Source organism: Pongo abelii, chromosome 23 (assembly GCF_028885655.2).
Source record: "Pongo abelii isolate AG06213 chromosome 23, NHGRI_mPonAbe1-v2.0_pri, whole genome shotgun sequence".
NCBI classification, from domain to species: Eukaryota; Metazoa; Chordata; class Mammalia; order Primates; family Hominidae; genus Pongo; species Pongo abelii.
In genome coordinates this window covers 43,683,722-43,809,392 of record NC_085929.1, presented here as the reverse complement: position 1 = coordinate 43,809,392, position 125,671 = coordinate 43,683,722, and the positions used below count along the sequence as shown (strand labels likewise).

Here is a 125,671-nt window from a genome sequence, read left to right as displayed (position 1 = left end):
ACCTGGCAGCCTCCTCACATATATGCCATAGGAGCACCCAACTTGGACAGTCCTAGCAGGACCCCCTATGTTCCACCCCACAAGCTCTCTTCCAACTCCCACTTGAGAAAAGACAAATGAATTCAGTGCTAGGAAGGGCTTTGCTTCCCTTCAAAGAAATATCTGGCTTTTTCTTGTCTAGTGAACAATCGGGTAATATGTTCCATTTTCCTTCTCCCCCAGGCTGCTGGGAAACTCATCGTCAAATCCAAAGCTCATCGACAGCTATTCTATGATGTTGTGTGAACTTTGGGGCCTGACTCAGCTGTTTGACTCTCAGCTAGGGCTAGTCAGCCTCGCTTTGCTTATCTCTGAAAGGGGAATAACACTAACTCGGGGATATGGAAACCATGGAGTGAGAGGATGTGTCGGAGATGCTTGGGACATAGTAGGTGCTCAATAAACACTTTCTCCTTTGATTTTAATTTTCTTCTTCGGTTAAAATGTATCATGTTATTCCTTGTGCCTTTTCTGGCAGGTTGGTTCAAATGATTTCTAGGAAAATGCTGTGCTGTAAAGAAACAGGTATAAATTAACTGTGAATTCCCTGTAACTTTGGGACACATGCAGATTTATTCATCTGTTTCCCCATTACTCTCCAGGCCCCATGAGGGCAAGGTTACCTTTTGTGTTCTGGTGTGTGGTAAAATGCTGGGGACATAGAGGGTGTGCAAGTGTGGAATGAATGCACAAATGAATGAATGAATGAATGAAGGGAGGATGGTGGAGGTCACGGCGGATGTGAAAACTAGCTACAAGTTCACTTCCTTTTCACTATGCCGCCACTTCTGCTGTCAAGGGGCGAAGTCCATTTCTCCTTCCTTGGAAGTTGAGCTGGCCTTGGGCGTCTCTTTAACCAATAGTACGTGGCAGAAATGATGTTCCATGACGTTCGAGGCTGAGCTTTAAAAGGCCTTGCAGCTCCTGCTCTTGCTCTCAGCCCCCTGCCCGGCTACCATGAGAACAAGCCTGGGCTAGCCTGTTGGAAGACGGAGGACCACAAGGAGATAGGCTGGGCTGTCCTGGCTGTCCCCTGGTTGCTGCCTCATCAGTGAGGCCAGGGGACACCAGAAGAAGAACCATCAAGCAGAGTCCAACCCAAACTGCTGACCCATAGCACTGTGGGAAATAATACATTTTTGTGGTTTAAGCCACCAACTTTTGGGACGCTTTGTTATGCAGCCAAAGCTTGCTGATACAGAAGAAATCCAATGCTGTCATTTCCTCGGAGAGAAAACTGAGGCTTATTTCTGGGAAACACTTGACCAAGTTGGAACTTGAGTGAGTGCCAATTCAGGCCCAGAAGCCAGGCCTACTAAGTCCCCGTCTAGTGTGCTCAGGATTTTTGAAACCCAATGCTTCTCCCCTGCCCTGCCTCCATCTGAGTTCTTGTATAACTCATGGCTATTTTCTGGAAAACTTGTTACAATTATTTCCATGGTAAACTAGATTTTTCTCAACTGCTTTGGGCCTGAGGCACCACAAACCATGCCCTTGGCCATTTTAAAACTAGAAATGTGGGCTGGGCATGGTGGCTCACGCCTGTAATCCCAGCACTTTGGGAGGCCGAGGCGGGTGGATCACGAGGTCAGGAGATCAAGACCATCCTGGCCAACATGGTGAAACCCCGTCTCTACTAAAAATACAAAGATTAGCTGGGCATGGTGGCGGGTGCCTGTAATCCCAGCTACTTGGGAGGCTGAAGCGGGAGAATCGCTTGAACCAGGGAGTCAGAGTTTGCAGTGAGCCGAGATCACGCCACTGCACTCCAGCCTGGCAACAGACTGAGACTCCGTCTCAAAAAACAAAACAAAGGAAAAACGAAACAAACAAACAAACAAAACCCTAGAAATGTGGAGAGAGGTATAATTCCCTGTGCAGAAAGACTTCACACTGCAGGCCGGAGACTGCTATCTTTAGAAAGTCGTGCTTGCAAAGTTGACCCTTGGCTGGCATCTGGGAGCTTGGATTTGGGGAGGGCTCTCACCATCCTAACTGATGAGAGTAGCCTACCGGGCCTAACCTATTTGCCTAGCGTCCCTGGTAGCATCCCACCTCACAGGTGCTTTCACGACTTGTTGCTGGAGGAATTGAGCGTGTCCCGTGTAACTCTGTTGGGAGCAGACTCTTGGAAGCTGCACCTGGTTTCCTCTGGACTTTGACACAGCGCCTTTGCTGATTCTGCTTTGAGTCCTTGCGCTGCCATAGATCATAGCCGTAAGTATGACCATGCGCTGAGTCCTGGGAGTCCACCTAGTAAACCACTGAACCTGGGATGGCCTTGGGGAAGGCTGCCTGATCTTGTGGCTGATCCAGTAAATGTGTCTTGACCAGGCCACGGTTTGGCATCTGGCGCTTCCCTTTTGTCTGGTGGATGGTCACGGTCGTGTGGTTCAGCTATTGTTACTGTCTTATTCTCTAAGATATACCTCAAATACCACCTCCTCTGTGAGGTCTGTTGTGATGACACCTCCCCTCCCTCTTTCCCACAACGCTGGTCATGTTTAATGGCTTATATTCAGACAGCCTGGGAGGGAGGGACTCTTTCACTATGAGCAGCAAAGAGTTTGGCAGAACTGACTTCATCATTTTCTCGTCACTCCTTGTCTAGGTTTGGCTGCAAGATTTGCTGGGAACCAATAGCGCAGGCAATGGGGAGAGAAGGAAGCTGGACCCAGGGGAGCCACGGAGAACTGGATTCGAATCCTGACTCAGCTCTTGTGAGCTGTGTGATCTTCTTCCTTCCCCTCTGAGCCTCATTTTTAATCATTTTAAATCATCTACAAAATGGAGACAGTTCAGGTTAGGTTTGCCTACATGAGACAGAAAACCCAAATAATAATAATGGTTTAAACAAACTAGAGGTTTATTGATCTCTTACAAGAAAGAAGCCTGAAGTGGGCAACACAGGGCTACCCTATAGCAGCCTGGGCATGGATCCAGGATCCTTCTAACTTTCGGCTGCTGTCCTCAAGTTCTCTTCATGGTCCAAAGTGGCTGCTTGATCTCTAGCTATCATGTCTAAATTCCAGGTAGGAGGAAGGATGAAAACGGGAAAGAATCCCCTTAAAACTCTTTCTGGCCTGAGATCAGTCCTTCTGCACTACATCGGGCTCTGGTTCCCACCTGTGTACCAGGTAGGGGATCTGCAATTGGTTCTGGGACAACAAATGAGAGTCTCCAAACACTGGATCTGGGAGGTCCTAAAAAAACCACCACTGCCATTTCTGGAGTGCCTGCTATGGAGTGCCAGACACTGTGCTAAGTGCTTGTCATCTCATTTAACCCTTTCCACCATTCAACAAATTACATTATTACAATCCCTCTTTCATAGATGAGGGAACTGAGTTCAGAGAGGTTAAGTCACTTGCCCAAGGTCACACAGCCAGGAGGAAGCAGAGTTCAGATTCAAGCCCTGAACTGTCTGACTTCAGATCCCCACACTCAGCTTGTACAAGCGTCACTTTAAACATTTCAGAAGTTCACCGACCTGCCCTCCCCCCTCCCTGCACTTCCTTTGAGGGAGAGATAGGAAGGGTCTAGCACCTGAATCGAATCATAGCAAAACCATCTGGGTAACATTTTCTGTTTGTCCAAAAGCTCAGAATTCCTCACGTGATGCCAATGGCCCAAGGGCGAGAGAGACAGAAAAAGCTTAGAGGAGGTCTAATTCTATGGCCTCATCTTACAGATGGGAAACTGAGGCTGGGAGAGGGAAGGGACTTAACAGAGTGAGTTAGAAGAAGAATCTGCCCTTGAGCCCATTTTGGCTGCACAGTCAGAGTTCCCATCCATCCATCCATCCATCCATCCATCCACCCATCCACCCACCCACCCATCCACCCATCCATCCATCCATCCATCCATCCATCCATCCATCCATCCATCCATCCATATCCATCCATCCATCCATCCATTCATCCATCCATTCATCCATCCATCCATCCATCCATCCATCCATCCATATCCATCCATCCATCCATCCATCCATCCATCCATCCATCCATATCCATCCATCCATCCATCCATTCATCCATCCATCCATCCATCCATCCATCCATCCATCCATCCATCCATATCCATGCATCCACCCACCCACCCACCCACCCATCCACCCATCCATCCATCCATCCATCCATCCATCCATCCATATCCATCCATCCATCCATCCATCCATCCATCCATCCATTTATTTATTCCTTTGATGTTTACTGAAGGCCTGCTATGAGCCGTGCACTGTTCCTGGCATTGGCACAGACAAACGTCCTGCCCTCATGGGGCACATGGTTGAGTCACTAGGCCAGATGGGAGGTGGCAGGTGGCGGGCAAGGTGTGTGTTGGGGGAGTGAATCCTCTCTGCAGTCTTTCCCCTTTCTCATTTTCTCTGATTTCTGATTTTTCCCTCAAGGACTCAGAGCTGGAGACAGCATCCTGGAGGCTCTCATAGTGGAGCATCCTGAGACTGCTGAAGGTCTGCCTGTGAACCTGAGCTGTGAGTAGGGTTTCCAGAGCACAGATCTCTCTAGATGTGCCTGATTTCCCCCAGACCTGTCACTCCTTGTCCAGTGACCAAGAGCACGGGCAATGGGAGAGAAGGAAGCTGGATCCAGGAAGGAGGGCCTGCGACTCAGTGAGCCATAGGCAGGGATGGGGGTCAAGGGCAGTGGGGCACAGGCTGATGTTCAAGTTCTAGGACTTGCCCCTAACACAGAGGCTCCTCCTAGCACCACTGATAACCAGAGAATTCGTGGAAGAGCTCAAATGCTCATCGGAGAGTGAATGGTTAAAAAAATTGTACCGTGTCTGGATGATGGGTCAATGCGAGTCACAAAAGATAAGGATTACGATGTAGGATTCAAGCATCTACTTCCAGTTGTATGTAACGGTAACTCAGACCAGCTTAAATGGGAATTTAGCGGCTCAGTCTCTCAACAGTCTGGAACGGGGTTGGCCTTGGGGATAGAGATAGCAGAGACTCTTTTTTATTTTTATTTTTTAAGATGGAGTCTCACTCTGTTGCCCAGGCTGGAGTGCAGTGGTGTGGTCTTGGCTTACTGCAATCTCTGCCTCCTGGGTTCAAGTCATTCTCCTGCCTCAGCCTCCCAAGTAGCTGGGATTACAAGCACCTGCAACCATGCCTGGCTAATTTTTTTTTCTTCGTATTTTTAGTAGAGATGGGCTTTCACCATGTTGGCCAGGCTGATCTTGAACTCCTGACCTCGTGATCTGCCCTCCTTGGCCTCCCAAAGTGCTGGGATTACAGGCGTGAGTCACCGTGCCCGGCCTACCCGAGGCTCTTAAGTGTCCTTGTTCATTCTGTCCCTCCCTCTCTGTCTCTCAGTTCCAGGCTCACATCAAATCATCTTTGATTTCAGAGAGAGGGCTTACCAAAAAGAAATTTCCCAGGAAAAGACTGTGATTAGCTAGGCCTGGGTCATGTGCTCCACCCCGGAACAATCATTGCAACAGCGTGGGAGAAACACCATGATGGGTCGGGCCTGGGTTATGTGCCCAGCCGTGTGGCCAGAAGGGAGGTGAGAGGGGTTGGAGAGGCCCACCAGAGCCACAACGTGGGGGGCATTTCTCTAAAAGGTGAGGGGCATTTCTCTAAAAGGTGAGGGGCATTTCTCTAAAAGAAGGAAAGCTAGGCAGATAAAAACAACAGATATTCACACTTGCTATGTATTTATTTATTGAGACAGAGTCCCTCTCTGTCTCCCAGGCCGGAGTGCAGTGGCAGCTCACTGCAACTTCTGATTCCCAGGCTCAAATGATTCTCATGCCTCAGCCTCCCGAGTAGCTGAGACGACAGGCACGCACCACCACGCTCAGATAATTTTTTGTATTTTTTTTGGTAGAGACAGGGTTTCACCATGTTGGCCAGGCTGGTCTCGAACTCCTGGCCTCAAGTAATCAGCCCACTTCAGCCTCCCAACATGCTAGAATTACAAGCATGAGCCATTGCACCTGGCCCCCTCTTGTTATTTTTGATCCTAGATTATATTGATAAACATGGAAAGTTATTCTCAACATAGAACTGCGAATTTGTGTGTTTCCACGTAGCCTGGGGATCAGGAGCCCAGACTCGGGAGCCAGATGGTCTGGGCTCCAATTCCAGCCTTGCCACTTTCTTACCATGGTCTTAGGTGATTGATTTCACCTCCCTGAGCCTCAGTTTCTTCATCTGTAAAATAGGCATAATAAGGGTGCTTGCCTCATATCATTGGTGATGGGATCTCTGAGTCAAGCCGTGTCAAGCGTGTTGGAGTGGTGCTCGGTCTGTAGTCCGTTTTTGATCGACGTTAGCGGTTGGAGAGGCCTAGAGCAGGGGTTGCCACCTTGAATGCCCTGAAGGGTGAGACAATAAGCAAATGAGGGGAGTGGGCCCACTTGGGGATACAGCGGGGAACGGTGGGGACTGTAGCAAAATGGAGTGGCTTGTCCCATCTGAAGTGGGCAGCTGGTCCCGGCCCTAGGTGACTGCCACTATGGAGAGACAAGAGTACAGGATGGCTGGTTTCTCTGTTTTCCAAGCATGGCTGCATTCATCTGCTTTTGTGTGAGATTAAACATCAAGTAGTTTGACAAAAGGGCAAAATGCTGAGCTGGAGAACATGGTGGAGGCCAGCGCCATGGGCTGGAGGTGGTTCGTGGCTCGCCCACTCACTGCCTCCCAGGTAAGCAGATGATGAAACATCTTATCTGGAAAGGACAGTCACCAATGTGGTGACAGTCACTGTCCCTGTGTTGTAGGATTTACGGTGATTTGAATCTTCTTGGTATTTAGACATTTTATTCATCACCACCGACAACAAAAGAGAGGGTAGGAGCTGTGGGAAAAGGGGTTGGGAGGAGCGTGGGGCGAGAAGGTGGACAGGGTGGTGGCCATATTCAGGGTGCTTGTGGGAACCCAGAATGTCTCAGGGTGCTTGCGGGAACCCAGAATGTCAGTCTCCGCATGTTAACGCGCACCAGCCTTGACGCCTAGCAGAGGCTGAGCAGGGTGGGGGCCAAAGCTGCCTTCTCTGTTTCTCCATAATGGTGTGCTACGTAGGTGACCTCCCTCTTGCCTGAGAACCCCTGGAATTGGGTTCAAATCCCAACATTACCAGTGTGGGATTTGCGACTTTACCTCTGCGTCTGTGTCCCTGTCTGCAAAGCAAATGTAGTCGTGTCTCCTTTCCTGTGCAGACGAAGGGATTGCAAAAGCAAGCCAGGAAGGACATAGCCCAGCTTCGAGTGACAGGTGTGCCACACACGCGGATGTCTGAGCACCTGGTCCTGCCGTCTGGAGATGGTGTGCATCCTGGATCTCTGGGCACTTCAACCCAAGCGTGGGACTCAAGTGCTGGGATTTCAAATGGAGGGACAATTTTAGGTGAGAGCCATTATCTCATACCTCGTAGATGGTTATGAGTTCTGAGCACAGACTCTGAGCCAGGCTGACAGCTGGGTGCTGGGGACAGAAAATTAAACAGCCAGCACCTATGCTCTGCGATAAGCCCAGGGCACAGAGGGGCTCTTAACCCATTCAGTGAGCATGAATGCCCATCTGGAGTCTTGACTGTTTGGTCTGAGGTTTGAAATCAGTAGCTTGACACTATCGAAGGTCAAACAGGACTTTTTGAGGGAGAAGGTGAGGAGAGGGTGTCTCTGGCCATAGGAACAGCCAAGTGCAAGGGCTGGGTGGCTTGAGAGGGAATGCAGAGGCACTTGGCGCGAGTCTGGTCTAGTTCTGCTTTGGGTCTCTCCCTCTCCCCCACGCCCCTGGGCCTCTACCCTCGACTCAGCTGCTCCCTGACTCCCACTTGCCCTTTCCAACCAGGCAGCTGTAGTTTTGGGACTGGGCCCTTTTCTGCTAGGGACAGGAGAACACACTTGCAGGTCCAGTGCATGCGTGCGTATCACTTGCACGAAGAGGGGCCCTGGGTTCTGCCCCGCGCCAAAGTCACTGCAGTAGGGGCCGGGAGGAAGCCCAAGGTCTCCTGCGGGCCCAGGAGGTGTGTCATGGGGTGGGATGGATGGAGGTTCCAGACAAACCAGGGGCAGCCTCTCCCTGTGTCACTCCTCCCTGAGGTCGCAGATGGCTGCCGCAGTCTCAGGTGTCACATCCTGACTTGACCGTGCCCACCGTGGCTGCGCTCAGCCCCTGTGGCCAGGGTGGGTCCATGCTCACATCTGGATGCAAGGGATCCTGGGAGCATAGCCCCTGGCGTTGGCAGCATTGAGGTGGGAGGTGGGGAGGAGGGGGCTGCTGGTGGGAATGAGGGGACCAGCCTGTGAGATCCTGGAGGGGCCATCATGGGAATAAGGGGGAGCAGCAGAGGGATGGGAAGGAACCCTGGTGTGGCCAGAGGCTCCTGGATGAGGGCCTTCCACGAAGTGACTGGCCATATCCCTGGCTGCTGGGAGGTCGAGGTCTCCAATGTCCATGGGGTCAGCAGCAAGGGGCTGGGGGTGAGCGGTGGGGAGGAAAGGAGGGGAGGAAGTGGAGGGTGTGAGGTGGGGCAGGGACGAGGGCTGGGAGAGGTGGAGGTGGGATCCGCTGCAGCCCGAGGGGATGGGTTGAAGAGGGTGTTTTCAGGAAAGAAGCAACTTGAGTCAAGCTGCAAGAGGCCCAAGGTGTTTCTGAGTAGAGAGGAGGAGGAGGAGAGCAGGGCAGGGGAGGGGACGGCAGGCTAAGAGGAAAGTCCGGAGGACCCTCTCCCCACGGGGAGGGTAAGGCTGGAACCTGCAATCCTGTCATCTGAAGGTGACTGTTTCCCATTTGACAGACCAGGAAACTGAGGTTCAGGGAGTCCTCACTGACAGGCCAGGGCTCCAGCCCAGAGTTTGGTTGTGACTTCTGAGTGGTCATGGTTAAGGCTGACTCATCTTTCTGGGACGTGAGTTCTAGCTCTTTCGGAGCCCATTCCTTCAGTGTTTGTGGGAGTCCTTTAAAAGATTGAAATCAGTAGTTAAACCCGTGTCCGCTTCAGTCTACCATGGAGTCTCATTTTTTGTCCAAAAGTATAATTGTAGAGCTCCAATCAAATGGATTCACACATGATCTCCAGTTACACATGATAGCTGGGTCCCTCTGTCCCCATTTCTGCCATTGTGTTCTCATATCTTTGGCTTCTATGTCCACATTTATGGGCCCTGGGGTGTGGGGGAGGCCAGGGCTACTTGCTGGACACCCTCCAGAACCAACCCCACCCCAGGGCAGCGCTGGGGCTCCCCAGGCCCTCCTGCTTTGGAAACTGAGAGGCCAAAACACTTCTGTGGGCTCTAAGGGCAGGGCTGGGTGATTTTGTGTTTTGTGTTTCTTTGAGACAAGGTCTAGCTCTGTTGCCCAGGCTGGAGTGCAGTGGAGCAAACACAGCTCACTGCAGCCTTGACCTCCTAGGCTCAAGCGATCCTCCCACCTCCGCCTCCCAAGTAGTGGGACTACAGTCGCATGCCACCATACCCGACTAATTTTTTTTTTTTTTTGTAGAGACAGGGGTCTTGCCATGTTGTCCAGGCTGGTCTCTAAACCCTGGGCTCAAGGGATCCTCCTGCTTTGGTCTCCGAAAGTGCTGGGATTACAGGTGTGAGCCACTGCGCCGGGGCCAGGGCTGGGTGTTTTAAAAGATACTCAGGGTCGGGTGCGGTGGCTGACGCCTGTAATCCCAGCATTTTGGGAGGCCGAGGTGGGCAGATTGCCTGTGGTCAGGAGTTCGAGACCAACCTGGACAACATGGTGAAACCCATCTCTACTGAAAATACAAAAAAATTAGCTGTGCGTGGTGATGCGTGCCTGTAATCCCAGCTACTCAGGAGGCGAGACAGGGGAATCACTTGAACCTGGGAGGCAGAGGTCGCAGTGAGCTGAGATTTCGCCACTGCACTCCAGGCTCGGCAACAGAATGGAAAAAGAAAAAAAAAAATGATGCTCAGGATTTTGCCTTCTGGAGTGTAAAGCCAGACAGGGGCACCTCAGAATCAGTTGCTTTGCATGTGAAAGTCATTTGCTCTCTCTAGGAATTAGCTAACCCCGGGAGAGGTGCTAACTCTTAGTCACGAGGTCCCAGATGCTGGAGCATCGAGAATATAGAAAGTAAGAAAATACAGTTAATATATTACATCTAGTTAGTACACTGGGCCGGTTTGGCTTCCTAATGCATCTCCAGCACTTAGAACAACCTGGCACACAATAGGTGGTCAAAACATGCTTCTTGAAGGAATGAGGCTGGGGTTGTGTTTGTGAAGGGCTGATGTGTGTCACATGAGGTGCCCCTGTCTGACTTTACACTCCAGAAGGCAAAATCCTGAGTATGGCGAAATCTTGGTTCACTGCAACCTCCACCTCCCGGGTTCAAGTGATTCCCCTGCCTTGGCCTCCGGGTAGCTGGGATTACAGGCATGTGCCACCATGCACAGCTAATTTTTTTATATGTTTAGTAGAGGTGGGGTTTCACCATGTTGGCCAGGCTGGTCTCGAACTCCTGACCTCAGGCAATCTGTCTGCCTCAGCCTCCCAAAGTGTTGGGAGGACTAGCTTCTTTCTGGTGTCAGCCAGCAGCTCCTTGGATTCCGATGAGTCACCCTGGCTTTGAACCTCAGTGCCTCCACCTATGAGCTGCAGCAGCATCAGTCAGGCTCAGCATTCCCATCTGTAAAATGCGGATACCGTGGAATGTCTCAGCAGCTTGGGAAGAGCAGAGGGAGCAAGGGCAGAAGACAGGGGCTTGCTGTGTTTTCTTGAGATTTAGGAAAGATGATCTTAGGGAGGGAAACTCAAACCTGGATACACACCAGCCTCACCTGGGGTACCTGTTAAGTTACAGACTCCCAAGTTCTGAGTCTGTCTCTCTGATGGAGGGACCTGGAATCATTATTTCAAACATGCTCTCAGATGCCTGTAACCCCAGTAAGGGCCGTGCTGTCCTCCAGGTTCTGTAAAGATGTCAGGACATGCTCTGGGCTTCGGCCTTCAGCGAAGAAGTTCTTTTAAGTAACAAGGAAACCACTTCTTTGCTTGCTGTTGAGGGCATGATGTCACCCAGTGCCTCTTACACCAGAGCACGTAAGAGCTTTCGCCTGGCATGGTGTTAAGAAAACCCATCTCGCTAAGAAACTGACATGCTTCTCCTTTTCCAGTAAGGAGAACTGAGTAATGTATCCTGTTTCCCTTTTTGCCCCAGCTGCCAGGAAGCTCAGGCCAATCCGAATCTCATCAGCAACAACTCATCATTTGGCATATTTCCCTCTGCTTTTCTCCTTGGTCTTGATCTTCTACTTTTGTATTCCTAGCTTTTTGTGTATGTGGGAGATGGAGATTCTCAATATAAAAGGAAAGGAGGAGGGAAGGAAGAAAGGCAGAATAAAGATCTCCGTCATGGGAGACCACACTTAAAATTTTGGCCGCCAGCCCGCTGCGTGCCCTCAGGTCACTCACTCTCACTCTCTGATTCCCTCTACCCTCCTCACCCCCATCAGTCTCCCCTGCAGCCTCTCCTTCCTCTGTCTTCCCTGAAATGTTTATTCCCTTATTCATTCAACACATATTTATGGAATACCTATCTGTTCTGCTCCATAACAAATGACTTTGAAACGTCTTAGTGGATTTAAACAGCATTGATTTTGCTCATGAATCTGCAGTCTAGGCAGGGTCCCCCTGGGAGAGCCGGTCTCTGCTCTTCTTGAGGTTGGCTGGGGTGTTACTATCTGAAGGCTCAAGCATGTGTCATTTCTTGGTGTTGGGGGAACACTAGCTATTTTCAAAATCTTCCCATCTAACTATTTTGAAATATACAAAAATCGTCCGCTGTAGACTTCCTGCTGTGTTATAGAACGATAGAGATGATTCCTCCTATCCGGCTGTCATTTTGTACTTGTTAACCAATCTCTTCCTCCCCTCTGCTCCCCGATCCCCTTTCTATCCTCTGGTGACCTCCATTCTACTCTCTGCCTCTGTGAGATCGACTTTTTGGCTCCTACATATGAGAGACAATTTGTCTTCCTGCGCCTGACTTAATTCACCAACATAATGTCCTCCAGGCTCATCCGTGTTGTTGCAAATGACACTATTTCATTATTTTTTATGGCTGAATAATATTCCACTGTGTGTATGTACCGCATTTTCTTTATCTATTCATCCACTGATAGACACTTAGGTTGCTCCCATATCTTGGCTATTGTGAATAATGACACAATAAACATGGGAGTACAGACATCTCTTCAACATGCTGATTTTCTTTCCTTTGGACATATACCCAGGAGTGGGATTGCAGGATCATATGGTAGCGCTAGTTGTAGTTTTTTGAGGAACCTCCGGGCTGTTTTCCATAACAGCTGTACTGATTTACATCCCCACCAACAGTGGCTGAGTTCCCCTTTCTCTGCATTCTTGCCAGTATTCGCCATATTCTGTCTTTTTGATTATAGCAATTTTAACTGGGATGAGATAATATCTTATTGTGGTTTTATTGCATTTCCCTGATGACTGGCAATGTTGAACATTTTTTTTTCATGTATCTGTTGGCTATCTGTATGTCTTCTTTTGAGAAATGTCTATTCAAGTCTTTTGCCCATTTAAAAATTGTATTTTTTTTCTTCCTGTTGAGTTATTTGAGCTCTTTCTGTGTTCTGGATATTAATCCTTTGTTGGGTGGATAGTTTGCAAATATTCCCTCCCATTCTGTAGGTTGCCTCTTCTCTCTGTTGATTGTTTCCTTTGCTATGCAGATGTTTTTGGCTTGTTGCATTCCTCATTTGTCTATTTTTGCTTCTGTGGCCTGTGCTTTCGAGGCCTTATCAAAAAAACACACTTTGTCCAGACCAATGTCCTAAGACATTTTCTCTATGCTTTCTCCTAGTAGTTTCATAGTTTCGAGTCTTACATTTATGTCTTTAATCCATTTTGAGCTGATTTTCATGTGTGATGGGAGATAGGGGTCTAGGTTCATTCTTCTGCATGCTGATACCCAATTTTCCTGGTACCACTTACTGAAGAGACTGTCCTTTCCCCAATGTATATTCTTGGTGCCTTTGTAAAAAACCATTTGGCTGTAAATATGTGGATTTATATCTGGGTTTTCTAATCTGTTCCATTGGTCTATGTGTCCATTTTTGTTTTTGTTTTTGTTTTTGTTTTCTGAGACAGAGTCTTACTTCTTGCCCAGGCTAGAGTGCAGCAGCGCCATCTCGGCTCACTGCAACCTCCACCTCCCAGGTTCAAGCGATCCTCCCACCTCAGCCTCCCAAGTAGCTGGGAATACAGGCAAAAGCCACCATGCTTGGCTAATTTTTGTATTTTTAGTAGAGATGGGGTTTCACCTTGTTGGCCAGGCTGGTCTTGAACTCTGACCTCAGGTGAACTCCTGCCTCAGCCTCCCAAAGGGCTGGGAATACAGGTGTGAGCCACTGCACCTGGCCTTTGTGTCTGTTTTTATGCCAGTATCATGCTGTTTTGGTTACTATAACCTGGTGGTATGTTTTGAAGTCAGGTAGTGTGATGCCTCCAGCTTTCTTCCTTTTACTCAAAGGCCCTGAATGCTTTGTCCATACAGATTGCATACAGATTTTAGGATTTTTTTTTCTATTTCTGTGACGAATGTTATTGGTATTTTGGTAGAGATTATATTGAATCTGTAGATCCCTTTGTGTGGTATGGACATTTTAACAATATTAATTCTTCCAATCCATGAACATGGGTTGTTTTTCCATGTTTTTTGTGTCCTCTTCAGTTTCTCTCATCAGTGTTTTATAATTTTCATCATAGAGATCTTTTACCTCTTAGGTTAAATTTATTCATGGCCAGGTGTGGTGGCTCATGCCTGTAATCCCAGCACTTTGGAAAGCCGAGGCGGGTGGATCACGAGGTCAGGAGATCGAGACCATCCTGGCTAACATGGTGAAACCCTGTCTCTACTAAAAATACAAAAAAAAAAAAAAAAAAAAAATTAGCCAGGTGTCTGTGGTCCCAGCTACTCAGGAGGCTGAGGCAAGAGAATGGTGTGAACTCAGGAGGTGGAGCTTGCAGTGAGCCAAGATTGCACCACTGCACTCCAGCCTGGGCAACAGAGCAAGACTCCATCTCAAAAAAAAATTATTCATAAGTGTTTTATTATTATTTTTTTTGCAGCTATTATAAATGGGATTGCTTCTTTTTCAAATTGCTTCCTATGAGTGTAAAGAAACACTTCTGATTTTTGTATGTTGATTTTGTATCTTGCAACTTCACTGAATTTATTAGTTCTCACCATTTTTGAATGGAGTGTTTGGGTTTTTGTAAATATAAGATCATGTCATCTGCAAAAAGGGACAATTTTACATCCTCCTTTCCAGTTTGGATGCCATTTTTTTCTTTCTGTTGCCCAATTGCTCTGGGTAGGACTAGAGTTTCAATTTTGCAACCTTAAAAAAGTTGCACATTGTGAATGTACTTAATGTCACTGAACTTTACACTTCAGATGGTAAAAATGGTGCATTTTCTGTTATGTATATTTCACTACAATTAAAACAACACAAACGAAGCCCTATAGAAAAGCTTTTTAAAAGGCCACCAAAAACCCTAGAAAGCTCTGGGAGGCACCCAGTGCGAGACCCGCACAGAGAGGCTCAGGCCTGAGATCAGGCCACCAAGCTGGGCAGACACGGCCAGCTCCTCCCCGTTACTGCTGGCTGCCCCACTATAGTGAGCTTCCCTCTCTGGGCCTCAGTTTCCTTTTCTGTAAAACAGGGTTAGTGACCAGGTGTGGTGGTTCATGCCTGTAATTCCAGCACTTTGGGAGGCCGAGGTGGGTGGATCACCTGAGATCAGGAGTTCCAGACCAGCCTGACCAACAAGGTGAAACCCTGTCTCTGCTAAAAATACAAAAATTAGCCGGGCATGGTGGCAGGCGCCTGTAATCCCAGCTACTCAGGAGGCTGAGATTACTACTCAGGAGGTGGAGGTTGCAGTGAGCCGAGATCGCACCACTGCACTCCAGTCAGTGATGGAGTGAGACTCCGCCTCAAAAACAAAACGAAGAACAGAAAACAAAAACAAAAAAACCGGGGTTAGTGACGACGCCTCCCTCAAGGGAAGGTTGTTTTTGTTTCACTTTTTCAAACAAGGGAAGTTTTGCAGAATGTAATGAAATAATCCATGTAAGGCAGTCAGCACAGAGCGCGGCCACGAGTGGCCGAGGGGAGTGGGCCTGGGGTCTCTCAGCTCTCCAGAGCAGAGGCCCACAGGAGGAGCCAGACCAGAGACTGGGCAGGGGTCTGGCCCTCCTTGCCCCACCCCTCCTCGGTTTCCTAGGTGACCAAAGCCAGCCCGCGGGCTCCCCTGCGTGGTCGCCGCGGGGATGGCACTCAGAGAACCCACCGCCTGGGGCTCCCCTGTGAACGAGGGGACCTCTGAGGGTCCTTCAGCCCCAATACCCAGGTATCCGTGGGGCTGGATTCTGGCCGGGGACAGGGCTGGACCCCTAGGAGCCCGTCACATGGGGGAGGCAATCCAATCCAGGATGATTCCGCTGACACGTAATCCAGGATGATCCTTGAAACAGTATGAACGAGAGTGGGAAGGATGGATTCCACATGGGGAGAACTGGGGAAGGGATTGTCAGGTGTGGGAGTTGGGTTAGGAGAGCTGGCTTGGAAAAGGGAAGGACACCGGGTGGTGGGGACAGCATGTGCAAGCCACAGAGGTGGAGACTGGACGACCTCTGTGTACACTGGTGGGCAGGAGAACACGCTTAACGCTGAGTGAGTGTATGCGTGTGGCTTTAGCAGGAAGCAGGGGGGATGAACCTCAAAGGAGAAATGGGCCAGGTTCCCACGCCTGTAATCCCAGCACTTTGAGAGGCCGAGGCCAGCGGATCATCTGAGGTCAAGAGTTTGAGACCAGCCTGGCCAACATGGTGAAACCTAGTCCTTATTAAAAATACAAAAATTAGTCGGGTGTGGTGGTGCGCACCTGTAATTCCAGCTACTTGGGAGGCTGAGGCAGGAGAATTGCTTGAACCTGGGAGGTGGACGTTGCAGTGAGCTGACATCTCACCACTGCGCTCCAGCCTGGGCCATAGAGTAAGACTCTGTCTCAAAAAAACAAAAAAAAAAAAAGAGAAATGGGAGCCAGGTGGTGAGAGGCTCTGAATGCCAGAACACTATTTACCCTTCTTAGTTTTTTCAAATTGTCAATAGGTAAGAAAGAAACCCTCCTTGGTGGGAAATGTCTCTTGTGCCAGATGCCACCGAGGGGTCGTTCAATGCCTTGTCCCACGTGCTCCTCAGTGCAACCCTTTGAGATTCTGTTATGAGCCTGCCTTGCCTATGTGTGAGGCTGAGCCTTGGAGAGGTGTCCTCACTACCTCTGGGTGGGGACCAGATGTGGGGACCTGAGAACCGGGAACCAAGGTGAGCCCTGATTTGCAGTTTAGAAAGGTCACTGGCTGTCATGTGAAGGAAGGACTTGATGGACAGATTAAATGCAGACAGGCCTGTTAGGAGGCTGTTAGAAAGGCCCAGGCTAGGGATGCTGATGGTTGAGGGTACAGAGGATCTGGGGTGTGAGGGGCTTTTGTGAGAGGTAATTAGATACTGAAACTGACTGGTCCTCGTGAAAAATCGAGGGTGAAGGTGAGCAGAGTGAAGGATGACTTTGAGGTTTCCAGCCTTGGAGACTGGCAGGTGATGGTGCTGTTTCTACAGGGGGCTGAGCCAGCTTAGTGGGCAGTAGGTTAATGATGGCTGTAAATTCTTTTTGTTTTTGAGACGGAGTCTCACTCTGCCGCCCAGTCTGGAATGCAATGGCATGATCTCGGCTCACTGCAACCTCCACCTCCCGGGTTCAAGCCATTCTCCTGCCTCAGCCTCCCAAGTAGGTAAGACTACAGGCATGTGCCACCATGCCTGGCTAATTTTTTTGTATTTTTAGTAGAGACGGGGTTTCACCATGTTGGTCAGGTTGGTTTCAAACTCCTGACCTCAAGTGATCCGCCCACCTCGGCCTCCCAAAGTGCTGAGCCGCTGTGCCCAGCCGATGGCTGCAAATTCTGTGCTCCTCTTTCCATTGAGCGGGGGAGTTTATTCCTTTCTTTGTACCTGGGCTTGGCCCAGGACTCACGTGACCCATGGAACACAGGTCCAGCTGGTATTCCGTTGCCGGGCTATGGCAACTCGTTCAAGAGTGGTTTGGTGACCTGAGTAAGTCCAGTGAGATTCAGTCCTGGGACTTTTGCTGGAACAACTAGACAGACAAAACTCCTTTCCAGTTGTGATGTCCAGCTGGGAAGATGATGTGAATCTGGAGTTCTAAGTACCTAAGGACTCCTAAGAATGAAGAATGAAGAATGAAGTCACAGCAGAGGAAGCTGAGTGGGGAGATGGGTAACAACAACGATTGAGGCTGGATGGTATCATATGGGCTTCTGCGTCATCAATGCTGGAAGCCCAGACAACTTGGTTACGTGAGCCAGCTAATTCCCTTTATGGCTATGACAGATATTAAAAAGTAGGCTCACTCAACAGCTATTCTCAATCCCTCTCCAGCTCTCCTTCCTCTACTAACTACAGAGTCTGAAACCTAAATTGTTATTTCCCAGCCTCCTTTGCAGCCAAGGATGGCCATGTGACCTTTCTGGCCAACCAGGGTCCCTGGAGAGGGTGGCCCTTCCTGAATAAAAGGAAATTCTCATGAGGAGAAGGCAGTGTTTGGCCCCCTTCCCTGCTGCTTGGAAAGTGGGTGTGAGGCTGGCAGGTGCAGCCAACTTGCAGCTCTCAACGGTAAGAACAAGGGGCAGAGCAAGTGCTGAGGGTGATGGGACCAAAACACAGAAGGGCCCGGGTTTCTGATGGCACTGCTAGGCTGCAGCTCCAGTCCTGGGCTGCCTCCTGACACCCTGCTGAGTGAGATCAACAAAGCCCTGCCCGAGCAAGCTCTGCTGCTTGTCTGCAGTGGAGTATGAGTGTGCTGACACATGGAGTGAGGCAGAGCGGCCCAAACCAGTGCAAGGAGAGGACTGGAAAAGTATTGACAAGGGGAGGGAGTGGCCCTAGCCAAATGATACAGAGAGGCAGGGTAGGAGGGGGCTAGGGCCCGCGGTCGACTCACTCACCTTCCATTCCACCTCCGCCCCACCCTCCTATATTGCAGAGGCTAGCAAGCTAAAGCCGCCCTTCCTCCCGGATCCCTTGCAGCTATGATTCTGGATGTGAATTAGATCCTACCCATGGGATTTGCTCCCATGAGATTTGGAAAGCAGCTGTCTTCTTGCTGCTCTTGGCAGTCATTTCTGGCAAACGACCTTGTGGGTGTCAAGAAGCAGTTGCAGCAGAGGACGCAGTGCTGGACCCTGTGTCACAGTATCTGGACTCCTACCTCCTGAGGCTCAAGATTCGGTTACAGCAGTGGTGGTAGCATCCTAACCCCTGGGTGGCAGCCACAGTGGGGGATTTGGGGGTGGCCCCTGACTCCTCACCTTCCTGGCTGTGGCCTCAGTGGCAGCCCCCTTTGGTCAGTTCTGCGGTGTTCTGGGAGTCATTTCTGGAAACCGGCCCTGGAGCATGCTCCCTGAGTACATCTTATGATGTTGTAGGCACTGAATTTCCTATGTTCAATCTCTTTCTGCTTAAGACACCTAATGTGGCTTCTAGTCCTTACACTGAAACATGACTGATACAAGGACCAAGAAGTGACCGTTGGATTTAGAAACCTGGACGTCATACGTAGGTGAGCCTCAAGGGAGCGTTTTCACTGGAGTGGTGGTGTAGGGCCATCCATTGTGGGAGCCTTGTTAGCACCTGTATTAATTCGCCAGGGCTGCCATGTCAAAGGACCACAGATCGGGAGGCTTCAACAACAGGAATGTACTTTTTCACAGTTCTGGAGTCTGGAAATCCAAGATCAAGATGTCAGCAGGGTTGTTTCTTCTGAGGGCTCCCCTTGGCTAATGGTGGCCGTCTTCTCCCTGTGTCCCCACATGGGCTTCCCTCTGTGTGTGTCTGTGTCCTAATCTCCTCTTCTTATATGCACACCAGGCATATTGGGTGAGGGTCCACTCCCATGACCTCACTCTACCTGAATCACCTCTTTTTTCTTCTTCTTTTTTTTTTTTTGAGACAGAGTCTCGCTCTGTCTCCCAGGCTGGAGTGCAATGGCGTGATCTTGGCTCACTGTAGTCTCTGCCTCCTGGATTCAAGCAATTCTCCTGCCTCAGCCTCCTGAGTAGCTGGAATTATAGGCATGCACCACCATGCCTGGCTAATTTTTGTATTGTTAGTAGAGACGGGGTTTCACCATATTGGCCAGGTTGGTCTTGAATTCCTGACTTCGTGATCCACCCGCCTTGGCCTCCCAAAGTGCTGTGATGAATCACGTCTTTTAAGACCTTGTCTCCAAATACAGTCACGTGTGGAGTTACTGGGGCTTCAACGTATGAATTTTAGGGGAACACAATTCGGTCTGCAGTTACCCTAAAAACACGCTCTAATCCATAGAAGTGGGTCAAACACCAGGAGGACACTGCTGTGGAAGAGGATGGAGATTTAGCTTCCAAGGTTTTGGCTCTCTGGGGTCCCTGGTCCCCAGCCCTCCTCGGCCCAGTCTCCATTTTCCCCATCTTTGTGTGCCAATAATGGTATCCAATCTCACTCTCACTGACTATGGAGGAAACCAGGCTGCAGTGGGTGTTTCCTGGAGGTGAGGGCAGGGGAGGGGAGGTGGGGTCGGTGGATGGCAGCCGGAGGGGTCTCGAAGACAAAACCCCTGGGCTGCTTCTTTGTAAGATGGGAGAGACCGGGTATGAGATGAGGGAGTCAGTAGAACGAGGCTGAGGACATTGGAGAAAGAGCAGAGTGACACCCTAGAAGTGGAGAGAGGAATACAAGATAAAAAGGAGAAAGCCAGCCCTACCACACTCACGCTGACATTTATCCGGTGTCTGCTACGTGCCAGTTTCCTTCTAGGTACATGACACACATACTTGCACCCCGTGCTCATGGCTATCCAGAGAGGGAGATGCCCCCATCAGCAATGGGAGAGCAGTTTGCAGAGGTGAAGCCACTCACTGGGGACACAGGGCCAGTTAGCAGAGGAGGCGGGTGGAGACACAGCCTGACCCCAGAGCCCGTGAGTGGGAGAGGTAGGAAGTGGGAGGAAGAGGACACAGTCATCTTGAGACGGGCTTGAGTAGAGTGGAGACTGAGGTCACCTCTGGAAGGAGAGGTTGGTGTTTGAGAATGGGGTTGGTGGGAAGTGGGGAGTAGGTGTGAGACAGAGCCCCCTAGCATTCAGCGAGGGTCCTTGCTGAGGCTGAAAGTGGAGTTTGCCCCCTAGACTTTCTCCCACCACCATCTGCTGCTGCTAGGTGGATGGAGTCTTGAGCTGCATTCCTTCCCAGGGTGGCCTCCTGCTGCTTTAAATACTGCCTTAGTCTCTGGAGTCATAAAAGAAATGGAAGAAAACACAAATAAATGGAATGATATCTTGTGTTCATGGAATGGAAGAATCAGTATTGTTAAAATGTCCGTAGCACCCAAAGAGAGCTACAGATTCAGTGTAATCCCTATCAAAATCCCAACGTCATTTTTCACAGAAAAAAACAAAACCCTAAAATTTGTATGGAACTACAAAAGGCCCTGAGTAGCCAAAGCAATCTAGAACAAAAAGAACAAAGCCAGAGGCATCGCACTACCTGATTTCAAAATATACTACGAAGCTGAGATCTCGCCACTGCACTCTAGCCTGGGCGACAGAGTGAGACCATGTCTCAAAAAACAAAACAAAACAACCCCAGAAACTCATTTCTCAGAGTTCTGGAGCACGGGAAGTCCAAGACCACGGTGCTGGCAGATTCAATGTCCGGTGATACCTGCTTTCTGGTTCATAGATGGTGATCTTGTCACTGTATCCTCACGTGGTGGAGGGGGCTAGTTAGCTCTCAGGGCCTGTATTATAAAGGTGATAAGCCCACTTACGAGGGCTCTTACGTAATGACCTAATCATCTCCCAAAGGCTTCTCCTCCAAATGCCATCACGCTGGAATTAGTTTTCAACATATGAATTCAATATATAAATTCTCAGGGATGTAAACACTCGGTCAATAGCAAATGCCGTCTATATTGGGACAACTCCACGTTTATGCCTCCAGCCTGGACCCTTCCCCTTTTCCAGAATCTTCTATCCAAACACTCAACAGCTCCATGTTCAACAGCCTTCTCACCCAAAATGTCCAGGACAGAAGCTTGATTCCTGGATGCTGCAAGCCCACTCCTCCTGCAGCCACCCACCCCCTCCTAGTTAAATGGTGCCTCCATCTGCCAAGGTGCTAAGAATGAAACCCAGCATCATTCTTGACTCCCTCAGCAAGTCCTAAAGGCTCTACAATACCAACTCTCCATCCAGCCACTTCTTACACTTCCCACCATCACCTCCCCGGCCCAAGCCTCCGTCCCCTTGCCTGGACACTGCCATGGCCCCACCGGGTCTCTCAGCGTCCGCCCTGGTGTCACTGTGGCCTGTTCCTCATATGGCCACCAGAGGGTGCCTTCTTGATCTGGATTCGCCGGTTTTTCTGTTCGCACCCAGAAGAAATCCAAAGCGTGTGAGCGAAGGCTCCTTGGTTATTTTTTCATGGCGCTTTCACCACCTGCCACTATGATTATATTTGTTGCTTGCTTGTTTATTGCCTGTCTCCCAACTGGAATGTGAGCTCTCTGGGGGCAGGGATTTCTATTTGTACACTGCCATTTACCCAGAGAAATGGACCCAAAACGAGCTTGTTAACGATGGGATGCTGGCCTGACAGAGGACTTGCTGGCTAGGGCCAATCTTCTCCACCCTTCTCCCCGACTATTCCAGGAGCCTTTCCCCACAACCTCCATGTCCAGATGCCCAGCATCAGTAGCCTCCATGTCCAGATGCCCAGCATCAGTAGCCTCCATGTCCAGATGCCCAGCATCAGTAACCACCCAGAGCTGGAGGATGGACACCTGGGTCCAGGGCTCGAGGAGAAAGGCAGGAGCCCGAGGGCCATGGGGAAGGGAGGGTGATTTTTCCAGTGAGAATCAAGCCCTGCCCAAGACCTGCCCATGGTAGAAGATGAGATGGGGATGGAGGGGTGCATCGTTTGGAGAGGAGAAGCCGCCCCACTTCTCCCGCCTCTGTGGACTAGCATAGGGGTCCCCAGAGAAGCTTCATCTGTATTTACAGCTGTTCCCCGTTGCTCACATTACTGCCTGAGCTCTGTCTCCTGTCAGATCAGCGGTGGCATAAGATTCTCATAGGAGCATGAACCCCATTGTGAACTGCGCATACGAGGGATCTGGGTTGTATGCTCCTTATGAGAATCTAATGCCTGATGATGGTCTGTCACTCATCACCCCCAGATTGGACCGTTCTAGCTGCAAGAAAACAAGCTCAGGGGTCCCGCTGATTCTACATGATGGTGAGTTGCATAATTATTTCATTATGTATTACAATGAAATAATAATAGAAATAAAGTGCACAATGAATGTGCTTGAATCATCCCAAAAGCATCCCCCTCAATCCGTGGAAAAATTGTCTTCCACGAAGCCAGTCCCTAGTGCCTAAAAGGTTGGGGACCGCTGGGCTAGAGCAACGGTGGGTGTAGACCTCGGGGTGTTTGGTGCCTGAAGGTGGACAGGCAGGCTGGGGCTGGGACTCTGTTCCTACCCTTCCACGATAAGGTTGGGGCTGGGCTAAGAAAGGGAGGGGGTGAGTGGTGACTGCTGAGGGCCTAGAGGGGGACACCCTAATGCCCAGTCTTGGAGGAGGAAGAGGATTTGGTTGGGTAGGAAGGTGAGGGGGCTTTGTCCCAGGGCAACGGGGAAAACAGGATGCCACGCGCAATCTGGAAATCTCGCAGCGCCCTCTCCCGGCACTAACGCATCTCTACATTCCCGGGGAGAAACGCGCAGTTGTCAACTAAAGCTTCAAGGTGGAGAGCGAGAGAAGGAGGCGGATTCGTGAAATATTTCGGAGAGAGGAGCCACGGGGCCCTGAGGGCGCAGAAGCTGCGGCCGAGAGGAAAAGCACCAAGAACACCGCCCTGCTGGGAACTAGTTTTAAATCCACGTCCAGGTTTTGTATGAGCCTCGCTGGAGGAATATACGTTCAGGGTAAATTGTGTTGGGCAATGCGTACTGTTAACTGGAAAAAAAAAATCACACAATTTATATATTTAGAAAGGAGATTTTATTTCTTTAAAGAGTTACAGCCTGCAAGGTGGCCATCCTGCACATGGCATGTGGCAGAGGCCAGAGACAGGCACTTCAAAAGAGGAGGGGTTGGGGTAGCAGCTTTATGCTAAAGGAGTTGGCTAAACATACATATTCAACAGGCTACAGGAGGAGCTATGCATATTCATGAAGGTGGCCCTGACGGATGCATATTGAACGAACGTGCATGTAATATACTACCCATGTTCACTTGGGGGTGGAGACTTAACATTTAAATGCATTACACTTAGGCCCTATACCGCTAAAGGTCTTCGGAACACGGGTGCGGAGCTTCTGTAAACCGGCCAGAACTGGTCCATGGTCCGTGGTCTTCTGATCTGGAGAAAGTTACTGAAATCAGTCTCTTCTCTAATGAAGGCTGGAATTAGGGCCTGGAGCAGGGGCTCAGTTGCTCAGCTTAGGGGCCCTGGATGAGCTGTGATTGTTTTCATCTGGCTTATCTCGAGGCCGCGGCTTGTTTAGCTGCTAGAGCAAAAGAAACACCTTGTGGGAGGCAGAACAGAGTTTACGATTTAAGTGTGGGGTGTGTGACCTCACCCTTACCTGGCAGGGCCTGAGGTCCTGGTTATAATTTGGTATTCTGTTGCCACAAAGTCTGTTCTGTCCATATTATGGTTCTTTTTTTTTTTTTTTTTTTTTTTTTTTTAAATTTATGGTTCTGTTTTAACATTACTGCTGGTCAGTTGTGTCTAAACTGCGAAAGGGAGGTGTATAATGAGGCGTGTCTGACCTCCCCTTCCATCACGGCTGGGATCTCAGTTTTAAAAGTTTTTCTGGGCCAGGTGCAGTGGCTCACGCCTGTAATTCCAGCAATTTGGGAGGCAGAGGCAGGGGGAGCACTTGAGGTCACAAGTCCGAGACCAGCCTAGCCAACATGGTGAAACCCTGTCCCTACTAAAATGCAAAAATTAGCTGGGCGTGGTGGTGGTGGGCGCCTGTAATCCCAGCTACTCAGGAGGCTGAGGCAGGAGAATGGTTTGAACCTGGGAGTCAGAGGTTACAGTGAGCCAAGATAGTGCCACTGCCCTGCAGCCTGGGCGGCAGAGCGAGACTCCGTCTCAATAAATAAAGAAAGAAAAATAAAAGTTTTTCTGAGGTCCCTTTGGCCAAGAAGCGGTTCGTTTAGTCAGTTGGAGGGCTTATAATTGTATTTTTAGTTTACAGTAGCCATCTGGAAAACTATAAAGTTGAGTCTACCTTACACTGCAATGGGATAATGAGTCATGTCAGATAATTCAGTGTAACAAATGAAACCACAAAACTATAAGAAGAAACTGTAGTAAACTGTTTGAAAAATGTAATTTCAGAATGGCAAAGACCTTTCTAAAAATCAAAAGAACCCAGAAGCCATAAAAGAGAAGATTGATTAACCAAAGTATTTAAATATGCAGAAGTCCACGTGGCTCAAGTCACCATCAGTTAAGCCAACGTGCCAGTGGCCACCTGGGAACACATGGTTGTAACTTGTGTGATAGACCAGAAGTGAGTTCCCCTAACGTGGAAATCAAAAAGACCAACACAAATAAGAAAGTAGGCAAAAGGTATGAAAGCATAGTTTACAGGAAAAGAAAATACAAATGGTTTTTGTTTTTGTTTTTTGGGGTTTTTTTTTTGTTTTTTTTGTTTTTTTTGTTTTTTTTGAGGTGGAGTTTCTCTCTGTTGCCCAGGCTGGAGCGTGGTTGCATGATCTCGGCTCACTGCAACCTCCACCTCCCAGGTTCAAGCGATTCTCCTCCCTCAGCCTCCCAAGTAGCCAGGATTACAGGCGCCTACTACCACGCCTGGCTAATTTTTGTATTTTTAATCGAGATGGGGTTTCTCCATGTTGGCCAGCCAAGTCTCGAACTCCTGGTCTCAAGTGATCCAAAGTGCTGGGATTACAGGCATGAGCCACCGCGCCTGGCCACAAATGGCTTTTAACCCTCCAAAAAGATGCCTATCCTATGGAAAAGAAATGCAAATCAAAACTCCAGTGCAATGTCATTTATTGCTTACTGGGGTGTCATAAATAAGAACATTGCCCAAAACACCGTATTGGTGGGGAAGCCAGTTTTCCCACACACCGCCGGTGGGAGGATGGATGGATACAACACCGGTGGAGGGCAATTTGACACCGATGTACCCATTCTGTCACCCAGCAAACCCCCTGTTGGGGAAGGCTGCTTTCAGATACTTGCGTCTGGGTGAAATGGCGTGTGTGCGCTGTTATTCATTGCAGCTTTGTTGTGGTAGCAAAAGGCGGGGAATCCTATCCTTCCTTCAACAGGAACTAATCAGATTAATTCTAGTAAGTCTACACAATGGAATTCTGTTTCATATAGAGGAAGCTCTTCAACGAATGTGGGACAAACTTCAAGGTAAATAGTTAATGGAAACCAACAAGGTGCAGGACAGATTGAGATGAGAGACAGGAAGTGGAGAATGCTTTCTTCCACTGGAACAGCTCTGGAGGGACATAGATGTGTCAGTGACAGAGGTGGCCTCTGGAAGGGGAATTGAGTGCCGGGCAGATGGGCTGCAAGGTGGACCTGTGCCTTCTGAATTTTGGACCATGGGGATGCATTACCCATTCAAAAGTAGTATGAAAATATTAAAATGTAACAAAAAAACTTTAAAAACTTTAAAAATATTTGTGGTCTAGGTCCCAGTTTAGGGGGCTGGGATGATTGTGTTGTACTGGGATAGGAGAGACTGCTGGATTCAAGAGGGCAATGGGGTGTCCCAGGTCGGGGTAGGCGGCATCTCCAGTAGGCAGTGGAGAGAGATCTAGGAACTAGCCCGACTGAAGCGACCTCAGAGGGTGTACAGAGAAGGGACTGAGACTGAGGCCTGAGGCACAGGTGTAGGAAGCAGGGGTGGGGGGCATGCACCTGCTCAGGGATGGGAGGGGCAGCTCTCATCAGCCCGTCAGAGAGTGGCCTGTGGGTCCTGCTGGGAGGGCCTCCTGGGACCTGTGGTGTGGGGCACTGGGAGCTTGGTTCTGTTTGGTATCTGGGTGTGTCTGGGGCACAGAGCCTGGCTCTGGGGGCAGAATGCTGGTTTTCTCATCAGGAAAGTCCCTGGTGGAGACAGGGACCTGCATTCTTCATGGGGGATCTTCTAGGAGAAAATACTCTCCTAGAGGTAGGGAGGTGACTGGAACTGAAAAGTGGCCCGGGGCGGTCAGCCCAGGGAGCTGGGTTTGGGGATCGGGTAGGGGGCAGTCAGCGGGAGTTCCATCACCTCCTCGGAATTTGACCTCAGAGCCACTCTGGGAAAACCCTGTCAGGCTGGGGACTCCACTCCAGCACCTGGGGACTGCCCAGAGCTGGCCAGCCCTCTCTGTCACCTTTCTTGCTTGTGACACTGAACACAGGATGACCCCTAAGGCAGAGTGGACCTGGACGCAAACAGTTCCCAGCTCTGACTCCAGGGTGCCAGCCAGAGACACCCTAGGCATACCCTCAATGTTTTCTTTCTTTTTCTCTCTTTCTCTGTCTCTCTCTTTCTCTTTCTCTCTTCCTCCCTCCCTCCCTCCTTCCTTCCTTCTCTCCCTTCCTCTCATTTCTCTCTTTCTTTTCTTTTTCTTTCTTTCTTTCTCTTTCTTTCTTTCTCTCACTCTACTTTCCTTCCTTCCTTCCCTCCCTCCCTCCCTTTTCTTTCTCTGTCTCTTTCTTTCTCTCTTTTTCTTTCTCTCTCTCTCATCCTTCCTTCCCTCCTTTCTTCCTTCTTTATTTCTGTCTCTTTTTCTTTCTTTCTCTCTCTCTTTCTTTCCCTCCCTCCCTCCCTCCCTCTCTCTTTCTCTTTCTTTCTTTCTTTCTTTCTTTTTCCTCTTTTCTTTCTTCTCTCTTTTCATTCATTCTCTTTCTCTCTTTCTTTTTCTTATTTCTACCACATTTTACTGAGTGCTAGGTCTGTGTCAGATCTTGGAATATAGAAAAGATTTTTAAAATGTTGGCTGCTATTTCAATAAAAGATTAAAAATTTTAGCATGATCTAATAATTCTAAAGTTGCATGCATTTGATGACATAACCTAAGGGTTTAAAACAAAAATAAAAAGTGACAGAATTACAAGGAGAATTGACAAATTCACCACCATAGTGGGAGATTTAACATATTTTTCTCAAGAGCTGATAAATATAAGCAAGGTAAATATAAATTTATTTGTAATGATATGAAAGATCTAAACAATGCAGTGAACACCTTTGATTTATTAGACATATAGGGAACACTGAATATATACACATTTATGAAAGTAACACTCACCGTAGGTCATAAAGCAAGTCTCAACACATTAAAAGGAATCAGTGTGACACCGTCTGTATTTTTTGTCTGCAGTACCACGAGATAAGAGAATGAGATAACAGCCTCTTTCCCCAACTCTTGGAAATTAACAACGCACTTTCAAATGACTCATTGAGCAGAACGGAAATCGTAATGAAAGTTTAAAAATGTTTAGAACTAAAACATAATAAAATATTACATATTAAAACTGTGGGTTGTGGTAAATTTTATGTTATGTCTATTTTACCACAATTAAAAGAAAAGCAACTGCAGCTTGCAGCTAAAGTAGTATTGCCTTAAGAACTTGTATTAGTAACAAAATAAGACTAAAAATTCGTGAACTAAGCATTCAAAACTAAGAAGTAAAGTAAGAACATCAGAACAAAGCAAAAGAAAGAAAAGAAACAATAAAGATAAGAATAGAAATTAATTAAATGGGAAACAAATGTATAGTAGAAAGGATTAACAAGACCAAAATTTGGCTCTTTGAGAAGGTGAGTAAAATTAACGAAACTGGGGAGCAATTGATTAAGAACAAAGTTTGAAGGCATAAATAATCAATATAGGATAAAAAAGGGAGATAACAGAAATTAGAGAGGAGAGATTCAAAAGATATAAAATAATACTATGAATAGCTTTACATGAATGAATTTGAAAACCCAAGCAAAATGGGCAACTTTCCAGAAAAATGTCTAAAGCCTGACTCAAGAAGTAATAGTGGCCGGGCGCAGTGGCTCACGCCTGTAATCCCAGCACTTTGGGAGGCCAAGGCGGGCAGATTGCTTGAGCTCAGGAGACCATCCTGACCAATACGGCGAAACCTCATCTCTACTAAAAATAAAAAATTAGCTGGGCCTAGTGGCGTCTACCTGTAGTCCCAGCTACTTGCAAGGCTGAGGCATGAGAATCACTGGAAGCCAGGAGGTGGAGGTGGCAGAGAGCTGAGATCACACCACTGCACTCCAGCCTAGGTGACAGAGTGAGACTCTGTCTCAAAAAAAAAAAAAAAAAAAAAAGGAATTCCAAATAGTCCTATACCCCTTAAAGAAATTGAATTAGTAGTTTAAAATCTACCTGTCTTCCCCCTCTCCCCCATAATTCTGAAACCAGGTCCAGATACAGATGGCTTTATAAATTTTATAAAATATTTAAGGGAGAGATAATGTAATATCCAAACTGGCTGGGCGCGGTGGCTCACGCCTGTAATCCCAGCACTTTGGGAGGCCGAGGCGGGCGGATCACGAGGTCAGGAGATCGAGACCATCCTGGCTAACATGGTGAAACCCCATCTCTACTAAAAATACAAAAAAATTAGCCAGGCGTGCTGGTGGGCGCCTGTAATCCCAGCTACTCGGGAGGCTGGGGCAGGAGAATGGAGAATGGTGTGAACCCGGGAGGTGGAGGTTGCAGTGAGCCGAGATCGTGCCACTGTACTCCACCTGGGTGACAAGCAAGACTCCATCTCAAAAAAAAAAAAAGATAATATTACCAACTCTCATAATGAAACTAGTATAACCTTGATAACAACAACAACAACAAAAGGCAAAGACAATACAAGGAAAACGACCGGCCGATCTCCCCACCCTACCTGTAAATATTGGCAATTTCAAGCCAGCAATACACAAAAGGCGATGTATCATGACTGACTGAGTGAGGGTGTGATTGAAGCTGCTGTAACAAAAAGATCTGAAAATGCAGTGGCTTAAAGAAGCAAAACTGTATTTCTTTCTCAGGTCTCCAGCTGAGTGGTCCGGCTCTACGTTGCCCCCACATGGTTCTAGGATTGCTCTGGCGTTTTTATTTCCTACTCCGTGGGGAGAGGGGAAAATGCTGTACAGGATAAATGGTTTAGCTTCCAAGGAGATGATGCAGAAGTTGCTGACATCACCTTCCATTTGCACCTTTTTCCCCCAGACGTGATCATAGGGCCAACTCTGCTGCAAGGGAGACTGAGAAATGTCTTTAGCTGGGTGAGCGTGTGGCTAGCCCCAGTGCTGGGATCTCTGTTATTAAAAAGAAGCAGAGAATGGTTGCTTAGGGATACTCAGCAATAGTCCCCAGATTAACTAAATTAGACTTATCTGGGAATGCAAGGAGAACTGGACATCAGAAAATGTATTAATATAATTCACAACATTTCCATGGGTACGGAAAAAGACAATCAAATTAAACACTTAATAATGATAAAACAAAACAGCTGTTTCTAAGAATAGTAGGGAAACTTTTTTCAGTGACAATAATATCCAGCAAAAGCCTGCAGTAGACATCAGGTTCAATGGTGAAACATTAGAAACAGTCTCTTTAAAATCAGAAATAAGACAAGGATGCCTGCCAGCACTGATTCCCTTCAGCCCTCTAATAAAAGATCTAGACAAGCCAAGGAATTAATGTTATAAAAATTGGGAAGGAAGAAATAAAACTGTCACTTTTCGTAAATGATAAGACTGTCTATAAAGACAGCTGTAGACTTGTTAGGAGCAAAATCTTTACATAAATTAGAATGAGAATTTCCATCCAGGTTTCTATGTAAGTTCAATATACAAAATGTGACATTTTCCCTACATATGGGCAACAAATAGAAAATTCAATTTAAAAAATATTAGTTATAATGGCACTGAAAGTAATAAGGTATCAAGGAATGAATCTTTCAAAAAATGTGCATGACCTTTCCGGGGGGAAATTATAAAACTTGATTGAAAGATATAAAGAAGCCATATACCATGTTAATGGACAGGAAGACTCAATATATAAACACGTCAATTCTCCCCAAATTCCTCTAGAAATTGAATACAATTCTAATCAGAATCCTCACACAGTTTTTCTTGGAACTTGACAAGCTTATTGAGAACTTTATATGAAAGAGCAAAGTGTCAGTGGTAACGATAACAATTTTGAAAAAATTCAAGAGTGGATGATTTGCTCTGCTGGGTATAAAGATCTGATATAGACCTTCAGTAGTTGGCTGGGTGCAGTGGCTCACGCCTGTAAGTAATCCCAGCACTTTGGGAGGTCGAGGCGGGCGGATCACCTGAGGTCAGGAGTTCAAGACCAGCTTGGCCAACATATGAAACCCTGTCTCTACTAAAAATACAAAATTAGCTGCATGTGGTGGCAGGCGCCTGTAATCTCAGCTATTTGGGATGCTGAGGCAGGAAAATCACTTGAACCTGGGAGGTGGAGGTTGCAGTGAGCCGAGATGGTGCCGTTGCACTTCAGTCTGGGCAACAGGAGCAAAACTCCGTCTCAAAAAAAAAAAAAAAAAAAAAGAACTGCAGTAATTGAGGCAGTGTTTTACTGGCTTGAGGGTGGACCAAGAGGCCAATAGATGGAGAGGCTAGGAAAAGACTCATGCACTTATAGACTCTTGACATGTGATATGGTTTGGATCTGTGTCCCCATCTAAATCTCATGTGAAATTGTAATCCCCAACATTGGAAGTAGGGCCTGGTGGGAGGTGATTGGATCATGGGTGCAGAGTTTGCATGAATGGTTTAGCACCATCCCCCTTGGGTACTGTATAGTGAGTCAGTTTTTGTGAGATCTGGTTGTTTGAAAGTGTGTGGCACCTCTCTCCCCCTTGATCCTGTTCTTGCCCTGTAAGACGCCTGTTCCCACTTTGCCTTCCACCACGAGGCCCCCCAAGAAGCAGAGGCCACCATGCTTCCTGTGTGGCCTGTGATACTGTGAGCCAATTCAACCTCTTTTCTTAGTAAATTACCCATTCCCAGATATTTCTTTATAGCAATGGGACTGTGAGATGCGAGATGGCTTGACCACAGCTTACTGGGCAAAAAGCAGGCAGAGCTACTCAATAAATGGTTCTGGAACAATTGGTCATGGAGATAATGATGTTAAATACATATCACACAGGCCAGGTGCGGTGGCTCACGCCTGTAATCCCAGCACTCTGGGAGGCCAAGGCGGGCAGATCACCAGAGGTTGGGAGCTCGAGATCAGCCTGGCTAACATGGTGAAGCCCCATCTCTACTAAATATACAAAATTAGCTGGGTGTGGTGGCGCACACCTGTAATCCCAGCTACTTGGGAGGCTGAGGCAGGAGAATTGCTTGAGCCCGGGAGGCAGAGGTTGCAGTGAGCTGGGATCATGCCACTGCACTCCAGCCTGGGTGACAGAGTGAGACTCAGTCTCCAAAAATAAAATAAAATAAAATACAATAATTAAAAAAATACATATCACACAAAAACTAAAAACAGTCAATAATCTCACCACACCCTAAATTCTGTCTGAAGTGTGTAAAGACCTCCTCATATTTATTTTCTTTTTTCTTTCTTGAGACAGCGTCTCACTCTGTTGCCCAGGCTGGAGTACAGAGGTGTGATCATGGCTCACTGCAGCCTCAACCTCCCAGGCTCAAGCGATCTGCCCCCCTTAGCCTCCTGAGTAGCTTGGATTACAGGCATGCACCAACACACCTGTCTAATGTTTGTATTTTTTGTAGAGATGGGGTTTCACCATATTACCCAAGCTGGTTTCAAACTCCTGGGCTCAAGTGATCTGTATGCCTTAGTCTCCCAAAGTGCCGGGATTGCAGGCATGAGCCACCGCACCTGACAAGACCTATTTACGAAAAGCAAAACTTTAAAAGAAAATGAAGATATTCATCTTCACGAAATTGGGAGAAGGAAAGGAATTTTAAAGTAAGATTCATTCCAGAAACACAAGTCATTATGATGCACGGCAGGTGAGCCTCCAAATTGGGGCTTAGCTTTGGAAGGTTCTTGTGTTCTCTCAGAAAAGAATTCCATGCTGAGCCGATGGTGGAAGAAAACAGCTTTATGGAGGTGGCAGTGTTACAGCTCCGCGATTGCCCCTGCAGAGTAGTGCTACCTGACGGGCAGTGTGCTGAGAGCAGCAGCTCAGGGGCAGTTCCACAGTCATATTTATACCCACTTTTAGTCACATGCAAATTAAGGGGTGGGGCATTTAGAACTTTCTAGAAAAAGGGTGGTAGTTTCCGGGCTGTTGCTATGGAAAGGGGTGGTAACGTCCGGGTGTTGCCATGGCAATGGTAAACTGACATGGCACTGTTGGGCATGTCTCGTGGAGAGGTGCTTTCACCTCGTCCCTATTTCTGCTAATCCTCAATCTGGTCTTGAGTCAAGCCCTGCCTCCTACCTCAATTAGGAAAGAAAGTGGAAATTTGACTATGTGCAGATAAAAATTGTGTCTATTAAATGTCACAACATATTAAAAGACATCCCACGGACTGGAAGAAAGTATGAAATGCCTCTAGGAATTCAATTGGAAATCAGAATATGCAAAGAGCTTCTCCAAATAAATGTAAGAGACAGATAAATACTGGGCCTGACACAGTGGCTCACGCCTGTGATCCCAGCACTTTGGGAGGCAGAAGTGGGTGGATTACCTGAGGTCAGGAGTTTGAGACCAGCCTGGCCAACATGGTGAAACCACATCTCTACTAAAAATACAAAAATTAGCCGGGCATGGTGGCGTGTATATTTAATCATAGCTACTCAAGAGGCTGAGGCAGAAGAATCACTTGAACCTGGTAGGCGGAGGTTGCAGTGAGCCGAGATCGCAACATTGCACTCTAGCCTGGGCAACAAGAGTGAAACTCCATCTCAAAAAATAAAATAAAATAAAATAAGATAAATACTCCAATAGAGAAATGGACAAAAGTGAAGAAAAAGCAATTTATGAAACAGAAACACAAGTGTCCGATAATCACTTGCAAAGATGCTCAATACCACTAGGAATCAGTTAATATAAATTAAAACCACAGTGAGATGCCAATTCACACCCATCTAGTTGGCAAAAGTATAAAGTCTTACAGGCCAAGCTGGGAGTAGATGAGGAGGCCCCTGGAGATGGGTGTAGTGCAAGATGTGTGTGTGTACGCTAAACCTTACACACCAGCCCAGGAGCACACGGATGTTCATAGCAGAATCGTTTGTAGTGCAAATATTGCAAGCCACTTACAAATCCTGGGCTGGGATATCTAGGCTGCAGTGAGCCATGATCGCACCACTGTACTCCAGCCTGGGCAACAGAGTGAGACCCTGTCTCAAAAAAGGAAAAAGGAAATACGTATGAGTAGGTCTTTACACACTTTGGACAGAATTTAGGGTGTGGCGAGATATTGACTGTTTTTAGTTTTTGCGTGATATGTATTTAATGTCGTTATCTGCATGACCAATTGGATAAATAACATTTCAATACATTCATATACTGGAATATTTACCAGAAAAATAACTAAGCTAGAACTCTAAGTTGAACATTTCCCAGCACACTGCTGGGTGGGGCTGTGCCTCCCAAATTCGAAGGCCTGTGGTGAGGAGGAGGGGGCTGACTGACCCTGAGTGGCCCCAGAACAAGAGGTAGCACCTCTATGAGGACAATCCAAGGGAAGGATTTGGGCTGAAAATGAGGAAGGGTTTTCTAACAGGCCAGGCTAGCCAGGAGTGAAAGAGACTGCCCCTTAAGGGAATGAGCTCCCCGTCATTGAAGGTATGTAAGCAGGGACTGGGCAGCTGTATCATGGGCAGTGAACCAAGCGTTGTTTATCAGTGGCACAAGGGTGGGTTGAATACAGATGGCCTTAGGCCCCTTCTAAGCATGCCCAGAGGCCTCGTGGTTCTGATTCAGTGAGTTTGCAAACTGTGGTCAAAAGATGGGACTAAATGAATAACCAAATGTGACACATCCCTGCAGTGGGACACTACTCACTCATATGACACCATGACACATGTAACAACAAGATGAATCTCGAAAACATGCTGTGTGAAAGGGCCTTGGATGAGACGCTACACACTGTGTGATGCCGTTTATGTGAAATCCTAGAAAATGCAAAGTAATCTACAGAGGCAAAAAGCAGATCGGAGCTTGTGTGTATGAGTTGGGCAGTGGCTGGAGGAGTGGGGAGGGAGAAACAGAGGGAGAGGTGGGCTGCACGGGGGTGCAACGAAGCTTTTCAAGGTGTTGGAAATGTTCTGTATCTTGGGAGGTTTCATGGGTGCATATATCTGTCAAAATGAATGGAATTATATGTTTCAAATGGATCACACTTATTGTATGCAAATTATATCTCCATATAGATACTTTTTTTTTTTTTGAGATGGAGTCTCGCTCGGTCTCCAGGCTGGAGTGCAGTGGTGTGATCTCGGCTCACTGCAACCTCTGCCTCCCGGGTTCAAGCGATTTTCCTGTCTCAGGCTCCCAAGTAGCCGGGACTATAGGTGTACGCCACCATGCCCAGCTAATTTTTATATTTTTAGTAGAGACAGGGTTTCACCATGTTGGCCAGGATGGTCTCGATCTCTTGACCTCATGATCTGCCTGTCTCGGCCTCCGAAAGTGCATATAGATACTTTTAAAAAAAGAACTAAAAGGCGAGGAGGGCTGGAGCAGAGGTCAGAGCCGCTGCATCATGGACTTGGCCACATAGACCTGGGCCTGACTGCTGTCATCCAAGTGGCTTTGCTCCTCCATCTGGCCATCCTGCCAACCCTGGCCTGTCCACGCAATCCCAGCACCACCTGCAGATGGGGGACATTCCCAGAGAGTGGCTCCAGGGCTCCTGTGTCATTCTCAGTGTGGATGAGAGTGCTTCAGGGATAGCTTTCTGTTCTTCCATGTTTTGTATTCACTACAGTACGAAGCCCAGAGCTGGGTATTCAGGCGGTATATCATTGATGCATGCAGAATGAAGGAGAGAATCAATGGCTTAAGCTAAGGAGAATTTTTGCTTGGGCTGTCCAGGAGGAGCAGCTTTCTTGGGATGGAGAGCAGTTGCAATTTTAGGACCGTCATGGCCATGTACAGTTGAGTGGGTTGCGTACTGCAAAAAAAAAAAAAAAAAAAAAAAAAAAGGCCGGGCGCGGTGGCTCATGCCTGTAATCCCAGCACTTTGGGAGGCCGAGGTGGGTGGATCACAAGGTCAGGAGATCAAGACCATTCTGACCAACATGGTGAAACTCTGTCTCTACTAAAAATACAAAAAAATTAGCTGGGTGTGGTGGCACGTGCCTGTAGTCCCAGCCACTCGGGAGGCTGAGGCAGGAGAATTGCTTGAACTCGGGAGGCGGAGGTTGCAGTGAGCCAAGATCATGCCACTGCACTCCAGCCCGGCGACAGAGCGAGACTCTGTCTCAAAACAAACAAACAAACACAACACAACAAATCAAAAAACAAACAATCTCTGCTGTAGTGGGTGAAAGAAGGATAAAACTCAGTATCTACACTGCTTTCCAAGTCAGGTGGCTGCACCCATTGGCTGTGTATTCCTAGAGAAGTGCATTTTTCTTTTCTCTTCCCTTTTTTAAACAGAAAAATGTTTTATTCTGGAAGAATTTTAGATGTACAGGAAAGGTGCAAAGATAGTAGGAGTGTTCACATACATTTTTCACCCAGTTTCTCTCTATGCTAACATCATTTGTGTAACCACAGTATATTTGTCAAAACTAAGAAATTACTATTCTTACAATACTATTAAAAATTTCAGACTTGATTTGGATTTTACTACTTTTTCCACTGATGTTCTTATTTTATTTTATTTTTCTGAGACGGCGTTTCACTCTTGTTGCCAGGCTGGAGTGCAATGGCGCGATCTCGGCTCACTGCAACCTCTGCCTCCCGGGTTTAAGCAATTCTCTGCCTCAGCATCTTGAGTAGCTGGGATTACAGGTGCCCGCCACCACGCCTCATTAATTTTTTGTATTTTTAGTAGTGACGGGGTTTCACCATGTTGGCCAGGCTGGTCTCGAACTCCTGACCTCAGGCGATCCACCTGCCTCGGCCTCCCAAAGTGCTGGTATTACAGGCGTGAGCCACCACACCTGGCCTGGTGTTCTTCTTTGTTAAAGCGAATTTAATCGTTTAAATTGCTTTAAGAAGCTGCATGTATAGATGAAACACTTGTTTTTTTTTTTTTTCTTCAAGAACTAGAAATGAATTCTTTTAAAAAATTTATTAAAGATTTTTTTATTTGTAATTGACACATAATAATCGTACATATTTATGGGGTACAATGTGATGTTCTGATGCATGTATACACCGTATAATGATCAATCAAATCCAGGTAATTCCCACATCCATCACTTTTAATATTTATCATTTCTTTTTTTTTTTTTTTATGAAGTATTTATTGATCATTCTTGGGTGTTTCTCGGAGAGGGGGATATGGCAGGGTCATAGGATAATAGTGGAGAGAGAAGGTCAGGAGATAAACACATGAACAAAGGTCTCTGGTTTTCCTAGGCAGAGGTCCCTGCGGCCTTCTGCAGTGTTTGTGTCCCTGGGTACTTGAGATTAGGGAGTGGTGATGACTCTTAAAGAGCATGCTGCCTTCAAGCATCTGTTTAACAAAGCACATCTTGCACCGCCCTTAATCCATTTAACCCTGAGTTGACACAGCACATGTTTCAGAGAGCAGGGGGCTGGGGGAAAGGCCATAGATCAACAGCATCCCAAGGCAGAAGAATTCTCCTAGTCAGAACAAAATGGAGTCTCCTATGCCCACCTCTTTCTACACAGACACAGCAACAATCTGATCTCTCCTTTCTTTCCCCACACTTCCCACCCTTCTTTTCAACAAAACCGCCATTGTCCTCATGGCCCGCTCCCGATGGTCGCTGTCTCTTCGGAGCTGTTGGGTACACCTCCCAGACGGGGCGGCCGGGCAGAGGCGCTCCTCATCTCCCAGACGGGGCGGCCGGGCAGAGGTGCTCCTCACCTCCCAGACGGGGCGGCCGGGCAGAGACGCTCCTCACCTCCCAGACGGGGCGGCCGGGCAGAGGCGCTCCTCACCTCCCAGACGGGGCGGCCGGGCAGAGGCGCTCCTCACCTCCCAGACGGGGCGGCCGGGCAGAGGCGCTCCTCACCTCCCAGACGGGGCGGCCGGGCAGAGGGGCTCCTCACCTCCCAGACGGGGCGGCCGGGCAGAGGTGCTCCTCACTTCCTCCCAGCCGGGGTGGCAGCCAGGCAGAGGCGCTCCTCACCTCCCAGACGGGGCGGCCGGGCAGAGGTGCTCCTCATCTCCCAGATGGGGCGGCCGGGCAGAGGTGCTCCTCACTTCCTCCCAGACGGGGTGGCAGCCGGGCAGAGGCACTACTCACCTCCCAGACGTTGGGCGACTGGGCAGAGGCGCTCCTTACTTCCCAGACGGGGCAGCCAGGCAGAGGCGCTCCTCACTTCCTATACGGGATGGCGGCTGGGCAGAGGCGCTCCTCACTTCCCAGATGGGGCGGCCTGGCAGAGGGGCTCCTCACATCCCAGACGATGGGCGGCCAGGCAGAGACGCTCCTCACTTCCTAGACGGGGTGGCGGCGGGGCAGAGGCTGTAATCTTAGCACTTTAAGAGGCCAAGGCAGGAGGCTGGTAAGTGGAGGTTGTAGCGAGCCGAGATCATGCCACTGCACTCCAGCCTGAGCACCATTGAGCATTGAGTGAGCGAGACTCCGTCTGCAATCCCAGCACCTCGGGAGGCCGAGGCAGGCAGATCACTCGAGGCTGGGAGCTGGAGACCAGCCCGGTCAACATGGCGAAACCCGGTCTCCACCAAAAATACAAAAACCATTCAGGCGTGGTGGCGCGCGCCTGCAATCCCAGGCACTCGGCAGGAGAGTCACAGGAGCCCGAGGCAGGGAGGTTGCAGCGAGCCGAGATCACGGCAGTACAGTCCAGCTTCAGCAACAGAGGGAGACCGAAAAAAGAAGGAGAGGGAGACCGAAGAAAGGGGAGAGGAAGAGGGAGAAGGGGATGGGGAGGGGGAGGGGAAGGGGGAGGGAGAGGGAGAGGGAGAGGAATATTTATCATTTCTTTGTTGCGACATTTGAAACCTTCTCTTCCAGCTGTCTTGAAATATGCACAAGATTGTGATTTGCTGTAGTCACCCCACTATGTAACAAGACACCAGAACTTACTCTTTCTGTCTCACTGAAGCTCTACGAATGTTCTTTTTCTGTTCCGGGTTCTAATCTGGGGTACCGCGCTGCATTTAATACATTATTATTATTATTATTGTTATTATTTAAATTAACACAGAGGTTGCCCTGTGGACTAGCAGTGGATGGAAAAAGAAAGGGGCATAGAGAAATATCCAGAACAAAGTCCTCAGGTGGCCTGTGAGGGAGGAAGCCCCAGGGTGGTCACGGGGCACGCCTGGCCTCTCTGACCCACGGTCTCAGCACAGCGTATGCAAAGTGCAGAGGAAAGACACCGGTTTGCTGGTAGCTTTAACAGTTGACTTGCCCAGTGCTTGAGGAAGTTGCATTTCCCTTTCTGTAAAAGTCAATGTTGTGAACCCAGTAACTTGTGTGAATTGCTCTGGAAAGGTTCAGCCTCCGGGTGCCTGGTGGGAATCCTGGGCTCTGCCAGCCAGCAGGCCCTGGCCCTCCGCACCCTCCTTTGGGGTTCCTGGCTTGTCCTGAGTGACGAGTCCAGGGTGGGTGACCAGTGGCTCTTCCTCTCCCCATCCCTCCGTCCGTTCACCCTGGAGCTGGAAAGGTGTGTGGGTGGGGAGTGATAGCAATGAACAGTGAACTTGGCGCCAACTGGGGTGGTCGAATGTTCTCCCGAGTCCACGTGGAGAGCCCTCGTGGTGAAGGGAGCTCCCTGCGAGCTGCAGAACTCAGGTTTTGTCCCTTCAAACAGCAGCTGGAGCCAATAGCTGCAGCTTGGAGAAGAGCTTGGAGTCACCTGAGCCCAGGGCTGGTTTCAGGGTAGGTGGTCAAATGACTTCTCAGATCCTCAGTTTTCACATCAGGGAAATGGGCCACAGTTCTAGCTCCGGGGTGCCTGGTCCCCTCAGAATAGGCTTGGCTCCTGTGGGGCACTGCCCGCCACTTCCCCTCAATGTGCCCTTCTCCATCAGCGGACCCCACCTTCCGTTCCTGCCTCATCGCCCCACATCCTCCCACTCAGGGACTCCCACACAGGCCCTTGCCTGGGGGAGCCTCTGGGTCCTGGCTCAAGCAATCTACCCCCACCTGGAGTTCCCTCTTTAGGGCGCACGTTTCAAGAGCCAGCTCCAATGCTAGCTTAAAGGCCCCCAGCTCTCCCTCTCGGTAACCCTGAGGTCCTCTCTGTAGATTCCCCCGTTGCCTCAATCACTTCCTGTCTCTGTTATGATCCCCCATGATGAAGTCATGCCTCTCTCTCTCCAAAGGGTGTAAACTCCAGGGACCAGCTGTCTCTTGCATCCTGGGATCACCAGCACCTGGTACTGTGCCTGGCACACAGCAGGCACTCATTAAATGCTGTGCTTAGAATTGAGGTGCACTGAATTCTTGGAACCCTCAAGTTCTTGGAGAACAGCCTCTGGGCCTGCCCCGTGGACAGGAAGTGAGCCTCCCAGCACAGAGGGCCCCCAGGTCTCCCGCTGGAGACCCCACACAGGGGGCCTGTGGGGATGGCCAGGGCTCAGCCCAGCACCTGAGCGCCCCTCCCACCAGCTGCTCTGCCAGACCGCATGCTCCGCCCCCTGCAAACGACCGTAGGGGGAGCAGCTTGAGTAAGTTCCCCTTCCGTTTCCTCCTGCCCCACCACTGCTGCTCCTCAGCAGGCGCCTCACCAGCCTCCACACCCCTTGTGCCCGCAGAAACGCGCCTGGCCCTGAGCTGTCACCAGCGACACTCTCCAGGCCCCGGACACGATGCAGGCCATCAAATGTGTGGTGGTGGGAGATGGGTAGGTACATGGCTGGACTTCCTCACAGCCCCCAACTGGGATGCCCTGAGATCCTCCCATCCTGGTGTCCCTGGGGAAGCCCCTGGCCCTGCAGAACTAGGCGTCCCTGGAAGGCAGCTTGGCGGGGTCGCTTCCTTCTTCTCCTAGGGCCCACAGGGAGCACCCGGGGGTGGGCTGAGGAGAGCTTCACCCTCTTCAGCCCCACCCCACCCCGGAAGCCATCTCGGTGGAGGGTGCAGGACTATGGGTGAGAGTGCCCAGGGCTCCTCACCTGCACCCCAAAAGCTGGGGGCAAGTCTGCCACGGAGGCAAGCCTCAGTCTTTACTCTGTCGATGCACGAGGGAAGTGGGAAACCTGAAATTCAGCCTTTGTCCCCAGGCTGACCTGGGCTGTCGTCACTGGCTTGGTGCTGCTGTGCGGCCTTGGGCAAGTCACAGCACCTCTCTGAACCTCAGCTTAGTCATCTGGGAGGAGGCCTATGCCCTGGGGATGCTGTGGGGTTGCTTGAGATAAGCTGAGTGGCTGTCTTGCTTGTAGTATGTGCCTCCTAGCACCCCCTCCACTTTCTCTCCCCTCCCCTCAGCCTGCCGTGTTGGGGAGGATGTGCGGGGGATGTGGGCGAGGAGCAGAAGGGGCAAGCGGACATTGAGAGAGAGGGAAGGAGGAAGCTAAAGGATGGGAGGGTGATTGTGGGGTCGGCAGGGGAGGGGCAGGCTGGGCTGAGACCCTTCTTAGTTGTCAGATCCCAGTGACTTCAGGCTGTCTTGTCCCCTGGGGGCCTCAGTTTCCTCATCTGTAGAATGACAGGTCCAGGCCAGGTGCAGTGGCTCACGCCTGTAGTCCTAGCATTCTGAGAGGCCAAGATGGGAGGATTGCTTGGGGCCAGGAGCTTGAGACCAGCCTAAGCATCATAGCGAGAACCCATGTCTATAAAAAAATTTTTTAAGCCAGGAGCGGTGGCATATGCGCCTGCAGTCCCAGCTACTGGGGAGGCTGAGGTGGGAGAATCGCCTGAGCCCAGGAGTTTGAGGCTGCAGTGAGCTATAATTGTGCCACTGCAGCCAGCCTGGGTGACAGAGCAAGACGCTGTCTCTTAAAAAAACACAAAATAAAAGGACAGGTCCAATTTGTTAATCTGTCATGCCTGCCAGCAGCCACATCTTAGGGTCCAGCCTACAGGCTCACCCTGGAGCATGTTCTAGCTGGAAGGGGGCCTCCTGTCCAGCCTTCCCATTCTACAGAGGAGCAGCCCAAGGCTTTGAGAGACTCAGCTCTCCTGGCCTGGGCCCTGTGGCCCCAACTTTGGCTGTGACCCATCTAGGTGGGGGCGGGCCCATTTGTCCACCAGCCTCAGCTGATTCTGATGCATGGCTCCTTATCTGCCCATGCTTGCCCAGCCCTGTTCACTTCTGCTTTGTATCTGATCGGAGGAGGGGCGGGCGGAAGTCAAGGGTTAACGTTCCAGTCATTCAAAATTACCTCGGTGGCAGGCCCAGGGGAGGGCGATGGTAGAGAGGAGAGGATGAGCTGTCTTCTCTGAGCAGGAAGTGACAAAACCACGCAGGGCAGGGGAAGGCCCGGAGCTGTCCCTTGGCCTCCGGGCTTCGGCTGAGCTACCTGCACCCGCTCCCAGCCTCGCATGCTGAGGGTGGAGGAGGCGCACGTTATCACTTCCTTCCTATGTACCAGCTCTGGGGTTAATCCAGCCTTCTCTATTTATCCTCTCACCAAAGCTAATGGGTCCATTTTACAGGTGGGAAAATGAAAGTTCAGGGAAGCTAAGTAATTTGCCCAAAGCCTCACAGGATTTGAACCCAGACCACTCTGACTCAAACCCTGACCTGGTAACTGCTCTGCTCCATGGGGGAGGTGAGAGGGAAGAGCAGGGTCAGGTCTTCCCTAGCAGCCGTCGGCTGCTGCCGTGCATCAGGCCCTGTGCTCAGTGCTTTGATAGGCCTCGTTGAATTTACTCCTCAGCACACTCCTATGAGGATGGGCTCATCTCTATTTTCTAGATGGAGAAACTGAGGCAGAGGCGGGTTAAGTGACTTGTCCAAGATCATACCACTGGTAGGTGGTACAGCTGGGATTTGAAGCCCAGGTCAGGCGTCGGGGGCCCCTTGGCATTGCCTGGGTCTGCTGGGCACCCTCTGTCCCACATCACTGCCCCTTGGAGAAGCCTGTGGGAAAAGTGGATTGCCAGCTCTGCGCACACCCGTGGATCAGAATCTCTGGGGCTGGACCCCGAAGTCTCCACTTTAACAAACATCCACATGACTTGCAGGCTCTCGGGTGTGGGAACACAGGCATGGGGCATCTCACATGGGGAGACGGAGGCCCAGAGGGCTAGGCTGGGTGGATGCTGAGGTCTTTGCAGAGGACCAGGCAGAAACCTCCCCACATCTCCGGCAGAGCCCATGACTGCCGCCCTCTTGTACTTCCTGTCTTTCAGGGCCGTGGGCAAGACCTGCCTTCTCATCAGCTACACCACCAATGCCTTTCCCGGAGAGTACATCCCCACCGTGTGAGTTCCTGGGGATATACGGGGTGCTGGGAGGAGGGGAGAGACCGTCATCAAGTCGATCCCCCTTTCAGGCACTTCCTGTGGGCCAGACCCCGTGTGGGCACCCACAGCCTCCAGCCCAGTGGAGCTGCCTGACAGTCCAGCTGAGAAGACAGCACTGGCGCTGAGAAGTGCTGGGGGCTCCCAGAACCCGGGGTGGGGTATGGAGGAAGGGGTAGAAGGGAGGAGGGGTGGCTTTTAGGCTGGGCCTCCAAGCAAAGGGACGTGGAGGAGAGGGCTGGCTCGGGCAAGAGCAGGGGCTGGGAGAGGAGCTTCTGCGGAAGCAGGCTGCTGGAGGAAGTGATCCAGAGAGCCTGACTCCAAGGAACAGGGACATCTGGGGACAAGGCATGCTGGGGGGTGGAACAGAGCCGTCTACAGGCCTGGGAGGCCCTGCGCTCTATTGCAGGATGCGGAGGCAGGGCTGTCATCGGACGTGGAGGGAGCGTGTTGGTGTCAGACTCAGGAGGGAAGGATGACTGGGGAGGCACCAGCCCCTCCCTGGCCAGCCCTCAGGGGCCCCCATCACTCCTAGGACATTTCCCCGACTCTCTAGCCTGGCACTCAAGGCTCCTGATGGGCTTCACTCAACCTCCCACCTGGCCTTATTACCCATGACTTTGCCTCACACTCTGCCTCCTCCGGACCCTACTGTTCGCCACAAGCTCCCTGCACATTTCCACCCCAGGGCCTTTGCTCAAGCTGTTCTCTCTCCCCATGGTGCTTTTTCTCCCCACATCCACCTGTCTAAAGCCTCCAGGCGCAGCTCCAGTGCCCCCTCCTCCGGGAAGCCTTTCTGATCTACCACGAAGGGATCTCCACTCCCCAGAGTGACTTTATCTGATTTTTCCCATGACCATGAGCCTGTGGAGGGCAGGGAGCCATGGCCAGCTCTTTGTGGGTCTCCCATTATCTCAGCACAGTGTCTTCTACATGGTATAATACATGCATTACCTCACACACAACACATGTGTTTTGAGTTGACCTGACTTGAACATCGTGGGAAAGACCATAGGAAGATCGATCATAGTCACCATCTAGCAAAGGCCTGCCATGTGCCAGCCCCTGCGCAAGATGTCACACACGTGTGATCTTGTTTGATCCCCCTGGGAGATGGCTATTAGCATGCACAGGACACCCATGGGGAAGCTGAGCATCACAGCCACTAAGAGGCTTGCCTCCCAGGCTTACACGGTCCTGTCCAGCTTCAGAGCCAAGGTCCATGTAGACCCTTGCTGGGGCCCTCATTTTTTGATCTTAATGAACCCCCCTTCAGGAGCAGGGATCAGGTTCTCCTAGGAAGAGGGGGGCAGGCAGAAGGGAGAAGAGAGCCTGGAGCCGAGATGCTTCCAACCCACCCCAGAGGATTCCTCACTACCCAACCCCCAACCCCAGACTTGGGTGGGCTGGGCTCTCTCTGCTGCTATCTCTCCTCGGGACACTCTGCTCAGCTGCCTCAGATGTCCTGGTCCAGGCTAGAGGAAGGCAGGCAGCCAGGAGAGGGCAGGGAAACCCTAGCAGAGAGCCTAGAAAGCCACTTTTGCCCCAGCTTGGTCCTGATGCTGGTGAGTGCCCCTCTCTGGTCCTGTCCTTATATATAAAATGGGAACAAGGATTCCTGCCCACTCGCCATCAACCATCAAACGTTTATCAGGTGCCTCTAAGTGCCAAGGGAGGGCTGGCTGCAAACCTGAGCAGGGAGGCAGAATTAGGTGAGGCGGCTCCTGCTCAAGGCCATGGTCACCAGCAGTGTGTTGTCACTGCCTCTGTCCCTGGGTCTCTCGATGCTGGCTTGAGACCTTGTCCCGCCTTTGTGCATCCTGGCTGGGTTGAAGGACCCACTTGCTGAAGGACCTTGGACCAATCACTTCCCCTCTCTGAGCCTCAATTTCCTTTTCTATAAGAGGTAGAGACTTGGAAGTCCCAAGCTCCTTCCCCAGGCACCTCCCTTGTGCATTGAGATGGATGGCTGAGGCTGCTGAGGCCAGGTTATGGCCAGGTGCTCTCAGCATCCTGGAGGCCCCTGATCCCTGGTGACCCCTAGTGGACTTTGTTGTCCTGGACAACATCACAGAAGCTAGAGGAATGGACCCGACCAGATCTACCTTCCCAAGACTCTCTGAAGGATTGGGTGAAGGTATCCCAGTAGGGCCAGCTCCATGCGTGTGGCCACCTATCCAATTGCACAGGGCCCCAAGCTCAGAAGGGTCCTGTACCTTGTTTAATACTCTGATGTCTACATCTTGAAATTCTTAATCATTTTTGAACATGGGCCCTGTACTTCCGTTTTGCACTGGGTCTTGCAAGTTCTATGGTGAATCCTGCCTCACACCCTCATATGGCTTCAGGCACAAAGTTTCTCAGCCCCAGACGAGACCCCAGAGCGGGATCCTGCTACTGCCAATGCCTGTGCCTCTGTGAAGGGAGGGTAAAATAGTCACACTGGGCCCTTGACATTGGAGGGGAAGAGGGAGAGAGGGTGGGTTGGGAAAAACAGGCAGCCCCAAATCTCTGGCACCTGAGATTAAGGTGGAGAGAGCTTCTGGGCTGGGGATGGTAGGTTTGCTGGGGGTTGGGGAGGCCCGTGCTGCAGACACAAGATCAGATAAGCCTGAGAGCTGGCTCGCCTGCTGCCAGCCATGAGGGGTTAACAGCAAAGGGATGGATCTGAACCTTCAGAACAGACACCTTCCTGAGCAGCCAATCAGTTGCCAGGACTCGTGGGGCTGCACTGTGATTGGCTCTTGCCGCCTGCTCTGTTGTATAGACCCTATATTGGAGCCGGCAGGGCCCTATGAGTTATTTGCATCAAATCCCCCATTTCGCAGATGGGGAGCCTGAGCCTGCTCTGTGGATGGCCCCATGCTAGGTGTTGGGGATATAGAAACACGGCAGGAAGACAGTGCCCTTGGGTGCCTGTGACATAGAGGGGCTCCCCCTTACACCTCACCTCGTTAGAACCAAGCTCGACGGAAGCCCTTGTGAGCTTTTAAAACTGAAAGTTAGGCTGGGCACCGTGGCTCATGCCTGTAATCCCAGCACTTTGGGAGGCTGAGGCAGGCAGATCGCTTGAGCCCAGGAGTTCGAGACCAGCCTGGGCAACATGGAGCAGAAACCCTATCTCTACAAAAAATACAAAAATTAACCGGGCTTGGTGGTGCATGCCTCTAGTCCCAGCTACTCAGGATGCTGAGGTAGGAGGATTGCTTGAACCTAGGAGGGTACGGCTGCATTGAGCTATGATTGTGCTACTGCACTCCAGCCTGGGCAACAAAGTGAGACCCTGTCTCAAAAAATAAAATAAAATAAAAAAGAGCCCCCCCAAAAAAACAACTGAAAGTTATCCTGGCCTAAATGTCTCCTGTGGCTCCCTTCACACTTAAAACTCATCTTGATGTTCAAACCGTGAACAACAGCCCCCTCTCCCCAGCCTCACCACACCCCTTACCCACTTCACTCCAAGTACATAGACTGCCTTGATGATCTCAGGCTCCCCCCAACCTCTTCACTCCCCTTTATGACGCCCAGAACCCTCCCTGCTTCCCGTCATTCAGTTCCCTGCTTAGACATCGCCTCCTTGACCCCCTGTCTAAAGCAGCCCCCCGCCTCCACTCTGCCCTCTCCATCTCTCCATCCCACCACCCTGCTTGGTTGTCTTCATAGGCCCCCCACAACCCGACTTCATCTTGTTGCTCGTTTGCTGCCACTCCTCCTCTTGGATGGAAGCTCCCTGAGGACAGGGCCCTTATCTGCCTCGCTCCCTGCCATCATGCCAGTTTCTAGAACAGAGCTGAGCCCATTCCTGTTGCTCCGTCATGGCTGGCCCCCCGCTGGGGGAGGCAGGCAGGGCTCAGCTCTGCATGGAAGGATGTGTGTTGCTAATTGAGGTTGAATCATTTGGCACTTAATTTTCACTTTCATTTGAAATCCTCTCTTCGGTAAACTGGTGAATCCAGCCTGGGATTCTGGTGGACAGGATGGCATCAGCCTCCCTAGCTGTGTGTGCCAGTCCCCACCAGGTTCTCCTGCCTGTCCTCTCGGCTGCCCCATCCCTGTTCCTGCCGCTGTGTGTGTGGGTCCCTCATGATGCCCAATGGCTCAAGCCTCTGCCTTAGCTCAGGCACCCCTTCTGTTGGGTATTCTGTTCCCTCCTGCTCCACCTCTCCCTGCCCCGTGACACCTCCAGCTGCCTTCATCTTTCAACCAATAGCACGGTAACGGCCTCCTCTCCTGGCTGATGTGCCAGTTTCCCCCTCTGTTCCCCTCTGGCCCCTCCCTAAGACTTCTCCAAGAGGGGCCCTCCCTCCCTCCCTCCCTCCCTCCCTCCCTCCCTCCCTTCCTCCCTTCCTCCCTCCCTCCCTCCCTCCCTCCCTCCCTTCCTGACAGAGTCTCGCTGTGTCACCAGGCTAGAGTGCAGTGGTGTGATCTCGGCTCACTGCAACCTCTGCCTTCCGGGTTCAAGCGATTCCGCTGCCTCAGCCTCCCAAGTAGCTGGGACTACAGGCATGCACCACCACACCCAGCTAATTTTTGTAGTTTTAGTAGAGATGGGGTTTCACCATGTTGGCCAGGATGGTCTCGATCTCTTGACCTAGGGATCCACCTGCCCCAGCCTCCCAAAGTGCTGGGGTTACAGGTGTGAGCCGCTGTGCCCAGCTGGGACCTTTTCTAAATGCAAATCTGATCTCATCACCTCTGCCTGGTTTGGCCCCTTGGTGGTTCCCCGTTGCCCTGAGAACCAAGACCTGACTGGTCCATGCCCCTCTGACATCAATCCTTTCTCACCCCCAAGTCACTAGCCATGCGTGCTCTGTGGTCTCTGGGTTCCTTGAATGCACCATCCTTCCTCCCTGGGGGTGGGCTTCGGTGGTGGTCAGGTGATACCTGGGTGCTGGGGCCCCTTCCACCTGCATCATTCCCCTCCTCCACTCCATTTTAGGGCCAGGCCTCAGAGTTCTGCAGGCTCTAGATGAAAACATGGTCTCTGCTGTCTCCAACTCCATTTCCAGCCATGAAATAGCAGCGATGCTTACCATGTGGGCCTTTCTGAATTGGGTAACAGGATCTAACCTTGCTCTGCCACCCACTGGCTGGGAGATCTTGGGCAAGTCCCTTCCTCTCTGTGAGCCTCAATTTCTTCATCCGGAAAATGGGGTGAGGGTTGACCATGGTGGTCTGTGCAGAAGGTTACTCCCTGGTCCTGGCTGCCTGTGGGTCTCTTAAGTAAGGGGGACCCTCAGGGGTGTCACACCATTGACACATTCCTGCACCTGTCCCTCTGGTCCTCTGGGGAGGGGCCCTGTGGCAGGGGCATTTGGGGACATGGAAAATGAGACTGCTCAGCTTCTCAGCATCTCCCAGTGGGGTGGCTTGAACATCCTCTGTTTTTTTGGATTCTCCTAATGGCTCCAAGAAATAGGTATTTTCCCCTCTACATTAAAGAGATTGAGGCTCAGAGAAGTTAGGACACTCACCCACGGTCACACAGCCAGGATGTCCTGGCTTCACAAGGAACTCTTTGTTCCCCCCAATAAGAAAGGTCCTTGACCTCTTCAGGCCTCAGTTTCCTCATCTGTCTAATGGGGGTAACTTAAGATCCTTTTGTCTTGGATCACATGAGACTTCAAGACCTAACATGCAAAGACCCTCAGCCCCCTGCCTGGCCTCAGAGAAGGTGGCTGCTGCTTCTCAAGGTCCCAGCTCTTTCCCCTCATCGTGGCCCTGAGATTCCAGGGATGACCCAGAGGAGACAGGTGCCGTTGGTGTGAGGAATCTTGGGGGACTTCTTGGCACTAGCACTGTGGCTGGACATTAGAGGAGAGAGTGTCCAAGCATTTCCCAAAGGTGTGTTTCTGGTCAAAACCGGAAAAACAACACAGGCGCTGCTTTTCCCATCATGCCCCACTGTGTCTCCCTGGACAGCGCCTTCTTCCTGAAATCCCACAGCAGTGTAGGTGGTACCCAGAGTAGGCGCATGCCAGCCCCTGCTGTGCACCAGACCCCAGGCCGGCCCCAGGGTGCAGTGACAAAAAAGTCAGGCTTAGTGCCTGCCACCTGGGATGCTGAGTTCCCCAAGGAGTGCTGGTTTAGGCGGGGTGGTAGCCCCGACATGGCTGGAGGTCAGGAAAGGCTTCTTGGAGGAGGCGACGTTGAGCAGGGGCTGGAGGGATGAGTAAAAGTCAGCCAGCCTGGCAGTGGGGAGGAAGAGAAGGGAGAGATGAAGGAGAGTGGGAAGTCAGGGGCCACTGTTTGCAGGCACTTTCCAGACAGGCGGGAACAGGGCCGTTTGAGGAACTGAGAGGTAACCAGAAATTCTGTCCAGGGCTGGACAGGCAAAGTGTATTAAAAAGTCTGGGCTGCCCACTTTTTGGGGGTGTGGGGGACTCCTCTCAGGAGAGGTGCTTTTGTGTTACTCTGAAGTGTTAGCGCTTCTGCAGCCTAACATTGAGTAGCGTTCTCTGAGGACTTCCTGGAGGAGGTGGTTTAATTCCCTTCCACCTGCATTCACTGGGTGACAGGCCTGAGACTGTGGAGAATAAGCAGGCGTCGGCCTGGCCCACACAGAACCCACAGCCCTTGGAGGGGTGGAGACTCACCAAGTGCCTGCTCGTGGTCAAGGCAAAGGAGTCACCCGAGAGAGGGAACCGTGAGCTCTTTACAGGTGGAGGACGACGAAGCTTCGCCAGATAGAAGGACTTGCCTGGGCAGGGTTTTGAAGCATGAATAGAAGGCGGGGGTGAAACGGGGGTGGAAGTGTATTCCAGAGGGAGATACAGACAGGAGCAAAGGCTTGGAGGGGTGGGCAGCCTGGAGGATGTGGGGGCCAGAGGCCAGGTTGGTGATATGGACAGCTAAGGTGGGAAGGACATTCTGGGCAGGGGCTTCGTGTGGACCAGCACAGGGAGGTGGGCAGTGTGAGCCTTTCCCGGGAAACGGCTTGGCTGGTGTGCGAGGGGAGGAATAGGAGGAGAAGTCAGAGGAGCCGGAGGTCTCAGTGGACCAGGTCAGGGCCTGTGTGGGTGACCACAGCGGGAAAAGTGACAGTGATTCCCTAGCCCTCAGGGGCAGGTGGTGAGGGCATTCCCGGAGGCACAGCTGTGGCCTGGGGCAGTGAGCACTGGTCGTGACCACTGGTTTCTGGTTTCTTGCCTAGTTTGGTCACTCACTGGCTGTGTGGCCTTGGGCAAGTCACTGCATCTCTCTGAGCCAAGTTTTCTCTTCCACAACGTGGGTAGCCAGCACCTTCCTTGCGGGGATGTGTGTAGTGAGAACTGGCTTGCAAAACCTCCCCCACGCCGAGCTTGGAGCCCTGGGATGGCCCTCCCAGCATTCTTTGGGCTTCCCTGTGTCTGATGTTTGTCAGGCCCCTCACCCTGTGTCTGGCCTCCTGCCAGCTGTGGGGGCAGGATCAAGCTTGTACTCCTTGGTGGCCCCAGTGCTGGCTGTGCACCCGATGCGTAGTAGGTACCCAGCAAATGCATCTGGAGGCTCGTTCAATGGCCCTGCAGGGCTCTCTGGGTCTGGCGGGAGACGTTGGGAGTCAAGGTTGGTGCCCTATGCTATCTCCTCGGCAGTACGTGTCTTTCTACCGTTTGCCGTGGCCCTTCCCATGGTCCGTGACTAACAGCTTTCACGCACACTCTGGGGTGGGCTGAAAGGCCCCAGAAGCAGCCCTCTTTCCCTGAAAGATGGGAGATGAATGACAGCACCCTAGCTTCCTGCCTTCTCTGGGAATGCCCTGAGCACAGTCCGTTCTGTCTCCCAGGCAGCCCCAGCAGGACTGAGCAGCAGCGGTCCACCGCCATGGCAGCTCAACCACCTGCCCTGTGTCAGCTGCTGTCCCTTCCTTTATTCCTCCCCACTCCCCCTTCTGCAGCATCCTGGGGTCACTTCCCGAATAAACCCCTCGCATCACCTCCTTGTCTCAGAGTTTGCTTATGGGAGCACCCAGCCTGAGACAGGATGAACATTCATTCAACAAATATTGAGGCTGGGCGCGGTGGCTCACGCCTGCAATCCTGACACTTTGAGAGCCCGAGGCAGGCGGATCACTTAAGTTCAGGAGTTCAAGACCAGCCTGGTCAACATGGTGAAACGCTGTTTCTACTAAAAATACAAAAATTAGCTGGGCATGGTGGTGCATGTCTGTAATCCCAGCTACTCAGGAGGCTGAGGCAGGAGAATCACTCGAACCCAGGGGGCAGAGTTTGCAGTGGGGCGAGATGGTGCCACTGCACTCCAGCCTGGGTGACAGAGCGTGATTCCATTTCAAAAAACAAACAAAAAAAAACAAAAAACAAACATTGAGTGGCAGCATAGGGAGAGAGGTAAGTTTATTCTCATCAAGACTGGGAGGAAAAGTTACACAGCCTCAATTACCTTTCCAAAGGACAGGTACGGGTAGGAAAAGGATTAAGAGATAATCTTTTTTCTTCTTGTTAACTTGTATTACATTTTTAAAAAATATAATGAATCAGTAATGAAACAAATAAACCCAATTGCAAATGTTGTGTGACTTTGGGCCAGTCGCAGACTGTCTCTGGGTCTCAGACTTCGAGGAATGACACGGAGCTGGATCACAATCCCCAGGTTCTGGGGTTTGAGATTGACCTTACCTCTGCCTTGCCTGCTCCCCACAGGTTTGACAACTATTCAGCCAACGTGATGGTGGACAGCAAGCCAGTGAACCTGGGGCTGTGGGACACTGCTGGGCAGGAGGACTACGACCGTCTCCGGCCGCTCTCCTACCCACAGACGGTGTGCTACTCCCACCCGCCTTGCAGTCCTGACCTTTGCTGTTTCCGTTCCCTCTGCTTGGGATGCCCTTCCAGCCAGCTCAGCCTGGGAAACCCTCCCTCTCCTCTTAAGGCCCAGCTCAGGGAGTCTGCCTGCCTTGCATGTCCCAGGCAGAGAAGGGCTTCCTCCCGCACTCCCCCAGCCCTGCATTGGTCCTCGGTCCTCAATGTGCCTGTCTTCCCACCCCATTGCCTCCTGGGCTCTGGCACCCCCTGTTTCCAGTGGTGGGGCAGGTGCACTCTGCACAGGGCCCCAGGAGGCAGCCCAGGATGGTGAGCCCTGGGAGTGCTGGGGGAGGGGGGAGGTGGAGGATGCCTGCAGGTGGCTGCTGGGTCCTCACCCTTCCTCCAGGGTATGCAGGGAAGCGGCTAAGGCCGGTAATCAGATGGTGGATAGTATATGGATTGGAGTTTGGACCCTGGAATCCCAGATCCCCCCCTCTCCAGAGTGCACGTTGGCAAACTCTTTAACCTCTGGAAGCCTCACTATCCCCGTCTGAGGAATGGGGCTAGCAGCAGTGCTTGCTGCAGAGTGACATGTGAGGATAACCACTTCGCAGAGGCCCTGGCCTTTAGTGAGCGTCCTAACAAACAGCAGCCTCGTGGTGGAGGCGAGAAGGGTATCTCTGCTCTGCCCAGATCCTAAGTCCCCAATGTCCCCTGGGCGGCTCCACCCTCAGGGAGCCCCAAGCTCCACCTCTCGGTGGCTGCCATGGTGGGATACCTCTGGGCCCTCCTCACTAGCAACCCTCGCCTGCTCTGTCCCCAGGATGTCTTCCTCATCTGCTTCTCCCTCGTCAGCCCAGCCTCTTATGAGAACGTCCGCGCCAAGGTGAGCTGGACAGGGTGGGCCTTGGGGGCTCTGGGGCAGGTAACCCTGAGGGACAGAGGGAGGAACTGGTGACTCTAGGCTGGTCCCTGGAGCAGCAGAGGTTGCATACAGAGATGGTCCCCAGTGCCAACCAGGGCTGGCAGGGGGACTGAGGGGGTAAGATTCAGAGGATCTGGGGTGGGGGGGTGCTGCGATAGTTAGCTATACCCCCACTTTCCATGGCTGTGTCCTCCTCTTCCCCACACAACCTCATGTCCGCCTCCGATTGTCACATAACCTCATGTTTGCTTCTTATCTGCACAAAACCTTGCCTTCTCCTTTCCTACAATCATGCGCCCCCTCCTTCCTGTACAACCTCGTGGCCGCCCCTCCCCGTGCCACCTCACGTCTCTCCTCACCCTCATGCCCACCTCTGATCTTCTGGCAACTTGGTGCCTCTCCTCTCCCTACACCCTCACACTCTCTCTGATCCCCGCACAGCCTCGCGCCCCCTCTTGACCCATACAACCTTGTGTCTCCCCACCCACCTGCCCAGTGGTTCCCGGAAGTGCGGCACCACTGCCCCAGCACACCCATCATCCTGGTGGGCACCAAGCTGGACCTGCGGGACGACAAGGACACCATCGAGAAACTGAAGGAGAAGAAGCTGGCTCCCATCACCTACCCGCAGGGCCTGGCACTGGCCAAGGAGATTGGTACAGGCCTCGGGCTCAGAGGGGGGATCTAGCTGCAGGGGAGGCCCTGACTTGGCCTCGTGGTGTGATTGTAAACATGGGCTGCAGGGCCAGGCTATGCAGTTCGAACTTAGCTGTGCTGTGCACTTGCTGAGTGACCTTGGGCGAGTCACGTGGCCTCTCTCTGCCTGTGTTTCCTTATCAGAAAAGCATGGGATAGTGATAGCTCCTGCCTCCTGGGGTGGTTGAGGGAATTCAGTGAGTTATTCCAGGTGGAGCTCCCAGGGCAGCACCTGTGTGTGAGAAGCACTCTGTGTTAGTAGTAGTCGTCCTAGTAGTATTAGTAATATCTATTAATAGATATTGAAAATAAGGAGGTGTGCTTTGAGCAAACAGAAGCAGAGATTGAGTGGGGGTGCTGTGGTTGCTTGGAGGACAAGTGGCAAGTTAAACTTGGGTGTTCTGGGAAGGCTTCCTGGAGGAGGTGGCCCGGCATTAGATCTGAAGGGTGACACATTTCCTTCCACCACCTTCTCTCCTCCCTTTCCCCACTCCCTTTGGTTTCCCAGCTCGACCCCTCTTTGCCTCCAAATCACTGGGCTGGAGAAATATAGTAACTTCTCAAGGTCACCCAGCTAGTAGGTGGCCCAGCCCGATTTGAAGGAAGGACAGCAAATTGTTGGCTCACTGCTCGGGGGTGCTTCTTCATAGTGGCTCAGGGCTGTCTGCATCAGGGAGGTGATGACCATGGGTCTGGCTTCATGCATGGTACCCAGGCCTGCTGGCTCTGTTCCTGTCCCTGTCCCTGGTAGGTCCCAATGTGTCTGTAGCTCAGGGATCCTTGCCCGAAAGCCCAAAACCACCAGCTGGGTTTGGTCATACTAGCTGTGCCCTCTGCCTCACCACAGGACTCTGCAGGCCCAGGGTTTGGCCCCCGAATTGAATCCACTAGACCTCCTCCCGCCCCACCGCCCCAGCCCCGCCACTCCTCCCCCTGCCGGAACTGGGAGGGCCCTGGGGACTCACATCTCTTCACAGGAAGGGAAACCGCAGCCACCACCTCCCTCCTCCTGTGACTAGCGTGGTGACACTGCCATCTTCCCCAGGGGCCTCAGACTATGGCTCACACCCTGGCTCCCTTCCCCTGTCCTAGGGCCACAGCTCCCCAGCCTGCTAGTCTTTCCTTTTAAATATCAGAGATTCATCCCTGCCTTCTCTTTCTGACCAACCAGCACCTCTCCAACCCCTGCCCCTGGACTCCTTCTATTCAGGGTGCAGCTCTCCAGCCTGTGGCCTGGCTGTCACTGACCCCTCCCTTGTAAAGCACTTGCTTTGGGATCATGTGGAGGGCGCTGGAGGCCTGGATTCTGGTCCTGGCTCCGACACTGATTGGCTGTGTGACCTTGGGTTAGTGGCTGCCCCTCTCTGGGCCTCAGTCTCCCTGTCCACATAAGCTGACCTGGACAATCCCCAAAGGCCCTCTCTCCTCTATAAGGTGGTGACTCAGAGCTCTTGCCTTGGCCTCTAGCCAGTCTTTCCTGGCTGACCCTGCATGGAGCTGGGGCAGGGGCAGTGATTTTAACTGTGCCTCAGACCAGCTTAGGCCTAGGGGGAGTCCTGGAGGGACTGGCAGGGCTAGTGAGGGAGGCAGCAACTGCCTCTGGCCACCTGGGCTCCTCAGCCCTGGGATGACAAGATTTGGGGCAGCCCTGAGCCCAGCTGATAATCACAGCTCATGTGGACTGAGCACTTCCTGGGAGCCACTTCATTCTCACAGCAGCTGTGACGAAGGGCTCTTGTCACCTCCACTTTACAGAGAGGAAACAGGCTCGGGGGGACATGTTGCTGGCTTAAGGCCACCCACCCAGGACATAGCCGAGCCCAGATTCCAACAGGGGTGGACTGGCTCCCTAAGCCACAAAGCTGAGGGCCATCTGTCCTTCCTGCACCCCCACTGCCCCCACCGCCCCCTCACCCTCCTCGCCCTGTCTGTGGCTCCCCTGCCCCTGCCTCAGCTTGATGAGCCATCGCATGGCAATGAGTCCTAGACAGATGGGAGACTGAGGCCCGGAGAGGGGGAACTGACTAAAGTCCTAGAGCAGTGAGAAGCAGAGCCAAAGTGAGCCCTGGCCCCCCAGCTCAGGACCCTTGTCCTGGGTGAGTGGGTGGCCAGGTGCCTGGGAAAAGGCAGTTGGTGGATGTGGGGGAAGTGGACGCAGATGTGGTCCCTTATAAGGAGACAGTGGCCAAGTGCCCAGTGACACCTCCTCAACACAGGGGGCTGTGGTGACCAGACTCCGGGCTGAGCTCAGGGCACCCTGCTCTTGCCAGCCAAGCCCCATGACAACCACTGCCCATGATCCTTGGTGGGCGTATATGCCTCCAGGTAGAGGGGAGACACCCAGCATGTGACTCAGAGCGAGTGACGTCCTCTCTGAGCCTCAGGTTCCTCGTCCCTGCCCCACCCTTCCTTTCTCCCCAGCGCCTGGCCTCAGTGGGCTCCCCTGTTCCAGGGGAGTTCCTGCCATTCTGACTTCTCTGCCCAGCTCTGTGCCTTCGGGCTGTGGTTTCCCCACTTTGGGCCTGTTTCCTGGTCTGTGAAGTGGGAACTCACCCCAGTGTTGTTGGAAGCACCCAGCTCAGTTCCTGGCACAGAGTAGGTGGTGACCAGCATCCATCCCCTTCCATCCTGCCACAGAGAAGCAAGCGGGCTTTGGTGGAGGGCCCAGAGTTCCCCTCCCCTCCCTTTTCCTTTCTCTTGGTTCTGACATCGGCCCCCAGGCCTGCATAGTATCTCGGCAGAAGGGGTTTTGTGGTTTTTCACTTTAGGGAAACTGTGCAGCTTGAAATGGACATGGGAAGTCACACGGGTTCTTTGCAGAATGTCATGGAACACCATCCCTGGGGGTGGGAACTAGGCCTGCCTTTCTCCTCATCTGTGCCCCGGGCTCCAGCCCCGAGGGGTCTTCATGTGGGAGAAGGCTGGGCCTCCCATGGGAGGACAGAGGAGCTCTCCAAAGCCACTCCTCCCAGAAGGCCCCCAGTTGTGCCCAGGTTGAGGGAATACGTCCAGCGTGTGAGTTTGGGTGAGTCACATGCTCTCCACGAGCCTCAGTTTCCTTGTCTGTAAGACAGGGATGGTGCTAAGGAAGGGGCTGATGATGTTTGGAAGTTCCTGGGGAGGGGGCCATGAGGGCTTCAGGCCTCCTGGGGATTATTTGCAACCCCGGGAGAATCCTGGAGGGATGGGCAAGGCAATTTTCTAGAAGGTGAGGCTCCCAGAGATTTGGTCACTGATGCTTGAGCCCTTTCCTTCCCAGAAAAGCATCAAAATTCCTGCTTTCCTTCCGTGGATTAAGGGCTATGTGTCCAAGAAAGACACAGACCTGCCCTGTAGGCCTTAGTCTCTCACTGAGTTCAAGCTCGCTATTTCAGACATGAGGAAACTGAGGCACAGTGACATTAAACTCCTTGCTCCTGGTGACACAGCCTCCAGGTGACCCCACTGGGACTGGAACCTGGATGGCGGCCCCCAGAGCCTGGTGTTCAGTTGTATGGCTTGGGAGGGGTGTATGGCTTGGGAGGGGGTGTATGGCGTGGAGGGTTGTATGGCGTGGGAGGGGGTGCATGGCATGGAGGGGTGTATGGCGTGGGAGGCATGGGAAGGGGTGTATGGCGTGGGAGGGGTGTATAGCGTGGGAGGGGTGTATGGCGTGGGAAGGGGTGTATGGCGTGGGAGTGTTGTATGGCATGGGAGGGGTGTATGGCTTGGGAGGGGGTGTATGGCGTGGAGGGTTGTATGGCGTGGGAGGCATGGGAAGGGGTGTATGGCGTGGGACGGTGTATGGCATGGGAGGGGTGTATGGCGTGGGAGTGGTGTATGGCGTGGGAGGGGTGTATGGCGTGGGAGGGGTGTATGGCGTGGGAGGGGTGTATGGCGTGGGAGGGGTGTATGGCGTGGGAGGGGGGTGTATGGCGTGGGAGGGGGGTGTATGGCGTGGGAGGGGGGTGTATGGCGTGGGAGGGGGGTGTATGGCGTGGGAGGGGTGTATGGCGTGGGAGGGGGGTGTATGGCGTGGGAGGGGGGTGTATGGCGTAGGAGGGGTGTATGGCGTGGGAGGGGTGTATGGCGTGGGAGGGGTGTATGGCGTGGGAGGGGGGTGTATGGCGTGGGGGGGTGTATGGCGTGGGAGTGGTGTATGGCGTGGGAGGGGTGTATGGCGTGGGAGGGGTGTATGGCGTGGGAGGGGGGTGTATGGCGTGGGACGGTGTATGGCGTGGGAGGGGTGTATGGCGTGGGAGGGGTGTATGGCATGGGAGGGGTGTATGGCGTGGGAGGGGTGTATGGCGTGGGAGGGGGGTGTATGGCGTGGGACGGTGTATGGCGTGGGAGGGGTGTATGGCGTGGGAGGGGTGTATGGCGTGGGAGGGGGGTGTATGGCGTGGGAGGGGGGTGTATGGCGTGGGACGGTGTATGGCGTGGGAGGGGTGTATGGCGTGGGAGGGGTGTATGGCGTGGGAGGGGTGTATGGCGTGGGAGGGGTGTATGGCGTGGGAGGGTTGTATGGCGTGGGAGGGTTGTATGGCGTGGGAGGGGTGTATGGCGTGGGAGGGGTGTATGGCGTGGGAGGGGGGTGTATGGCGTGGGAGGGGTGTATGGCGTGGGAGGGGGGTGTATGGCGTGGGAGGGGTGTATGGCGTGGGAGGGGTGTATGGCGTGGGAGGGGGGTGTATGGCGTGGGAAGGGGGGTGTATGGCGTGGGAGGGGTGTATGGCGTGGGAGGGGGGTGTATGGCGTGGGAGGGGGGTGTATGGCGTGGGAGGGGGGTGTATGGCGTGGGAGGGGTGTATGGCGTGGGAGGGGTGTATGGCGTGGGAAGGGGTGTATGGCGTGGGACGGTGTATGGCGTGGGAGGGGTGTATGGCTTGGGAGGGGTGTATGGCGTGGGAGGGGGGTGTAAGGCGTGGGACGGTGTATGGCGTGGGAGGGGTGTATGGCGTGGGACGGTGTATGGCGTGGGAGAGGTGTATGGCGTGGGAGGGGTATATGGCGTGGGACGGTGTATGGCGTGGGAGGGGTGTATGGCGTGGGAGGGGTGTATGGCGTGGGAGGGGTGTATGGCGTGGGAGGGGTGTATGGCATGGGAGGGGTTGTATGGCGTAGGAGGTGTATTGGCCCAGAGTCCCCCCAACTTAGGCCTTGGCTCTCCTGTCCATCTCCCCAACCAGACTCGGTGAAATACCTGGAGTGCTCAGCCCTCACCCAGAGAGGCCTGAAAACTGTGTTCGACGAGGCCATCCGGGCCGTGCTGTGCCCTCAGCCCACGCGGCAGCAGAAGCGCACCTGCAGCCTCCTCTAGGGGTAAGAGTCTGCCACTCTAGTGCCCAACTCCCATACACAGCAGGCCCTGGCTGAGCAGTGGCCTTTGGTTCACTGTGAGTGGCATTTAGGCCAGGACAGAAAGAAGGTGGGTATGGAGGTAGCCTCAGTTTCCCCAGCCTACTTGTCATCTGCCTGGGCCAGTCTCACTCTCTGGAGCTCATCTTCCAGAGGCAAGGCCCAAGGTATGAATGAATGCCTGGTAACCCCCCACCCCCGGGCCAGGGAGTGGGTGTCATGGAGCCCCCACTCTGCCCATTCCTGCAGGAGGTGATGGAAAAGGCGCCTTGGTCCCTGGCCCTAGGAGAGCTCAGTCGAGCCAGGGAGATCCTGCACCCACATATGTGGGTGGAGGTGGGAGAGCCTGAGCTATGAGACCCAAGGGGCAGATGGTGGGGTCAGTGAGTTGGAGGCAGCCCACAAGGCCTCCTGGAGGTGTGGGACCAGAAGGACAGAGAGGACTGGTGAGGTGGGGAGAGCAGCATTGGCAGTCCTGGTGGGAGTCAAACCTTGAGCAAAGGCCTGGAGGTGGGAATGAGCTGTGAGCCAGGAAGGTGAGAGCTGTGGATTCTGCATGTCCCCAAATTCTCTTTTCCTGCTTATCTTCCTTCCAGGTTGCACCCCAGCACTCCCACCTAGATGGGTCTGATCCTCCAGGATCCCCATCCAAAGCCTGATGGCACCCCGGCTGGCCATGCTGTCCCCTCCCTGTGGCGTTTCTTAGCAGATGGCTGCAGAGCTTCGTTGATGGTCTTTTCTGTACTGGAGGCCTCCTGAGGCCAGAAAGGTGCAAGTTTGCAGGTGCTGCATCCCAAGCCCCTCATGCCCCTGCCTTCCTGAGGGCCAGAGGGGAGCCCCAGGACCCATTAAGCCACCCCCGTGTTCCTGCCGTCAGTGCCAGCTGCCACATATGGAAGCATCTCCCCGTTCACTCCAGTCCCACCCCACGCCTGACTCCCCTCTGGAAACTGCAGGCCAGATGGTTGCTGCGACAACTTGTGTACCTTCAGGGATGGGGCTCTTACTCCCTCCTGAGGCCAGCTGCTCTAATATCGATGGTCCTGCTAGCCAGAGAGTTCCTCTACCCAGCAAAAATGAGTGTCTCAGAAGTGTGCTCCTCTGGCCTCAGTTCTCCTCTTTTGGGACAACATAAAACAAATTTAATTTTCTACGCCTCTGGGGATATCTGCTCAGCCAATGGAAAATCTGGGTTCAATCGGCCCCTACTATTTCTTAAGACTTTCTGCTCCACTCACAGGATCCTGAGCTGCACTTGCCTGTGACAGTCTTCAAACTTTTAAACCTTGCCAGTCAGGACTTTTGCTATTGCAAATAGAAAACCCAACTCAACCTGCTTAAGCAGAAAATAAATTTATTGATTCAAGTTTGGAGATATCGTGATTTCAGGTGCAGCTTGATCAAGGGATTCAAATGATGTCGTCAAGGTTTGTTTAGCTCTGGGCTCTGCCTTCTGCTGGCTGGTTCATTCTCAGGCAGGCGACTTAGGGCTTCATCCTCCCAAGTTCAAGTTCAGGGTTTCCTCCTTCCAAGTTCAAGTTCAGGGCGTCATCCTTTCAAGTTCAAGTTCAGCCAAAAAGCGCAAATGTCTATCCCAGGCAAAGTTCTAACTAAGATTTAGTGTGATTGGACCAGCTTAGGTCCTGGGCTCCCTTTCAACCAATCATATTTGTCAGAGTGGTGCAGTGCTGTGCTCTGATTGGCCAGGCCTGGACCATATGCCATGCCGGAAAAGAACTGCGGCAACCCCAGCGAAAGCATGTGTACCAGGGAGGGAGGGTGAGTTCCAAAGTGGGCTGAGAGCCTGGCGGGAATTTGGGAATTTGGGTGAGAAACCCTCAACCTCCACTACTGGAGGTCATGGGAAAGTGTTCATTTCAGCAGTGAAATGAAACAATGCTGGATCTCGAAGGTGATAAGCAAAGGGGAGTTTCTTTAAAAGAGAGGCGAGGTTGTTGTGAGGATTTAAGAAGTTCCGACATGAGCACAACAGTTCCTGCACAGTCAGTCCCACCCCAGGGCTTGCTAAGTTCTGTGGAGGTGCCAGACCTCCCCCTCCTGCGGACAATTACTCTCCTCTATCTCAACTTCTCACTCATTCATCAAACACACATTTATTGAGCACCTCTTCTGTGCCTGGCACTGTTCTAGGTGCCAGGGATCCAGCAGTGCCCAGAAGTCCCTGCCCTCAGGAGGCTGACACTCTAGAGAGGCTAAGAGATCAAAGAGGCTGCCCCTGACAACCCAGAAGACCCCAATTTCCAGCCCATGAAATGCTTGAGTTTCCACATTGTGCTTTCCCAGAGCTCCCAGCCAACCCCACTGTCCCCGTAAGTCCCCATGTTCTGAGGCAGGACCCCCTCCAGCTCACTCACCTCCTGGGAGCCCCCCTTAAAAGGGATTAGGTGCAGAGGGGAAACCCCTTTGCTCCTCTTAGTTTCAGTTCAGACAAAGTCATGATGTTTTCAAAGTTACTGCTCTTCTGAAACAGAAAGGAAATACTAAACCCCACCCATCCATGGCACAATACAGATGCAGGCGGCCAGGACCCCACTCCCTAGTATGTTCGATGTCTAAGATCCTTGAGGCACGCCCTGAGGTTGGCCAGAGTCTGAGGGAGCCTCTTTCTGCTCCGTCCTCTTCACAGAGCCTTGGGATAAACTCCAGAGCCTCCGCAACAAACCATGGCCCTGAAGTCCTGGCCATCCTCTGCCTCTCACTCTTATTGCACTCATGCCTCTACCATCAGACTGGACTGTCATTTCTTCCACTCCACATTCATGCTTCTTTCATTCCAGGCCTTTGAACATACTGGGCCCCTTTCCTTTGCTCCCGGAACTTCCCTGCAGGGCAAAGGTGGGCCCGGATCTCCTTCCATGTGTGTTCAGCCCGTTAGGTCGACCCCAGTAGAGACAATCTTTGCTTCTATACGATAATAATGTCAGTAAATAACTTCCTTTACTCATTGTCTTGGTTCCCATGCACATGCTATCTCATTTAACATTCTAATAGCCTTCCAAGATAGGTACTCATAGCCACGGTTTGCAGAAGAGAAGATGAGGATGCGGGAGGGCACAGGTTTGGCTCAAATTGACAAGGCAGATGCTGTCCTTTCCCACCCTCTACCTCTGTTCCTATCCTCCTTGCTAACAGAATCCTAGTTTTGTGCACAGCAGCAACGTATCTAACACCGACAAAATGCTTGTTTTTCCAGCTGGTTTTGTCACTGGGATATTCAGGCCACATAGTTCTGGCCAAGAAGCCGTATGTGAAAGTCAGCTGGAGAGATGGCTTCTGTGAAAGTTGTTTTCTTCCTTAAAAAAATGACAAGCCCAGGCCAGGCGCGGTGGCTCACGCCTGTAATCCCAGCACTTTGGGAGGCCGAGGTGGGCGGATCACGAGGTCAGAAGATCGAGACCATCCTGGCTAACACGGTGAAACCTCATCTCTACTAAAAAATACAAAAAATTAGCCGGGTGTGGTGGCAGGCGCCTGTAGTCCCAGCTACTCGGGAGGCTGAGGCAGGAGAATGGCGTGAACCCGGGAGGCGGAGCTTGCAGTGAGCCGAGATTGTGCCACTGCACTCCAGCCTGGGCGACAGAGCGAGACTCAAAAAAAAAAAAACACAGACAGGCCCAGCCGACACTGCCCCTTGTCCCGCCCCTTCCTCTGGCCTGAATACTGATGGGATGTCTGGAGCTGCAGCAGCCATCTTGTGAGCTCGAAGCCACAAACGTGAAGATACAAGGCCCCATGCTGAGAGTGGATGAGCAGAAAGATAAAAAGAGCGTGGGTTCCTGGCAGAAGCAGTGGGCAGCTGAGCCAATGCTAACAGCTGCCTTGTTATGGGAACTGAAGAAAATGAAACCACCTAATTGTTCATGTCACCGTTGGTCACGCCTTTTGTTACTGTAAGCTGACAGCATTTGTCACTGAAGCGGTAGGACTCCTAGCGCAGTGCTCTTCCCACTGTATAACTGTTCCCAGCAGCCACTCCACATGGGGTGAGCCACTTGTTTCTGCTCTGCAAATTGGCTGAGGATGGAGGCCCCTCACATAAGAAAGCTTATGGGAAGTCAGTGAGAACCTGTTTTGAAACAGGAAGACCTGCCGGTTGTGGGCAGGAGCTGACACCATGGTTTGCTCTTTCATGTGACAACAACCCCTCCCAAGTACCCACCTAGTGCCAGGCCTGGGCTGGCAGCAGTTTCCCTGTCTCACTCGGCCCCTTCTTGCAATGAAATCATGGCCTGGTGGTTGAGGAAAGTGCCTGACAGATGAGGCCACTTCATCTGGTGCTCTCTATTCTAGAGACTGGCTGTTCCTTGTCCCTTCTTCAAAGCAGAGGCCTGGGGTCCCCCAAACTCCTCCGATCCTTTCACCCTGGCATTCACTGGCCACCAAGCCTGGACAATTCAGCCTCTATCTATTAAATCCACCCTTTGTCCCCACGGCTGCTCCCTAACCTAACCCCTGCCATGTCTCCCCTGGACAGTAGCCACAGCCTCCTCACTGGCCTCTTGCCTTCCCTTTCTCTGCCTATACTCCATTTTCCACCAGGTGGCCTGGGGATTTTCCTCATTTACAAACAACTGTGCTGTCAAAAATGCTGATAGAACCACGGACTTATTCAATCATTGAATCCTTCAGCAAATAGTTATTGAGACCGTGTGTCAAGCCCAAGGCTTGGGGGTGGGTCAAGCATGAGCCCGCTCTCAGGAGCTCACAGGCCAGTGGGGAGGCTGTCCAGCCAGCAGAGAGCCCCAGGAAATGGCCCTTCTGCTTGGATGTCTCCTGAGCATTTCAAATTCACACGCCCCGCCCAGTCTTCATCACTCAGTAAATGCATCCAGGCTCTCAAACCAAAAACCTGGGAGTCCTCCTTGACACCATCTCCCTCATCTTCCACTTCCAACCCATCACCGACAATCTCCTCAGTGCCCCCCTTCTCTGCATTGTCATAGTTTCTAATGTCCAAGCCAGCACTGTATCCTCCCTGTGGTAGCCTCCTGTCATAGTCAGCGATTGGCACAATAATACTGTGTAACAAACAAAACTGCCTTGAAATCCAGAGGCAAGAAGCAGCAGGCCTGTGTTCTCACACTCACTAGTTGTAGGTGGACAGTGGATCTGCTGACTTAGGAGGGTTTGGCTGGTGACTTGGCTTCAGGCTGGGGATGGGTGGTCTCAGTCCTGGCTGTGGGTGTGTGTGGGTCGGCACCACCTGTCTCTCATCCTCCTTAGGCCAGCATTCCCTGGGGCATGTCCTTTTCATGGTGGATCACAGGAGCACGAGAAGCCAAGCCAAACCATGCAGTGTTTAAGGCCTCTGCTCATGCTTCACATGGCCGAGCCCAACATCACCAATCGGGCAGGGACAGGAACTCTTCCCAGACTTGGAGGAAAGGAAATATTTGCTGAGCACCAATCCTAATGCTCACACCTCCTGACTGGCCTTCTTGTTTTCACTCTTGCCCTTGGCCATGGTTTATCTCCACGGAGTGAACAGAGTGATCGCGTTAAACTACCAATCAGATCAGACCACTCCCTTGTATAACACCCTCCAATGGCATCTCTGGACATTTGGCACGAAACCTCCTCCCTCACCTACAAGGCCTATAGGATGTTGTCACTTTCTACCTCAAGATCTCACTTGGCACTATCTTCCCTTTCCTTGCAAAGCTCCAGAAATAAGGGCTGTGATCTGGTTTGGCTGTGTCCCAACACGAATCTCATCTTGAATTGTAGTTCCCATAATCCCATGGGAGGAACCCAGTGGGAGGTAATTGAATCATGGGGGATGGGGACGATTACCTCCATGCTGTTCCCGTGATAGTAAGTGAGTTCTTACAAGATCTGATGGTTTTATAAGGGTTTTCCCCTTTTGCTTGGCACTTCTCCTTCCTGCCATCGTGTGAAGAAGGTGTTTGCGTCCCCTTCTGCCGTAATTGTAAGTTTCCTGAGGATTCCCCAGCCATGTTAAACTGTGAGGCAATTAAACCTCTTTCCTTTATAAATTACCCTGTCTCGGGTATGTCTTTACTTTTATTTTTTATTTTGTTTTATTTTTTGAGATAGAGTCTTGCTCTGTTGCCCAGGCTGGAATGTAGTGGCATGATCTCGGCTCACTGCAACCTCCACCTCCCAGGTTCAAGCAATTCTCCTGCCTCAACCTCCTGAGTAGCTGGGACTACAGGCATGTGCCACCACACCCACGTAGCTTTTGTATTTTTAGTAGAGACGGGGTTTTGTCATGTTGGCCAGGCTGGGGGTATGTCTTTATTAGCAGTGTGAGAACAGACTAATGCAGGCTGCTCCCAGGATTTTCACTGTGTGCCAGGCCCCTTCTACCTTGGGACTCTTGCTCAAGCCGCTCCTTCCACATATAGCACCTATTTTCCCAGAGCTTCCTCCACAATCACCCCACGCTCAGTCTCGATCACCTCCTCCTCCTGCTTCTCTCTTGGTGCCTCTGTTGAAGAACAGTCTTCATCACTGTTTATAATTGTTTATTAAATAGGTCTGTTTATTCAAAAAGTGCTTCCCTTCTGGACTGTAAGCTCAAACACACACAAGGACCTGTGTGTTTTGTTTTACACTAAGACCCTAGTGAGTCCTGGCCACCTAATCCATGCAGAATGAATGTTATTTGTACAAATGAGTAAGTGGGTGAAAGAATGGACTTTAATGAAAATAGAGAGACCGAACCATGCCAGCGACCCAGCTGAGCCCAGCCTCCAACCACCCCAGCCAGGTGCCAGCCATGAACAAGAGCTGACCTGGATGTGCCGGCCTAGCTGAGTCTCCAGGTGACTCGCAGTCAGCCGCCATCAAAGAAAAAGAATGGCCTGAATGAGCCCAGCCAACCCACAGAATTATGAGGGATAATAACATGGCTATTGTAAGCCACTACATTTTGGGGTGGTTTGTGACACAGGCACTGATACTGAAACCTTGACTTTTTGGAGTCTAGACTCTTCATTATCTGCTCCTCTGATCTCTGACCTCTCCTCCCTACCCACAATTCCTACCACGCTCCAGAGAGATATTGACATTTGGGGACATCTGACTCCATCCAGCTCTCACACGATATGGGAGGCAGAGCAGGACAGGTCCCGGAGAGGGAGAGGCAGATCCAGGATGTCCCTAGAAGGCTTCTGGAGAGGAACTCAAGGAAGGTAAAATGAGCAGTTTTTCGCAGAATCCAAAATTCAATCAATACAGTTCCCACCTACTAACTACGTGCTTCACACTTAGCTGTGGCAGGAGCCAGAGGTGCAGAGAGGGGTGAAGCACAGCCCCTTGCTCACCAGCGGCTCAGAAGCCAGTGGGAGAGACAGACGTGTAAATAGACATCCACCATGTGGCTTGATCCACAGATCACAGAAATATATTCAATACAGAAAGGAAGAGACTCTGGTCTCAAGGTGCTAGGGCAGAGATGTTTCCACCCCCGCCTCCTCGCTGAAAAGCAGCCACGACAAGAAGGAGAACAAGAAACAGAAACACAAACTCCCACCTTCAAAGAAGCCAGGAGACACCTGTAACCCCAAACCACAATGTATGAGCAGTGAGAGCAGACGGAGGGTGGTAAATGATTGAACAGAGCTGAGGAAGGCAAACCTAAGTGCCTGCTGCTACATGGTGGGGCGGAGTAGGGGCTTTGGAGACGGAAAAGATGCAAATCACCTGGGCTTGCAGAACCCTGGGGAGGCTTAGAATTAGGGAACCCAGACATTATGGATGGTGAGGCAGGAGACTGAAAACAAGGGGTTGTGTGGAAGTCTGCTTAGGAGGAGTGAGATCCCCCAGCACCACCCCAGATCTTCTCTTTTCCATTATGTGGTCAGGCACCCACCCCTCCCTAACCCCAGCAGGGAGAATTCAGCCAGAGTTATCTGGACCTAGAGACATTCGCTACAGGGCAGAGTGGGGGTGAGGCACCAGACTGCTTTTGGAGATGCTGTCAATTTGATGATGCCTTGCAAATAATCACTCCTCCACTCCTACCCTCCCTACCCATCATTCCTACCACGCTCCAGAGAGATATTGACACACCTTCCATGGGAGGGGCGTGTTTCCCTTCTCCCCTGATGCTGGGCTTGGCCATGTGACTTGCTGTGGCTACTGGGATGACAACTCCTGCATCAGGAGAGACTTCATGGGCTTGTCCCCTTGGACATGCTCTCTTGTGCAGCCAAAAAAATTAACATGCCTTGGATGAGCCCACTGGTTCTCAGAGTAAAGGGGAAACATGGAATAGAGCTGTCTGCTTGACTTACAGACCTGCAACTTCACACAGATCTGCCCAGTTGAGCCCAGTCTAGATCAACTCATCCCAGCTGACCTGAACATGTGTGAAGAGAAGAAATACTTATTGTTGTGTGCCATAGAGATTTTTGTGGTTGTTTGTTACACAGCACTATCTGACTGATACAAGGAGATTAAGTGAAAGTCTGAATACTGAACATGGTGACCCCAGTCCCCTTCCCTGGCCCATTTCAGGGGTGCCAGCACCCAGCCATACACTTACCCCAGGAAAGAAACTGGAGGATCTGGTCACTCCAGAGAAAAGTCTTACAGATGCTGACTTCGGGGTGTCCTTGACAAAACATCCAGCTGCCCTACAGAGATGCCCACCATTGTACAAGTACTGCTCTTGAGCTCCGGTCAGATTTTAATGCCTCATTCTTCTTCTTATTTTTTTTTTTTTGAGACAGAGTTTCGCTCTTGTTGCTCAGACTGGAGTGCAATGGCACAATCTCGGCTCACCGCAAACTCCACCTCCTGGGTTCAAGTGATTCTCCTGCCTCAGCCTCCCGAGTAGCTGGGATTACAGGCATGAGCCACCACACCAGGCTAATTTTGTATTTTTAGTAGAGACAGGGTTTCTCCATATTGGTCAGGCTGGTCTCGAACTCCCGACCTCAGGTGATCCACCTGTCTTAGCCTCCCAAAGTGCTGGGATTACAGGCATGAGCCACTGTGCCCGGGCTTAATGCCTCATTCTGAAACAGGAGTGGCTAACACAGGATGACTGGTTGAAGAAGGCTCTAATGATAGCATTGCCCCAAATGATACATGAAAGAGACCCAATCAAAAAGTAGAAGAAAAGGAACATTAGAAAACAATAAAGATGATGCAGTGAGCAGAAGAAAACTTTGACAAAACCATCATTGCCATCCTTGAAAAGATAAGGAAACATATATCCACAAATAAGTATAGAAGACCACAGCAAAGGATCAGGCAGAAATCAGGAGAGAGCTGGCTGGGCGTGGTGGCTCATTCCTGTAATCCCAGCACTTCGGGAGGCCGAGGTGGATGGATTGCTTGAGGCCAGGAGTTCGAGACTAGCCTGACCAACATGGTGAAACCCTGTCTCTACTAAAATTACAAAAATTAGCTGGGTGTGGTGGCATGTGCCTGTAATCCCAGCTACTCAGGAGGTTGAGGCAGGAGAATCACTTGAACCCAGGAGGCGGAGGTTGCAATGAGCTGAGATTGTGCCACTGCACTCCAGCCTGGGTGACAGAGGGAGAGAGTGAGACTCTGTCTGTCTCAAAAAACACAAACAAACAAACAAACAAACAAATAAAATAGAAAACAGGAGAGAGCTCTTGGAAATGAAAAATATGTTGATTTAAAAAAAGAGGGACTGGAAGATAAAAACAGATTTTTTAAACCTCCCAGGAAGTAGAACAAAATTATAAAGATGAGCAACAAGAAAAATAAAGATTTCATCCAGGAGACCCGATATTCAAATAATAGGAGTTACAGAAGTTCAAATAATAGAAAAATGTGTCTCAGAACTGAAGAACACAAATCTTCAGATTAAAAGGCTACTTGGTGCCCAAGATGACAAATGAAAAAAGAATCAAATCTTCTTATAAAATTTTCAGAAATTTAAGGATAAAGCAAAGATCCTAGAAGATTCCAGAGTAATTAAAAAAAAATTAGCCTAAGTTACACAGTGGATTGGGATTAAGAATTGTGCTGGAAGCTAGAGACACCGACAGACGCCTTCCATCAGCTGAGTCAGAGTCATTCTCAATCTCAAATTCTATACCTAGCCTACCTATCAACAAGTGTGAGAGGGGAATTCACTATTTTGAAACATGCACACTTTCTCCGAAAGTTACTGGGAGCTATGCTCCATCAAAATGAGCGAGGAGGCCAGGCGTGGTGGCTCACGCCTGTAATCCCAGCACTTTGGGAGGCCGAGGCAGGTGGATCACTTGAGCCCAGGAGTTCAAGACCAGCCTTGGCAACATGGCAAAACCCCATCTCTACTGAAAATACAAAAACTATCTGGGTGTGGTGGCATGCACCTGTAGTCCCAGCTACTCAGGAGGCTGAGGTGAGAAGATCGCTTGGGCCTGGGAGGCAGAGGTGGCAGTGAGCCGAGATTGAACCACTGCACTCCAGCTTGGGTGACAGAGGAAGACCCTGTCTCAAAAACAAAACAAAACAAAACAAAAAAAACCAACCCCCCAAGTCCCCCACAAAATGAGAGAGTAAAACATCAAAAAGGAAGACATGGAATCTAAGAAACTGGATTCATACATGAAAAAGCTGAAGGAAATCCCCAAACAATGGAGAGAGAATCTCGGGATGTCGGCTGCGCACAGGCCCAAGGGGCAGCTGGCCCAGATGAGAGGAGCTCAGCAGTCTCCACGACGAAATCGTCCCTGAGGCTGGACTCTGGAAACTCCACTGTGTGGTTTTTACGAAGCTGGAGGAACGTGTGGAAATGCTTAGTCCAAGAAATTGAAGATATTTTTAAAAACCAAAAAATGAAAAAAACGAAGCAATTATGAACTCCTGGCTGAACAGGAAATAATATTTACATTGCATTAATCATGGGAACACTGGATATGCATTTAACAGAAACTCATATTGAGAAGATGGGGAGAAGGGGTGAGAGTGCGTAAGAAATGTAAACTTCTCCTCTACTATAAGAGGGGTCAGTAGATAATGGGTAAAATCGAGGGATTAAGACATTAAAAAAATCAATATGATATTTAGCGAGAAAGAGTTTAACTGAGGGAGCAATTGCCGAGTGGGTGGGATTACCTGTGGGACGGGAGGGGCGGGAGGGACGCGGGAGGACTGCTGTTTTTTGCTGTTATAAACCTTTTCAGCACTACAGTAGTCCACTTAGCGCAGTTTCAGTTACCTGTGGCCAACCACAGCCCAAAAATATTAATAGATTTTGAAAGAAAAAGACAGAGACAGAGAGATCACCATCATATAACTTCTGTTACGATATATTGTTATAATTGTTTTATTGTATATTGTATTATTAATTATTGCTGTTCATCTCTTAACTGTGCCTAATTTATAAATTAAACATTATCTTTCTCCACCATCGTGGTGTGTGGTTGACTCCGTTTCTCGCCACAGCCTCTCGTAAGACTTTCAGGATCAAGTGATGCCTGCACAAGAAACAAAAGCAAAATGGTCCCATTCCCCAGTGGATCTGTATGAAAACTGGTAATAACATCAGGTACAGCTCCAAAAGGAGATATTGGAAAGAACCAAGCTGGGTCTATAGGGAATTGAGCATGAGATGCTACACATATTCATGTTGTATCAAGGTTGTGATCACATTACCATAGCAAGCTGAAAATGTCACCACTATCTGGACAGCTGGACATGTTTGATTGGGAAGGTACTTTTTCTCTTTGTTTATATGCTCTGCGCTAGTAGGCTGGGTTCAGTAATACATAGGTGAGACCTTTTATTTAAAAAAAAATTATCAGCCTGTAATCCCAGCTACTCGGGAGGCTGAGGCAGGAGAATCGCTTGAACCCGGGAGGCGGAAGTTGCAGTGAGCCAAGATCGCGCCACTGCATTCCAGCCTGGGCGACAGTGCGAGACTCCGTCTCAGAAAAAAGAAAAAAAATTTTCAGGCTGGGCGAGGTGGCTCATGCCTATAATCCCAGTACTTTGAGAAGCTGAGGTGGGAGGATCACTTGAGGCCTGGAGTTTGAGGCTAGCTTGGCCAACATAGGGAGACCCTGTTTCTATTAAAAAAAAAATTACCATAGGTATGTAAAACATCATACAAGAAAAAATAATAGCATGTATATACAGGTTCACTACTATCCACGGTTTCAGGCATCCACTCGGGGTATTGGGATGTATGCCCCGAGGCATAAGGGGCATAAAGCAGGGACTATTCTACTGGTTTCTAAATCTACTTGCAAACAGTACTTTGATAAAATAAAAGCAAATTAAAAAATCATTGCATTACAGATAAAAAGGAATCCTGAAGGAGGGAGTGTCGGAGAAGGGGAGGGCTCTGGAGAAGGCTGCCAGAGCAGGGGATGCCTAACTGGGCTGAAGGTGAAGAGGGGGACCCGGAGTGGCCTGCTAGGGACTCGCGGCACTGGTGAGGTTCAGATGGAGGCCCTGGTGCTTTAGAACGAGAAGAGGGCCGAGTGGCAGGAGCGCAGGCTGAGGCTCGTTACGTGGGGTCCCTAGGCTGCGGTCAGGACTGTGGATTTTATTTGACAAGGAACAGGTGGCCATAGGAGAGTCTCAAGGAGGCAGCTGGGATGACTTATGTTTGTAATGGACTCACTCTCTCTGCTGAGTAGGGGGTGAGGGTGGAAGCAGGGGAGTGAAGGTGATGGTGGGGTGGAGGAGGAAAAACCCTTCTTTACTGTCTTAGGGTCTCCGGCTGGGCTGAAGAATTAAACTGACACAAGGCAGATCAGCAGGAGAAAAACATACAGATTTCATTTACATGTACAAGGGAGCCCCCCCGCCCCCCGCCCAAATGACCAAGACCCAAAGAAGTGACTAGGCATAAAGGCTTTTGTACCAGGTTGAACAAAGAATGGCAATTGTGTAACCAGGAAGATAAGGATTAAAAGATCTGTTCGTACAGATTTCTTTTGGCCTCGACTCTCCTTATCTGGTAATGTCTTTCCTCCTCCTGGCATAGGGAGGGCGTCTTTCACAGGGCGTTTTAGCTCCTGCTTTCAGGAAAAAAAGGGGAGGTCAGAGCCCCCTTTCTGCACCTGCTGTTTCTGAAGTGCCTTTAGTGCAGAGAAATCAATATGCCAGAGTGGTGTATTCTGGAGTGGCGTGTCCTGAACCCCTTCAGTGGCCTGGCTTAGAAGGGAGCCTGTGGATGGAGAGCAGTGGACGGGTTCCAGGCTGGAGCAGTAAGGCTCGATGCTGGGGAGGTGTGTGGCGGGGGGCACACTGATGAGCCTTTAACCTTCGCAACCTTTAACCTTTAACTGATGAGCCTTTAACCTTCGCAAGAACCCCCGGGCCAGGCAGTCAGGTGTGTACAATCTACTGAAGGAAAAAACTGAAGTTTAAGTTCAGTGCACAGCAGGGGTAGAGCTGGGGCTCAAACTCCCCTGTCCAGTCTTCAGCCCCTGTACCCCAACCTGCAGGAATAAGTGAATGAATACACGAGGCTGGGTACACCTGGGGCACAGAGGGGCGAGGGAAATCAGAGGAGGCCCGCGCAGGCGGCAGGAATCACGGATGCAGTGCCAGGTAGGCTGCAGCGGGAGAGCTTTATTCTGAGGGCAGTGAGAAGCCATAGGTAGGGGAGGGTGGTCAGTGCCATGGAAAACCCACCCTTGACCCTGAGGACACGCTCCCAGGAGCCCACCCACACCTCATGAACTTGTACGGACAAGGACAATGGGAGGCTGAGACCTGGAGCAAGAGCCTTGTCCCGGGCACAAGGCAAAGGGACGGGCAGCGTTAAGAGACGAGGCCGGCTCCGGGTGGAAGTGGGTGTGTCCTACTGTGTGCTGCCGCACGCACGGTGGCACCTCTGGACGAATTCAACTTCCAGTTCTCTGCAGCCCCAGGTACCTAGTGACAAAGGAGGTCCAACCCTGGTCCCAGGGAATGGCCCAGTTTGGAAAGCAGCCTAGGTACAGCCTGGCACATAGTAGGTGCTCAGCCAAGATGCGTGTCCTTTTCCCTTCCGTCTCAGACCGTTCCTTTCCTTATTATTCCTGTGCTGAGGCAGGAATCAGCACAGGCAGGGGCACGGCATCCCAAGACAGCTGGGCCTGTGCTCAGGACCGTAGGGCAGAGTCTCTTAGACCAAAGATCAGTAAATATGGCCCACGGGGCAAATCCCCCCCACTGCCTGTTTTTGTACAGCCTACGAGCTGAGAATGGTTTTTACGGATGACCATTTGCAATTGGTTTGATGAAACACTAACTCTAAACTCCAATTAAGCAAAATGTGATGCCTCTAAAAAGAACTCTATTCTTCTCATTAGTGGACCTGCATTACAAAACACTGGCCTCAATTATTATTATTCTATTTTGAGTTTTGTCAGTTACAAAATAGTAAAAATCTGTTTTCTCACTGCACAAGGATTTTGCCCTCAAAGCCTAAAATATTGGTTCTCTATTCTGTCCTTCCACTCCTCACCCTGCCTGGGGCTCTCCAGATTTAACCAATCCCAGGACTAATGACCCCCACCCGGCCTCCCCAGGGGCCCGAGCTGCGGCCGGCACGGTGTGCCTGACTGCAGGGCTGGACTGTGGACTCCCGGGCTGGCCAGCCCCGCACCCAGCCTTGCCTTGGGACACAGCTGTTGCCCCGGGGCACCTGTGCCGCAGTGGCCTCAAGAGCTGCTCTGGCTACTGGCTGGCAGCCTCAGCTCCCCTGAGCACTCAGCACATTCTTTTCTCCAACTCCCGCAGGAGCCAAGGCCAGCGGGCGTGGGTGGCTGAAATCTCCCCGGTAACAGGGTCTGCCCCCCTCCTGCTCCCTCTCCTGCTCCCTCTCCCGGCCTCCTCCCTTAACCTGCACCACGCCCCCCACCCCCCACACCTGCTCTCCGGCCCTCAGCCCCTCCCTGCTTACTCCCTCCTTCACGGGCTCCATGTCACCATCTGTGGCACAGTCCCTCTCTGTCACTCTCCCTGCCACCCCCTCGTTCTCCTTCCTCCCTCCTGCCTCTCTCTGCATCTCTCCCTCTCACCCGTGTCTCCTCTCCTCTCTTTCCTCCTTGTCTTCTCCCTGTCACGCATCTCTCATCACTCCCCCTCATTCTGCCTTTCCTCCTACTCACGGTCTCCTCTCCCTCTCTCTCTCTGTCTCTCCCCCTCCCTCTTTCTCTCTCTCTCTCTTCCTCCACCTCCTCCCGACCCCCTTTCCCCTCTGTTTCTATTGGCTTCTGCGTCCCTTGCTCCCCTCTTCTCTTCTTCACCCTGGGAAGCTTCTCCCCCCATCCTTGCCCCTGCCCCCCCAGGATGTGTCCTGGAGATGGGGGGTGACGTACCAGGCGCTGGTTGGGAAGTCAGGGCCGGAGACCAGATGGGAGAGGCTCTGTGGACAGCCGTGGCCGAGGGCCTGGGAGGGAACCTGAGCCCGCAAGCGGTCTAGAAGTGGGTGCCGTGTGGGGACCATAGTTAGGAGTACCCTGGGGGCACCTGGGGACTGGGCAGGGAGAGGGGACAGCAGAATGATAACCAGCCTGGCGGCAAGGAGGGAAGCCCTCACCCCATGGGCAGGTAAGGAGGCTGGGGCCCGGATGATGTCCCGAAGGGTGGGGTCCTGGAAGCCCATCCTCTGCCCAGGATGAACTTGGGAGGCTGGGGCTGGGGAGGCAGAGGGTGGGGAGTCCCAGGGAGGCAGGAGGGAGGCCTTCCTGTGACCTCCTGGTCGGCTGCAGGGGCAGGGGCGTTAGTCTCAGAATCTCGTGCCATGATTCTAGGATCTCGGAATCACAGAATCGCAGGCTGTCAGGGCTGGAGGGAGCCAGATACATCATGTCGTTGGCTTCCCCAGCTCACGTGGCAGCTCTCCTGAGCTCCCCCTCCATACCCGGCACTGTGCTTGGCACGCCTCCGTTTAATCTTTGCACACAATCCTGGGAGGTGGGTCCGCTTGTCTTCCATATGACGAAACTGAGGTGCAGGGGGGAGAAGTGACTTGCCCGAGGTCACACAGCAATTTGGCATCATTGCTGTGCAGCAGAGCCCAAGCCCCCAGCGCTGGGCCTGTGGGGTGTGCTCCTGGGATCAGGCCCCAGGCCTGGGGTGCCAGTGAGTCTGTCGGCACTGGCGAGCATAAGCCAGGTGTCTCTGGGGAGGAAGGCCCAAGAGTGTAGAGGACAAGCAGAGAGCCAGGGGCCATCGCCCTGCACTATTCAGGGCTGTCACGGCCTTTGATTCTTCTCAGCCTGAGGCCTTCAGAGGAGCCAGCGTGGCCAGGAGGTACTGATGGTTTAGAAGTAGATAGAACTGGGTTCGAATTCTGGCTTCCCACTCTCCAGCTGGGTGACCCTGTGCAGCTTACTTAACCTCTCTGAGCCTCAACTTCTTCCTCTCTAAAAGCTCTCCCTCTTGGGCTTCTCGGGGATCTCGTGATGTGAGTCTGAGGCTTCCATCCAGGGACAATGTCCCACCTTGGAGCTCTCCTTGCTGAACTGCTTGGCTGTTCACATTTACGGCTGTTCTGCGTGATGTCCTAGGTTCTGGGGTTAAGAAATAAATCATTCAGGGCCTCTGCATTCAAGAGCCAGTGTTCTAGTGGGTGGGAGACGGGCAAATGGAGAATGATTGGGGTGCCTGGCCTCCCTGAACTATTAGGGCTGTGGGGCTCAGGACAGCCACTCACCCTCTCTGTGCTGTCTCCTCCTGAACAGTCCTCCAAGGAGTCCGCCCCCAGCTTTCAGGCGAGCTTGTGCCAAAGATAAACCAGACAGGGAGGAAAAGTCCCTCCTTCTCAAGGATGAACTAGATCATGCACAGGATTCCAGCTCTTTAAAGAAAAGACGGCACCTCAATTGCAGGTCTGGCTTACGTGTGTGGAAAGCTGTAATTTTCCTGCTTCTGCTGCCTGGGCCCCTCAAACTTTGACAGGGAAGACTGGCTGAGATAAGGGTGGAGACAGGGTTTTCCAGGCGGGGGCCAGGGGTCCTGGGAGGGGTGACTGCATGCCCTGGTACAAAGGAGGGTCTGGCTAGGCACGCCGTGTTCCTGCCAGGACCACGTGTGTGTCAGCGCATGTGCTTGTGGGTGCACAGATGTGTGCTGGGCAGGCGTTGGGGGTGGGGGGCAACCTCAGAGCTTACCCCCAGTGGGCTACCCCAGGGGCATCTGTCCCTGAAGCCTGGAAATTAGGCCTGCCCAGCTCCTTGCTTCTCTCGGGAGCCTGGTGCTCCCCTCCCTCATCTAGCCCTGGCTTGTGATTGGCTGACAAGCAGGGATGCTATAAAGAGGATCTGTGCACAGCACAGGGCAGCAAGGTGGATGGTGACGCGGGTCCCCTACCAAGGAGGCAGGACTCTAAGGTTCCAGGTTGCACAATTCCAGGTCTAAGAAGGACTCATTCTAGCATTCTGGAATTCTAACATTCTCTGATTCAAGGATACTGAGTCTAAAATCCTATGGCTGTAAGATTCTCTGAGTGTTGTAAGAATTCAAAATTCTATTTTTAGATCTCTAAGGTCCATTAGGCTTTGAGTCCATGATCCTCATAGCTCAAAGCCCTGGGGGCAACTGGGAAAGCGGATGCCAGCTGGGCACACAGGTGGGTGCATTCCCAGGCCTGGCTTCAGTTTGCGAGCCTGTGGAATGGGCGTAGAGGTAGTCACTACAGATCTTTCCAGATTTGCCCCTTCCTAGCTGTGACCAGAACATGTGACCTCACGTTTGCTCCCCATGTGTGCAGCGAGGATGACAGTAGTGCCTCCCTCATAGGACATCATAGGATACTGCAGTTCACCAGCTTCGCCTGGCACCTGGCACAGTCGGGGCTCAGTGATGAGCAGCTGGCAGCACTGTTAGGATCCTCTAGCCCACTGTCCAGGTGCCCCTCCCTTAGTACTGCTGTCCCAGGCTCAGGAGACCTGATGAGGGGTTGGGGAGAAGGATGGGTTGAGGACAGGTTACGGGATGACCCAGGCTCAGAATCCTCTTCTCCCAGGCCCAGGAACAGGGAGGAGATGCTCTGAGCCCAGCCAGCTCGGGATGCTTTCAGAGAAGCCACAGCCTAGGAGTTCCTTGCTACCCTTGGCTTTACCCAGCCTGGCACTCTGAGCCCACTGTAGCCCCAGGTCCTTGGGGCAGGGGTAGCCAGGCATGCTCAGAGGCGTTTGTTTGGATTTGGGGTGCCTTCCCTTCCCAGCAGCTTTGCACATCAACAGTGACATCCATATAGGGCAGTGCGGACCACAGCTCCCATTGGTGGGAGGAAGTGCAGGCCCAGTGTCAGGGATATTAGAAGAAGGGCTTCTCCTCCGAGAGATTTCTCTTCCCTTCAGGGTTTTCTGCAGGGAGAATCTGAGGACAGCCAGGAGCCAGGGGACTGGGGGATCATTAGGAAGAGGAGGTGTAGTGGGTGGTCCAGGCCCCAGAGGAGGCTCCTGCTTCCAGCCTGGCTCTGCCTGGGCCTCCTCCTGAGCGTGGCTTTCCGCAGTGGGGCCTGATATTCCCCCTTGGCATTGGACTTCATCCACTGCAGGCTTCTCTGGTTCATTCGATGCCTGACACTGAGGCAGAGCTCGTGCCTGTGCGGAAGTGATGGGGCAGAAAGCAATGGGGAGGGTCCAAAGCTGGCTGGAGACTCCACATGGGAGGGGATCAGAGTCTCGCAGGGGAGCCCGGAGGAGCCCCAGCTTCTTCTGCGCAGGCATGGGATGAGAAAGGCACTAAGAAAGCATGCGGAGTGGGATGGGGGGGCTCTTGCTTGTGCTGCAAATCCCTTCTGAAAATGTCCCCTTCTCCGGGCAGCTGGCCCCTCCAGCCAGGGGGAGGGACTACTCTTGGATAGCATCTACTAAGTGAATTGTAAAGTTCTCCAACCCCAGCCGGCCTCTGGGGAGAAGGGGCCTCAGCCACCTGCCCCCCAGGTTCACAGCCAACCTTCCTGGACAGGGCCTTTGGGAGGGGCACAGTGGGATGGCCCAGGCTGAGGGGGCACCTAAGGACTCTGACTCCCAGGGGAGGGGACACCCCGAGCCTGTGGTTCTTAGCTCCATTTGGAAGCTGAAGAATCATAACAGATCTGACATTACCTTCACCTGGAGTTTAGGGCGTTCATGGATCCTCTGAAGTTCATCTAGGGAGCAGGTTTCCAGGTGAAGGTCCTGTGATATGAAGCAGTGTTTTTCAGATGTGAGGGCGAGACCTGTTGGCGGCAACGCAACCCACTTCACAGGGCGCTGCCAGCTGGGGCCTCACATGTAGAAAGGAAGGGCAGGTATTGGTTGGTGAAACAGTATGACTTCATGCCGCACACCACACCCTCGCTCCATGATGGAGAATGATCACCTCACCTCCTTGAGCCTCAGTTTCCTCATCTGAGAAAAGGGGATAACACGACTCAGACTTGCGGGGCTGTGCAGGGTGAATGAGATGGTGCGTGCTAAGCACCTCCCATCGTCTGAAATCTCTCAGAAGATGGGAGGATGGGCGTGCAGCAGGTCCCCAGGTTCGGCATGATGGGAGGGGGCAGCACAGAGAAAGCCATTCTCTGCTGTGACTGAGCTGTTTTTCCTTCCCCCAGGCAAATAGCTGACTGCTGACCACCTCCCCTCAGCCATGGACATGCTTCATCCATCATCGGTGTCCACGACCTCAGAACCTGAGAATGCCTCCTCGGCCTGGCCCCCAGATGCCACCCTGGGCAACGTGTCGGCGGGCCCAAGCCCGGCAGGCCTGGCCGTCAGTGGCGTTCTGATCCCCCTGGTCTACCTGGTGGTGTGCGTGGTGGGCCTGCTGGGTAACTCGCTGGTCATCTATGTGGTCCTGCGGCACACGGCCAGCCCTTCAGTCACCAATGTCTACATCCTCAACCTAGCGCTGGCCGATGAGCTCTTCATGCTGGGGCTGCCCTTCCTGGCTGCCCAGAACGCCCTGTCCTACTGGCCCTTCGGCTCCCTCATGTGTCGCCTGGTCATGGCGGTGGATGGCATCAACCAGTTCACCAGCATCTTCTGCCTGACCGTCATGAGCGTGGACCGCTACCTGGCCGTGGTACATCCCACCCGCTCAGCCCGCTGGCGCACAGCTCCGGTGGCCCGCACGGTCAGCGCGGCCGTGTGGGTGGCCTCAGCGGTGGTGGTGCTGCCCGTGGTGGTCTTCTCGGGAGTGCCCCGCGGGATGAGCACCTGCCACATGCAGTGGCCCGAGCCGGCGGCGGCCTGGCGAGCCGGCTTCATCATCTACACGGCCGCACTGGGCTTCTTCGGGCCGCTGCTGGTCATCTGCCTCTGCTACCTGCTCATCGTGGTGAAGGTACGCTCAGCCGGGCGCCGGGTGTGGGCGCCTTCGTGCCAGCGGCGGCGGCGCTCCGAACGCAGGGTCACGCGCATGGTGGTGGCCGTGGTGGCGCTCTTCGTGCTCTGCTGGATGCCCTTCTACGTGCTCAACATCGTCAACGTGGTGTGTCCACTGCCCGAGGAGCCTGCCTTCTTCGGGCTCTACTTCCTGGTGGTGGCGCTGCCCTATGCCAACAGCTGTGCCAACCCCATCCTTTATGGCTTCCTCTCCTACCGCTTCAAGCAGGGCTTCCGCAGGGTCCTGCTGCGGCCCTCCCGCCGCGTGCGCAGCCAGGAGCCCACTGCGGGGCCCCCGGAGAAGACTGAGGAGGAGGATGAGGAGGAGGAGGATGGGGAGGAGAGCAGGGAGGGAGGCAAGGGGAAGGAGATGAACGGCCGGGTCAGCCAGATCACGCAGCCTGGCACCAGCGGGCAGGAGCGGCCGCCCAGCAGAGTGGCCAGCAAGGAGCAGCAGCTCCTACCCCAAGAGGCCTCCACTGGGGAGAAGTCCAGCACCATGCGCATCAGCTACCTGTAGGGGCCTGGGGAAAGCCAGGGTGGCCCGAGGAAGAGGCAGAAGCCATGGGTGTGCCTAGGGCCTACTTCCCAAGGTGCCACAGGCCCACGATGGGATGTTGAGGGGCCTGGGCTTTGATGTTATTGCTGCCAGGTCTTGCTGTGTGACCTTGGGTAGGTTGCTTCTACTCTCTGGGCCTTGTTTTCTCCTCTGTGACTCAGGGATAGGAATCATCAGCCTGGATGAGCTATGTCAGATGAGAGGTTTGGAGGGCACTGTTGCTGGGGTGACCTGGCTGAGCGGGCAAAAGGTGGGTGCAGACTGGTCTCCCCCCAGGGATGGAGTGTCTTGGGGCATCAACCAGAATCTTGGCCCTCAGAGGGATAAACCAAGGCCAGGATTTCTTGGGCTCAGAGTCAGGGACACAGGAGCTGCTGGGAGCTGGGCTGGAAACCTAAACAGAAGAAAGCCTAACCTGGTGGGAGGGGTGGGGCAGAAATGATCAGGCCCCAGATCAGCTCCCTCCCCACGGCTGTGAGGCCTTGGACCAGCTCTGCTCCTCTCTAGGCCTCAGGCTTCACCTGGGGAAAACCCAACAACCTCCACGCCCTTTTGGCCCAGGCAGTCAGTGCTGGAGGTCCTGTGCTCCTGGACGGGAAGAGCAGGTGAATTTCCTAGGAAGTGAATGAAGTCCAGCTTCAGGGTCTCTCACTGCCTGGGCTCTTGCAAGGCCCTGCATCTACTTTTGTACTTGTCATTTTGTATTCGTTTTCTTAAAGAGGGACCTCAAACTGCATAAGCTTAGGCCACCCAAAGCCTGGCTCTGCCCCTGCTGAGGTCAGCCACCCAATCCCCCAGGAAGCTCATGTTGGGTCTTATGGCTGGAGTAGGGGCCCCCGGGGGTTCCCAGGTCTTTTGAGGGCTTCCAGGCGCCTCCTTGTAGGAGGGGCCATCCCTGTTCCTCTCCTTCTGACCCATATTCTCCCATCCTGGAGACCGAGACAGGGACCCAGCCCATGAGGACTGGCATGGAAAGGCAGAGTGTCTGAAGAGCGCTGTGAGGAGAAGGAAGAGGAAGGGAGAAGAGGAAGAGGAAGAAGAAGGAAGAGGAAGACAAGGGGGAAAGGGTAGGATAAGGAGGGGGAAGGAGAAGCACAGATCTATTTCCTGGAGCTGTCTTTGGCCCCACTGGGCTGAGTTCAGTGGTAGCATCTGTGAACCTGAGTTGCCGACAACAGCTCCGCCCAACCAGTACTGAGGGAAGGACACGATCAGGGTGGAACAGCCAGGGTGCAACGGCAAATGCATAGAGTACAGACAGGCACAGGGCCTGCGTCCCTGAGGGGCCTGAGAGTGCTGCCAAGAAGGGCTCAGGCCTTAATAAAGCCCTAGGGTGGAGCTGGCTACCAGGGACATTGGGAGGACTGGGGAGCTCCTGGTGGGTGGGAAGCAGGACTCCCCATGCTCTATCATCCTGGAGACTACAGGTCGGGAGGCCCAGGGAAGACGAGAAGAGGCTGAAGTGGGACTGTGGAGGGGGACCATGGGGAGCAGCCACCATCCAAGGCTGGGCCTAGACTCCCTCCCAGAGATGGTCCCTCAGAGCTGTGGTGAGGCTGGCCCTGGGAGGGTGAGATCCCCGGTGAAATCTCTCCGCTTCCCCACCCCCTGCAGAGGGCAGGGGTCCTCAGGGAAAGCACAGGAACCAGACTTTTGGAGACTTGGATCTTCAGCACACCTCAGGGTCCTGGGCTGGCATTGGCCTTCCGGGCCTCAATTTCCCCATCAACAAATGGAGATGAATCCCAGCTTGGCTGCCTCCTGGGATCTAACGAGAAAATGAGTCATGTCAGGTAACTTCCAGGCTTACTGCAATGGGTAGGGTGGGGTGTATAAGATTATAAAGTGGGGGTGCCCTCCTCACCCCCAGGCTTGGCCTATACCCCCCTCTCCTTCATCAAGTGGCCTCTCTGTGTCTGTCCTTTGGGGTGAGGACACTGTAGGCCATGAGAAATGGGCAGTTGGGGGGTAAGAGGCCAAGGGTCAGGGGGGTAGGGCTTGGGGAGAGTGTGGGACCATCAGAGGAGAACGAAGTTTACAAAACCACATTTTGTGTGGAGATGGAGACTGGCGGCCCGGCCCTGGGATTTGGTCTGGGGTTTCTTGAGGAAGATCTGAGGGTCCAAGGGAGGAGGGATGCCCTGGCCTTCTGGCCTTCTCTGGCTGATCCTGCCTTCTTGCTGCTTAGGACAGGAGAGTAATGTCCTAGAAGGGTCCCTGGGAGGCCAGTTAGGAAACCCTTTGCTGCTTCTGTCTCTAGCTCTTGTCAATAAAGACGGTGACACCTGATAACAGCTGTGGCTTGGGCCAATTTCTCCGCCAGACACTGTGTCCAGATGGGTGTGAATGTGCAGGTGTGTGTGGTCTCCGTGCACCCTGGCCTCTTTTGGTGTGACCTCCCAGAGTCCAGGTCCTTCAGGGAACATGGAAGATACCCTTGATTGGGCTGAGCCCACATCCTTATAGACCTTGATCCAAAAGCAGTAGATGTTCTTTCTCCCTATTATCCAAATAGCAGATTTCAGGGAAGAAAGTGGATTGGCTCCAACTAGGTCACATGATGGTCCCTTGGGCCAATCACCAAAGACGTGGTGATAGGGTGCCATGGTTGGCCAGGTGCGGGTCATGTGCCTACATTTCCAGCCAGAGAGAAGGTAGGGCACTGTGATGGACAGTCTGGCTTGGCCTGTGGGGCAGGGGTGGGTCAGGGACAGCCTACTAATGGCTAGGGGAGGTGGGCCAGGCACCAACAATCAACAACACGCGGGTCTGGGTGTGTGTGGGGTTTGCTGTGTGTGGCTGCCTTTGCTGGGTGTGATATTGTGTGTCCAGGTTTGTGTGAGCCCAGTGCAGGGTGCATAGTACGTGGTCGGGACATCTTAGCTGCGTCCATGAGTGAATGTGCACTGAGGTGTGACATGCGGCCGGTGCGCAAGTGGTGGGAGCAGAGGAACTGCTGGGGCCCCAGCGTTGGGTGGGAGTGGCTGCCTGGGCAGGGTCCCTCGTCTGGCTCTGGCAGCCCTCGCTTCCCCACCACACTGGGTGTCCCTGCCTGTGCATGCTCACGTGCAGCGTGTGTGTGCGTGTGCTTGTCCCCCACACACGTGTGTCTGGCAGCCTTGTGTTCCCAGGGCCTGGCAGTGCTGCCGTGGCCTTTCTTAGGAGTATCTGGAATGAATGAACAAAGGGGGCCACTGCATGTCACAACTCCAGGGGGGACTGTACACGCTGTGCTTCTAACCTCCTGTGAAGCTACAACATGCTGCCTCTGAATAAATGAGTGATAAGGGGCGGGGGTACCGAAGGAGCTTGTATGGGGTTGGGGCTAGAATCTGTGGGTTAGGGGAGCCATTGGGGCTGTAGGGTGAGGGGAGGCTCTGCAGTTGTGAGCAGGAGCAGGGAGGGAGGAGTGATGATAATGCACCTTGCCCACTCCTGTCCTCCTCCTCCAGCCATTGAAGTTGCTCAGACCAGAGGCTTTACCTCGAACTTGTCTCTCAGAGGCAGTTGCCAGGCAACAGCCCTTGGCTACCAGGCTCTGGACCAGGACTTCCTGAATCAGCATCAGCATTATCAGAGGGGAGCTGGGAACCCGCAGGGCCTGGGGCAGGAAAGACCATGGCCCCCAGATCTTTGGGATCCTCTTTACCTAGAAGGGATGGGGCAGATGGAGGCCACTGACCCATGGGAGTTGACAGCTGGACTCCACAGGACTCGACACAGAAGAAAACACAGTGAGCGGTCGGGCTCAAGCCTGTAATCCCAGCACTTTGGAAGACCGAGGTGGGCAGATTGCTTGAGCTCAGGAGTTCGAGATCAGCCTGGGCAACATGGTGGAACCCCGTCTCTACCAAAAATACAAAAATTAACCAGGCATGGTGGTGCATGTCTGTGATTCCAGCTACTTGGGAGGCCGAGGTGGGAGGGTCGCTTGAGCCCGGGAGGCAGAGGTTGCTGTGAGCCGAGACTGTGCCACTGCACTCCAGCCTGGATGACAGAGGGAGACCCTATCTCAAAAACAAAACCCCAAACCAAAAAAACCCACCCAAAACAAACAAACAAAAAAACACGGCAAGAAGGCCAGGCTGTAGTGTGAGGGGCACCCCCTGGAGCTGTGCAAGGCCACCATCCCGCCAAGTCCTCAGGGTACTCCCCGTTTCTGGCAGGCCCTGGTGAGCATCTCAGCGAGTCCACTGGAAGGCTGAGGGAGAAATGTCTCCCCGAAAGTCATGGGGCCAAAGTCAGCAGGCCTGGGCCCCATGTCTCCCGCAGCAAACCTACTGTGTGGCCTTGGGACATTTATTTCACCTCTGGATGTGGTTCACTTAGCTAACAGAGGCTTTTCTGAGCACCAGCTGTATGCAAAGTCCTGACATGCGGCTGGGGGCCAGTGCAGGCAAATGGACACGGGTCCTGCACTCTTAGCACTCACAGGCAACCACACAAGGAAGTGTAGCCCTATTTTGGGGGCTCAGTGGGGAGGGAGAAGTGCAGTGTGCTCTGGGAGAGCATAAGGAGGGTTGGGGGCTGGTGGGAGCTGCATCTAGAGTGGAAGTTTCAGCCTAAGTGTGCCAGGCAGAGGTATCTGCACGTGCTAAGGCCCTGAGCTGGAGGAAGGCAGTGAGTGAAAGGAAGATAGTGAAGAGGCCCCTTTTTAGGGACAGAGGCTGTGTTACACAGGGCTTCCTAGGCCATCCATTCCTGTTAAGGCTGAATTCTGTCCCCCCTAAATTTCTATGTTGAAGTCCTAACCTCCAGAGCCTCAGAATGTGACCTTATATTTGGAAATGGGGTCATCACAGTTGCAGGTAGTGAAGAGGTCATACTGGAGCAGGGATGGCCCCTAATCCAATACGACTGGTGTCCTTAAGAAGCGGGGAGGCCAGGCATGGTGGCTCATGCCTGTAATCGCAGCACTTCGGGAGGCCGAGGTGGGTGGATCACCTGAGGTCAGGAGTTTGAGGCCACCCTGGTCAAAATGGTGAAACCTCATCTTTACTAAAAATACAAAAATTAGTCAGGCATAGTGGCATGCGCCTCTAATCCCAGCCGCTAGGGAGGCTGAGGCAGGAGAATCGCCTGAATCTGGGAGGCAGAGGTTGCAGTGAGGCGAGATCACGCCACCGCACTCCAGTCTGGGCAACAGAGCGAAACTCCATCTCAAAAAAAAAAAAAAAAAAAAAGGTGGAGATTCAGACACAGACAGGCACCCAGGAGGGAGACGCCATGTGAACATGAAGGTAAAGATCAAACAAGGCATCCGCAAGCCAAGGAATGCCAAGGATTACCAGTGCAGCAGAAGCTAGGAGCAGGCCTGAAACAGCTCTTCCTTTCCTTGCAGCCCTCAGAAGGAACTAACCCTGCTGAGGCCAAGCCTGGACTTCTGCCCCCAGAACTGTGAGACAATCAGTTTCTGTTGTTTAAGTCACCCAGTGTATGGTGCTTTGTTAAGGCAGGCCTAGCAAACTCAAAATTCCTACTTGCAAAATGGAGATAATGGCCCCTTCTCTCCTGGGTCTCCCAGAGGACCTGTTGGGTCAACCCATCCATTCCTTCAAACTCTCCAACAAGGTCCAGAGCCTGGTGGCCAAGGGCAGTTTTGGGTCTGAGCCGACCCAAAACACAGTTCCTAGTCCAGGGCCCATAGTTTAAAAACAAAACTATGAAAATGGGGGCTGAGTGGACGGGAGTGATGCTAGGGGTGGGGAGAGCTCTGAGGCCACTGGTGTCCCTGGTGGCCACTGGCCATGGCAGACAATACCCTCTGGGAAGACCCAACAGGCAGAGGGCAGCCCAGGCCCCATGGGGACCTTGGTTGCTCCCCAGAATCCCAGCAGGCCTCCAGCAAGCCTCACAGCAGCGTGCACCACACCGAGGGGTGAATGACGGGCACACATGACTGCACACATGTGTGCAGAGGGTGAGACAAACGTTCATTTTCTCACAGGCTCAAAAAAAGTGCCTGGGCCGGCTGGGCGAGGTGACTCACGCCTGTAATCCCAGCACTTTGGGAGGCCGAGGCGGGCGGATCACAAGTTCAGGAGATCGAGACCATCCTGGCTAACATGGTGAAACCTCGTCTCTACTAAAAATACAAAAAATTAGCTGGGCCTGGTGGCACATGCCTGTAGTCTCAGCTACTCGGGAGGCTGAGGCAGGAGAATCGCTTGAACCCAGGAGGAGGGGGTTGCAGTCATCGGAGAATGTGCCACTGCACTCTAGTCTGGGCGACAGAGCGAGACTCCATCTTAAAAAAAAAAAAAAAAATAGGTGCCTGGGCCACACTCAGGGTCCCCTGGGGTCCCAGAGACCTCAGGTTCTGGCTCACACTCTCCTGGAACCCACATCCTCTGTCACCATCTTACAGGTGGAGAAACTGAGGCCTACGGTGGGTGTGGGGTGTATCGGAGCCTAGCAGGGGAAGAGCTGGGATGTGGCCTCTCCACCCTCCTGTCCGCTTTAATGGCCAGCAAATGTGTCAATATTTGCTCAGGGGAAATGCTGGCTCAACAGGCCCCAGAGCCTGCCTGATCTCTCCCTCTGTAAGATCAGGGGTTGCCTCTGAGCTCCAGCCAGGACCCTGCGCCTGCTCTTCAGAAGGGAGGGGCTCTCTCTGTTGGGCCTTATCAAACGGCATCTGCCAGAGGGAGAATGGAACAAACGCACGATGCCCATCACGTGGGCGGCAGTGGCAGATGAGCTCCTGGCCACGCAATCGGGTTTGAACCCCAGCGCCACTGCCTCTTAGCGTTGAGTGCCTTTGAGCCAGCCTCAGAACCTCTCGTAGACTCAGTTTCCTCATCCGGAAAAATGGGCTCCCACGCCCATCTCAAAGGCCTGTCGCAGGCCTGCGGGGACGGATGGCGCGTGGCTCTGTGCTCCCCACGCCCAGCAGGGGGCGCCGCGGGTCCTCAGGCCTCGCCCAGTAGCCGCGTGGTATCCGACCGGCAGCTCCGCTCGGCTGGACTCGTCTCTATTCGGCTCCACTTGGCTCCACTCGGCCAGGCTCGGCTCTGCTCGGCTGTATTCGGCAGCACTCGGCCAGACTCGGCCTTGTTCGGATCTGCTCGGCTTCGCCCCACGCCGGAAGCGCAAAGGCACTTTCCCGGCGCGGCTGCGGCTCCGCCGGAGGGCGAGGCCGGGAGTTGTAGGCCAGAGAGGCAGGTCATCGGCCCTTGGGCCCTTGGCGCTGAGGTGGTTGTGGGGGTCCCGCTTGTCTGGGCCCTGGGCTGTGCAGAGGGAGACACGAGCCAGGGTTTGAGGCCAAAGCGAGTGGAGAGGGAGGGGCTTCCCGAGCCTGGCGTGGGGGCGTCTTTCGCCTTCCTTTTGCAGGGAGAAAGGGAGAGGTTGGCGCCAGCCGCACGCTCCAACAGGCAGGCTCAGCCACTGTTCTGTCGTGTCGGGAGGGGAAGCTGCTGCCCCTCAGTGTCCCTGAGTCTCGGTTTCCCCTCCAACAATCAGCAGGTTTCCCGCTAGGGCAGAGGGCCTGGCGCGGCGCTGGCGCTCTCCGGACTCAGTTTCCCCTTTTGTAAAACATGACAGCCCGCCGAACTCCGCTGAACACCTTTGGGATCCGAAGTCCTGAAAGCCCAGGACGGGGAACCTGGGTCCGGAGAGCGAAACTTTCCCCGGCCCCTGGGCGGGTCAATGTGGGGGATTCGGTAGAACCGGGCCCGGGGCTCTCCTCGCGGGAGGAAATCGGTTTGTGTGTGTGGGGTGGGGGTTGCTGCGGGGACTGCGGGGGTTTGGAGTAAGAAGCGAGTGCATGGGCGCCCTGGCCTGCCCCAAAGTTCCCTGAGGGGACGGGCTGGTGGGACGGGCGGGGGCCGGGGACCCGGGGGCGGGGAGCGTCCCGGGTTCCCGGGCGCAGGGGCTCTGCCCAGCAGGAGGCGCTCGCGTCTTCCTTTGTTGAAATTGATCTCTGCGCTTAACAATTAGATCTGTGACTTGCCACTCACAGCCTATATAGTGGACGCCAGGAATCATTATGTTTACTGTCCTGTCTCCTTTTTTGACAGGCACACATTTTATTTTTTAAATACATGAAGCGCGCGGTGCTTTGTAAGCGCTGACTGAATGTGCCTATTTTCACACCCTCTCCAGACCCTGGGCTGGAACGTGGGCGAGTGCAGGATGGTGGCCAGGGGCTTGGCTCTTGGTCAGTATGTGCCTCATCTATCTCGTCTGTAAAATGGACAGACGAGGTAACACGTGTGCCTACCTCAGAGCATTGTTGGAAGGATTAGAGGAATCAGAATGGGGGGGTCAGAAAAGCCAGATTCTGGGGGCAGGGGAAAGGGTGGGGAGTGGCTGGGGAAACAGGGCCCGTACCCTGGGTTTCTGCATGGGGGTTACTCCTTTGCTGCTGGGGGTGATAGCAGGGTGATGAGAGCCACCCTGGGCCTGTCCTCCTCCTGGTCATGCTGTTGTCCTGGGTCCCAGGGTGCCTGGGAAAGGGCACACAACTTTACTGATGGGTGGCCAGTGGGGAGCGCCCCCATCGGGCATTCCACCGGTGGGCTCCGATGGTCCTGGCCTCCCCATGTTTATCTGGCCCACGGACACCAAGGCTCAGAGAGGTAAACTTGCCCGAGGTCACACAGCTAGGAGGGGGAGCTGAGTCATCACCCAGGTTTGTCTGCCCCAGGGCTGGAGCTCTGTTTCCAGGCCACCTGACCAGCTGAGGAGATCGTCAGAAAGGCTGGGACACCAAAGGATGACGCACAAATGGAGGAATTTTCAGGCACGGTCAAAGCTAATGGGAGGGAAAATATTGAAGTGTAATATTCCAGAGTTCTCTCTTGTCTGCTCTGACTCCTGCCAGCTGCCCTGCACCTAGAGGGACAGGAGGCTCTTCTCCTGGGCATTGCATGGCCGGGAGCCAAATGAGCTGGCCCCAGAACCTGGTGAGTTGCCTGGCTTTTCAGACCTCAGCCTCCTCACCTGTGAAGTGGGTTGAACAGCTCTTCTCTGCAGAGGAGCTGTGGAGGGCGGTGTGGAACACTGCCAGGCACACAGTTGGCCCTTGACAAAACCATTCCTGTGTCCCCAGCCTGTTTCTCCCCAAGCCCCATTGATGGTTCTGTCCATCCCCGTTTCCTCAGAAGGTCAGGTTTTCTAAGCCCGAAGGCTTGGAGCCAGCCAGGAGCTGTCTCCCTCTCCAGTGCTGCCGACTCAACCCTTTTCCCTTAGAAGCTGCAGGGGGGGAGGCTCCCCTTGGCTCCCTCTGTCTGCAGCCCTGGCTCTGCGCCCTGGGAATGCTGCCTGGGGCAGGGCCACGTAGAGAGCAGGGCCAGTGCAGGCCTTTGGGTGTTCCCAGCGGCCAAAGTCCTTTAGTCTGCTTTCCTTTGGGCCCCCTTGCACCCCTGAATGGACGACCTGGGGGATTCCAAGTCGGTTTGGGAGGGGTGACAGCACAAGGCTGGAGGTTGGGAGAGTCTGGCTGTCATCCCAGCTTGGACTGCAGTCTGCTACGTGACCTTTGGGCCAAAGATAAATCCTCCCTGGGCCACAGTGTCCCTTCTGGTCAGATGAAAGAATCAGATGAGATCATTTCTGAGGCTCTTTCCAGGCTTCATATTCTTCTGTTTGATTATCCCCCCAAATAAATTGGAAATTGGAGGCTGAAGGATGAGCCCTGGTTGAGGACGCACAGCCCAGGGGCTGTCCCATCCTCCACACTTTGCCCGGCTGTGAGTGGAGACTGGGATTTAGCACCCAAAGCCCCAGATTTAAATATATCCCCATTCCCCGCCGGGGTCCCCGCACTCCTGCACCTCCCTCCTCCCAGGACAGCCCTGACCTGCAGGCATTGTTCCCTGCCCATGCCCAAGCCCCGAGGGAATTCCATGGGGTTGGAGAGTCTTCCCTTCCGTAGGGGGCTTTGCTCCTCTCTACCAGTTATGTGACCTTGGGCAAGTCACTTCAGCTGCCTGACCCCAGCTCCCTAGGACTAGTTGAAGTAATGGATATAAACACCCTTTGGGGACCAAAAGCCCCTAGAGAGATGAGACCTGGCCCAGGCAGTAAGTCCTCAACAAATGTAGAATAGGGGGATGCTGTAAACAAGCCGGCCAAAACCCACCAAATCCCTTGGTGGAGGGTAAGGGACATTTGAGACAGTCATTACACAGGAGTCTCGGGCCCCAGGAAGCCAGGGCAGAGAGTCTTTGCCAAACTTCCCCCTGCCTAACAAGAAGGAAACAGGCAGGACCTTGCCAGACCCAGAGGCAAACAGGCTGCCCTCCTGTGAACTTGTTGGGGGTTATTTCCACAGGGGAATGGTTATTTCCACAGGGGAATAGTTCTAGAAGACCAGGGTGAGTCAGTAACAATGGCAGAATTCCAGTCAGAGGAAGAAGACTTTGGTGTAGCTGGGGCTGGAGCATGGAGGAGCGACTTGGCTGCCGCCCTGGCCCTGTGTAGAGGTGTTAGAACCAGAGCGACTCCATCTTGAGTAGGGGCTGGGTAAAATAGGGCTGAGACCTGCTGGGCTGCATTCCCAGGAGGTTAGGCATTTTTAGTCACAGGATGAGACGGGAGTCGGCAGGACTGGTATCATAAGATACAGGTCATAAATACCCTGCTGATAAACAGGATGTGCTAAACAAGCCGGCCAAAACACACCAAATCCAAGATGGTCATGAAAGTGACCTCTGGTCATCCTCACTGCTCATTATACACTAATTATAATGCATTAGCATGCTAAAAGACACTCCCACCAGCACCATGAGAGTTTACAAATGTCATGGCAATGTCCAGAAATTACCTTATACGGTCTAAAAGCGGGAGGAACTCTCAATTCTGGGGAAACCTCCTCCCCTTTCTTGGAAGACTGATTAATAATCCACCCTTTGTTTAGCATATAATCAAGAAATAACCATAAAAACAGCCAACCAGCAGCCCTCAGGGGTGGTCTGTCTATGGAGTAGCCATTCTTTTGTTTCTTTACTTCTCTATAGACTCGCTTTCACTTTACTCTGTGGACTCACCTCAAATTCTTTCTTGTGCGAGTCCAGGAACCCTCTCTCGGGGTCTGGATTGGGACCCCTTTCCAGTACCATTTTTCTGGTGAACCACGAAGGGACGATACCAGAGAAACCCCCCAACCCAAAGGAAATAGACTACAGCCCCAGTTGGCTGACTTTGGGTAAGTGAGGGATCTTTTATTCTGGGTAATGTATGGATTTGGGTTAGGTTCCCTCCTCAGAAATAGGGAGTTAAAGGCCCCTCTTAGTAAAGGGCAAAGATGCTTGTCAGAAATTGGGTTAGAGGCCCAACTGGAGAAGGCTGGAGTCCTTAGGGAGTTAGAGGTCCCCCTCGGTCAAGTCCCTTGGTAAGGAGAAATGGATTAGGCACTATGAGATGTTAACCACTATTCTCTTTGGATTAATCTGCCTTGCACTGTTTGCTGACAGCTGTGAGTGACAGGATTAGGCGCGTACCGGATCATGGGACATGGGGAGCTTTCTTCTCCCCAAAGAGGGAAACTTTAGAGATGATGAGATTGCTGGAAAAGATAACTTTGCTACTGACAAGCGACCTCCTTAACTATTGATCCAGTGTCAATGGAATGGATGCCTCTGGCCTCCCTGAGCTCCTCAGCTTCTCCACCCCCTGGCAGGCAATGCTTTTCTTCCTCTCTCCTTTTTCTATCTTTTCTGTCACTCAGGGTGACTGTCCACTCTTCCACCTTGCCCAGCCACCACATGTTGAAACTCCTGGTTGGAGGGCATTCCACCTCACTTGGAGTGGATCAAAGATGACGAGGGCCATTGGGAGCAAGTTTGAGCCTTGCCGGGTTGATGTTAGGCACTGAGTGGGGTGGCTAGTGTCCTGGAATGGAAAATGTTAACTTGGTTTCCCCATGCAGCCTGTTGGACAGCATCTTACAAAATTAAGAGGCTTTTGCCTGTGGTTCCATGAAATGGAAAAAGACGATTTTCTTTTGTAACGTGTCTTGGCCCCCATAGCAATGGCACAGTAAGCAGGGCCATCAAAGCCACAGAGAGAAAGGGAACCCAGAAACCTGGCATGCTGGCAAAGGGTAAGAATTTCTTACCAGTCCAGCGTCTGGCCTCTCTTGGTGCAAACTGGTTGAATAAATGATAAAAATCACTGTTTGTCTCTCCTGCAAGGAATTTGATTAATACGAAAAAGAATTCGTGGGGGCTAGTCTTAAGCTTTAGAGAAAATCTGGTGTAGTTAGTGCTATGAATTTTTCTTCCTGTGTCAATCTGTCATAAAAAGAGGTACTATAGGATAGAATATGGGCCTAGGACCTCTATAAGCCCATTATTCAAGTTGGCCCAGCAAACTCGTCAATTACAAACTTTGCGGCAGGTCCCTGAAACAAAAACTAGATGAGGTTTCTGTCTTGTCTTTTTTTTACATCCTTGGAAGTTTAACCTTGTGACCATATGGGAGTACTTTCTCTTAGTCTCCACCATCCAGAGGACAGGAAGTTGGGGGTTCATGTGATAGCCCTAAAAATTATCCTGAGCAGTTAAAAGCCTTTGCAAGCTTGAAATTGGCTTCTCTAGGCTCCTTCCAGGAAAGAAAACAAAAACTGTCTAGTGCCATGGCTCAGTAGCTAAGGCTTTGTATTTTCACAGTGGGGACCGAGGTTCGATTCCCACCTTAGGGAATGAGTCCTTTCTGGTTTAATATCTATGGGACCTTTGCCATTTATTCATTCTCTTCTCTTCCATAAACAGCTTCTGACTTCTCGTTTCAATTTTCCCTTCTCTGCGCTACCCTTGGCGATTCTAGATCTCATAAAAACTGCTTATCACCTCTTTGAAAATACCTTGTATACCTGGGTTAAGTGCTAACCTTAGTTAAGGCTTACTGGTTTCACCTGGGAGGTTACTGTTGGTGAAGTTCAAAAGCCAGAAATATTGGCTGTTTGTCCCGGTTAGAGTCTGGTAACAAGATTTGGTTAAAAGTCAGCTTAATTAAAAATGGATATCCAAGCTATACATATATTTAAAAGGCCTTTATGCTTTTTTTTTTTTCTCTTTTTGGCTCTTATTTTTCTGAAAAAAAGTTTTTCTTTTCAGTTGACTTAATTTTTTTCCCCATTTTGTCTTCTTGCCACTCTTGATGCCCCACCTGAGAGGACCTGAGATAAATTTTAATAGCCTGGGACTTCTCGGGAAAAACAGGAGGTGCTACAGACCCTGTTTTGGGAGAAACCTCTGTTCTCCTCATGGACCCCCAGGAATTGAAAGCAGATAGACCACTTTCAAAATCTAAGGATCTGCTCTGTTTTGTATTGTGTTATCTGACAGTTTTGACTTTTGGGGATATCAGAAATTACTTTGCATTGTAAGAGAGCTTTTAGCCTTGCTATGTAATAACTAGGTGGGAAATAGCTCTCCCTCTCCCTCTCCCTCTCCCTCTCCCTCTCCCTCTCCGGTCTCCCTGTCCTTCTTTTTTCGGTCTCTCGCCGAAGCTAGACTGTACTGCCGTGATCTCGGCTCACTGCAACCTCCCTGCCTCGGGCTCCTGTGATTCTCCTGCCTTGGCCTGCCGAGTGCCTGGGATTGCAGGCGCGCGCCGCCACGCCTGAATGGTTTTTGTATTTTTGGTGGAGACGGGGTTTCGCCGTGTTGACCGGGCTCGTCTCCAGCTCCTGGCCTCCAGTGATCTGCCCGCCTCCGCCTTCCGAGGTACTGGGATTGCAGACGGAGTCTCGCTCACTCAGTGTTCAATGTTGCTCAGGCTGGAGTGCAGTGGCGTGATCTCGGCTCACTACAACCTCCACCTCCCAGCCGCCTGCCTTGGCCTCCTAAAGTGCTAAGATTACAGCCTCTGCCCCGCCACCACTCCGTCTAGGAAGTGAGGAGTGTCTCTGCCTGGCCGCCCATCATCTGGGAAGTGAGGAGCGCCTCTGCCCGGCCGCCCCCTCTGGGAGGTGAGGAGCGCCTCTGCCCCGCCGCCCCGTCTGGGAGGTGTACCCAACAGCTCCAAAGAGACAGCGACCATCGGGAGCGGGCCACGAGAACGATGGCGGTTTTGTTGAAAAGAAGGGGGGGAAGTGTGGGGAAAGGAAGGAGAGATCAGATTGTTGCTGTGTCTGTGTAGAAAGAGGTAGGCATAGGAGACTCCATTTTGTTCTGACTAGGAGAAATTCTTCTGCCTTGGGATGCTGTTGATCTATGGCCTTTCCCCCAGCCCCGTGCTCTCTGAAACATGTGCTGTGTCAACTCAGGGTTAAATGATTAAGGGCGGTGCAAGATGTGCTTTGTTAAACAGATGCTTGAAGGCAGCATGCTCTTTAAGAGTCATCACCACTCCCTAATCTCAAGTACCCAGGTACACAAACACTGCAGAAGGCCGCAGGGACCTCTGCCTAGGAAAACCAGAGACCTTTGTTCATGTGTTTATCTCCTGACCTTTTCTCTCCACTATTATCCTATGACCCTGCCATATCCCCTTCTCCGAGAAACACCCAAGAATGATCAATAAATACTTAATAAAAAATAAAAATAAAAAAATAGGTGGGAAATATACTTTTAGGGATGGCTAATGGCAGTTTTGGGGGGATACTTGGCTCTTCCCACATTTGGATCAGAAAAGCATGCTCTTGGCCACCTAGAAAGTATGGAAGTGTCCCCACCCTCCATTGAAAAATAAGACTGCCATGGGGGATGGGCTGATTCCCTCTCTTTGGGATCCAGGATCCAATATAAAAATGAGATCCTTAATTTTGGGGATCTGTTTTGCCTTCCAGCTGTGCCTGCTTATTAGGCCTTAGAAACTTCAGGCTTTCCTGGCCCTGTTTCTTGAAGGGCTCCACCCTGAAGTCAGTAATCCAATTAAGAAACTTAAAAATTGGCAAATGAAAAATCTTACAACTACTGGATCTTCTGTCTGTCTGTGTATTTATATATGTTGTGTGTGTGATGTTGATATATGAAAGAGCTCTGATTAATTGGCTTAAAAATAATAAGTACTTAAATCAAATATATTGTCAGAAAAACAGAAACATTAATGCCTTTTGGTTCACATGACTTTAATAATCTTTGGGAAATAAAGACAGTTTTAAAGATTATCGGTAACATTAAAATATCTTCAAACTTTAGACATTTGGTCTAAATTAGGCAGGTCAGATTTTAGGTTTGCTAAATGCCTCAAGGTCATAAACTGCATCATTGACTTTTGAAAATTGCCCAGCTTACCTGCTTTGGGGCCATTAGATTCTAGATAAGGCCTGGGGACTTGTCAAGTTAGCCATGCCCCCAGCTATGCTGGAAAGAGTCAGACCTTATCTACACTTCTGCCTGGTGTCCTAGGCTCCACACCTGGAATATAATTAAAACCGCTTACTTACCAGGTTTTTCACCAAAAAATAAAAGTTGCTAAGAGTTAACATTGTAATATGTTATATGTAATTGAGACTACTGGAGAAACAGTTTTATATGCAAGGTGTGTAAGGAAAATAGAATATGCTTTTGGTAAGAAGATTATAAGAAAGCATGGGAATGTGGATTTCCCCCCTACTTTAGAGGGTTAAAGGATTGTTTCAAGTTAGGTAGGATAAAGCTGAAGGTTTGAGCAAGTTGTAGAAGGTTTGTGAAAGATTAATCTTGTAAAATAAATTCTGTGTGAACTTATTGGCTTAAATTAAAGGGATATTATTCAGTTTTTCCATAAATTAAATATGGAATAAAAGTATAACAAGGTTTTCTTACAGCACTGGTATACTCTTTAACAAGAAAATTGTGAAGAGCTATAAAAGGTTTATGAGACTCTTACCTCATGGTCAAACATTAAAATTGGATAGAGTTGTCTATAAGGCTTTATTATGAATTGGGTTTGACATTAATAGTACACAAATACAAAGGTAAAATTTGGCTTTCTCTCTTGAACAAGTTTTTCATGTAATATTGAAAAATAATTAAAGATTTTTGTTTGCCTTTTGAATAAGCTATAGAAAAAAGAAAGGAAAGAAAAGAGACAGTTTTTTTGGAAAGCTAAGTCTTCCCTTTATCAGTGAGTAAAGGTTTTTGCCCTTAAAAACATCTTTGAGTTTCATTTTGGCCAAATAAATGACTTATGGTGACCTGGGATGCTATTTTGTAGTATCAAATGTTTTAAATTTTTGATATTTGACAAACTTTCCAAAATCAAATTCTAAGTTATGCCTTTTTCTAACGTGATTAGTCCTTTAGATATTAGGTCCCCTAAAGTCCAAAAATGACATATTTGGCTTATTTGGTACATTAAAATAATACAGGAAGCATTGTCAAATATGAAATTGTGTTTGACTTTCTTTGGGCTGTGTTTATATAAATATGTTATTGGTATGTGCTCCAAAATTATGGGAAACTCCTATAATTCTGATATGAACATTATCAATACTAATGTACATTATCAATAATAATTATAATTGTTATGATGTTAAATTATTATGTGCCACAGTGGTATCCAAATTTCGTAGTCAGTGATATTAATTCTTTAACCATGGCTGCTCTAAGTCTTTCTGTCATCCATAGACAATTGTTGCCTTGCTTTTATTCTCTTCAAAAGGTGGTTTATAATCAGCTATAGGACTCTGATGAGTACTCTTAAATGCCGAGAAAAAGAAAACAGCATCGAAGACTCTTGGAAAACTAACACATATATATCAAGCAAAACAGGAATTAATTGCATAGACTGAACTAATAAAAGACTGAAATAATCTTTTATGGCTTTTTGCTTAAAATGTTGATCTTTCTGTTTTGTTTTTCAGAGTCAAGAAACCCCCCCTTCTTGAGCTATTTACAGCTTTTAACAATTGAGTAAAGTACGCTCCTATAAGGATTATAAAACAAAGTTTTGTCCAAAAACAAAATTTGGAATATATTTTTTTCTCTTTACCTGATTTCTGCAGAATTTGGAAACTATTTGTGAGTGTTCTTAACTTATGGCAATATAGTTATTTGCATAAGTGCAGTTAAGAATCTGTTTTTCCTTCTTTTTTTTTTTTGTAACAGGACACAATTGGAGAAACTGGTTATTTAACAAGGGTTTGACTGGAATGGCATGCTTTCAAATATAAACAGACTTCTTTAAGGAATTAAAGTTGACTAATAGAGCCAATAAAAGCCTCTTGGAAAAACTGGTCTTGTACCTTGTGTATGAAGTCCCTGTATAGGGTTCCTGACCTGTGGTAAGTAAAGAATGTAACTTTCTGACAGGCCTGGGAGCCCCAAGTTATCTTGGGACCTCAAGAGGAGAGGAATTTATCTAACTCGTACAGGTTCTTGCAGGCATAGGTAAATCTATGGCTGGGCTCAAAGCTTTAAAACATCTAATCTGAGAAACCTTATGAAACAAAGCCAATTTTAAAAGGAGCCTATATGGCAAATAGTTATACTTGCTGCACTTTATGCAAATAATGAAGCCAAGTATAATAAGACTAAAGCTTATTTTGCAAATAAATTGGTCCTACCATGATTTGTTTTTAATAAAAAATGGGAGACTGGAGAGAGAAAAACGGTGTTTCAAAAAATATGGTACACCTGTCATAGATTCTAGTCTTATCCATTGTTTTTGAGATTTTTTTTCTGCAATTTAGACCGACCTTGCTTCTTTCTGTGAACCAAACAGTCATCTCTTGACTGCTTCTCATCAGAAACAAGAGGGATGGATAACATAAAAATCTGGATCAGTATCTAATTCTGGGCATGTATTGGAATCGTCTAGCAACTCCATATCAGCTCATGTAGCAAATTCTGTGACTAAGAATGCCTAACCTCCTCGGAATGCAGCCCAGTAGGTCTCAGCCTCATTTTACCCAATAAGTCACACGCATTCTTGCCCAGTTCATGGAAAGCCTTCTTATTTGGATTACTTGGGATAATTTTACTTATTTTACTTCGCTGTTGTAGAATATATTGCTGTTATACTCTTTGTGTAAGAATGCAAGATAAGCTTACTCAATGCTTCCTTAAATTGAACACATACTAATCTTCCAGATATCACCTTTTGTTAGGACTCAGAGTTACGAATGACTCTGAACACACCAACATTTTCTTACTCAGTTCCTGTCTGCACCAAACCCAAGAGACTCTAATAGTTAGGCAGGAATATCATCGCCTCTATTCAGCCTGAAGAAGTTACAGAAGATGGATCTTCATCCCTCTACAACCCTTAAGATTAAGCGCTCCCTCGTAAAAGAGGGTAGGGAAATATGTCAGAGGTGTTCAAAATAGGGCAACTCCATCTTGAATAGGGGCTGGGTAAAATGAGGCTAAGACCTGCCAGGCTGCATTCCCAGGAGGTCAGGCATTCTTAGTCACAGGAAGGGATAGGAAGTTGGCAGGACTGGTATCACAAGATACAGGTCATCAAGACCCTGCTGATACACAGTATGCGGTAAACAAACCGGCCAAAACCTGCCAAATCTAAGATTGCAATGAAAGTGACATCTGGTCATCCTTATTGCTCATTGTATGTTAATTAAAATGCATTAGCATGCTAAAAGACACTTCTACCAGCACCATGACAGCTTACAAATACCATGGCAGTGTCTGGAAATTACCCTATATTCTCTGAAAGGGGGAGGAACCCTCAGTTTCAGGAAATTCCCACCCCTTTCCTGGAAAACTCATGAATAATCCACCCCTGTTTAGCATATGATCAAGAAATAACTATAAAAATAGCCAACTAGCAGTGTTTGGGGGTTCTCTGCCTATAGAGTAGCCATTCTTTTGTTTCTTTGCATCTCTAATAAACTGCTTTCACTTTGCTGTGTGGACTTACCCCAAATTCTTTCTGGTGCAAGATCCAAGAATCCTCTCTTGGGGTCTGGATAAGGAGCCCTCTCTGCTAACACTTGCATGATACCTGAAGAGGTCAGCCTGGTCATTCACCCAATGAACATGGGTTAAGCCCTCCCATGTGCCTGGCACAAAGAGGGCTGAGGACTGCAGTTCTGGAACACCTAGGCTCTGAGAGGTGATGTGAGTGTGGTAGCAGGGCCAGGATTCTAGCCTGTGCCTGGAGGGCCAACACCTGCACCTTCTCTGCTACCCACGCTGCCTCTGTGACTCAGAGCAGTTAAGCACTTTAGCTCAGGGTGGACTCAGGGCTGCCTCCCCCTTCCTGAGCAACCTAGGGGCTCCTGTGCCCCATGCCTGTGTCCAGTTCCCAATCATCAGGGGGCCTCAGACTCCTGCCTGCTCTGACTTTCTAGGCCTTTGAATCAAACAAGACCCCACTGGATCACCAAAGAGTTAAGCAAAGGAAATCCCTGCCTCCCTTTATCTCCGCAGAACCCAGAGGCTGAAAGGGAGGGAGCAGGGAGGAGGGGAAGTGGGAAGCGGCTCTGCCCTCTCCCTCCGCCCTCCCTCCGCCCTCTCTCCCTCCATCCCCTCCTCTCTCCCTCCTCTGCTGGGCCTGGGGGTCTGGGCCAGCAACAAGTTAGTGTTGCAGACATGGGCCAAGGAGCCAGAGGCCATGCAGTGGCTCAGGGTCCGTGAGTCGCCTGGGGAGGCCACAGGACACAGGGTGAGTGACCAGAGGCTCCTCAGCTTGGGGGCTGGGGTCAGAGCCTGGAATTCCTCTCCTCCCTCCTTGCTTCCTGGAAGCATCTCGGGCCCTGCTCTCTCCCTCTGACTGGGACAGCCTCTCCAGGCTCTCCCCTCCACATTTCCTCCTGCCTCTGGCTGAGGGCTGCGCTCCACTGCTCCCGGTTTGTGCCCGCCCCTACCCGGGCACACACAGACTCAGCTCTGCACGGCCTGCCTGGACCGAGAAAAGTTGCCCTGCCGCTCCCTCCCCAAAGAGGTCCCAGCTCCTCAGTGGAAGCAGCAAGGACCCCAAAAGTCCTCCCTGTGACTTGGTTCCCACACTTAGTCCCTGCCTGGCACCCACCCCCAGAGCTAGTTCGTGATCCTAGCTGCGGTTATGATTCCTCGTTAACGGCTTCCTGATTCCTGCTCCCAGGCCACGGTTCTGTGTCTCACAGCCTTTGACTCCCATCCGGCTGGGGCCAATAGGAAACAGAAATGCTCCCAAACCATGCCAGTCCTCTGGGAGCAGTTCTCCTTCCCATCCCATGCAGGCACAGGGAAGAAGTCAAAGCACACTTTTTTTTTTTTTTTTTAAGTGTTTTATAAGGCAGGCACTTTCCCTGCATTGAAGTCCTTCCAAATTACCTGGGAGGGAAAGGGTGGTGTCATCTCCTTGTAAGTATCAAGGAGCAGGAAGCCCAGAGAGGTTCAGCCACTAGCCCTAGGTCACACAGCTTGCAAACTATTCTGGGTCTCAGATTTGACTCTAAGACCTCAGCTTTTCTCATGAGGTCATATCTATGGCTGGGAAAAAGAAGGGAATTTTGGGATTTCCAAAACCACTGGGATTTATCATTTATAAGTAAAAGTTGAGGATGACAGTCTCAGACAGGGAGGATGTCGATCTCTGAGGATTTGACCTCCTTATTGAGCAGAACCAGGAACCCAACCAGGGTGGGCAGAGAAGAGCTTGGGAAGAGTCACCTCCAGGAAGAGGGAGGTGGTTCTGGAGACTTCCTGCCCAGCCCCCTTCTCCTGCTGCTACCACCCAGCTCTGGGGGTGGGGGGCAGGGCTCCTGCCGCTTTATTTATTTTTAATTTTAATTTTTGAAAAATAGAGACAGGGTCTCACTATGTTGCCCAGACTGGTCTCGAACTCCGGGACTCGAGTGATCCTCTCTCCGTGGCCTCCCAAAGTGCTGGGATTGCAGGAGTAAGTCACTGCACCTGGCCATCCTGCCACTTTAAAACTCTGCCCTCACCTCAGTGCTCAGCTGAGATAGGGTGGCATTTTAAAAAGTAATAATTGTACCTTGTCTACATGTATTAACCACAAAAAAAATATTTTTGAATTCTACTAAATGTTAAAGGAGAACAAAAAGGAAATAAACAAAGAAACGCCAGAAGTGTAAAAACCAGTCTGGTTTCAAAAGCAAAGTTTCTGATCCTGTGATAACTCGGCGCCAGCCCCCAGAAGCTGCACCACCTCAAAGGTCTTTTTGCCCGGCTTCCTGCCCACCCAACCCAGGACTGTCTCTAGCGCCTGGTGTCCAGGCTACTTCCTGCCTCTCTCCTGGAGCCCTAGACCCCTTCTTGGCCAAGGCCAGAGACAGATCCTCACCAACACTTACACTTTTCTGATCCTTTAGAATTTTTCATACCTCCTAGTCCTACCCCTTAATTCCAATCTACCACCTTGGCATCTGATTGGCAGGTCTAGATGATTGACACAACCATCTTCCAGTGAATTAACTCTCTCTCCAGAACCCTCCCTGCAGGGCTTCTGGATAAGGTCGGGTTGCATATATTGTTGACTGCACAAAGGTGCTGAGCAGGGAGGTGGACTAGTGCCAGCCCTTGCCAAGCTGTACACCCTCAGCATCACTTCCCTCCAAAGGAGACTCTTATCATTTCTAATTTGTCCAGAGGGGCACCTTCCTTACTTTGCACAAAGGCACTCTAAAGACTAGCAATGGGCTACAGTCAAGGACCCAGTATTCCTTCTTCTGACTGCTCAGCGATGCAATGACACCATCATCGCGCACCACTCCACATGCTCTCATGGACGTTGCTTTCTGTCTGCCAGGATCAATGAACTCTCCTGTCTCTTTTTTCAGAACTATGGTGTTCTCACACCAAAGCGTGGGCTCAGCCACCCATCCCCTCTCCTGAGAACAAGCCTACAGAACCCTCCACGTTTGTCCCCAGTGTTCACTAACCTCTGTCCTCCTGCCCGGAGGGCATGTGTTTGCTGGTGATAGTGGAGTCGGTGGCAAGAAAATGCCAGAGGGAGGTGCGCGGGCGGGAAAGCATTTGATGGTCTCCTGGGTTGCCACCCATGGCCAGCTGGGGCATCTTCTCACCTGCCCCAGCAAAGCTTCCTGGGATGGCTGTCTGCTCTCAGCTGTGGCTGTTTTCAGAGGGGCTTCATCCTTCCAAGGCCTGTGTGTAGCAGAAGCCTCCATGGACTGGGTGCCGGGAGACCCAGCATTCAGGCCCTGCCCTGCTAGTCTCCTCCCAATCTTGGGGAACTTGCTGCTCTGTGGAGGTCTCAGTCTTCTTGTCTGATAGATGGGGACAATAACCTTCCCTCTGGAGTTAGGTCCGGAGTGCTCTGGCTGGGGGAGGCAGCACCTGCCCACCCCAGGCATCGGCACATAGTAGATGTTGAGTGAAGTGTAGTTCCTGTCCCTCCTTCCTTGTTCCAGGTCACCATGGGGACAGCTGCCCTGGGTCCCCTCTGGGCAGCGCTCCTGCTCTTTCTCCTGATGTGTGAGATCCCTACGGTGGAGCTCACCTTTGACAGAGCTGTGGCCAGCGGCTGCCAACGGTGCTGCGACTCTGAGGACCCCCTGGATCCTGCCCATGTGTCCTCAGCCTCTTCCTCCGGCCCCCCCTACGCCCTGCCTGAGATCAGACCCTACATTAACATCACCATCCTGAAGGGTGAGTGCCCTCCCGTGGGGCCTGGTAGTGGGCAGGGAGGGCCAGGGAGCTGAGGTGGAGGGAGTAGAGGGCAGGGCGGAAACCTGTCCAGACTCCTCTTTCATTCTGAGTTATTGAGCCCCAATGTGAGCCTGGACTGTTCCAAACACTGATGACGGAGTGTGAACAAACCAGACCAAGATGCCTCCCGCCTGAGCGCCTGTTCTCGGTGGGGAGACGGGCTGTGAGCAAGGGACACATCACCTAAGTTAGTGGAGTGGAATGTTCGATGGTGATCAGTGCTCTGGGAAATGAAAAGGGGCTTCAGGAGTGCGGGTCTGGGCTGCAGGCTGCATATTGAATGGGGTGGTCAGTGGAGGACCCATGGAGCACAGACTCCTAAGAAAGAGGTGGTGGAGGAGCCTCCTGGCAAAGGGCACAGCTGGTGCAGAGGCCCTGGGGCAGGGCCGGGAGATGCACCAGGCTCAGATCACATGGGGTGCTGTCACCACCGGCCACTGTAGGGACTTGGGCTCCGCTGAGTGGAGTGGGAACAGTGGCAGGTTTGAGTGGGACAGGGACTTGATCCCACCCAGGTTTCAAATGGATCCCTCTAATGTCATGTGGAGAGCAGCCAGCGGGGGCCAAGGGTCAGAGCAGGCAGCCCTGTGGGGCCTGTCCAGGTGAGGGCCATCCAGATGAGGGCTGTCCAGGTGAGGGCTGTCCAGGTGAGGGGCGTCCAGGTGAGGGGCGTCCAGGTGAGGGCTGTCCAGGTGAGGGGCGTCCAGGTGAGGGCTGTCCAGGTGAGGGGCGTCCAGGTGAGGGCTGTCCAGGTGAGGGGCGTCCAGGTGAGGGCTGTCCAGGTGAGGGCTGTCCAGGTGAGGGGCGTCCAGGTGAGGGCTGTCCAGGTGAGGGGCGTCCAGGTGAGGGCCGTCCAGGTACGGGCTGGCTACCCACTCTCTCAATAGGATGCGGAAGGACTCGCTTCCCTTCCAGGCTGTGGTGGCTGATGGCTGTGACCAGGCCTTGACATCCTTAGCTTCCGTCTCTGCCCACAACAGCCCGTGAGGTCAATATTTTCTTATTCCTCTCACTTTGCAGATGGGGAAACTCAGTCTTCTGGGGCCACACAGCTGTCAGGGATGGAGCCAGGATTTGTTTCTGAGCTCTCCCCGGGGACACTCCACTGCACAGCCAGTGGTCACCTGGCACCCGGCCTGCCCTTGTTCTGATTTCGCGGTGAGGACATTGCTCTTCCTCACACCCCGCTCCCCACCCAGCTTCCCCAGGGCTGACTTAGCTCTCGGCATGAGGTTGGAGAGGTGCCTGGCTGCTGATGGTCCCTCCTCATTGCCCTCCCCAAACCCAGGGTCACTGCTCCTGGGCCCAGCTCAGCAGCCTGCTGGTAGATGGGTAGGCTGCCGTGGCTGAGGGACCCTGGGCTGGCTTTGGGAGTCCTGGGTCCCAGCCTCACCTCTTCCGCCCCCTTGCCCAGTGAGTCAGGCTGGTCTCTCCCCCGCCCTGAGCTTGCTGCCTTATTTGTAAAAAGAAGATAGCCCCTTCATCCTGTCCACTCTCCACTCCTTCCTTTCCTTGGGCTGGGGCACAACAAACTTTCTGCACAAGGTCTGGAGCTGTGCAGGTGAGGACGCGGTTCTTCAGCGGGGCGGTGGAGCCAGACCCCCGCAGAGCTGTGGACTTGCCCTGCCCAGCTCTCTGGGCTTCCACCTCAAGGTCCTGTGCCCTCCTTTCTGTCCCCTTCCCCACCTGTGGAAAACACAGGGCCTTCTAGCCCATGCAAGGATGTGGTTGCTGGTGTGACTCCAGGCACTGTGACAGGTGGCAGGGAGCTATGTGAGGTCGGGTCCCTCCAGGCGTGGGTGGTCACCTGCTTTTCTTATGTTGAAAGTCAGCCTGGACTAAGGGCCGGGCAGGGCTGTGCCTGCCTGGGGGCCATTGTAAATGCTGCCAGACCTCAGAGCAGGTCGGGGTGGGCCAGCTGTGCTGGGTGAACTGTTCTGCCCCTTATTTGCAGGGTTTGCAAAGTGCTTTCCCACAGGAAATTTTGTTGAGGGCTCACAAACATCCCTGAGGTGGACACAATCCTCTTTAAAATATAGACCAGAAAACCGAGACCCCAGCCGTGGAGTGCCCGAGGTCTCACGGGGCAGGACTGCCAACCAAGGGCCTCCTGGCTGCTAACCTGGGCTTTTCCTCCAGGTGGGCAAAGGTGTTTTTCTTGGTTTCTTCCCTGGGTCAGAAACCCAAAGTACGTTCCAGCACATCCCACATCCCCGCCAGCCTGGACTGTGCTGTGGTCCTGGGGTGGGGGCCTGGGCCTGGCCTCCCAGAGACAACAGTCGGACCCTCCCTGCTGGGTGAGGGGAAGTCAAGTCACCCTGGGGACAGACCATATTTTAAGTCCTGCCTCTTCTGCTCCTGCACTGTGTGGCCCGGGGTGAGTCCTTAACCTCTCTGTGAAGTGAAGATGGTCATGATGTTTTCTTTAGGCAGGCATTTGCGGAGGCAATGTCTGGCATACAGTAGGTGCTAAATAAATGCTGGCTTCTTCTCGGGGCCAGGACAGGGGCACAGCCATCACAGATGAGTGTGGGCACCTCCTTGGAGCAGGCTCAGATGTCCACCCTGACTTGTCCCCTTTTTACCCCCACAGGTGACAAAGGGGACCCAGGCCCAATGGGCCTGCCAGGGTACATGGGCAGGGAGGGTCCCCAAGGGGAGCCTGGCCCTCAGGGCAGCAAGGGTGACAAGGGGGAGATGGGCAGCCCCGGCGCCCCGTGCCAGAAGCGCTTCTTCGCCTTCTCAGTGGGCCGCAAGACGGCCCTGCACAGCGGCGATGACTTCCAGACACTGCTCTTCGAAAGGGTCTTTGTGAACCTTGATGGGTGCTTTGACATGGCGACCGGCCAGTTTGCTGCTCCCCTGCGCGGCATCTACTTCTTTAGCCTCAATGTGCACAGCTGGAATTACAAGGAGACGTACGTGCACATTATGCACAACCAGAAGGAGGCCGTCATCCTGTACGCGCAGCCCAGCGAGCGCAGCATCATGCAGAGCCAGAGCGTGATGCTGGACCTGGCCTACGGGGACCGCGTCTGGGTGCGGCTCTTCAAGCGCCAGCGCGAGAATGCCATCTACAGCAACGACTTCGACACCTACATCACCTTCAGCGGCCACCTCATCAAGGCCGAGGATGACTGAGGGCCTCCGGGCCACCCTCCCGGCCGGAGAGCTCAGGTGCTGGTCCCGTCCCCTGCAGGGCTCAGTTTGCATTGCTGTGAAGCAGGAAGGCCAGGGAGGTCCCCGGGGACCTGGCATTCTGGGGAGACCCTGCTTCTTTCTTGGCTGCCATCGTCTCTCCCAGCCTATTTCTGCTCCTCTCTTCTCTTGGACCTATTTTAAGAAACTTTCTAACCTAAATATTCTAGAACTTTCCCAGCCTCATAGCCCAGCACTTCTCAAACTTGGATATGCATTCGTATCACCTGGGGTTCATGTTAAATGCAGATTCTGACTCAGCAGGTCTGAGTGGGCCCAGGATTCTGGGTTTCTAACAGGTTCCTGGGTGATGCTGATGGGGTCGGTCTATGAACCACACTGGAGCAACCAAGTTCTAGAACTTTCTCAATATTCTAGTACTTTCTGAACATTCTAGAATCCTCCACACATTCTAGAAATCTCCCAACATTTTTTTTTTTTTTTTGAGACAGAGTCGTGCTCTGTTGCCCAGGCTAGAGTGCAGTGGTACAATCTCAGTTCACTGCAACCTCTGCCTCCCAGGTTCTAGCGATTCTTCTGCCTCAGCCTCCCTAGTGGCTGGGATTACAGGCGCCTGCTACCATGCCTGGCTAATTTTTGTATTTTTGGTAGAGATGGGGTTTCACCATATTGGCCAGGCTGGTCTTGAACTCCTGACTTCAGGTGATCCACCCACCTCGGCCTCCCAAAATGCTGGGATTACAGGTGTGAGCCATCGTGCCTGGCCTCTTCCAACATTCTTAAATTCTCTCATCCCTCCAGGGCTCCCTGTGCTATGTTCTCTTTACCCCCTCCCCCTCTTCTCTTGCTCAGGCCTGCACCACTGCAGCCACCGTTCATTTATTCATTCATTAAACACTGAGCACTCACTCTGTGCCGGGTCCCGGGAAGGGTGAGGGGGTCAGACACAGGCCCTGCCCCTGCCCTCAGTGACTGGCTAGTCCAGCCCAGGCGGGGAGAGATGTGTGCATAGGTTTTAAAGCAGACCCAGAGCTCATGGGGGCCTGTGTTCTGGGTGTTCAGGTGCTGCTGGTCCTCCATTACCCACTGCTCCCCAAGGCTGGTGGGACGGGGTCCTGGTGGCAGGGGCAGGTATCCCCTTCCCGTTCCTCATCCACCTGCTCAATGCTCATCGTTAAAGCAAACCCCAGGGGGCCTTGGCCAGGTCAAGGGTTCTATGAGGAGAGGACCCAGGAGTGTGGGGGCATTTGGGGGGTGAAGGGGCCCCCAAGGAATGGAACCCACACCCATAGCTCTCCCCACAGCTGATACGGCATCCTGCGAGAAGACCTGCCCTCCTCACTGGGATCCCCTTCCTGCCTCCTCCCAGGGCTCTGCCAGGGCCTTGCTCAGTCCCTTCCACCAAAGTCATCTGAACTTCAGTTTCCCCAGGGCCTCCAGCTGCCCTTAGACACTGATGTCTGTCCCCAGGTGCTCTCTGCCCCTCATGCCCCTCTCACCGGCCCAGTGCCCTGACTCTCCAGGCTTTATCAAGGTGCTAAGGCCCGGGTGGGCAGCTCCTCGTCTCAGAGCCCTCCTCCGGCCTGGTGCTGCCTTTACAAACACCTGCAGGAGAAGGGCCAGGGAAGCCCCAGGCTTTAGAACCCTCAGCAGGTCTGGGGAGCTAAAGCAAAGGAAGAACCTCGGGCCTTCCGTTTCTTCTTCCAGGGTGGGGTGGCCTAGTGTCCCCCTAGCCTTCCAAACCCAGGTGGCCTGCCCTTCTCCCCAGAGGGAGGCGGCCTCCGCCCATTGGTGCTCATGCAGACTCTGGGGCCGAGGTGCCCTGGGGGGTGATCTCTGGTGCTCACAGCCGAGGGAGCCGTGGCTCCATGGCCAGATGACAGAAACAGGGTCTGACCAAGTGCCAGGAAGACCTGTGCTATAAACCACCCTGCCTGATCCTGCCCTGGCCTGACCCTGCCACGCCCTGCCGTCCAGCATGATTAAAGAATGCTGTCTCCTCTTGGCAATTCTGACTGGTTCTTTCTGCTCGGCTCCCTCTGCCCACTCTGCGTGCTCCCTGCCCACAAAGAAGCGAGCCCCCAGGTCACGCAGCTGGCGCGCCTTGGAGCTAGTGGCACCAGCATAGAGTCAGCCGTGTCACTCTCTGGTTGTGACCTCGGGCAAGTCCCCATATCTCTGCGCCTCGGTTTCCTGTCTGTAAAATGAGGACGATGGTAATCTACCTCATGGGGTGGACATAAGGATCAGATGCCAGGTTGCTCAATGAGTGCCGCATTCATGCTCAGCATCTACTGAGCGCCAACTGTGTGGCGCAGAGCTGAGCACCTGTGCCGTTTATGCTCCAGTGAGGCACACGCAAGCCCCCCCACCTTCCGCCCCGGGGACCCTGTCACATGTTTTGTGTTTAATTATGATGAGAGAACTGTTGGATCTTCTCCGTGGGAAAACACACACTACTACATTGTACAATGGAACATCTTGATGGATCTGGCTTTCTTTTTTTTTTGCACTCCAGGCTGGAGTGCAGTAGCGCAATCTCGGCTCTCTGCAACCTCTACCTCCCGGGTTCAAGTGATTCTCTTGCCTCAGCCTCCCGAGTAACTGGGATTACAGGCGCCCACCACCACACCCAGCTAATTTTTGTATTTTTAGTAGAGATGGGGTTTCACCATGTTGGCCAGGCTGGTATTGAACTCCTGACCTTGTGATCTGCCCGCCTCGGCCTCACAAAGTGCTGGGATTACAGGCGTGAGCCACCGCGCCCGGCCTGGCTTTCTAATATGTCGTCAAGTTTGGACTCTCTAGGCTAGCCTGGTGGCTACTCACATAAGTATATTTAAAGTGACCGACACTGATTTCCCAACAGACTTGACCGGGCATCCTGCTCTACTCTGTGTTGTGTTGCATGGCTTTTGCGCACCAAGTGGAAGAAGCGTGCTATCAAGAACCGACCATCTGCACCTGTGCCAGGATTCAGCCCAGCCCAGCAGCCCACCTTAAAGGGGCGGACCGGTCTCCGTTTCCTCGGAGGTCCCCTGACACTGAAGGGAGGCTTCCCACTGCACCTCAATGTCATACAGCTCTTGCCAAAGAGGCTCCTCCCATGTCAGAGGCTACCCCTGGGAGCGATCTCCAGCGTGTTTCTGGGCCAGGCTCTATTTGTACACAATCAGCCTCACCAGCCTCGGGACAAAGGCTGCCCTGAGTGCCAGCCAGGAGCCTTTTGTCATGTACAGTACAAGGATGAGCCATTTGCTGATCGCTGAGGCAGCAAAGCTTTGAAACTTCTTGCCCAGTGCCTGCAGGAGGATTGAAGCTTGTCCTTTGTAAACTGAAGCCAAGTCCCCCAGACAGTTCCAGGCCACATTAGTTCAGGGAACAGAGGCCGGCTGTCTCTCTGTCATCCCATCTGACCCACTGCACACATTCCTCCACCCAGGGCTCAGATGTGGCCTCTGGACTGTCTAGGCCAGGTTTTTTTGCACTAGGTCTGGGTTTCTGACTCAATGGCATGGCCCGGATGGGTGCTAAGAGCCACTAGATCTTTGTGATAAGCTTCTCCCAACAGGCACGTTCTTGGCAGGGGTTGGGCAAAGGTCCTGGGAAACTGGAGGCCCCCCAATCCTGCTGCCAGGTCTGTGGGGCACAGCGTCCCCCAGGAGATCTGCCATGCTTAGTACTGGTGACCTCAGCAAGCTGGCTGAATGCCCGTGTAATCACCTCTGGGGCAATCCTTTTCAGTTACATATTTTGAAAATGTTTTCCACCTGAAATGTTAGGCAATGAGGAAGGGGAAGGAAAGGGTGATCAAGAGGGGAAGCAGGCATGGGAAATGAAAAATACCGCTGACAAGGAGTGTACCTCAGACAGGGCGACCTCACCCCCACCTTGCCATCGTTTTGTTGAGTGGCCTGGGGCAAGTACAGGGAAGATTAAGGGGGAAAGGGTGATTAGATGGGAACCTGAGTTAAAATCAGGGGCAGAGCTGGTGCAGGGATTTTAGCTTGATCGTGTCCCTGGTGACCTACTGTCTGGAGAGATGGGCCGGATCCATTTCATGGGCTAGGTTAGGTTGTGTCTGGAAGTGTTCAGCCTTCCTGGGAAGATTTGCACAGGAGCTCCTCTGCCACATGGGAGTGTGGGGAAGGGAGTAGATAATTCTTATGTGGTGATCTGGGAAGGCTTCTTAGTGGAGGGGACATCTGGGAAGGGCCTTGGAGGGTGAATAGGAGTCTCAAAGGCACTTGACATGGGGCAAGGAGCCGATGAGAGGAAAGGGTTGCAGGCGGACCAATGTAGTGTATGCGCTGGGCAGTGGGAGAGACCAGTAGGTTAGATAAATGTCTGGAAACGAGGCAAGGAGAGCAGAATGGGGTTTGAGACAGGAAAGGCATGGAATGTCAGGCTAAATCTAGGGTTGACCTCTTAGGTGCTGGGGTGCCTTTAAGAGGCAGATCACTCTGCAGCCAGGTGGAGCACATGCTGCAGAGGGTGAAGCTGGAGGCAGTGAGGGGGCCTGTGCCGTGGTCCAGGGGAGGACACACAATGCCTAGAAACTGGGTGAATCATGATGTCATCCTGGAGGGGGAGGTGTGTCCCCAATTGACTTTGAAGTTGGTGAGAGATTCAACAGCAGAGAGGAGGCAGGAGGGCAGCTGGGGGGTGTTGGGCGGGGTGGGGTCCAGCTTGGATTAAGGGTCTACCAGGCTGTTTCTCCCACAAGGCTTTCATCAGACAGTGGGAAGCCAGCAGGCCGGGGTGCCAGGAGGTGGGCTCTTGTGGCAGCTCTGCCCAGGAGAGTCCCTTGTTTGGCTGTAGGACTGGAGGGTGCTGGGTAAATTGTTTAGCCTTTTTGGGCCCCTATATTGTCCTTATCTGTAATATCAGATGCAAAAGCCCTTCTCTCTTAATCCACCGAGGACTTCAGGGTATCCAAGGCTGCAGGGGCATGGCTATTTTCAGAACCCCAAACCAGGACCCATGGAGAAGTGGCAGTGGGGCAGAAAACGTGAAATTAGCAGCAGTTGTCCCAGAGAATACTAAGTGTACGGGACAGGGCTGGAGAAGCCTGAGAGAGGTGGTGAGTGCTCAGACGCTGGTATGTATGGAATCTGGAGCCAGGCTGCAGGTTCTGACCCCAGCACACCCTTTCCTTAGACCAGCTTCTGGCTCAGGGCACACAACATTATTTTTCCTATAGTATGACCTGGGCTTGTCACTTCCTCTCTGTGAGTCTTGGCTTTGTTCCGATAGAGGACTCCACGTGATGATGTATCTGGGTATTAGCAGTGTCTGGCACACAGCTGTGCTCAAACGGCATGGGTTCGATGAGTGACCTCTCTGAGCATCGTGGGGAAGGTGCGGAGGGAAGTGAGAAGCAACAGTCCTTGGCCAGGGAGGAGGCCCTGCAGCCCCCACTCCTCTCCCCGCCTCCTCCTCCACTTGGCAGGCCCGTCACAGTAGCCACATACTGCCACGTGTGCATCTGGAGGAAAGGAGAAACACAGGCAGAAACTTAACATGACCAGAAACAGATGTCAAGAACATTATGGGTGAGGCCAGCGGGTGGCCGCAGGAGCCAGAGAGGAAGGAGGGATTTCCAGGACACGAGTCAAGGGTGCGCGGGGTTAAGCTGGCGTGGCCTTGGAGCAGCTGGCCTTCAGAACCAGGAGGACAGGAGGCAGTAGTGGCCAGCACCTGGGGGCTGCGGTCGTAGCACACAGTCAGGTGGGCTGTGGAGTTGCAGCCTGGAGGTGGTGGCATTGGTGGCAGAAGTAGGGTTGCTTCGCGGGAGCAAGGAGTCATTGGAGAGGGCTGGCTGTAGGCACGTGGAGGAAAGAGGTGACCCTCTGCAGGTCAGCAGTAGAGTGGGGAGGGTGGGGCGATTCCTGTAGGTGGCTGGCTGCTCTTCACTGCTGGTGGGAAGGAATGGATGCCACAAATGCTGATGTATACAAAACAGGCCGTGCTGTAGTTCTCTAAGTAAATTTCACTCCCATTAGGCATTTCCATGGGCTGAAGTCAAAGAAATGTGATTTTGGCCAGCTGGGATTCCTCCCCGCCCCCCGACATTTCCCTGCGGCTGCATCTAAGTGCCCTTCCCTGCCAGCAGGGAGGAGCTGGGGCACTCCATGTCCACGTATCCTCTGCAGAGTTTGGCAATTTCCCATCTGCTCTGGGCTCCAGGTCCCACTCCCATACCTACTGAATCATGCTCACTCCCACAGCGCCTCCCGGATCCTCATCCCTCTTGGGACACCTGGGTGCTCCCTGTACACAAGTTCCTTGCCTCTCTGAGGGCTGTCTCACCCAGCCCCATCTGCCCGGATACACCCTGGGGCCATTTCTTCCCTGGAGTCTCAGCCACCTTCCTAGGGTTCTGCCCAGGAAGAGAAGAATGGCCCCTTTGAAGCTCAGATGTCCCAAACCTGTTGGTGATCTGCCTGGGAAGGAGGGGACAGGATCACTCTGGCCAGGAATCCCAATCCTAACTCATTTCTTGTTTCCCCTCTGCACCTCCTCACCCCGTCACCCAGGGGTGATGCTCCTTGAGCTCACCTGAGCTCCTCTGAGTGTCGGGAGAGGGCTCAAGGCAGGCTCTCCCAAAGCTTCTGGTGGGGCTCTCCTTGTTCTGAAACCTAAGAACCTGCAGAAGTCTCCCTTTCCCCCTCTGCTTTTTGCTACGTAGCCTCTGTATTTGTTAAGATGCTTTTGGGTGCAAGGTACACATATTCAACCCAAAGCAGCAAGAGAGAAAAGTAACCCTAAGTCCCAGGTAGGGCGGCTCAGGGTCTGTCAATTCAGCAGCTCAGCAGCTCAGCAGCTCAGCAGCTCACTAAGGACCTGGGTCTGCCCCATAGCTCCACTCTAAGCACAACAGCTTTGCCCTTAGGCCAATGATATATGATCTGGTTCTGTGTCCCCACCCAAATCTCATCTTGAATTGTAATCCAAATTGCAATCCCCACATGTTGGGGAAGGGACCTGGTGAGAGGCGATTAGATCATGAAGGCGGTTACCCTCATGCTGTTCTCGTGATAGTGAGTGAGTTCTCACGAGTTCTGATGGTTGTATAAGGGACTCTTCCCCCTTCACTCTGCACTTCACTCTCCTGCCAGCATGTGAAGAAGGTACCTCGCTTCCCCTTCGCCTTCCACCATGATTGTAAGTTTCCTGAGGCCTCCCCAGCCATGTGGAACTGTGAGTCAATTAAACCTCTTTCCTTTCTAAATTATCCAGCCTCAGGCAGTTCTTCGTAGCAGTGTGAGAACGAACTAATACAGCCAGCTTCCCTCAGGGCCACAGGATGGCAGTCCCAAGATGGTGGCCAGGAGATTTCTGTTCTGGGTCCAGGTGTCATATCTGGGTGTCACCCGCCAGGTCCCAATCTGTTCTGCCAGTGTGCAGCCAATCACTGTGACTTGGGTTTTGCAAAAGAGAAAAGATTGATCCACAAGCCTGCCAAGCAAGAAGGTGGGAGAACAGCGTTCAAATCTGCCTCCCCAAAGATAAGGTTTAGGGATATGAATGGGTTAGAGAAGTGGGGTGGTCTAAGGTGTGGGGACAGGTGATTGGCAGTGGGGAAGAATGACGTAACTGATTTGTTCTGTACAAGCATAGTTGGGGTTCATGGCATTTCATAGGACACATACAGAAAACGGATGCATTGGCCTGATCTGAGGGTGGTGCTTTTGGTCCTCCAATATCAAATGGCCATCTCTTGGGCACATATACAGGCCCAGTTGAAGGGTCTCAACCGGTTTCAGCTGGCCCAATTCCTGAAAAACAACCAAAGCCGCCATTACCATGGTGACCTATGAATGTTATCTCTAAAGTAGCCAGTGAAGGTTGTGTCAGCATTCAGCGGCAAGGCTTTCAGCTCCCTTGGCCTTCAGCTTCATGGAAAAAAGTCTCAAAACCCAGCGACGAACCCTTCCGTTTCATGGATATGGCAAGGGTGGGTGAAAGAGAATCAGAGATTCTTCCGTCCAGAAGCCTCTCCTCGCTTCTCATTGGCCACAGCTGATCACATGACCGTACCTAACCCAACCTCAGGGAAGCGAGATTTACCCCTGAACCCTGAGGGGCTGGGCTGGAGCCCCAGGCAAGATCAGAGTCCCACCCACAGGTTGGGGTGGGGCGGGGAGAAGTTGTTGAGAGTCCAGTTGGTTCACATTTCGTAAAAGCTCTCTGGCCATATTGTCAGATGCGGGTACCTGACTCAGCCAGGGCGTCTTGGTTCCAGGAAATCTTCCCGGATGTGAGAGGCAGCTGGATCCCTGAGCGTCCCCTGGTTATAGTGTTTAGCAATAGTTGGCTCTGCTCACGAGGCTTCCAGCTCTTGGGGCAGCAGGGCTACAGCAGCGCCAATGCTACCAACTCCAGGACTCCTCCCCAACGCCCCTCGGCAGTTTAGTGTGTGGTTAAGGCTGAGGCTGCTGGAGGCGCTGCCTGGGTTCAAATCTGAGTAAATGAGGTAAGGTCACTGAATCTCTCTGTGCCTCAGTTTTGTCACCTGTAAAATGGGGATGATATTAACACTATCTTCCCCAAAAGGCTGTTGTGAGGATTAAAGGAGTAAGTATATGTAAAATACTGGTACATAGGAGGTGCTCTATAAATGTTAAAAATGATTTTAAGGTAGACACTTTCTTATATTTATTTTACAGAAGAAGAAACTGTGAAGTACAGACAAACTGATTAATTTCCTTCCTTCATGTGTCTTTTGTTTACCCAATCAATAATTATGGATTGATTCCTATTCTATAGGCTTAGACCTGTGCTAAGCACAGGGGACAGTGTGGTGAGCCAAAACCCCACACGGTCCCTGCCCTCATGTGGCTTCCAGTCTAATAGGGGAGAGAGACATTACACAGTCACAGCAGGGCTTCAGCATGGGGTAAGTGCTGTCAAGGGAGAAACAAATTTGGGAGGGAGAAGTGGTCAGGGAAGGCCTCTCTGAGGAGGAGGTGGTTCAGCTGAGACCCAAAGATGAGAGACACAGCACAGCTGGTGGAGGGGCCAATATGGGTCAAGGCCAGGAGGCAGGAGGCTGCCCAGCCCCTCCCAGGAACTGAAAGAAGGACCCAGAGGCCGGAAGGAGCCAGGTTTTGCAGGACCTGAGATATTCGATCTTGTCCAGTGGGCCACACCGGAAGGAAGGAATGGTTCCTGGGAAAGAGGGGAGGCTTATCCAGGACCTGAGCTATGACTTCTCAGAGGATGGCTGGAGGATGGGAAACACTCTCAAGCTCTTTGGGTGGTTCTCAAGACAGGGCAGAGCTTCTTACAGGAGTCTATGAGGAGCCTTGTGCCCTCAGCCCCACAGCCAATGGTGGCTGGAGCCAGCTTGCACCAGAGCCGACTGCGTGCATGTCTTCCCCATCGCAGGTTCAGAGACATCACGATGCTAGCTTGAAATGGGTCATGGTGGCAGGATATATACTGCTAGAAATTGGCAGATGTTGCAGTTTGCCAATTTCTAGTTAAAGCATTTAAAAATTCTTACAAAACAAAGCCTTCATTAGAAATGCGGCTTGGGTGGGGACTGGGCCCAGTGAAGGAGACACTTTGGCTGTGGCCCCAGGCTCATAAGATCTCCTCTTCTCCGGGGACCCCTCACCATTGCCCACCCCCAAAACCTCAGCCCCTTACCCCACCCTTGGGCCCATCTCTCTACCTCATTCTGGGCCCTATTGGATGGTCGATGGCTCCAAGGGAGGCCCCAACCCCAGCAGGGCCAGCTTGAGTCCTGCTCTGCAGATTTGGGAAGCAGAACCACAGCCAGGAGCTGATGGAGCTGAGTGCATTAGGAGGTGCAGCCAGGGATCCCAAGCACAGCAGGCGCCAAGGTCCTGGGGCTATTCTGGCTTTTCTTTCCTGCAGATTTGGTTGGGGCTCTAGCCCCTTGCCTCCATCCCCAACATCACTTTTTTTTTTTTTAACTTTATCTTTAGCTAATAGGAGTTGAGTTCTCTTGCTCACAACCAGAGAGCCTCAGCTGAGGTGCCAAAGGTCACAGAAATGCAAACCACCTACTTGAGAGGGAGCATTAAAGCAGTAACAGGTCGTTTCAATCCTGACAATGTTAACCGAGCATCTGTCCCAGGAGCTCTGGGGATCCATAAATAGCTCATAAATAGGTCAGATCCCCTTGCGGGTTCTCAACCCAGGGGAAGGCTCTGACCTGCAGTAAAATGAGGGAAACACAGTGTATTGGGGCTATAAAAGAGGTTTATATAAGGTGCAAGAGTAGCGAGCTCAAAGGAGGAGCAACCAACTCTGCCCATATGTGTTTGGGTCTTGAAGTCTGGGTAGGAGTTTTCTAGGAGGAAAGGTGAAGAAGAGGATTGTGAGCAGCATTCTATTCTGTATAATTGCATCTATAAATCCCGTAAATACTTTTTGAGAACAAGTCAAGCAGTCTCTTCTCACGTGGAGCTTGCAGTCTAGTGTAGGCAAAGGCATGCATTGGGAATCATGTGGCACATTTCAGGGAGTTATAAATTGCCTCGCGTATTCAGGAAGCATTCCATAGTTTTCGTCCTTCCTCCAGTTCTGCCTGGCTCCCTCCTTCCTTCAGATTTTCCCATCGCCTTCTCGTGAGGTCCATCTACTCTGACTGCCTTGTTTAAAATTGCGCTCCTGATTCTGTCTCCCATTTTTTTCTTTTCTGATAGCGTTTTTCATCTTTTAACCTTCTATGAAATTTACTTAGTCCTTATGTTTATTGTCTGTTTCTCACCCCACTCCCCACTAGACTGTAAGCGTCACAAGGGTGGGCATCTTTGTTTTGTTCACTGTTGTGTCCTAAGCCTCTAGAAAAAGGGTTTGGCAAATAGTGGCTCCTCAATAAATATTATTTGAATGAAAGAGCGTGAGGCCAAGTGTGATGACTCACAACTGTAATCCCAGCACTTTGAGAGGCCGAGGCGGGTGGATCACCTGAGGTCAGGAGTTTGAGACCAACCTGGCCAACACGGTGAAACCCTGTCTCTACTAAAAACACAAAAATTAGCCAGGCATGGTGGCCGCGCCTGTAGTCCCAGCTACTTGGGAGGCTGGGAGAGGAGAATTGCTTGAACCCGGGAGGCAGAGGTTGCAGGGAGCTGAGATTGTGCCACAGCACTCCAGCCTGGGCAACAGAGCGAGCCTCTGTCCCCCCGCCCCCCCGCAAATAAGAAGAGCATGAGTCCTAGAATTTGGGAGGTAGTAAAATCCACCCTCATCCATAATATCAGAAGTTCCACAGGCTGGCAGGATCATCCCACCACGTGCCCAGAAAGGCGCTCCCGGGATTTTGCAGGATTTCTTTGGATTTGCTGCGTGTTTATCTTTGAGATTGCTTCATCTCTTTGAGATCAGCAGTAAAGTCCTAAAGGCAGCAGGAATCTGTGTGTTTGTGGAGACAACGAGGAAAGGAACTGAGGGAAGTGTGTGTGGCCCGTGCAGTGAGGCTGGGAGGCCATGAGCCACGTCAAGCAGTGACCGCGTGGTGGAGGACCCCAAATGTGGCAACCTTGGGACTGAGAGGTGGCCAGAAGGGGCAAGTCGACTCCCATGATGCCTCCACAGAGAGGGATGGAGGCTTGGGTTCTAGACTCTCCACCCCCAAGAGGCTATGCTTGTCATTCCCCCAGGCCCTGGGTGGTGCTGCTTCCCCTGTGGCAGACAAGCATCTCTCCACGGCTGGGGGCAGCGGGGACAGTGCAGAGTCTGCCCCCGCTGCTGGCCTAGCTTGTCCATCCCTGTCTATGAGGAGCTATTGCTCTTCTCAGCTGCTCTCCTGTTAGGTCTTGGGACCTGCATCTTCTGTGATATCAGCTGCTAAAACACACCCCATCTCTTCTGCAAAACAGGTAGCTCATTTCACCCCCAACCTTGGCAAACACCAAACTTCCTGCAGCTGCTTTGGTTTTCTTCAGGGCCTTTCTGCTGTGTTCTGGTCTTCCTGAAAGAGTCTTGTTATTCTTTCCATCCATATCCACTGTCTGTCCATCCATCTGCCTGTCCGTTCATCCGTCCGTCCGTCCATCCATCCATCCATCCATCCATCCATCCATCCATCCATCCATACATCCATCCTTCCTTCCTTCTCCCCCATCATTCCTTCTCTCCCTCCATCATTCCCTCCATGATCCCCCCATTCATCCTTCTTCTGTTCATCCATCAGTCCATTTTCCATTCACCCATTACCCACCCTTCTATCCACATCACAATGACTAAGCACCTCCTATGCTCCAGGCACATACCAGGCAGCATAAAGTAATACAGAATGAATGGGATTCAGTTCCTGCCCTTGGGGAGCACCCACTTTAGTTGGGGAGAGAAGGAAGGCCTCTGGCAGGTACCTAGCCCCATCAGAAAGCAAGGGTAAAGGCCTGGGAGGCTTCACGGAGGATGTGAACCCGGGGCCTGAAGGATGATGAGTCCACGGGATAAGAAGGCAAAGGAAGGATGCCACATGCAGGTCAGGGAGGGGGCAAATCCTGGGAGGAGGGGGAGGCGTGCAAGTGATTCTGTGTTCTGTGTGGCCAGAGGATTGGATGCAAAGGGGGATCTTCAAGAGGGGGCCCAGTTAGGGACGGCCTTGAAGCCAGACTCAGGATGCTTGGATAGGGTCTGGAGGGCAGTGGGGAGCCCCTGAAGAGTTGTGTGCAAGGACTGCTCTGGCTGCAGAGTGAAGGGTGACATGGCAGGGTCCCGTTAACAAATATGAACCCCTCTGTAAACAGAACCTCTGTGTAAGCAAGAACCCCTCTGTAAATGTGTAAACAAGAACCCCTCTGTAAACAGAATATATCTGTAAGCAAGAACCCCTCTGTAAGCAAGAACCCCTCTGAAAACAAGAACCCCTCTGTAAACAGAACCCCTCTGTAAGCAAGAACCCCTCTTTAAACAGAATCCATCTATAAGCAAGAACCCCTCTGAAAACAAGAATCCTTCTGTAAACAGAACCCCTCTGAAAACAAGAATCCTTCTGTAAACAGAACCCCTCTGAAAACAAGAATCCTTCTGTAAACAGAATCCCTCTGTAAGCAAGAACCCCTCTCTGTAAGCAAGAACCCCTCTGTAAACAGAACCCCTCTGTAACCAAGAACCCCTATCTGTAAGCAAGAACCCCCCTGAAAACAAGAACCCTTCTGTAAACAGAACTCCTCTGTAAACAAGAACCCCTCTGTAAACAGCATCCCTCTGTAAACAAGGACCCCTCTGTAAGCGAGAACCCTTCTGTAAGCAATAACCCCTCTGTAAGCAGCATCCCTCTGTAAACAGAACCCCTCTGTAAGCAAGAACCCCTCTGTAAGCAGAACCCCTCTATAAGCAGCGCCCATCTGGCCCTGGGCGTGGAGAGAAGGAGATGGAGCTGGGGAAGTATTAGGCTCTGGTGATAACTGTTGTTCCCCACCTGCCTTCAGCCACCTAGTCTGTGCCTTGGCTCCTGCAGCTCCCTCTGTCTTGGGCCCTTTCTCTCGACTCATTCTGGCCTATGGAACACTCATCCCCATCCTCCCAGAGAAGAGGAAGAACCCAGCCTTCCTCAGGTGCCTCCTGCATGCCAGGAACTGTGGGTGATTGCTTCTCTGTGTGCACAATCTCATGCCATCCCCGTGAACCTAAGAGGTGGGGAGTAGTCCCACGTTTCAGATGCGGAAACAGGCTCAGAGAGGTAAAGGAACTTATCCAAGATCACACAGCTAGGAAGTGGCCAAGGTGGGATGGGGACCCAGCCCTCACTGCCTTTGCACAATGACCCACTGCCCACAGCACCGATGCCGCATCCTCTGGAGCCTCCCCTATGGCTCCAGCCAAGCCACGCTCTATTTTTGGGTTTCTGTTTTTGTGTTTTGTCCTTTGCAGGCATTTCAAACTGGGCATGCTCTATGGCTCTCGTACTCATTATGACCACATTTTCTAAGGACGAAATTGCACAGACAGCCTGAAGAAGTATTTTTTCTGTCTTGTTACTTTCTTTAATAACGTCTTAGCCAGTTTAGAATCAAATCACATGTATTTAGTCTTCTCACGTGATACCAGGACTGTTCTGAAAGTTCAGGCCAAGGGTTACCACACTGACATAATTTCCTTAGTTATAATCATTTGCATATTTGTCCTCCCTCTGTACCAAGAGCAGGTACCCCGAGTTAGAGTTCAAATCCCACACATCCTTGTCATTCCCACAGTGCCCAGCATGGTGCTGCCAGCAGGTGCTCAGTAAATCCTTACTGAGCTCATGCAAGGGGGACAGACACCGCCTCAGCCCAACACCAAGACCGTCCTCCCTCCCTCCCGCACCCCTTCCCTTCCTCCCTTCCTTCCCATCTTTCAACAAATGCAGTTTGAATGCATTTGTCACACAAAGCTTTAGGCTCAGAGAAGCTGTGGGACTCCATGCACTTCACCTGCTGCCTTGAGGCACCGCAGTCCAGCCAGGTAGACAGACACCAGGCAAATCCTCCCGCCTATGCCCGGCTGATTAGGAATACGAGCATCTGCTCCAATGATGGGCAGAGCAGGGCAGTGTCCACTTTAGATGCGCGGGGTGCTGGGAAGGCTGCCCTGAGAAAGTGACCGCAGGCTGAGGCCTGGGGCAGAGAGAACGTGGGCAGGGGCTCGAGGCAGAGAAGAGCTTGGAGGTTTCCAGGAACTGCCAGGCAGCCAGGGGCAGTGGGGCAATGGAGAGAAGAAGCCAGAGAGGCTGCAGGGCTGGGCTTTCCATGGCGAGGAGGCCTGGATACTGCATAAGTGCAGCAGGAAGTGTTGGGTGGGGTCTGATTTTCACTTTACAAGGGCAGTCGCTGGGACAGAGGGCATGGGACTCAGGGAGGGACTCAGGAGGCAGAGAGATGGCGGGACGAGACTGAGGGTGCCGGCCGGGGCTGGGGGTAGAGGACTGTGAGTGCTTGGCACTTGGAGGCAGTCAGAGCTGGCCTGGGCAGGGGTGCTGTCACCCAGGGCCGAGGAAAGGGATGCAGGAGGGGCAGAAGGCAGGCTGGAGGCTGTCCTAGGAACCCTAAATGTGGGGGCCGGGAGAAGGAGGTGCTCCCGTTTCTGATCTGTACCAATCAAGGGGAAGGTGACAAACTGCTTGGGTGGAGTGTCCTTCTCTGAGTCTGGGGGTTAGGTGGGATGAGGGGACCTGGGAGGCTGGAGGCCAGAGTTCACACTCCTCCCCTGCTGTGTGACCTAAGGCTGAAAGCTGCCTCTCTCTGGGCCCAGACGCATCATTACCTATGCAGCAAGGAGCTGGGCCTGAGAGCCTCCGAGATCCCTTGCAGATCTGCTGGTCTCGGCTGTCTGTCCTTGGTCTGCCCTCATGCTGTCTTCCCTTCTGGGAAGCCAGGGGCCCAGTTTGCTTCCCCTGCTTGTCCTGTGGGCACTTGCGACTCCCAGGGAGGCAGCAGACACGGTCCAGCGTGGCCACGCTCCTGGCTGCGACTTCACCTGCCTCCTGCAGAACAAGCCTCGAGGAGGCTGGGGAGGTGCGCGCACTGCCCTCTGGTGGTAACTTCTGGGCCCACCCATCATTGTGCCCTGCTGTTTTCTAACTCAATTATTCTTAAAGCGATGATTGAGCGCCTTTTGCATGCAAAGTCCCGAGGTAGGCATGAAGTAGTTGGGCAGTTCGGATGGGGGAGAAGGCGTCCTGGATGTGGAGCCCAGGGTGTGACTCTACGCGCTCCTGATCCCTCCCAAGGCCTAGGCGTCTTCCCTCCACCATGTGAACGGAGCAGTGGTGGCAGAGCTCCTGTGGCTGCAGTGAGGGTTCAATGGTTGAATGCGTGGAGCACATCTTAGCCTCACTTCTGGCCCAGGAAGCACAGGCTCCGTGTACAACACACGCAGCGGCACAGTGCCTTCAAAGGGGGCGTGTGGCTGTGTGCGTGGATGTGCCAGTTCTGGGCTTCCTCTCGGCAGGAGGTGGGGGGGCGGGGAGGCTCTGGTGCTGAGTGCCCCCTTTCCATTGCAGTCCTTTGGTGCAGTGGAGGGTCCCCCCAGTAGCAGGGGCATTTCCAAGGAGCCAGGACTTCAAGGGCCTAAGGCTGGAGGGGCCCTGTCCAGTGCAACAGAGAGACCTTGAGGATGGGTGGTGAGGTCACCTCTCCCTGCCCAGCTATCAGCTGAGCTGGATGTGCATGGCTCAGGTTTGCACAAAGGAGGCCCACCTGTTCACAGGAGTTCTGGAAAGAATACACCTGTGGCAGAGAGACACACACGTGCACACCAGACAGGCCATGATCTCGCTCTCCTGGCGAGGAATGATTTCCTTGCCGTAGGGAGAATTCAGGGGAGTCTGGACCTCTTGAGGAGATGCTATAGAGGGAAGTTGTGGACGGTTGGATTCAGGATGTTTTCAGCTCCAAGTGTCTGCTTTAGGCCGGTCTGCACCTGTGTCCTCCCCGCCTCTGTCCCTCTGGCACTTGCCCTGGGTAGGCCTGGCTCAAAGCCCTCTTCTCCCCCTTCCCCCAACCCCTCAAATAATAATAAAATAAAATAAAATTAAATTAAATTAAAAAAAAAAGCCCTCTTCTCCATGAAGCCTGCCCTGAAGAGGCAGCTGCCCAGGAGCGTCTGCACATCTCATACAAACTTTAGCTGTGATTATATTGCATTCGTTCCCATGCCTATTTCCTGTCCCTGCAGCTAAACTCTGGGCTCCTTGAGGGCTGGGTGGGGTCCTGGGCATCTTTTGTGGCTGCCATAACTCCCAGCCCTGAGCCAGGATAATACAGACGCTTGACAAACGCTCCATGACTGGCAGGTGTTCCTACCTTCCGTGCCTGGGAAAATCATGATTCAGACTCCCCCTGGAGAGGCCACGGTTGGAGAAGTAGTACGAAGGACAGAGTGGGTTCTGGAAGGCCAGAGGTGCACGGCCAGAGCAGGCACAGATGCGGCCAGCCATAGCTCAAATTCCCATGGCTCTCTTTTTCCAAAGGTGGCGGCAGCCTGGCAGTTTAGGAGCATGTGCTTAGGAGCCAGATGGCCCAGGCCCACATCCCATCTCTGACACTTATCACCTGTGTGGCCCTGGGCGAGTTATTTAACCTCCCCGTGCCTCAGTTTTTTAATCTGCAAAATAGGATAAGAGTCCTAGTCTGCAAGTGCTGTTGTCAGGATTCACTGAGGTAACACGGGGCCTCTCAAACTTCTGCGCGCACTCGAGTTGCTTGGGGACATGGTGAAAATGCAGATTCTGGCTCAGGAGGGCTGGGCTGGGGCCTGGGCATCTGCATTTCTGACTAGCTCTCAGAGAACGCTGACGCTCTTGAACCTGAAACTGCCCTCGGCATAGTCAGGAATCAACATGTATACTTAGAATAGGGCCTGGTGCATAGTAAGGGCCAGAGGAGTTACCTAGTACCTCCCTGGGAAGGCTATGCTTCTAGAACTTTCTGCCGTGTAGCATTCTGCCCTCTGCATCCCTCGTGGCCCTCTGTTCTCTGGAGCCTCGGTGATGCTGGAGCCTCTGATGTCTCTGAGGTGGGCTGTTCAGAGCCTCCTTGGTAGTCTGCATTCTGGGCCTGAGGAGGGACAGACAGGAGGTGATTTCAAGAGAGAGAGAAACAGGAAGAAGGCCCAGTGGGGAGAGGTGGCTCGCCCGGCCCACTCAGCTGAATGTCCAGGGTTGATGTGAGCTTCACAACCTAAACCACACATCTCGCAGCTTCCACCATCCCCCCTGCCCACGCCTCCGCCACCCGGCCCCTCACCCCTCACTCCTGCCACACTGCTTCATGCAGGAACGGCACAGATGACTTCAGCCAGAGTGTCAGCAGCACCTCTGGGCTCAAACCACAGGCCTGAAGCCGCTGACCACATCCTCCCGATCAAAGCACCCCCGCGCCCCCTCCTCACTCTGCTCCCCTCCTCTGACCCCTTGTGCACTGGCCAGGTCTCTTCTGGCCCCTGATGCCTGGCTTAGGGCAGAGTAAGGCTGGGGTTTTCGGGTACTTTTGGAGAGGTGGAGGAGGTTGGGGGTGAAGTAGTGGGGCCGAGGGGCAGGGAGCGCAGAGGGAGAACCCTGTGTTGACAGGCTACATGGCTGACTGTTGCTTTCTGCTCTGCTCTGCAGGCCGCCTCTTCTCACGCACCCTCACGTGTGATACAGGTGATGGTCTTGGGGCTGTTTCCAGAGGTCCCATGTGCAACCCACAGAAAGTGGTGTGGGAACAGCAAAGCACCTTTGTGCATGAGCAGCAGCTGTGGCACTCTCGGCCTGTGCTGCTGCCTGCCACCTGAGCTCCACTGTGGGGCCATTTCTCACAGAGCAGCTCCAGGCACTGAGGAATGAGCTGGTCTCAGTTTCCTCCAGCCTGGCCCAGTAAGAGGGTGACAAGCCTGGGGCCCTTCGTCCCCTGCTGCTTTCAGGTTTGCTCATGAGTTCCCGGAGGCCCATGAAATCAAGGTCACAGGCTCAAGCCCATGTGGGTGGTGGAGACGAGCATCCCTCTGCTCCACTCAGGTAGCAGCCCCAACCCTTCCTGGCTTTCTCCCGAATGGGGGAGCCTCAGGGCGGGGGTGTAAGGCATCCTCATGCCAGGAGCCCCTCCCAAGGGCTGAGGAGAGTCCCTCCTCCCTTGAGGGAGGCAAGGTACCAGTTTGGATTCCTCCAATCAGAGGATGCCTTTCCTGGAAGAGCTTCTGGGATCATCCAACCCAAGCCCGTCCTTGCGGGGCATCTTTGGTTCCTGCTTGCTCAGTAGGCATCAGGCCTCCTGCTTCTAGAAGCGGCCCCCCATTTCTCTTTGGGGGATCTGCCTTCCTGCATTTGGTGAAGTCTTGGTTGAGCTGTCAATCAAAGTACGCCACCCTTTCCAGCTGGAGGGTGGGCATTTGACCTGATCTTAGCCAATGAGACTCTTTGAATTCTAGTGAATAAAGCCAGCAAACAGCTGGAGGTTGGTGCCTCAAAGGGGTCTGTGCAGCTGGACCACACTCAGCTGTAGGTGCGGCTGGTCTGGAGTCTGCCCGTCCCTGAGGTCTGGGTCTTCAGCTCCCTCGAGAACCTGAGAACCACTCCAGATCCTTTAACTAGTTCTGTTTGGCTCAAGTTAGCTACAGCCTGTTCCTGTGGTCTGTAGCTCCAGAGCAGTGATGACTGCAGGGAGCGACCCTAGTGAGTTGGTGGCACTGCTGGGGCTCAAACTTAGGTCTCCAAACTCTCAGTCCAGTGCTCATGCCCCTGGGGAGAAGCCTCTAGCCTGGGGACAGGGGTGGGACTGAAATGAAGTGGAACTGAAGGGAAGAAATGAGTGTTCTCATCTCATGGTCTGGTTCTGGGGTGTGGGTGTTGGTGGTTTGGCTGCTGGGCAGAGTGTGAGAAGGTGTATAGAACTAGGCAGGCAGGGGTAGGATGCGGTCAATTAGACAGGTAGCCTTTGGCCCTCACAATCCCCTGCCTCTTCCCCAGTACCCCTGGCATGTGGTAGGATCTCTGATCTGGGGTAGAGGGGTAGGGTGGGGGTCAGGGATGCAGGGCCCTCCAGGGAACAGGGATTTGGTAAACAGAGCCTGTGCCTGACCTGATTTAGACTAACCAGAATGGGTTTGTGACTCCGTGTGGTAGAGGATTCACAGTGGGACTGTCTCTAACTCACTTTGAAAGTGAAACCAGCCACTCACCAAACATGGGGGCCCCTGCTGGTTCTGAAAGCTCTGGCAGCCTCTTTATTCACCAGCCACCCAAAGTATAAACCAGTTAGCAAGACAGCTTCAAGGTCAGCCAGCCAACTGGTGTGTGCATGGGCCTCACCAGGCCTTCCAAGTGCGCATTTAGGTAGCCTTCCAGCAAGTCCGTGGGCTGTGAGCTCAGGGTCAGCCCTCCCCCATATTTGAATCACCTACCCCACCAGCACACTAGGCAGAGGAGGTTTTTATCAAAGACCTCCTGTGCTGTCCTTGAGCATCCAATGCTCACACTGGCACCAGGGCCTGTGGTACAACACTGGTCCTACCCCAAGGCTCTGCAGAGAGAAAACCGTGGGGGCGGGCATACTTCCCCTCGCTGCCCTCTCACTCGATCGCCATCAACCAACGTGGTCAGTCATTGCTGTAATTAAAGATGATTTCAAATCTGACATCTGTACTAAATGTATGCATGCCCCTGTGCTTGGCTAAGGCACCTGTGTCGGCCAGGAACTTCAGCTGCAAAAACTACTGGCTACTGTCATTAGAAAAGGAATCATTCAGGGTATTCTGAAGCTTAGGAATCTCTGGCAGGGCCCGCAAATCAGGCTTGGAGAAGCTTGGAGAGGATTGGAGAATTGCTGTCCTGGACACGATGTTCCAACACCACCCTCGCCAGCCTCCAGGTGCTGGAGTTGAGGCTTCTGATTGGGGGAGCCTAATCACACGGGCACTCTTCAAGACTGAGGTCTGGAGCTGAGGCTTCTGATTGGGTGAGCCTGGTCACATGATCACATTCCCAACCTGTGGTCTGGAATCCAGGCTTCTGATTGGGGGAACCTGGTCACATGCTCTCCCTATCTGAAGTCTGGAGCTGAGGCTTCTGATTGGGGGAGTCTGGTCACATGCTCACTTTCCCAGCCTGTGGTCTGGAACTGAGGCTTCTGATTGGGGGAACCTGGTCTCATGCTCTCCCAGCTTGAGGTCTGGAGCTGAGGCTTCTGATTGAAGGAACCTGGTCACATGCTCACTTTCCCGCCTGAGGTCTGGAATGGAGGCTTCTGATTGGGCAGCCTGGTAA

General features: G+C 52.2%; 3 protein-coding genes across 3 annotated transcripts; all 3 read left to right on the top strand.

Annotated features, from left to right (window-relative positions):
- The first annotated feature begins 39,858 nt into the window (after nt 1-39,858).
- Nucleotides 39,859-59,813, top strand: RAC2 (Rac family small GTPase 2). Its single transcript, XM_002831090.5, has 7 exons — nt 39,859-40,184; nt 42,638-42,709; nt 51,388-51,505; nt 52,313-52,375; nt 52,911-53,070; nt 58,279-58,411; nt 59,044-59,813. Exons 1-6 carry the CDS (start codon nt 40,150-40,152, stop codon nt 58,407-58,409), a joined length of 579 nt encoding a protein of 192 aa, XP_002831136.1. The 5' UTR covers nt 39,859-40,149; the 3' UTR covers nt 58,410-58,411; nt 59,044-59,813.
- A 13,493-nt stretch (nt 59,814-73,306) lies between these two features.
- On the top strand, nt 73,307-81,572 carry SSTR3 (somatostatin receptor 3). Its single transcript, XM_024240062.3, has 2 exons — nt 73,307-73,957; nt 77,958-81,572. The coding sequence occupies exon 2, from the start codon at nt 77,993-77,995 to the stop codon at nt 79,247-79,249; it is 1,257 nt and encodes a 418-aa protein (XP_024095830.2). The 5' UTR covers nt 73,307-73,957; nt 77,958-77,992; the 3' UTR covers nt 79,250-81,572.
- Nucleotides 81,573-98,564: 16,992 nt separating this feature from the next.
- Nucleotides 98,565-106,967, top strand: C1QTNF6 (C1q and TNF related 6). Its single transcript, XM_002831086.5, has 3 exons — nt 98,565-98,788; nt 101,502-101,739; nt 104,393-106,967. Exons 1-3 carry the CDS (start codon nt 98,738-98,740, stop codon nt 104,938-104,940), a joined length of 837 nt encoding a protein of 278 aa, XP_002831132.3. The 5' UTR covers nt 98,565-98,737; the 3' UTR covers nt 104,941-106,967.
- The last annotated feature ends 18,704 nt before the right edge of the window (nt 106,968-125,671 follow it).

Excerpts from the sequence above, each read along its gene's own strand:
- RAC2 (XM_002831090.5), top strand. The coding sequence starts at position 40,150 with ATGCAGGCCATCAAATGTGTGGTGGTGGGAGATGG. Across the intron at positions 51,506-52,312 it reads CGCTCTCCTACCCACAGACG|GATGTCTTCCTCATCTGCTT; the intron begins GTGTGCTACTCC and ends CTCTGTCCCCAG. Across the intron at positions 52,376-52,910 it reads ATGAGAACGTCCGCGCCAAG|TGGTTCCCGGAAGTGCGGCA; the intron begins GTGAGCTGGACA and ends CCACCTGCCCAG.
- SSTR3 (XM_024240062.3), top strand. The coding sequence starts at position 77,993 with ATGGACATGCTTCATCCATCATCGGTGTCCACGACCTCAGAACCTGAG.
- C1QTNF6 (XM_002831086.5), top strand. The coding sequence starts at position 98,738 with ATGCAGTGGCTCAGGGTCCGTGAGTCGCCTGGGGAGGCCACAGGACAC. Across the intron at positions 98,789-101,501 it reads GGGAGGCCACAGGACACAGG|GTCACCATGGGGACAGCTGC; the intron begins GTGAGTGACCAG and ends TCCTTGTTCCAG. Across the intron at positions 101,740-104,392 it reads TAACATCACCATCCTGAAGG|GTGACAAAGGGGACCCAGGC; the intron begins GTGAGTGCCCTC and ends TTACCCCCACAG.